The sequence below is a fragment of the Protopterus annectens genome, chromosome 3.part1 (assembly GCF_019279795.1).
Source record: "Protopterus annectens isolate FY-2018-M chromosome 3.part1, PAN1.0, whole genome shotgun sequence".
NCBI classification, from domain to species: domain Eukaryota; kingdom Metazoa; phylum Chordata; order Ceratodontiformes; family Protopteridae; genus Protopterus; species Protopterus annectens.
Genome location: NC_056732.1, coordinates 1,824,086,654 through 1,824,230,832, shown reverse-complemented (window position 1 = coordinate 1,824,230,832; position 144,179 = coordinate 1,824,086,654). Strand labels below are relative to the sequence as shown.

The 144,179-nt window shown below is 38.7% G+C and overlaps 1 protein-coding gene across 1 annotated transcript; it reads right to left on the bottom strand.

Annotated features, from left to right (window-relative positions):
* Positions 1-29,985: 29,985 nt before the first annotated feature.
* On the bottom strand, positions 29,986-131,578 carry LOC122798709 (zinc finger protein 2 homolog). The gene is made up of 2 exons (XM_044067804.1): positions 131,457-131,578; positions 29,986-32,920 (listed from the first exon to the last, which is right to left on the bottom strand). The coding sequence occupies exons 1-2, from the start codon at positions 131,563-131,565 to the stop codon at positions 30,975-30,977; spliced, it is 2,055 nt and encodes a 684-aa protein (XP_043923739.1). The 5' UTR covers positions 131,566-131,578; the 3' UTR covers positions 29,986-30,974.
* Between the last annotated feature and the right edge of the window lie 12,601 nt (positions 131,579-144,179).

Here is a 144,179-nt window from a genome sequence, read left to right as displayed (position 1 = left end):
GGTACCATTATGATTCTTTCATAGTCCATGTGGTGTATTTCACATGCAATTATGTAATTACTCCACAGGTACCATTATGATTCCATTGGAGTCTATGTAGGTATATTACACATGCACTCATATCTTTATTCCACAGATACCATTATGTTTCCATCTTAGTACATGTGGTGCATTACACATGCACTCATGTCATGACTCCACAGGTACCATTATAATTCTATCATAGTTCCTGTAGTGTATTAGACATGCACTCATGTCATTACTTCACAGGTAACATTATGATCCCATCATAGTCCATTTGCTGTATCACAAATGCACTCATGTTATTACTCCACAGGTACCATTATGATTCCATAATAGTCCAAGAAGGTGTATTACACATACACTCATGTTAGTGCTGCACATGTACCATTATGATTCTGTCACAGTCCATGTGGTGTGTTACACATCCACGCATGTTATTATCCACAGGTACCATTATAATTCCAGCACAGGCCTGTGGTGTATTACACATGCACTCATATTATTATGCCAAAGGTACCACTACAATTCTATCATAGTCCATGTAGGTGTATTACACATGCACTCATATCATTACTCCATAGGTACCATTATGATTCTATCATAGTCCATGTAGTTGTATTACACATGCACTCATGTTGTTACTCAACAGGTACCATTATATTTCCATCTTAGTCCATGTGGTGCACTACACATGCACTCATGTCATTACTCCATCAGGTACTATAATCATGCCATCATAGTCTATGTGGTGCATTACAGTTGCACTTATAGCATTACCCCACAGGTGTCAATATGATTCCATCATTGTCCATTTGGAATATCACACATGCACTCATATCTTTACTCCACAGGTACCGTTATTTTTCCTTCATAGTCCATGTAGTGTATTAGACATGCACTCATGCCACTACTTCACAGCTACCATTATGATTCCATCACAGTCCATGTGTGTATTACGCATGTGCTCATGTCATTACTCCACAGGTACCACTATGATTCCATCCTAGTTCATGTGGTGTATTACACATGCACTCATGTGATTATTCCCAATTGCCATTATGATTCCATTGTAGTCCATGAAGGTGTATTACACATGCACTGATATCTTTACTCCACAGATACCATTATGCTTCCATCTTAGTCCATGTGGTGCATTATGCATCCACTCATGTCATTACTCCAAAGATACCATTATGATTCTATCATAGTCCCTGTGGTGTATTAGACATGCACTCATGTCATTACTCTATACGTACCATTATGATTCCATCATAGTCCATTTGCTGTATCACACATGCACTCATGTGATTACTCCACAGGTACCATTATGATTATTTCATAGTCTATTCGGTGTATTTCACATGCACTCATGTCATTACTCCACAGGTACCATTATGATTCCATCATAGTTTATGTAGTGTGTAACACATGCACTCATGCCATTAGTCTACAGATACCATTATGATTCCTTCATAGACCATGTGGTGTATTTCACATGCACTCATGTCATTACTCCACAGGTACCATTATGATGCCATCATAGTCTATGTAGTGTATTACACATACACTCATGTCATTACTCCACAGGTACCATTATGATTCTGTCACAGTCCATGTGGCGAACTGCACATGCACTCATGTCATTACTTCACAGGTACCATTATGATTCCATCATAGTCTATGTAGTGTTATTACACATGCAGTCATGTCATTACTCCACAGGTACCAGAAGGATTCCATCATAGTCCATTTAGGTGTATTGCACATGCACTCATGTCATTATTCCACAGGTATCATTATGATTGCATCATAGTCCATGTAGGTGTATTACACATGCACTCATGTCATTACTCCACTGCTACCATTATGTCTCCATCTTAGCACATGTGGTGCATTACACATGCACTCATGGCATTACTCCACAGGTACCAATATGATTCCATTGTAGTCCATGTAGGTGTAGTACACATGAACTCATGTCATTACTCCACAGGTACCATTATGAATTTATCACAGTCCATGTGGTGTATTACACATACACTCCTGTCATTACTCCACGGGTACCCATAGGATTCCATCATAGTCCTTGTAGGTGTATTACACATGCACTCATGTCATTACTCCACAGGCACCATTAAGATTCCATCCTAGTCCATGTAGGTGAAATACACATGCATTCATGTCATTACTCCACAGGTACCATTATGATTCCATCATAGTCCATGTGGTATATTACAAATGCACTCATGGGATTATTCCCAGTTAACATTATGATTCTATCATAGTCCATGTAGGTCTATTACACATGCACTCCTGTCATTACTCCACAGCTGCCATTATGTTTCCATCTTAGTCCATGTGGTGCATTACACATGCACTGATGTCATTACTCCACAGGTACCATTATGATTCCATCATAGTCCATTTAGTGTATTAGACATACACTCATGTGATTACTCCTCAGATACCATTATGATTCCATTACAGTCCATGTGGTGTATTACGCATGCACTCATGTCATTACTCCACAGATACCAATATGATTCCTTCATAGTCCATGTGGTGTATTTCACATGCACTCATGTTATTACTCCACAGGTACCATTATGATTCCATTACAGTCCATGTGGTGTATTATGCATGTAGTCATGTCATTACTCCACAGTTACCAGTATGATTCCATCATAGTCCATTTGGTTTATCACACATGCACTCATGTCATTACTCCACAGGTACCAGTATGATTCCATCATAGTCTATGTAGTGTATTACACATGCACTCATGTCATTTCTCCACAGGTACCAGTATGATTCCATCATAGTCCATTTGGAGTATCATGTATGCACTCATGTCATTACTCCACAGGTACCAGTATGATTCCATCATATTCTACGTAGTGTATTACACATGCACTCATGTTATTACTCCACAGGTACCATTATGATTCCATCATAGTCTATGTAGTGTATTGCACATGCACTCATATTATTGCTCCACAGGTACCATTATAATTTTATCATAGTCCATGTAGGTATATTACACATGCACTCATGTCATTACTCCACAGGTACCATAATGATTCCATCATTGTCCATCTAGGTGTATTACACATTCACTCATCTCATTACTCCACAGGTACCATTATGATTCCATTGTAGTCCATGCAGGTGTAATACACATGCACTCATGTCATTACTCCACATATACCTTTATGATACTATCACAATCAATGTGGTTTATAAAACATGCACTCATGTCATTACTCCACAGGTATCATTATGATACCATCATAGTCCATGTGTTGTATTGCACATGCACTCCTGTCATTATTCCAGAGATACTAATAGGATTCCATCATAGCCCATGTAGTTGTATTACACATGCACTCATATCATTAATCCACAGGCACCATTAGGATTTCATCATAGTCCATGTGGTGTATTACACATGCATTCAGGTCATTACTCCAAAGTACCATTAGGATTCCATCACTGTCCATGTGGTGCATTACACATGTACGTATGTCATTATTCCACCACTGGTACCATTATGATTCCATCCTAGTCCATGTAGGTATAGTAGACATGCAATCATGTCATTATTCCACAGGTACCATTATGATTCCATCATAGTCCATGTGGTGTATTACACATGCAGTCATGTGATTACTCCCAGTTACTGTTATGATTGCATTGTAGTCCTTGTAGTTGTATTACACATGCACTCATGCCATTCCTTCACAGGTACCATTATGATTCCATCATAGTCCATGTAGGTGTATTTGACAAGCACTCATGTTATTACTCCACAGGTACCAGTATGAATCGATCATAGTCCATGTAACTGTATTACACATTATTCATGTCATTACTCCACAGGTACCATTATGATTCCATCATATTCCATCTATGTTGTGAAGATTGGATGAAGATAGGTGAAGGCTGTCAGCCTAGCCAGATAGAAGTTTGGAGATAATTCTGTCATCTGTAAATATTAATGTAAACCACAGGCTTGTTGTCTTAAATGGTAAAAATAGTGTTACATGTGGAACTGGAAAATAATGTAAGAAGAGTGCACTGTACTGACCAAGTAAAGCATGTTGTGACCCTTTGATCTAAACACAGCTCCAGCCAGTCTAGATGAAGGAATTCTTTCTATTGTTTTAAGGCCAGAATTTTTATGCAGAAATGTCCTTAATGGCTTTGCTTCCTGATCTGGTGTGAGCTTACTAAAGAATGTTTCCTGTTATCCTGGGTACCCCAGGATAGTGTGCAGAATGATGTAATGTGAACCAGGAATGTGATTTTAAAAATAAAGAGAATCAGAGAGCATTAAGCATTTTTGTCTTGAGCATCCAACGCATCAGCACTCTGCCTTTGCTCTATATGTGAGTTTATCTTAGACTTGTGTTTTCTCTTAGAAATAGTTAGAAACTAGAAAGATTAGACTAGGTATTTTTCTGTGATGTTAGAACTGTACTACTGAATTATTTTAAATATTTCTCTGTGATCTCTGAACTCTTGACTAGCACTGTGTAGTACAAAGTATTGTCTTGTGTTTTTATTATTTATTATTAAATATTTTAAAACATTTCAACTCTGGCTGTTTTGTGTAGAGATACGTTAAGCTCTAAAAGTACAGTGCATGTATATAGTGATCCTGTACCAAGTCACTCTAATAAGCCTTGACTGTTTAGTTATACTACCAATTGGATAATAATATTGCACAGTAATAATTGGACACTCTTTCATAAGGGCCTTTTAGTAGCTGATAAATATTAGCTGGGTGGTGGCAGTGATTTTTACAGTATAGTCTGGGAAAAAGGGTCACAGCTGGACAGCCTGTGCCAGCCTTCTCCAGGAGTGTCTGTGTGCTTGTATAAACTCTTCTCAAAGTGTGTGGGTGTGTGTGTGTGTGTGTGTGTGTGTGTGTGTGTGTGGGTGTGTGTGTGTGTCAGTTACTTGGGCAGGGACATGTAGCACTGGTTGGACAGAGAGGCTGCTGGAGGTTTTAGCTTGCCCACTAGGCTGAGATCTGGACCCTATAGCTGTGCAAGTGGGAAGTCATATTGGGGACACGGAGAGCAAGGGAGCGACCAGTCCCAGACTGACTGTGATCTTTGTGTGCTCTTAAGGGAAATCGCACTTTACTGTGTGTACTGGTTATCCTTTCCTCCTATACGAGACATCCCTCACTGGTGTTAGTGGTGAGGATTGAGGCTCCTTGATTGCTGGGCCAGGGCACATGTGTCAAATATTAATTGTTTGGCAGTGGTGGGATATCAGCACCACATATTAATTCATAGATTCATAAGTTCATAGGTAGGTACTAGGCTATTGGCCCTAGGGCCTATATAAGCCTAGCCAAAAGGTACCTTGGCTTTAGCCACCCAAGAAAATTATTTTCCTGTGCCACTGTTGAGCAAAGCCACAGAAGTGATCCCTAGGGTGAATTTCCTATCTCCCATCCAATCATCAAGATTTTTCTTTAAGAGTGCTAATGAGGAGCTTTGTTTGATATAGATAGGTAGTTTCTTCCAGAGTATGGGAAGTCTCTGGGACAGGAATCTATCCCTCCAGCATGTTCTGTTTATTGTGGTGACAAGGTTTATTCCCCTAGAGCATGTAGCTCGGTGGGATTGGGATTTCTTCAAGTGGAGCATGTCCAAAATCTCTGGGTTTGACATAGCTTTGTGTGTTAGGCAGAGATCGCCTCTTAGTAGGCGATATGTGACGGAGTAAAGCTGCAGTTTTTTGAGATGGTCTGCGTAGGGCATCTGTTTGAGGCCAGTAATCCTCTTTGTGAGGTATTTCTGCTGCATTTCTAGTTGTTGTAGATGTCTTGTGAGGTACATACCAAAAGGGCCGTTGTACTGTATAATGGGTCTAATGAGTGACGAGTAGAGGGGAACCATGACCTCTTTTTTTCCTGGATGAGAAACCTTTTGTGATGAGGTGTGCTATGTAGAAGGATTTCCTGACTACTGTGGCGATGTGATTATCAAAGGAGAGACTACTGACCACCTGTGTCCCAAAGTTTCTTATCACACTTTTGGTGTTAAGTAGACTACCGCCAATGTGGTAGTTCATGGGTACAGAGTTTTTACCAAAAGGGATGACAATGCACTTTTTGGCATTGAGCTTGAGGCCATGGCTTTGACACCAGGCATCTGCCTCAACGAGTCCCTTTTGTAGGATGTCCACATCTTTTGGAGTTTTGATTATGGCTCCTAGTTTGCAGTCATCTGCGAACTTTGTTAGCCAAAAATCATCTGTGTTAGCCTGTACTTCATTGAAGTAGATACCAAACAGGAGAGACCCCAGGACTGAACCCTGCGGTACTCCACTTGTTACTGGTCTGAAGTTGGATTTGGAGTCTGCTACTTTCACAGTGTGGGTTCTTTCATTGAGCCAGTTGGCAACCCATCTTGGGACACAGGGATTTATACCTAGTGAGTTTATTTATAATTCCAGAGTGGGGGATGGTGTCAAAAGCCTTGGCGAGATCTAGATAGGCAGTGGGAATCACCTTCCCCTCATCTACAGCTTTGGTGGCCGCTTCCAAGAAGTCTATCAGGTTTAGGAGACATGATCTACCTTTTACAAACCCACACTGGGTGGGTTCTTGAGTTTGGAGATTACCAATGTCTTTGTTTATAAGTTCCATGATGATACATGGCCTTGCAGACCAGTCTCATCAGTCTAATGGGGTGGTAGTTTCCGGGGTCCGTGGTGGCTCCCCCTTTGTGGAGTGGGATAACTATCATTGTGCACCATTTGATAGGCACATAGCCTGAGGTGAGGCTATGATTGAACATGGTACTTAGGTGGGGTGCCAGTTCGTTCTATAGTTCATTTAGAACACAGCCTGGGATGTTGTCAGGTCCCATCGATGCTGTGTTCCTGGCTTTGGAGAGTGTGTTTTTTACCTGTGCAGCCGTGATTACAGGAACTTTGCATTTTTCCAGTATAGAGATGGGCCCTTTAGGGGATAAGAGGGGGTAAAGATAGCACCGAACCTATCTGTCAGGATGTTGGCAATATCAGTTGGTTCTATATATTTAGTGCCATTTTGCTGTAACTCAGAGCAGATCTGAGTGTTGCCATTAAGATTCTTGACATAGCTATAGAATGCTTTGTGGTTGTCTTTAGAGTCAGTGGCGATTTTGTTTTCATATCTAGCTTTGGAGGATTTTTATGAGGGATCTTGGTTTCTTACTGAGGCTGACCAGGGAGTTCCTCCAATCATGGGATTTTACTCTTTTTTGCAACAGTTTCTTTCTTCTGTTGTAGAGTTTGTTTATTGCAGGGGACCACCAGATTGGCTTCCTTTTTTTGGAGGATAGCATCTTGGTTCTGATAGGGATTGCATGATCCATGCACTCATGTAAGTGCTTATAAAGTGCATTTGTGTAGGATTCAGCAGTCATACCTCTATTGTCCGTCAGCATGTGTGTCATGAAGTTTGCCACTTCTGTCTTAAGAAGCGTGAAGTTGGCTTTGGAGAAATTTTTTACGGTGGTTTCCCTAATGGGGGGTGGAGAAGGGATGTGGATGTCTAGGGTGATTAGCTTGTGGTCGGATCTGACTGAGGAATTCAACTCTGGTGTGGAGCACCGGTTGCCCATGTTGTTAATAACCAGGTATAGGATATTGCTGGCCCTGTGTGGTGTGGATAAGTTGATCCAAGGCATTGGAATTTATGAATTTCAGAAAATGTTGAGCACAAGAGTTGGTACATGAGTTGTTTTCCCAGTTAATGGTGGGGTAGTTAAAATTGCCCATTATTAGGGTGTTAGGTTGTACCCCAATATTTACCAGTGTATCAAGAAATGAGGAGTGGGAATCCTGGGGCATGGTGGGGGATCTGTAGCAAGCTACAATTTGGATTGTGGTCTTGCCCAGAGTTAGTTGCACTTGGATAATCTTGGATGCATTATTCTGAGCAACTACTATGCTGAGCAATTGGTTGACAAATACTAATTGGCTTATAGTGGTGTGCATGGAGTGAATTCCTGTAGCTTGCGTACAATGAACTTTGAAGGTGTTTTGTACTCTAAATCAGCCATGCAGTGAATACTCAGAGTTCAGATCACAATTGTTTTATTTCTTTTGTTAGCTTAGTTAGTCAGGGTGAGCAGGCAGTATGTCAGCAGAGGAGTATGGAAAGCTAACAAGGAGCTAGCTGGTGGAGATGTGCCAGGCTAGAGGACTGGTGCATGGAAACCTGATTAAGGCAGACCTGATTGCAGCCTTGGTTACAGCTGCATCAGAAAACAGCAACCAGGAGGACAATCAGACTGACAGTGGAGATATAATATCCTTGGAGAATGGACAGCTCAACCTTTCTGCAGAGGACTTAAAAATCCATCTGGAGGTAAAGAAACTTGAGTATGAGGCCAGGCGTTTGGAGATAGAAGCCAAGGAAAAGGAGTGGCAGAGCAGGCATGAGAGGGACATGCTGACTCTTCGCCAGAGTCATGGAGGTAATGGGGAAGGGAGTAACTGGACCCCAGAAGCACAAAAGGTCAGTAAATTTCTCCCACAATTTAAAGAGGGGGATAATTTTGATAGTTTCATTCATATGTTTGAGAGGGTATGCAAACAGCATAGTGCTGACCAAAGGCTCTAAGTATGGTTCCTGACCCCCTTACTCCATGGTAAAGCTGTAAACTGTTTTGTCAAAAATGTCTGACATTGCATATTTTGATTATACTGCTGTTAAAAATCACTTGTTAGAATTGTTTAAGCTAACACCTGAAATGTATAGGAAAAAGTTTCGTGAGCATAGACGCAAGGCAGATGAATGCGTGCGTGAATATGTTGCTGAACTAAGCACTTATTTCCATAGGTGGGTGAGCGGATGTCAGGTCATGACTTTTGAAGGGCTGAAGACCTTTTGGTGAGGGAACAATCCCTTAGAACATTGCCTGAGGACATGAGGATCTAGTTAGCTGATAGACAATGTGCTACTTCAGATGAGTTGGGGAAGAAGGGAGACCTATACCTGGCAAGCTGGGCAGCCCTGCACAGGAAAGGGACCCCTAGTACTGCTCATGGGTCTAAAGGAACCCATGGTGGGAAGCCCAGACTGCCCCAACAGAATCTGCCAGTAGCAGGGGAAGCCACTAGTCCAGGTACACATCCAGGAGCTAGCGTTAAATGTTTTGAATGCAACCAGTGGGGCCATGGGGCATACAGGTGTCCATGGAGGCAAGGTGGGGAACAAAAGGTGAGGGAACCTGTAAGTGGGAAAGACAAAATGCCGATAGTAGGTTGTCTTGAGACAAAAGGGGTATGGAACTACCATCCTGCATATTTCCAGATAGGGAAGGATTTGGATGAGACAGTACCATGTGCTTATGCAGTTACACACAGTCAGGCTAGGAGACAGACATTTGGGTCTGGTAGCCTGGGGGAGGCCCAGATGGACTGCATACTTGCATCCAGGACTGGTGAGGTGGTTACTTCAGGGAGGGAGTTACTCTGTAGCAGTGGAGACTGAATGTTAGCCACAGCTGCTTGTGGGTACTGATAGTCCCTTGGACATTGTAACTGCAAAGGTAGAGGTGAGCAGTAGTGCCCAGGCTGACAGTGAGTCACCACTGTCAGAGGATGCCAGACTTCCTGTGGAAGGGGAGCTATGGAGGGTTACAAGGAGAGAGTTGAGACAGGCTCAGCTCTCAGACCCTACATTGCAAGGCCTGAGGCAGGTAGCTAGGGAGGCACCTAATTCTCAAGGAAAGGGGGAATCTGTATACTCGGACAAATGTTACTATACAGAGAGTGAGCCCCTAAGGGAGGGCTAGAAAGTGATAGAGTACAGCAGTTGGTAGTGCCTAGAGCCTACCATCTAGCGCTTCTACCCATAGCCCATGATATTCCCTTTACAGGTCATATGGGCATAAAACATCCAAAGAGGCGTATTATGCAGAACTTCTATTGGTCTGCAATTTCCAGAGATGTAACAAGGTACTGCAGTACCTGTGAGCAGTGCAAAAGGTAGGCCAGGCAGGTGACAAGGTGAGAGCTCCTTTGATGCCTTTGGCTGTGATTGAGGAGCCATTTCAGATGGTAGCTATGGATATTGTGGGTCCTCTGGGTACCCCAAGTTCCACAGGGAAAAAGTATATCCTAGTGGTAGTGTATTATGCTACATGATACCCTGAGGCAGTGACTTTGTCCTCCATTGAGGCAGAGAAGGTGGCAAATGCTTTGTTAGAGATTTTCAGCAGGGTAGGTTTCCCAAAAGAAATACTAACTGACAGGGATGCCAATTTCATGTCAGATCTGCTGGCTTGGCTGTGGAAGTCCTGTGTGGTGAAGCACATGAAGACCACCTGCTAGCATCCCCAGACTAATGGTCTTGTTGAGAGGTTATACTCCACAATGAAGTCCATGTTACGAGAATTTGCAGATCAGTTTAAGAGGGAGTGGGACAAATATTTGCCCTTTCTGTTGTTTGCTTAGAGAGAAGTTCTCCAGGAATCAACAGGTTTTTCACCCATTGAGTTGCTGGATGGGCATAGGGTGAGAGGACCTCTAGATTTAATTCAAGATGAGTAGGAAGGTGAGTGTGAGTCTCACAAGAAGTTTGTTGTTACATACATCCTATACCTCAGACAAGACTCAGGGAACTCATGGGCTTTGCCCAAATGGACCTGGCAGAAGCCCAACAACAGAAAGGTGTGACATGACAGGAGTGCTCAAGCTAGAGAGTATGCTGTGGGGCAGCAGGTAATGCTTCTCATTTCTGTCAGACACAACAAGCTGCAAGCAACTTGGCAGGGACCATACAAGGTGGTAAGAAAGGTAAGTGATGTTAACTACATGGTGGAATGGCTAGGCAGAAGACAGGGGCACACACTGTACCATTTTAACATGATGAAACCTTACCACGATAGGGAGGCCCTTATGCTGAGCAGTTGCAGTGGATTGCAGGAGGAGTCCGAGGGAGATCTGGGGACTGATGTCCTCAGTGAAGCTCAGGCTGACACCTCAGTGGAAGGGGTAGGAATGTCCAGGCAGCTATCTCCTACCCAGGTTCAAGAAATCCGAGCAGTGTTGTAGGAATTTGGGGACATGTTCACTGGGAAACCAGGGTGCACCCACCTGAGGCAGCACCAAGTGGATACAGGACCCCAAAGGCCTATTAAGCAGGCCCCTTATAGGGTGCCTGAGAGAATCAAACAGATTCTGAGGGAGGAAGTACAGGAGATGTTTGAACTAGGGGTGATTCAAGAGTCCAACAGTCCCTGGGCCTCTTCAGTGGTTCTGGTGGATGGCAGCACCAGGTTCTGTGTGGACTACAGGAAATTAAATAGTCACACAGAGTCAGATGCTTACCTCGTGCCTAGGACAGATGAGACCCTAGAGAAACTAGATGGGGCTAAGTATCTTACAACCATTGATCTTACCAAGGGTTATCAGCAGGTACCCTTGACTCCCAATGTGACAGAGAAGTCAGCCTTTGTGACTACTTTTGGCTTGTATGAGTCCACAAAGATGCCCTTTGGGATGAAGAATGCTCCAGCAACTTCCCAGAGGCTGGTAGATCATATCCTAGCAGGAGCAGGAGGGTTTGCACTTGCTTACCTTGATGATATTGCCATTTACAGCTATTCCTGGCCAGAGCACCTTCAGCATGTCAGGGAGGTGCTGGGGAGACTACAGAGGGCAGGGTTGACCATTAAGCTGAGCAAATGTCAGGTGGGTATGGCAGAGGTCTCCTACCTAGGACATAGAGTGGGGAGTGGTAAGATAAGGCCAGAACCTGCCAAAGTGGAAGACATTCAGGCATGACCTGCACCTGTTACTAAAAAGCAGGTGAGGGCATTTTTAGGGACAGCAGGGTACTACAGAAAGTTCGTCCCCAGTTATATTACCATAGCTGCTCCCCTCATAGACCTGACAAGGAATAACAGGTAAGGTAGTGTGGACCCCGGCATGTGAGCAGGCATTCCAGAAGCTTAAAGAAGCTTTGGGAGGACCCCCTGTGTTAGCCAGTCCAGATTACAGCAAAGAATTTGTTGTGCAGGTGGATACTTTGAACCATGGGGTGGGGGCTGTAGTAGCCAGATTTCTTCACAGGGGGAAGAGCACCCAGTGGTTTATCTCAGTTGCAGGCTCCAACCCAGGGAGGAATGCTATGCAGCTGTAAAATAAGAATGTCTAGCCATAGTATGGGCACTTCAGAAACTTCAGCCTTATTTGCATGGAAGGAAATTCACTGTTATGATAGATCACAACCCCCTAACATGGTTAAACAGAGCCAGCCAGCAAAATGCCAAGTTGCTAAGATGGAGCCTGGGGTTGCAAGCATATATGTCCATGCAGCACTGCAGTGGGATTAGCAATGCAAATGCAGATGGGCTGTCAAGACAGGGAACGGGGAAAGGTATACTCAGATAGACCTCATTCCTTCAAGCAGCATTTCTCAATAGTCACTTCAAAACCTAGCTTGAGTTCTCTGGGCGGAGATATGTAAAGATTGGGTGAAGATAGGTGAGGGCTGCCAGCCTAGCCAGATAGAATTTTGGAGATAATTCTGTCATCTGTAAATATTAATGTAAACCATAGGCTTGTTGTCTTAAATGGTAAAAATAGTGTTACATGTGGAACTGGAAAATAATGTGACAACAGTGCACGCTACGGACCAAGTAAAGCATGTTGTGACCCTTTGATCTACACACGGCTCCAGCCAGTCTAGATGAAGGAATTCTTGCTATTGTTTTAAGGCCAGAGTTAATGGCCAGAATTTACATGCATAAATGTCCTTAATGGCTTTGCTTCTTGACCTGGTGTGAGCTTACTAAAGACTTAGCCTGTTAGCCTGGGAACCCCAGGAAAGTGTGAATAATGATGTAATGTGAACCAGGAATGTGATTTTAAAAAACAGAGAGAATCAGAGAGCATTAAGCATTTTTGTCTTGACCATCCAACTCATCAGCACTCTGCCTTTGCTCTATATGTAAGTTTATCTTAGACTTGTGTTTTCTGTTAGAAATAGCTACAAACTAGAAAGATTAGACTAAGTGTTTTTCTGTGATGTCAGAACTGTACTACTGAATTATTTTAAGTATTTCTCTATGATCTCTGAACTCTTGACTAGCACTGTGTAGTAAAAAGTATTGTCTTGTGTTTTTATTATTTATTATTACATATTTTAAAACCTTTCAACTGTGGCTGTTTTGTGTAGAGATAAGAAGCTCTAAGAAAACATTGCATGTTTATAGTGATCCTGTACCAAGTCACACTAATAAGCCTTGACTGTTTAGTTATACTACCAACTTGATAATAATATTACACAGTAATAATTGGACAGCCTTTCATAAGGGCCTTTTAGTAGCTGATAAATATTAGCTGAGTGGTGGTAGTGATTTCTACCATATAGTCTGGGAAAAAGGGGCACAGCTGGAGAGCCTGTGCCAGCCTTCCCCAGGAGTGTCTGTGTGGTTGTATAAATTCTTCTCAAAGTGTGTGTGTTTCAGCTACTTGGGCAGGGACACTGCTTGGACAGAGAGGGTGTTGGAGGTTTTAGCTTGTTCGCTAGGCTGAGATCTGGACCCTATAGCTGTGGCAGTGCTGCACCTTATTGGGGACCTGGAGAGCAAGGGAGCGACCAGCTCTGGACTGACTGTGATCTCTGTGTGTTCTTAAGGGAAATTGCACTTTACTGTGTGTATTGGTTATCCTTTCCTCCTACATGAGACACCCCTCACTGGTATTAGTGGTGAGTATTGAGATTGCTGGGCCAGGGCACGGGCATCACATAGGTGTACATGACATGAGATGTACCTCCCTGGAATATATGAAGAGAGAGACATGGAGCTTTCAGACTATGTGTCTGGCATCAAGGATGACACCTAATATGATTTAAAAAATGATGGATTTCAACAGCTGGCTGTCTTTCTGGTGTCATTCTACGAGGATCCAATATTTATATGCTTGGGAAGATATAGTTAACAAACCACATTGCTTTGCCAAGGATAGTCTGCACATCTAATCTTTCGATTATTGGCTAAGGCTTTCTTTGCCCTCATAGTGCCTTTTTTAGGCAATGCCTTCTTTGTTACACAACTTACAAGCAAGGGCATGGCAGCTAGGTCCAGAGAGGTCATCATATTACTGTATTCATCCCTCATCAGGTCCATCATAGACATGGGTAATGGTATCATTTAGGTTCACAGGTTCATAGGTTGGTACTAGGCTGTCGGCCCTAGGGCCTACACAAGCCTAGCCATAACAATTCCCTGGATATTTCTTCCCACAGTATTTACTTCTCTGGACTCCTGTCTAGCAGGGTGACTGACGTGATCCCAGGGTGAATTTCCTATCTCCCATCCAATCATCAAGGTTCCTTTTGAAGATGGCCAATGAAGCGCTCTGCTTGACATGTATGGGCAGTCTATTCCAGAGTCTGTGGAGTCCCTGGATCAGGAACCTATCCCTCCAGTATGTTTTGTTCATTGTGATGACAAGGTTTAGATCCCTGGAACGTGTGTCTCTGAGGGATTGGGATTTCTTTAAGTGGAACATGTCCAACAGCTCTGGGTTTGACATGGCCTTGTATGTTAAGCAGAGATTGCCTCTTAGTAGACGATATGCAACAGAGTATAGGTGGAGTTTTTTTAGATAGTCAACATAGGGCATCTGCTTTAGGCCTGTGAATCTTTTAGTGAGGTATTTCGGTGGCCTTTCCAGTTGTTGCAGATGTCTTGAGAGGTACATACCAAATGGGGCGTTGTATTTTATAATGGTCTAATGAGGGATGAGTACAGTGGGACAATGACCTCCTTTTTTCTGGATGAAAAGCCCTTAGTGATGAGGTGTGCCACATAGAAGGATTTCCTGACTGTTATGGCGATATGGTTATCAAAGGTGAGACCACTGTCAACCTGTGTCCCTAAGTCTCTTATCACACTTTCAGTGTTTAGTGTACTGCCACCTATGTGGTAATTTATGAGTACATGTTTTTTCCCAAAGGGGATAACTATACATTTCTTGGCATTTAGCTTGAGCCCATGGCTCTGACATCAAGCATCTGTTTCTGTAAGGCCTTCTGTAAAATATCCACATCATTTGGGAATTCAACAATGGCTCCCAATTTGCAGTCATCTGCAAACTTTGTTAGCCAGAGTCCTTTAGTGTTGGCCTGTACTTCAGAGAAGTAGATGCCAAACAAGAGCAGTCCCAGGACTGAACCCTGAGGACTCCACTTGTCACTTGTCTGGAGCTGGATTTGGAGTCGGCTTCTTTTACAGTGTGGGTTCTGTCAGTAAGCCAGTTGGCAACCCATCGAGTGATGTAAGGATTAATGCCCAGCTTAGTAAGTTTATCTATGATTCCAGAGTGGGGGATGGTGTTGAAGGCCTTGGCTAGGTCCAGATAGGCTGTGTGGACCACCTTACCCTTGTCCACGGCTCTGGAGACTGATTCAAAGAAGTCAATCAGGTTCAGGAGACAAGATCAGCCCTTCACGAACCCAAACTGTGTGGGGTCCAGTGTTTGAAGGTTGCCAATGTCTTTGTTTATAAGTTCTGTGATAATAAGTTCCATGGCCTTGCAGATCAGGCTCATCAGACTAATGGGGTGGTAGTTCCTGGGATCCATGGTGGATCTCCCCTTGTGGAGTGGGATAACTGTAGCTGTGCCCCACTCAGTGGGCACAAAGCCTGAGGTGAGGCTATGATTAAACATGACACTTAGGTTAGGTGCCAGTTCATTTTGTAGTTTATGTAGTACACAGCCTGGGATGTCATCTGGACCCATGGATGCTGTATTCTTAGCCTTTAGGGAGTGCATTTTTTACCTGTGTGGCTGTTATTACCAGAATTTGGAAATCTTTTGTTATTGAGATGGGCCCTTTAGGTGGTGAGAGGGGGTGAAGTTTACACTGAATCGATCTGCAAGGATATTGGCACTATCCTTGGGATCAGTATATTAAATACCATTCTGTTGTAGCTCAGAGCAGATCTGAGCATTGCCATTTAGATTCTTGGCATAGCTATAAAATGCCTTGTAGTTGTCTTTGGAATCTTTGGCAATTTTATTTTCATAACTAGCTTTGGAGGATTTTATGAGGGATCTCAGCTTCTTACTGAGGCTGGTAAGGGAGTTTTTTGCATCCTGGGATTTTCCTCTTTTCTGCAACAGTTTCTTCCTTTTGTTGTAAAGTTTGTTTCTGGCAAGGGACCACCAGATTGGCTTCCTTTTTTTGGAGGATAGCGTCTTGGTTCTATTGGGGATGGCACGATTCATGCACGAGTGGATGTGCTCGTACAGTGCCTTAGTGTAGGATTCAGCAATCGAACTTTCAGTTCCCGTTTGCATGGGTGTCATAAAGTTTGTCACTTCTGACTTGAGTAGCATAAAGTTGGCTTTGGAGAAGTTTTTTACAGAAGTTTCCTTACTGAGGGGTGGGGGTAGGTTGTGGATTTCATGAGTGATTAGCTTATGGTCAGACCTGACCAATGAGGGGGGGGTGACCATAGGTGTGGAGCATTGATTTCCCAGGTTGGTAATGACCAGGTCTAGGATATTGGAGCCGCTGGTGGGACTAAGGATTAGTTGATCCAGGGCATTGGAATTTATGAAGTCCAAGAACCACTGGGCAAAGATGTTGGTACACGAGTAGTTTTCCCAGTTAATGGCAGGGTAGTTGAAATCACCCAGTATTAGGTGTTTGGTTGTATCTTAATATTTTCCAGTATGTTTAGAAAGGTGTAGTGAGAATCCTGGGGCATGGTGGGGGATCTGTAGCAAGCTAAAATTTGGATTGCAGTCTGACCTAGTGTTAGTTGCAGCTGGAGAATTTCAGACGCATTGTGTTGGGCAACAAGCCTGGTGTTGTGAATATCCTTGATGAATATGGGCATTCCTCTACCTTTAGTGTTTTGGTCCTGGTTTGGTGGCCAAAAAGTGTGGTAAGAGTTGTAGCCTGGTATTGCAGGGGTGCTCTCTGGAGCCTTGAACTAGGTCTCAGTTACTGCACAGATATCAATATTCTCCATTTTTAGGAGTGCCTCGAGAGAGTGAATTTTGAGGGTTAGACTTCTAGCATTGAGTAGCATTACCTTCAGATTTTGCATGCTTGTACCTGTTATGGTGGTGGTTTTGTCCTTTGAACTTTGGAAACTACCACATTGACAATACACCCCTAAGACTTGACCTAGTAGTCAGGGACTTGGGGACACACATAGACAGTAATCTAGCCTTTGAGCATTAGGTGTCTACAGTAGTGAGGACATTATTCTATGTTGTGCAACTTATAAACAAAGGTACAGCATCAAGGTCTAAGGAAGTCATTATTCCACTGTATTCAGCATTCACTAGACCTATCATTGAGTACAATGCCCCATCTGGTATGTCTCTAACCAGACATATCCAACAAGTGGAATGCCCACAGAGATTCCTCAATGAAAGAATAAAGGGCTTAAAGTATCCTGTCCTATGCAGACTACCTCAAGGCCATATCCCTGTATTCTTTCTCCTACAGACTGATGAGGGGATATCTATGTATGGCATACAGGGCATTTTCAAACCCCACTCTGCTGAACCAAAACACATATCTGCAAAACAAACAGCATTAGAATTAACCATTCTAAACACTTAAACCTTGCCTGTGCTATAAATAGGACCTGCTAGACAGATAGGCATTTATCCCATTGACTATCTTCTCTGGAACAGGCTCCCCATCCATGTGAAGCAGAGTTCCTCCTTAACCCAATTCAAGTGTAACTTAGACAACTGGATGGAAAACAGGAAACATATCCCTGGTTTGGCACCTATGTCTCTAATGGACACAGGGAGCCTGTAAATGGTTCATCTTCCAGGCCTCTGCCTGTAAATGTTTCACCTCTCAGGCCCCTGCTTACACTTCTCAAGTATACCAGAACTTGTCAGAGATTTGGAATACATGACCAGGCTTCAAAAGGCCCTTGTGGTCATTAGCCTAGTAACCACCTATGAATCTGACCAGACATATGCAGCAACTAAATGTCCACAAAGGTTCCTTACAAATCCAGGGAGTAAACATAATGTCCTGCACTGATTTCTTCAAAGCCACATCTCTTTACTCGGTATCATCCAGACTTCTGAGAGGTGATCTTTGCTTGACATACAAGACATCTGGAATCTGTTTTGATGAATCTTTTCCACATCAGCAAATAATACAAATTGTGGGAGGGTGGCCTAATGGTTAAGGTGTTTGCCTTACAAACACAAGGTGTGGGGTTTGAGTCTCACAAGGGATAATTAGCTAGGCTTAAAATGGCTAACAAGGGCAGTGAGCTTACTACTAATCTATGAACCTATACACAGCATTAGAGCTACTAGACTAAAATACCCAAATTTTGTTTGCAACATAAATAGGACTCATTAGAAAGACAGATATGTCTCTCAGAGAATTCACATTCTAAGGACCAGGCTCCTCATCCATGTGAATCAGACTTCCTCCCTATCCCTATTTAAATGCAACTTGGACCAGTGGATGGGAAATTGGAAATTCACTTCTGGTCCGGCTCCTATGTCTCTGGTGGACAGAGGCAATCAGTAAATTTGTGTTTAACATTTTGGGTTGCACGTCTAGGCTTTTAATGGCCCTAGTAGTTGTTAGCATAGTATACACCTAGGAACCTATGGCAAATCTTTTGTGAAAGGACACTTAAATGGTGGACCATAGCAGTACATTTTAAATGATACTAGGATGGTGGTGTAAGTCAATCTATGGAAATTATTTCCAAATAAAGCAGATGAAGTGATAATTTTAATTAGCTTTGATATATCTTGGACTTCTGGTAGACTAAAGGAAAAATTAAAGTTAATGGTCTAGCTTAATGGGTCAAGAGAGCGAGAGGGAAGGAGACAAAGAGAACCAATAACACACCACTTTCTGTCCTTAGAATGGTTGCCACATATAAATGAGGAATCATGGTAGATTAATCAGAGTGAGCTGTGTGGAAAGGCAGGTGTGTTTATGTATTCATACAATATTCAGACAATATTGCTTATGAAATGCATTTACAAGACAAAGAGCTACAGAAAAAAAGATATACAGATTTCCAGAGTCACATAAAAGGTAACAGCCTACAGAGCCTGACTGTCAAGCAGAACAAAGACAGACTGCAGATTAGTCTAAGATATTGTACAAGTGAAATCAACAAAGTTGATACTATTTCAGAAATGACATACAATTTTAGCTGAAGACATGTTTATTACAGACATGTAATTGTATAAAATAATGACATTTTTGGTATTTTTGGTATTTAGTTTGTAAAGTTAAGCCCTGAACAGGTGCACCAAGGCAGACCGTTACATTGCTAGGATGTCAAAGATTACAAATTATTTTTATGTTCACATTAGTAAGCAAGTAAAAGATTAGGTTTATGCTAATGAGAACATTCTAGGTTCATCTCCTGGCTATCTAGCAATTATTAGTCTGAGACATAGATCACTGGGTATATTGTATTACATTGTAACAGTGAAACAGTAATATTTTATGTTAAAATGTAATGTCTCAGGAAACTACAGAAACGTATTTCCTATATTTGTTTGTCAGTTCCCAAAGAACATATTAACTGGGGTTCACACAGAATGTAAATAATAGTTAATTTATGAATGACTGTGTGGAAACTTTTATTTTTACAAAGGCGGTAACTAGTATGAATTGGTGGTTAATACTACATTTTTAGATAAATGAAAGTATTACTTCTTATATTAATATACTGTCACTACAACTAGATTATTTTACACATTGTCTCTGAGAAATTATTTTTAAAATGTGTGACCAGATGTGTTAAATTCTCCAATGAAAACTTATTTTCTTGTAATGATGGGAGATAACAATTACATGTTTGTAAGACAGATTAGCATTCAAGCATTTTGTATTGTTTTCAAAACTGTATGGAGGGAATGCCAAGAAAGTGTTTAGTTATTACCTGAGTAAAATGAGGATATTGGTGGAAAATGTTTTTCTAGATACAGATCAAAGGCAGTTAAGCGGAAGGAAATAAATTGAAAAACATAAGTAATTAAAAATATCTGACCACAAATAAGTAACAAAGGAGTGAGTGTTTTGTTAATGGAAATAATGTATATGACTCAAATGATTTATGCATACATTTGGCTTAGTTACATTAATATTTAAACATGAGGGGGCTGCAGATTCCAAAACAAAATGTAATAAGACTACCTGGAACAATTTCTGATACTATCAGATTCTGAGACTAGAAGTAGTTAAGAGTTCTCACACAATTAAATATATAAGGTAAAACCAGTGTGACAAAAATTACATTTTTATACCTTTGCATAAAAAAAATGGTCACTAAGACACGAGACACACTTTTAGTGGTCATAGTTTTATTAAACAATAATAACTTAAGAGATTTACTCACTCATTAAAATAAATTGAGTGACTTGCTTCTCTTGAAAATCAAGGCAAATGTAGTTGTAATAGCCTTAATGAACCCATAAAGCTTAGTCTTATCTGTTTAGTTTGGAATTACCAGACAGCTTCCACAGTACATACAGCATGTGTACAAAATATAAAACAGATTTTACAGAATAACATCACAGAGGAAATTCTTAAGGTAGAATCTCATGCTGATCTGGGACAAATGCAGGAATGGTTAAGGAGAGGCAAATTCAAACCAAGAGCTGAAAGGTTAATATTGGCAGCTCAAGACAGTGGGCTACATACACGCTAGTTTACAAAGTCCATTGAACATGTGGGAGAAACATACAAATGTAGATTTTGTAAAACTGAATTGGAAACAGTCGAACACATTGCTCGTTGTGACATACTAATGGCAGAAGGACTGTATACTGAAAGGCATAGCAATGTGGCACGATTATTGCACTGGGGATTGTGCAAACGTTATGGTATTGAAGTGGATGAAAAACAATAGAAACATGAGCCACAGAGAATCATAGAAAATGATGAAATTTACATCACATGGGATCACCCATTACCAAAAGTTCAAAAGACAGATGTGAGAAAACCGGATGTAGTGGTCCAAGAAAAGAAGACAAGAACAGCATTGATCATTGAAATTGCACACCCAGTGACTACAGTGTCTTGCGTACAGAGAGACACAAAGCCATAATATCAGGATCTGCATGCAGAAATGAGAGCAATGTGGAAGAAAGATACCCAGACAGTTCCAATAGCAGTAGGAGCAATGGGTCTTATAAAAAAATAATCTAGACTCATATTTAGATATGTTACTAATCCATAAAACCCCATATGAACTGCAGAAGGAGTCATTACTGGGCACATTGTGGGTGCTGCAAAGAGCACTTTTGGCTGACATCAAAGATTGAAACAATACTAATTTCATGAACTTTAATTGTACTTTGACTTAGGAATGGGGTCCGTTCTCGTCATGGTATTAGAAACCCAAAAGACTTGGAGAAATTTAAGAGTTATATCAGGTTATTTGATATTATTTCAACTTATAGATGTTATTTCAGGATTAAAAAAAATGTGTTTTTATTTACAAGAGTTACCTTAAGGATGAATACTGAGTTATCAGGTATAGTCGATCAAACCAAGGTTAAAACAAAGGTTACACAGAGAATTATGATTTGCACATTATCTGATGGGGTAAATCAGACATCTTGATATTTGAAATTTTGTCTTTGAGAAACAATAACTAACAAGATTATTTATGTTCAATGTATTTTTAACTGTCAAGATTATTTACCTTCACTGTATTTTTAATAATCAAGATTATTTAAGTTCAGTGTATTTTTTTTATTTGCTTGTATCTTATTCAGTGTAGCAAATGGAGGCAAAGACAGGTTGATCAACAGCTGCACATTGTTTAAATATTTATGGGGGGAGTTGGCCTTGATCATACTATCAGCATATTATTTGCATCTATACTTTTAATATGTGCTGTTCTAACTACAATTACAAGTTATGTTGACACCAGGTAATTAGACAATACTAGGCCTTCTTCAGTTTGTTAATAAAAATGAACAACCAGCTGACAAGGCAGAAGCATAAAATCAAGTTATTTATTTAAGACAAAATAAAACAAGGTAAGCGCTTTCATGCCAACAATTAGGTGCCTCATCAGACCAAATTATAACAGTTGCAAAGATACTTAAATACAAAGTTGTTCCAAATTCAATGGGTCAAAGCATGTGATCTTAAAACAGGCTTTAAAGGCACAGACTCATTTAGTCCCATGCCCCCATCAGCCTGCAGTTAGCTCTCGCTAAACATGTTTTACCAACTAGTAACAAACATCTTTTTGAATTCTTAGTTCTTGAACTATTTGATTTGAATATTAGAGATGGTGACATTAGAATCAGAACTGAATGTTTAGAGCTTAAATGGATCGTTGAACTGCAGGCTGATGTGGCATGGGAGTAAATGAGGCTGTGCCTTTAAAGCCAGTCTTAAGATCACGTGCTTTGACCCACTGAATTTCGAAATTTACATTTAAGTAGTTTCGCAACTGTTATAATTTGGTCTGATGAAGCACCTAGTTGTTGGCATGAAAGTGCTTACCTTGTTTTATTTTGTCTTGAATAAATAACTTGATTTTATGCCTCTGCCTTGTCAGCTGGTTGTTCATTTTTATTCAGATACTGTCTGTGTTTGATCAGCTTTATCCATTATGTTTGTTTTTTACAATACTTGTTCAGTTTGCACTGAATGTATGATACACATCCTGATGCATGAAGAAAAGTGAGAAGCAGCCATTCATGCCGACATCGATCAAGGACTGTTTTCCCATCTACTTAAGTACATGGAAATAAGTGTGGTTTGAATGGAATAGAGCCAATGCAGCATGATGTCACATGTGTGGTTAGGGAAACAAACATGACAAAACTCTTAGGACACACTTTTTTGTCATGAACGATGATGTCACTTGCCATTGTACGTTGTCTTTAGTTATTTGCTTACAAAAATACTTGTATTTCCTTCTTTTAGAGAGAATCAGTATATGTAACCTGCCTGCTAATAGTTGTGTACAAATACAGTCACTACTGTTACTCAAGACTTTTCTTTTGATGTTGATTAATGAGCACATTTTACTTTCTTTATTTCTTTGAATTTTCAAAATTTTTAACATTCTGTCAGCAGTGGTCTCCATTCCCAAGTCATGGCATAGCTAAGTTTCAAGAAAAGTACAGCTGTGTAAAATCTTACCATAACAGTAGATGTCCTTCACTGTTGCACTATTCTACATGAAAGGGATCCCCTATCAATGGTAGCCCAACATCCAACCAGTATACCAAAGCCTTAGGTTTTCAAGGATGTCATATGTCACACGTATGCTCCCTACTAACATCATAGGACATAAAGGTGACATACCTCAAAACTGAATAGCCCCAGGAGGAATAACACTCCAAGAAGAAAAGAAGGAAAAAAGAAAAGGGGGAAGATGGAGGGAGTGTACACTGCAACACTGAAGAGAAGGGCACCTACTTACTGTTATGGTAAGATATTACACAACTGCACTATGTCTTTCCATATCACTGTTGCAGTATTCCTGACATAAGGAACCTTGATGATTGGATGGGAGAAAGGAAATTCACCCCGGGGATCACATCAGCCACCCTGCTAGACAGGGGTCCAGGGAAGTAAATAGTGTGGGAAGAAATAGTCAGGAATTTGTTATGGCTAGGCTTGTATAGGCCTTAGGGCCGATAACCTAGTACCAACCTATGAACCTATAAGGGAGAATTCAAAATATCAAGAGGAAATTTGAAGGAGGAATGGCCAGAATAGACCTCAAGAAAACCAGGCAAGGTAGTTCTGGCAAAGCCAGCTCTAGCTCCGGAAACAACATCTAACTTGTAATGCTTAGTAAAGATATAGACAGAGGTCCAAGTAGTAGCCTCAAGGATAGAACTGGTATCTAAACATTTGAAAAAAAGCACCAGAAGAATCCCCGACCCTGGTAGAATGCACCTTAACAGAAATAGAAAGTTTTTTTTCCATGAAATGAGTAACAAAAAGAAATGGTCTTAAGATCCATGAAGAAATGCTTAGCATGGAAACAACCAAACCTAGAGATTTGGGATGAAAAGAAACAAAAAGTTGCTCAGACTTGCAAATGGCCTTAGTCTTATCTAAATAATACCTGAGCAGTTCATTCAAATCCAAGTGGAGAAGGGAAAGATGTAGGCAAATTAATAGACTGATTAAGAGACAATTCATTAACCACCTTGGGCATTAAAAAAGGGATTAGTATGAAGACACACTCTCTCCCTATGAAAAACTAAAAAAACGAGGAACAGACATTTTTCAAGAACAAAATTAAGATCCCAGAAAGAAGGAATAGGTTTACTGGGAGGCCTAATATGAAGGAAACCTTTATGAAATTGTTTTACCTCAAACCTAGAGACTAGAGGAGGAGACAATGGCAGACAAGCAGAAACAGCTGACATGTGAGCTTTGACTAAACAATAAGACAACCCAGCATGGAACAATTTACAAATAAGAGAGAACCAGTAGAATTTTCACAGAAAAAGGATCCTGGTTACAAGCAAGGAACCAGACAGAAAATATCTTCCATTTGGACACATAGGATTTCATGGTAGTGGATTTCCTGGCCTCCTGCAGAACCCAAAGCATGTTCTCAGAAAACAAGATGCCTAAAAGGGATCAAAACACTACCATCCCCCCTGTGTTAGTTGAAGAGTGGACAAGTAAGGATGGATGGGAGACCCCTTGTCTTGTGTGAGTATGTAACTTGTGGTGATTGCCCTTGGCTAGGTGCAGCAAAAGAGGGAATCAATGCTGTCTGCACCAAAAGGGGGTCACCAGCAAAATTTTGAGGGAGTTCTACTCCATCTTGAGCAGGATCCTTGGTATGACAGGAAGGGGAGGGTAGGCACAGAGAAACATCCCCTTCCAAGAAAAAGACAGAGCATTCACCTTCCATGCAGAGGTCTTGCAACTGTGGTGCAAAAAAGAGGAAGTTACCTGTTCAGAACAGAGACAAAAAGACCTACTTGAGATCTCTGTGAAGCATCCATTCATGAGCTTGTGTTATGGACCTGCTCAGAGAGTCTGTTACAATGTTTTGTTCTGAAGGAATATAAATAGCCTAAAGAGTCACCTGATATTAGACAGCCCGACTCCAAATTTGAAGAGATAGTCTTCATGGAAGGTAGGACCTCATTCCCCCTTGCTTACTGATGTACCACATCACCGTAGTATTGTCTGTAAAGAATTTGAGACGCCCTGAAAGAAGTGGTGAGCAATGCCCAGAAAAGGAGGAAGAGATTTTCATACCATGAAGTATCCCTGACAGATGATGGACAGAACTCAAGAATCTTGAGTGATCTTTAACCAGCTGGGAAAAGACAGGGAAAGAAGAAGAGAAAGGAACCTGACTTAGTATAGAGGCAAGCAGGTAGTCAGACAGAACATGGCTTGTCTGGAAAGGAGGCATCTGCATAGTAGCAGCCTAAGTGGACGTAGCAGATGGAGCCTGTCTAGAACCCTTTTTACCTTTGAAGAAGCAGGTGTCTATGCACAAAGGCAGGCTTAGAGGGATAATTCCTCTGAAATTTAGGAATAGGGGAAACAAAAATATGCTTCAATTCTTGCTGAGACTTAAAAAGCAGCTGCAGAACTAAAATTATTTTTATTACTAAAGAGAGCATCCATCAATTTAGCCTTAATACCATCACGCAAAGGCTGGAGGTAAAGCTAAGAGTTGTGCCTCAACACAGAACCAAAGGCAACAGCTCTAGAAGAAGCATCAGCTGCATCATAACTACATTTAATAGAATGACAGGCCACTTAGGAAGAGGAGCCCAGCAAACAGAGGGGCTAAACCTTCCCCTCAGAATCAGGAAAGTCACACATAACTTGATAGGCCTGAGAAAGAAGAGCTAAGGCATAGCTGGTCACGTGGTTCTGATAATTAATGGCCTGAAAGGTCAGGGTAGCAAAAGTATACACCTTTTTGCCCAGCCATTCCAAGCCCTACTGTCCTTGTCAGAAGCCATCAATTTAGTAGAAGGGAAGAGCTTTGAAGGTTTGTCAGAAGAGACAGGCATAACAGAGGGGTCAGCAGAAGGACATTTGTAGGAAAACGTACAGTCATCAGGCACCTCATAAAACCCATCAGGGTTTTTAGGGGCTGGAGATTGGGAATCAGGAGCCTGAGAAGCAGCTGAAAAAGTGTCTAACAGAGCAGCTAGGACTGGAGGAACAGCAGAGGGCTTAGGGGACTCTATATGGAAGAGCTTGTAATACCTCTTCTGGATGTCAGAAACCTGAGCACAGTCCCATTTAAAGAATTCCATCATATGAGAGATAGTATTCCCAAAAGAAAGTTCCTCAAAGGGAAAAATGTGGGTTAATGGAATCCTCCTCCTCAGAACCATAGTCCAATGTAGAAGGAATCTAAGAGGAGTAAACCAAGGACTCTTCCCCTGAGTCCCAGTCCTCATCAGAAGAGTCCTGCTCTCTAGGCCTCTTAGGTGGAGTAGATGACCATGGAGGGGGGCAGGAACAGAAACTCCCTGGGGAGGTTTCAAGGCCATGAGTGTATTAAACAGACCCCATTTGAAAAATCCTGCCATTCACACTGGTGATCTTTAGAAGCAGCAGAAATGTGTTTAGTTTTCTGTTTCTTCTTTAAAGGGACATCAGCCATAAAGACCTTAGGAGGTTCAGAACCTTGGCAACACTCAATCAACATAGTGGGACTCTCCTCCCAAACAAGAATCTTCCAAAGACCCCTCAGTCATCTGGATACGATCTGCCAACAGACATGTTCAGAGCCTCTGAGGACGTGCAAGAAACCACATCCATGCTGGCCTCCAAGTTGGTTGTGGCACAGGAATCTGACAGAACAACCAGATGATCCTCTGGGTTTTCACCAACTTCAAAAGAGACATCAGAGGGAAGCAGCACAGGAGATGAATCCAACATAACTTTTTTGGTCTTCTCATTAGATGGCTGACCTTTGGGATGGGATGATTTTGCCATCACACCGTACTCCAACAACTTAAGACATTGGTTCTCCAGGAAGACAATGCTTGTGATGGTCCTTATGTGGAATCTATCTCCCAAGCTGACATTTTCCCTTTATAGATGACATGTAAACTTGCAAACCAATAGAAAAATAAGATAAAAAGAAAACCCAAATGGCACTTATCTGAAAATGGCTTGGCAACCAACAGAAATGAAGGAGAGTTCAGACTGATGATCAAAGATGGCATTCAGACTGGTGGCAAAGAAATTCTGAAGTATATATGCCCGTACATTACCTTTTTGCCCTATGATGTGAGCTGGGAGCATACATCATCCTTGAAAACCTATGGCTTTTCTTACTGGCTACCCTTAGCAGGGGATCTTTTTACTTAATAATACTGCAACAATGATATGGAAGGACATTCAGTATTACCTAAATCTCTCATAGTTGTTATGTCTTCTCTCTTTAATTTCCCCAAATGATTAGGGTTTCTGATAACGTGACAGAATTGGTCCCCATTCCTCACACAGGATAAGATTAGAGTACATGAAATCAGTGCTGCTGGATTCTTTAATGTTATTCTTAAATGCTCTTCTCACTACACAAATGTACCCAGAACTGCCTCTTTCTGCAGGTAATATCAGTTTACATGCATTAGTAACATATTTAAGTAAAATTATAAATTTTTTTTTACTAGTCATGTTGCTCTCACTACCATTGGAACTTTCTGGGTATCTTCTTCCACAATGTTCTCATTTGTGCATGGAAATCCTGGTATTTTATGACTTTGTGTCACTCTGTACATAAGAAATTATAATCGCTGGGTATAACAATTTCAATTACTAGAGTTGCTTTTGTGTTTTCTTTTCTTGGATTACTATATCTGTTTTTCTTGCTTCTATTTTTAACTGCTACTATTGGTTGACCCTATATGCCAGAAACTTCATTTTCAATAATGCGTTGTGGTTCAGGTTTCTTATGCTTCTCAGACACTTCTGTGCTGTCATGTTTGCACAATCCCTAGTGCAACAGTCTTGTGTTGTAGTGTTTGCACAATCTCCAGTGCAACAGTATTGCCACATTATTTTACTTTTCAGTACACAGAGGCTCAGTCATGAGTGTATCACACCCAGGAATGAGATATAGAACTGTTTCTAGTTCTGTTTTACAGAAACTGCATTTGTCTGTCTCTCCCACATTTTAAACAGACATTGTAATTCAACATATATGTAGCCGACTATATTGGGCCTCCATTATTAATCTTTCATCTTTTGCTTTCAGTTTAGCTCTCCTTAACCATTCTCACATCACGGTCAATATAATGTTGTCTTAGAAGTTGTCTATACTTGCCAATATATTTGTGGACTAATTTTCTTTTGTTCACTTCTTAATATTCTTTCTTTTGTTTCTTGGCATTTTAGTTGCTGTCTTATTTTTGTATACTTTTAGTATGACACCTATGTCCACTTATTTCCAAAACGTTTCTGCTAAACTAAAGCAAAGATGCCACCTTAGACTTCTTCCCTTCATGATTTAGAACTTTCACTATGTTTGGATCTGATGAATTCAGCAAATATATATTGCAGTTCCATGATTGCAGATCTGCAAAAATAGTCGATTTTGAGGTGGCCCATACCTTCTTCAGAGTGAGTGATGTACAATCTTGGTATGCACTGGTTTTTATATATCATTTGATAAACATGAAAGTATTTATTTTTTTGCTTTCTTGTTCAACTGATTCAATATTCATACCAAAGCCGTAAAGTTAAAACAGGAAGAGCAAAGTGATTTATAGCCTGGACTTTATTCAAGGATGCTCACTTTGCTTGCAGTATTAATATTGCTATTGGGAAGTATTTCTTAATAAGCCCTGTTCTCACTTGTTCATATTTTATTACTGACTCTTCATCTATCCCATAATATGTACACACAGTCTCCTGCTCAAGTTTCTTTATATCACACTTCTATCCCAGGTGCTTTATTTTTATAAATGCTGCTTTTTCATATTTATCAAGACGAGCTGTCATTCTTATATCATATGAGAAAGTCTAAATCATCTGTGTTTGTGCTTTCAAATCCTTATCTCATGAATGATTGGGAGGGTGGCCTAATGGTTAAGGTGTTTGCCTTACAAACGCAAGGTGCAGGGTTTGAGTCTCACAAAGGGTAATTGGCTAGGCTTAAAATGGCTCACAAGAGCAGTTAGCTTAGTACTAACCTATGAACAATTTTAAATCATCCTTATAAAGAAGATGAGATGTCATTATTCCAGGTTGGTTTCTGTGAGTTAAACTATAACTATAGCCTAATCTGTTAAGTAAATAGCTTAATGGGTTAACGGAAAGACAATACAGCATCAGGGACAAAGAGTCGCCCTGGAATATCCATCTTTGAATTTTTATACTTAGGTCATGAATTAGCCCCATGTCATTGTTTGCCACCGTTTCATAATCACAGCAGTGTAACTGAATAATGTAGGGTTTATCTTATACATCTGTAAGTATTTCATTATCCATATAAGCGGTATGGTGTTAAGCATTTTTTGTTATATACCCATGCCATACTTAGATTCTTCCCCTTTTTTAGAGCTCTCTGTTATGACTTTATTTAACAAAACATGATCCTTTGTTCTGTATTACATTCTTTTATTACCATTTCTCCTATTGCCTTGATTGATTTTTTCCCTAGATGGCTATAAACTCGGTCAGCATCAATTCCAGTAGAGCATTTATATTGCTGAAAGGTAGGTTATTGGTCCATAGCTCTTAGGATAAAAATCTGTTAACCATTTTACTGTATAATTTAATTTAATCTTGACTCACACTCGGGATTAACTCTAACCTGTGGAACTTGTTTAACTTGCTTACTTATGTAATTTCTATAAATAGTCTGTTTGTAATATATAATGCTGGTATTATGTAATGCTGTATCTCCTTACCCTTGGAGCTTTTCTCCCCAGGCCTCCGCTGAAAATGGACATGCATCCAGTCGGACTATCCCAGTCAACAAATGTAAAATAAAAATAAAAAATAAAATAAATAACTTGCAGGTTATCTCTTAAGAAGGAGTACTGTTCTTGCTGTTGTTAACCAGGTTAATATCTGCTCAGATTGGACATACAGGTAATTCTTACTCAGAGCTAAATATTTGAATAGACATGTTAATAATTTGAACCAGAGGTTTGGTACTGCATCTAGATTTGGATCTTCCATTTATGAGCTTTTCTTAATCTTGTCTCAATTGCTCTGGCTATGATTTCATTCCACTTCATAGTATTTACACGAATGTTCTTTACTGCTTCTTTTAAATCTTTTGCCCATTTGGCAACTTTAATAATGTTGAAAGAGGTCCTTGTAAATGATTTCCCAAAATGCCTTTTTTATCTTCTTTTTGGTGCTGTTTTTGTTCCTTTTGCTTTGTTTCCCAGTTCTCTGTAAAATCTTTTTTTGGGTCATCAATGAATTGCTTATTTTGTATTTTTCCTTTATATTTTGCCTGCATACCCTCTAGGATTTTCCACATGTTTTATAGTTTTTAGTTTATTATTGGAAATAGTGCATGTTGAATCCTGGTCTGTTTTGATAGCATCACATCTATTCTAAGGATTTTTGACACGCTCCCTTTTCTGTCTTCTTCTAACAGTAATACTTCTTGTCTTCGCTGATTTCTAGTTTTCTCTATTCAGTGCTTCCACGGTGCCATTCTACTTACTCCATTCCTTTGTTACTCAGCATGTTTATGGTAACACTATCTGTTATTAGTTTAGTTGCACAGTAATATACTCCACATATTTCAGTTATATCACATGAATTTATCCTAACAGTCATGTCTACTGTCTTGATCTGCTTTAGCAGTCTTCTAACATGTTGGGTCTTACCTATTTCTTTAATTTATCTTAATGTGTCTACCCATCTCTTTTAAATAATTAATTAAACTGGACTTTCATGTGAGATTCATACAGAAGGTTCCAGAACATTGCCTTGTGTCATAGCCTCTTCAGTTGCATCCTGCTCCAGCTGCTGCTCCTCTATCAGGTGTGTCATGTTGCTGCACTGCCTGTGTTGGAGTTTCCACACTAAACCCTTCACTTCGCAGCTGATTTATCACTTCAATTTCTATTTTTTTAATTTCTGCCCCTGTCATTTTTCTTTTTACTTCATTCCTTTGTGATGTCATATTTTGTCTTGTGAGATTATACATATCTGGGTGCCTTTGCCTGTATTTTTCTACAAATATCTTTGTAACTGCTCTTTTGGCTTTGATTAGTGTGGCTTTCATATTTGCATAAATATTGCACCATATCAGATCTCTTTTGCTATCCCATGTCCATCTTTGTATTTTTTCATTTTTTCTCATTTCCAATGTTTTTTCATTTTCATTGCTCTGTTGCTTTAACTGTGAGTGAATGCGCTGATGTTTTACCAGATTGCTCTTCTTTCCAAACCCTTTGTCACATGTAGTGCATTTATAGGGCCTCTGCCCACTGTGGATACTCTGATGTGCTATTAGACTATTCTTAGTTACTAATCCCCTGCCACATGTAGTACACTTGAAGGGCTTCAGCCCAGTGTGGATACGCTCATGTACTTTTAGACTGTCCTTGGTTGCTAATCCCTTGCCACAGATAGTACATTTATAGGGCTTCTGCATATTCTTATATTCTGCCAGACTTACCTTATTTGTAAAGCCTTGGTCAGATGTAGCACAGGTATATGGTTCCTGTCTTGAGTGGGCATTCTGATGCATCTTCATTCGAAACTTAGTTGTAAAACCCCTGTCACAGACGGCACATTTAAAAGGTTTCTGCTCAGCATGGATATACTGATGCTGTACTAATTGTGTCTTCTGGGCAAAACACTTATTACATGTGACACATTTATAAGGTTTCTCTCCAGTGTGGATACGGTAGTGAACTGCCATGTTAGTTCTACGTGCAAAACTCTTGCCACATGTGGCACATTTTTGGGGCTTCTGCCTAGCCTGCTCACTGTGAACATACAGATGATGTCTTACCATGCTATTCTTAGATTTAAAAGCCTTGCCACATGTGGCACATTCATAGGTTTCATATACCATGTGACTATTTTGATGTAACAGTAAGTATCTTTTCTTTGTAAAACCCTTTCCACATATGTCACATTTATGGGGCTTCTGTCTCACCTTCTCACTGTGAACATACTGATGGATGACCATGCTAGACTTGTATATAAAGCCCTTGCCACAAGTAACACATTTATAGGGTTTATGACCTATGTGCATATTCTGATGCGTCACTAAGTATAGTTTCTTCGTAAAACCCTTGCCACATGTGGCACATTTGTATGGTTTATGTCTTGTGTGGCTATTTTGATGTACCAATAATTTATGTCTCTGTATAAAATGCTTTCCACATGTAGTGCATGTATATAGTTCCTTTCCATTGTGTATTAAATTATGTCTTACCAAACTGATTTTGCATTTAAAGCTCTTCTCACATGTAGTGCATTTGTAGGGTTTCTGCCCAGTGTGCACAAACTTCTGATGCCTTAACAAGCTTGACTTGCATGAGAAACCCTTGTTACATGTGTCACATATGCAGGGTTTATATCTTCTATCACTGCCACGTGTGGCACATTCATACTTATTCTCTTTCTTGGTCAGTGGTTCACATGATGCAAAGATATTCTTTTGTCTTTTCTCACTGTGGGCTAATACACAGTTGTCATCTGTGGCTTTGTTTCTACAAATAACTAATTCATGTGACTTTTCTTCTCTGTGTTTTTGTAGTCCAGTTTTCCTCATAAACTCATCACCATTTTCCACAGAGTGATAGCGGTCACTTCTGGTCTGCACTAGTTCATATCTTGTGCCACACAGCTCTTCTGATAAAGCTTTGTCGCATTCAGAATTGTGATTTTTTGACCGTTGACTGTGAATCACTCTGAAATTGGTATTCCTGTTAACTTAAAAGAAACATGAATGAGTTAGAATATAATAATCTGCAAAGAAAAATTACAAATGCAAGATTTACAGCCTGAATTAGGCATTAACATATACTATTGCAAACACATTTTATATATTGTAGCAATGAATGAATTGCTTTTAAACAAGAATTCAGTAAAAAAATGCGCAACCAAAAATAAATAAAACATACTCTGCCCTCTCAATAAGATAAACTGTATTTTCAATTAACAGCATTTAATAATACTAAATTATATGGTATTTACTATTATGCATATGTAAGAATTAACAGAACTGTAGATTACTGGAATGAACTGGAAATAACTGGAAGAAAATGGAATGAGACAGGAATGAATGTCTTTATCTGTTAATTACCCAAACTTGTGCTGAACAGATGGCAGTTCCTTCTTAATGGGCCAAATCTTCTTGTACCTTTCAGAATAAAGTCTGCATACGCTGCAGGTCAGTTAAGAATGTTTTACTATGTACAGTGGAGGTAGATGTCAGCAACATCCATATCAAACATTGTCTTCAGTATGCCTGTAGTTTCTGCAGTCATATTCTGATAATTATGTCCATAGCTTCAGCACTTATATTCTCATCCTCCTGAACAATATCATTAATATTCTGGAATGCTGGATAACAGTGCTGATATTCCTTTCCTCCTGAACAATATCATTAATATTCTGGAATGCTCGATAACAGTGCTGATATTCCTTTCCTCCTGAACAATATCATTAATATTCTGGAATGGTCGATAACAGTGCTGATATTCCTTTCCTCCTGAACAATATCATTAATATTCTGGAATGGTTGATAACAGTGCTGATATTCCTTTCCTCCTGAACAATATCATTAATATTCTGGAATGGTTGATAACAGTGCTGATATTCCTTTCATCCTGAACAATATCATTAATATTCTGGAATGGTTGATAACAATGCTGATATTCCTTTCCTCCTGAATAATATCATTAATATTCTGGAATGTTGGATAACAGTGCTGATATTCCTTTCCTCCTGAATAATATCATTAATATTCTGGAATGCTCGATAACAGTGCTGATATTCCTTTCCTCCTGAATAATATCATCAATATTCTGGAATGGTCGATAACAGTGCTGATATTCCTTTCCTCTTGAATAATATCATTAATATTCTGGAATGCTGGATAACATTACTGATATTCCTTTCCTCCTGAACAATATCATTAATATTCTGGAATTCTCGATAACAGTGCTGATATTCCTTTCCTCCTGAATAATATCATTAATATTCTGGAATGCTGGATAACAGTGCTGATATTCCTTTCCTCCTGAATAATATCATTAATATTCTGGAAAGGTTGATAACAGTGCTGATATTCCTTTCCTCCTGAATAATATCATTAATATTCTGGAATGGTTGATAACAGTGCTGATATTCCTTTCCTCCTGAATAATATCATTAATATTCTGGAATGCTCAGTAACAGTGCTGATATTCCTTTCCTCCGGAACAATATCATTAATATTCTGGAATGCTGGATAAAAGTGCTGGTATTCCTTTCCTCCTGAATAATATCATTAATATTCTGGAATGCTGGATAACAGTGCTAATATTCCTTTTCTCCTGAATAATATCATTAATATTCTGGAATGGTTGATAACAGTGCTGATATTCCTTTCCTCCTGAATAATATTGTTAATATTCTGGAATGCTGGATATTTGACCTGACTTCTACACTCATACTCAAGTGTTTGTGCTGCAATGGTTTTCTGCATATCAGTTCAAATGAACTAACTTGACTGACTCTCAGAAGTGTTTCCTAATAATACCAAAACACTGTAAATGTCTACACGCATCTTTTAATCTTGGTCACAAGCCTTGTACTATACAAACAAAATGTGTTTATATTCAACGTACTGCACATTCTGTTCTTATCAATATTCTTCAATGAAGGTTATTTTCACTGATAGAAAGTACGTTTACTGAAACTGTATGCACACTGTGAATGCCTGTTTTAATATGGTTACACTTTTAGACATGCAAATAGAACACTGTATTTTTGTCTAACAAAATACGTTTAAATGAAAACTGATCTTACAACTGTTCATGTAGATACCTGAACACATTCAGGGATCTATTGCTATAGTTACATTAAAATGTGAAATATAAAATGAAGACAAAGGCCTAACCTTACCTTTTCAGGTCTATGTAAGGTCTCTTCTTTTAACTGTATTTATGTAGGATTTATTCTGCAACAATTTATTTTTATTTGATTTAATTTACATTTGTTTACTGGGAATGTCTGACTCCATTTTCAGATGCATGGGGAGAAAAGCTCCACATATAGAGGTTATACAAAACTTATACAAGAAATTATACAAAAAAATATCCAAGATATCCAGTACACCAGAAATTACATTCTATGATATTATAGCTGACATATGTATTATAGAATCATTTGATATAATTCCTTTTTTATAGTGTAGACATTGTAGTTTCTTAAAGTAAGCTGAGTAAAGGTTTGTAGGGTGGGGGGGACTGGACAGAAAAGGATGAGGTTAGAGATTATCTAGACATGAGAGAGAGGATAGATTATGATGTAGTCAGGGAAGAAGAAAAAGTGTGACCAGAAACTACTAAAACTAGTTAGCCTGGAGTAGTACAGCAACATAGTCATTACATCCGAGTGATGTTTCCAGGTGCATATCCAGTTAACTCCTACTGATGCCTCTCGGCATCAAGTATTGCTTGTTCATATTTGCATCAATAATTCCAATCTACAAGGTTGTAAAAGATTTCATATTAGAGCTTATGCAATGGCAAACTCAACTGCATTAATATTTGAAGTATGAAGTAGTTAAAAAGATATTGACTATTGCTTTTATGGTATTAATTTATATAGATATAATTTCACATTTTTCTAAATATCCCAACAACCAAGTAACACAGACAGAACTTTTAGCCTCATATGAAAGCTCCCAGCTAGATGGATAAAATGCTGCTGACAGTGTGTGTGTGTGTAACTTGAGTGGTTGCTGAGATGTTGTACATTGTTTACAAAATATTACAAGTGCAATAGTTACTTTGTTTACTGTGACTTATAAAACTCAGTTTAAGATCTAGAACCTAAAAAATACTAGCACTTTAAAAATAATTTGTGTTGAAGAGTTTGCCATTTATACTTCTTTCATATCCCCTATGGCTCCAGAGATATGAACATTTGTTTGAAATATAAGGACATAATTTGATTCTGTCAAAAGGCTTAGGCTCCGCCCACTGTACATTACAGTGCAAACTGCCTGAGCTCCACTGGAATGAACAAATTAAGATAATTTTTAAGAATCTTTTGGAATTGGTTGGTATTTGTGTTGGTTCTGATGCTGTGAGGTAGCAAATTCCACCTGGTTGCTACATGATTAGAAAACAGGGAGTTCCCTGTTGTATTAGTAGATTTGGGTACTTGTAGTATAGTAAAAATGTATTTATTGAGCAAAGACTTTGATTTGTGGTATGGGGCTGGAGAATATTTAGAAGGGCAAGTTTTTTTTCAGATTGATATACTAATTTGTGTGCTAAAGTTAATTGGTTATAGGACAGAAGTTGTGGGAGTTCTAGCCAGGAGAGTTTTTAAGAAGTAACAGTGGTGGGTATGATGTGGACAGTCAGTTGCAAATGTAGATCTTTTATTGTAGTATGTTTTAATTTTAATTAAACCTGTCTTTTTAATGTTGGTGAGAATTGGGGAAGCATACAAATTGCTTACAGAAGATTGGCTCTAGCAATGGCAACCCTAGAGTAGTCAATTAGATACTTTTTATTTTTGTAAAGAGTGCCCATTTTTTTGTGAACTTTCTTAATTGTTTGTGCTATATGTAGGTCAAATCTTAGGTTATCTGTCATTTTACTCCTAGTAGTTTTCTTTGTGAAGGGGCATTCATTTTATTAATATTCTTAGCTATGATGTAGAAGGTGCTGGGGGGAGGATCTTGTGGGTTGGAAGATCATGACTTTTGTTTTATTGGGGTTGAGTAATGAGCTGATGGTTAGACAGCCATAGTTCAGTATCTGAGAATAATTTTGGGGTTATATCATGGAGGTGTTGCAGGTTACAAGTAGCACATATAAGTGTTGTGTCATCTGCATATCAAATAGTTGAAGCCAGTGGAGTAGCACTGTGGAGGTTGTTTACAAAAATACTGAAGAGTAGCAGCCCAAACATTGAGCCTTGTGGTACTCCTAGTGTGACGGGAAGAGGTGTGATAGGACAGCAAGCCATTTTACAGATTTTTGGTAGTCCTGTAGATAACTTTGGAACCACTAAAGTACAGAGGGGCTCTGTTTCAGTTTGGAAAGTGTGTTTAACAATTTGGGATGGAAGACTGTGTCAAAGGCCTTGGAATTGTCTACAAAGACATTGTTTCTGAGTTGGTTAATGGTATTGGTGAAACTGAAGAGAGCAGCTGTGGTACTATGATGAGGTCTAAAACCATGTTGATATGTTGCTAGCATGTGGTTGAAGGTAAGATAATGAATCAGTTGGGAGTGGCTACATCTTCTGAGGAGTTTAGATAGTGGAGAGAGAATGGAGATCAGTCTGTAGTTGATCAGCTATGTGGAATTTCCACCTTTGTGTAAGGGGATAATGTGTGCAATTTTCCATATTGCTGGGACATGCTGTTCTGCTACGGACTTGTTAATAAGGAACAGCACTGGATAAGATATGGCTGCAGCTGCTAGTTTTAAATATTCTGCTTGTAACTTGTCAGCTGCTATTGAAGAGGGTTTGAGTTTTTTGAGTAGTCTCTTAATGGTAGCTGTGGGAACAAGCTGAAAGGAGAATGAGTTGTCATTAATACTGAGAGGTTTGGAGGCTAGTGATGGTTCTGTGGAATTAGTTTTAATTAGAGATAGTACACATATTGTTGTAACCAGGTGGTGTAATTTTGTTGTCAGTAACGTGTGCTTTTAATGAGGTTTCCATTAAAACAGCAATATTGGGGTTATAATGGGATAGGGTGGTGTGTAATTCTTGAACTTTCTTGACTATGCTTGGCAGGTTTAGATTTAAGATTATTATTTTGGAGCCTTTTCATGATAGATTGATTATATATTGTATTTGAGGGGTGTGAGGAGGTATTCTGAGGGCCTGGGTTTGGGTGAATATCTCCACTTGTAATAAGTTTGGTAGCTATGGTTACTAGTGTTTGGGAGAATGTTATGTGCTTATGAAACTTAAAGGGGTATTTTTTGGATTTGGTTTAATATGGTGTAGTCTGTATGAGATGTGATGGCTTTCTGCTGTATTCAAGATGGATGGAGATATTAAGATGGAGAAGTCCGTTAGGTGTGGAGAAATGGTAGATGTAGTTTTGTGAAAAGTGTGAGGGAAGGCCATTTGTGAATGGGATTTTGTTAAGTGTGCAGGAGTTGTTAGCAGAGCTAGTAATATACAATGTATTTATAGCATTTTGCAATGGTTAACAAGTAGGGATTGGTTATAGGTTAATACATGTGTGGTAATGGATAGGTGTTGTTAAGGTTAGAGTAGAAATGTGAGATATTGTATAATTGAAAATTGTATAGGTGGTGATTGATAGATAAGTGTGACTGGGACTGGTTAGGTTTAGAATAAATTCAAATGATCTTGGGGCAACAGGGTAGGGGAGCGGAGTGAAGCCTGAGCATGGCGATGGTGGAATGGTGTGGGCAGAGCCAAGTTCTATGACTGTAGAGTGAGGAACAATTAGTCACTTAGACTGTCAGGTACTGTGGAAAGTATCTATGCAGCTGACAATTTTGTAGAGTAAGAATTCTTAGATAAATAGAAACCTTATGAAATATGAACAAGTGTATTGGAGAAGGAGACAACTAAGCGAAACAATGATTCCAAACTAGAAAGTATTGGGTCTAGGGAGATCTCTGGTGGGGGTGGTGGTGCTGGTGGTGGAGGTTACCAGTAGTGTGCACTCTCTGATTAAATTCTAATGAAATTTACAATCATAGAAGGATTAAAGCGTTAACATACACTGTAATGTTGCCTTTACTTTAAATAAACTGGCGATGGACTTTTGCAGATGCAGCTGGCTGGTAGAGAACTGCTACAGGGATGCCTCACAGTGTTTGTTTTAGGTGAGAAACTGTAATGTTGCCTATATAGATGATGAACAGGTAGGGTAGTTTGTTTATATGCTTTACTACATAGAAACACATCAGGATGGATAGCAGCAGTACAAAATATAAACAAACTACCCCCTGTATGTCATCTATACTAGAAAGGGATGAGCAGCATGGTGTCATAGGTTCATACTAGGCTATCTGCCCCAGGGCATTTATAAGCCTAGCCAGAGTTGTGTGGCTTTCACCACCCCTTAGGATGAGAATACTATACCCATTAGTTTGCCGTGCCTCTGTCCAGTAGTGATACAGAGACGATCCCCGGGGTAAACCTGCGATCTCCCATCCACTGGTCAAGATTCCTCTTGAACAGAGCCAGAGAGGTGCTCTGTCTCACATAGACCAGGATTCTGTTCCACAGCACAGGGAGTCTCTGGGTGATGAATCTGTCCCTCCAGCACATCCTATTTATATCCGTGTTGAGGTTTAAGTCTCTTGCTCTTGTGGCTCTGGTGGATTTGGATTTTTTGAGGTGGAGCATGTCCATTAATTCCGGGTTGGACATGGCCTTGTATGTCAGGCACAGGTCACCTCTGAGCAGATGGTATGCGACTGAATAGAGCTGGAGTTTCTTCAGTCTGGCAGCATATGACATATTTTTGAGACCCTTTATCCTTTTGGTGAGGAACTTTTGGGGTCTTTCCAATTGCTGCAGGTGTCGGGTAAGATACATTCCGAATGGGGCATTGTACTCAATCATTGGCCTGATAAGTGAAGAGTACAGGGTAACAATGACCTCCCTTGATCTGGATGTGAATCCCTTCATAATCAGGTGGGCAATGTAGAAGGTCCTCCTAACCACTTTGGCAATGTGAGTGTCAAAAGAAAGTTTACTGTCAACTTGGGTCCCCAGGTCCCTGATAACCTCTTCTGTGCTTAATGGATTGCCACCTATGTGGTAACTTGGGGTTACCTTGTTTTTACCAAAGGGTATGACTATACATGTTTTGGCGTTTAGCTTAAGGCCATGGTTCTGGCACCAGTTATCCGTTTCTATGAGACCTTTCTGAAGGATATCTGTGTCTGATGGATTTTCAACTATGGCGCCCAGTTTGCAGTCATCTGCAAACTTTGTCAGCCACAATCCTCCTATGTTTGCCTGCACTTCTGAAAAGTAGATGCCGAACAAGAGGGGGCCCAGGACTGAGCCCTGTGGGACACCGCTTGTGACCGGCTTGGAGTCTGACATGGCACCAGCAACTCTAACCCTGTGGGTTCTGTCCTTGAGCCAGTTTGCAACCCATCTTGTGACATATGGGTTTACATTTAAGCTGGTGAGCTTTTCTATGATACCTGAGTGGGGTATTGTGTTGAAAGCTTTTGCAAGGTCAAGGTAGGCTGTGTGAACTGCCTTACCCTCATCAATGGCCTTGGTGACTGTTTCAAAAAAGTCAACCAAGTTCAAGAGGCATGATCTGCCCTTGACAAAGCTGAATTGGGTCAGAAGTGGGATTCAGCTTAAGATTCACTTGACATGCTCTTTCCAGAACTTTCCTGAGGTTTTTGTCATGCTCAGCTTCACCATTGCCTCCTACTAGTATATCATCTTCTATAATGTCAAACGGATACCCAGAAAAAATTTGTTCCATTGCACATTGAAAGACTTTACTGGGAGAATTTATCCTAAATGGCATTCTTAAAAATCAGTATTTGCCAAAAAGAGTACTGAAAGTGGTTAGCAATGAGGATTTCTTGTCAAGTAAAATTTGCCAAAATGAACTGTTTGCATTCAAGACAGAAAAAACAGTAGAATTTGGCATGAGAGCTGCAACTTCTTTGACTGTATGCATTGGATGATGAGGTCTTTTTAGAGATTTGTTCAAATCTCATGGATTAATGCATATTCTAATATCATCTGAGCTTTTCTTATGAGCGACCACCATGGAAAATACCCATTCATTTGGAGTTGATGAAAGAACTGGGCAACTCACATCTTCTTGCACCATTTTATTTAGCTCGGCTTTGACTCTGTTCTGCATAGCTACTGGAACTTTCTGGGCTGGCCTGACAACTGGGCTGATATCTAGGTCTAACTTCATGGAGTGCACAACTGGGAACCTGCCTAGTTTGCCTTCAAAAAGATCAGTATAAGTAGAGAAAATATACCAGGAGAAATTAGAATAGTTGTCTTTTAAGCTTACATGGTGGACTTCCTTATTAAATTAATGTAATCCTACTTTCAAACTGTCTCTGACCCCTAATAATGACTGTACGTGCCTCTTGACTATGTAAAATAACAAGTTGTAGATTCTGCTAGCAGAGTAATATGAAAGCATTACTGAACCTAAAGTTTGAATTTCTTCATAACCATAAGTCACAAGCTTTGCACACTTTGCCAAAATCAAGCTTCTCACCAACACATACTCTAGCAAATGTTTCTGCAGACATAATATTGCACTTTGTACCTGTATCAGCTTTGAGCTCTATGAAAGACCCATTTATCTCAACAGTACAAAATACTTCACTCTTTGCCCATAAATCTACTGCATTGACTGTTTCATGAAGCACTGACACACCATCAACATAAAAAATAGGGTCATGGCTTTCTAATTGATCAACTTATTTCTTGAAATATTCCCTTTTAATAAAAGAATGTGTGCCTTTTGATTTACAAAACTTTTTGAAATGATTTCACTTATTGCATCTGTGACATTGCTGACCAAGAGCTAAACATTTTTCTCTTTTAGGGTCATGGTTTCCACCACAATTACAACAGTTGGCAATGAAACTGAGTGTTGGCCCATTCTTTGAGTTTGCTGACTCACTCATATGCTTAACTGAGACTGTGCAATACAGCTATTGCCATGTGCTTGGGTCTGTTTCTTTTAATCATATGCTGCATACTATCCACTTGAGCTTTAGAAGTTACTGGAAGCATGCATTTCTCAGTTGTAAGCATATTTGTATGCTTTTCTGCAAGCTGATATATCTGACAAATCTCAATGGCCTTACACAAAGTTAAATCACTGTCATAAAGCAAAATGTTTCTCACAGCATCATCTTTGATACCACACAGAAGTCTGTATTTCATCAACTCATTCCTTAAATCACCAGATTTTGCCTTGTTTCTTAAATCAATTATATATGCTGCAAAAGTTTCACAAGGCTTTTGATCCCTTGTGTAAAGTAACTGCCTTTTCATTGTAATATTAATTTGGGGGTTACACATTTCTCTAAATTTACATTTTAAGCCCTCAGGGTCTTCCCTTGACTAAGCCAGTACAACTATATGATGTTTTTCCCCCTTTCCTGTAAAGATAGCAGGTGCATACACAAATGAATGCTCTCTTTCAATAGCTTCTGAACCAGCTAAATTAAGCAGAATAAATGCCTTTGTATGATCATCTTTATCAGAAAATGTAGCCTGTATAAAAATATTGTACTCTTGCTCAAACATTCTCCAGTTCTCTGCAATATTGTTATCAAATACAAGTGGTCCTGGTTTTCGAAATCTGTCTGCATGCCAACAAATTATGTGTCCAAACACACTGAAAAATGTCCCCTGTAAGTATACATACACATACAGCCAGTACTTGTAATAACATTGAAATGCACAATAAGCTCTTCAAAATACTGTACTTTGTGAAATATGTTCTGAAATGGCTGTTTTATAGTTTCATAGGTTACTACTAGGCTAACTGTCCTTGTAAGCCATTTTAAGCCTAGCCAATTATCCCTTGTGAGATTCAAATCCTGCACCTTGGCTTTATAAGTCAAACACCTTAACCATTAGGCCACCATCCTAACCCTGTATTTTGTGAAATAACTGTACTGTAACACTGCACAAACATAAGAACACGTCATACACTTCAGACAACTTGAATAACTTTGATTAATGTGCAAAAGTAGTGCTTCATGAAAAATTGTGGTTGTTTCCCCTATTTTATTCATTGTATGTGATTCAGACTTTATTTCAAATATTTTCCATAGTTATTTTGAATATTTCTATTAATATATCATAATTTTGAATATTTGTGTTACTTAGAAATTCATTTACAGCATTCCTAATGTCTCATTTAATTTACTTCGGACAACTTGAATAACTTTGATTAATGCGTAAAAGTAGTGCTTCATGAAAAAATTTGGTTGTTTGCCCTATTTTATTCATGTTATGTGATTCAGACTTTATTTCAAATATTTTCCATAGTTATTTTGAATATGTCTATTAATATATCATAATTGTGAGTATTTCTGTTATTTAGAAATTCATTTAGAGCATACATAATGCCTCATTTCATATTTTACAAATAACAAATGAAAGTTTTAATGCCTGGAATTAATTTCTGACCTGTTTTGTGAGTTATATGTGCAGCAGGGATGATTAATTCCTCTATATTCCTCCAGTCTTAGCTGTGTGCCTCTTGGTCATGAATCTGGAGAACTGGATCCCATTCTGATACATGTTACTCATCCCTCCCCAGTATAGATGACAAACAGTTGGGGTATTTTGTTTATATTTTGTAATGCTGCTATCCATCCTGATGTGTTTCTATGTAATAAAGCATACAAACAAACTATTGTTTAATTTTAAACCAGCCTGTTCCAGGCAAACAACATAAACAGGGCAACAAAAGTGCATTTAAGAACAGCAAAGTACTCACCCCCACACACTACTACTGCTTAGCTCAAACTAAATCCTAGTTAAGGAATACACTATCTATTGCAGCCCACATTCCAAAATCAGGTATTAAGAAAAGCATAACATACATATAAACAGACTGACTTTTAATTAAAATCATTTTCAGCTAACTAATGCAATAAAAACAGTCATCAGGTCTGTGACAAGAACAAAAATCATATACATAGGTAGATAAGTAAAAAAGAGGTAACTAGATAAATACAATAAAAAAACACAAAGCTATCTAACCATAAACATTATCTAATTAGAACACTATGACTATAAATATATATTTCTGTAATACTATCTAATAAGTATCCGTCCATATGTATTAATAATTAATAAAATAATAATTAAATTAATAATAATTAATATTAATTTTCATACCTGTTTTCCACACCTACTTCTAAGTGTATAAAAGCTGATATGTTTAACACTGTAAAGCATTTCTGATTTTTTGTTACTGAACATCACTTGTCTGTGATGAGTAAAGGCTTGTTGCTTCGAAACACTACCTGGGTTTCATGATTTTTGGAAATTATTGTGACTGAACTCATCAATGAAGTTTTAAGACTAATAGTTTTTCTGTTTTTTTATTTTTTTTCCTCAACACTTGTGTTGGTGAAGTTAGAACTAATCAGATTCCCCTGCTTGTTTATTATTTAAGTCTCTTAACTTTATGGTTTAATTATAACTGGGCAATTCCTTAACATGTTATAACTGGCAAACACTCCTTTTTATACCTATAATATATAATTTTGAAGCATAATTACCACATACTGTATTAACTGCTGCCCTTGTGAGCCATTTAAGCCTAACCACTTACCTCATGTAAGAATCACGTCTTGCACCTTGTGTCTGTAAGGTAAACACCTTAACCATCATGCCAATCCCCCATCCTCTCTGTATTCTTTTTATTTTCTGTGTGCTGTAATAGATGTCTGCCTTTTAAAATTGTGTCTTAAATATTGTGTAACTATCTATGTGCTGTAATAGTAGAAGTACCTTTACTAAACCTATGATTTCTGTATTTCTGATTTATACCTTTGCATATCCTGTCAATGTCTTTTTAACTTTCTGTCTAATGTACAATAATTAGGTTGTGATGCCCCACCTATGGGCCAGAAATCAAAGAGCCTCAATCCTCACCAGTGGCATCTGTGGGGAATGTTCACTGAGAGGATAATAGGTATACACACAGTATCTCCAGATGCAGCACTCTGCATCAAGCACAATTTCCCTTAAGAGCACATGGGAAACACAGTCAGTCTAGGGTGGTTTCTCCCTCTTTCTCCAGATCCCCAATAAAACTCCCCACTGGCACAGCTACAGAGTTGAGATCTCAGCTGAGTGTCCAAGCCAGGACCTCCAGCACCCTCTCTGTCCAACTAGTGCTTTGTGTCACTGCACAAGTAGCTGACACACACACTCTTTGAGATTTGAGTTACACACACACACACACACACACACACACACACACACACACACACACACACACGTGCACCTGGGAAAGGCTGGCACAGATTTACTAGCTATGTGTCTCTTCTGCCCAAACTATAAGGTAGTTATGAGTGCCACCAGACACTCCTGCTAGCTACCTTAAGGCTCTTCCAAGGCTACCCATTATACTGAGTGAAATTAATATTAATACAAATGGTAGTTTGACCAAGAGCAAGGCTATAAGGAGTGGCCCACACCGTGTCACCAAATAAATATGCAAATACTCTCAAAACTTGAATAAATCTACAAAGATCAGCCACAATGAAAGGTTTATATATATTTAATAATACATATTAAATGAACAAGAACATTCCAAGTATATATATTCACAGTGACCTCAGAGTTTTAAATCACAGGAAATATTTAAAATAACATTGAAGGACAGACTCAGACATATAAAGAAAAACAATATCTAAACTAATAACCACAAACTGATGCCACTGCAGTAGTTGAATCCAATTTATTCCACAATAACAAAAATGGCAGTTTAAAACTTCAGGTTTCCAATAAAGACTTCAAGTTAAGTGCTTTTTTTCCCATTAAATATGGGACTTCATCAAAACAAAGCTAAATTATCTACCCAGCCATTATATATACATCCTACTCCACCCTTTATTACATCCCAGAACCCACCAATCAGTTATTTAAAGTGAAAGAAGCATAATCTATGCTTATAAACAAAGACATCTTTAACAAAATTCTAAATATGAATACATAATAAAATACATAAAAATAAAATGCTGACAATTGACCATAATTGTTTTTCTAAAAATAAGTTAGGTAATTCTATTATCTTAACCCAAAATATTCCTCAGTTTTAAAACACTGGAAATGCTTACATTTGCATTTATACCTGGGTATTGTGTTGCATCCATCTGCAATTGCCATTTCAATTCACAAATATCCAGGTATATATCCAGCATTTTCTCTTGTTCATCTTTAGCCAGTTATTGTACTACAAGAAATTTAAAACTATGACCAGAGAATTCTTTCTTATGTCTACTAAGTGCATTAGTCAATTTACATTTTCTCATATCCATAAGATACTTATACTTATACATCCAATCCCTTAAGTGTCTATTAGTTTTCCCTATATAAAATGTAGTACATCCCTGACATTTGGCCATATAGACCACATTTGTACTATTACAATTAAAATGACCTCTGATATATATTTTCTACCATTATCTAAACTAAGCTTCACTATATTCCTGACTGAATCCAAAATAATTAGTATTCCCCACTTACTTAATAGAGCAACACAGATGATATGGTGAATGGTCCTTCTTGTTGTCAGGCCCAAGACAGATTACAGAATGCTCTGTCTCACTAAGAAACTTCTCAAAATAATATCTAAAATATTACTTCTTGGATAGCTTGCAGAATGACTTCACTTCTGGTCATCTGACTTCTAGTTCCCATGCAACCCTCCATTGCAGGACTTAGCACCTACCTGCAAAAATGCACACACAGGGGTTTTTGCTCAGATCTGTGGCAAGTACTGGAAGTCATAGAAACATTTCATACCTCTACACTTCCAGAGTAGTAATTAGTTCACTCCAAAAACAATACAGAAAGCGTCCTTGTACAGACTTTGCTTCCCTGGCTGCACTGAAATCTGTGAGATAGCATCTTTATGGCATAGCTCGCAAAGTGATTTAATTTCAGATATATTTTTAAAGTTTGATGGACTGAGGTTAACCTTCCAGTTTCCTCTGTTAAAACATATACATGTAAACAGTTACAATAGTGCATGCACATTTCTGTTCTCTCCAGTAGGACACACTGTGGATACATTTCAAACACAAGCACTTTACAAATACATTTTCAACAAAAGCATCTGTAGAAATCAGTTTGATATAGACATGACATACAGTTCTAATACATTTATAATACTAGCATCTTATATAAATCATGTTGATATTCACAAATGACATAAAATTATTTACAAAATTCCAGCAAGCTGGGCTTGCAGGACCTCCTATCATCACAATGTAAGGTGCACTGTATTCTGTAAATTAATTAACAAATGAAGCCTTATCTGTTATGCCTTGAGTCGATTAAATAACTATTACTACTTATTCTTTAGATAATGTATATTAATAAGCCTGTTACAAATAGTTCTGTCACTTTATGCTTAAAAGGAATGACTGAATAATGTGAGGTGTGATATAATTGTATGTTGTAAACTGTCTAGTAATGTTGTTAGAAATGTATAACTGAGTATGAATGTTTCTGTATATGTATAACTGAGTATGAAATCAGACTGAAATGTACACTAAGGTGATAAATGTTATATTCTGGAAACTAACTAAACTAATACTACAAGAATACCCTTCCTGCCAGTGTTACCTGAATACAGATAAAAGCATAAACTGAAATCTGGTAAATGTTATAGTCTGGAAACTAAGCTATAAAAGCATAAACTGAAATCTGATAAATGTTATATTCTGGAACCTAAACTATAATAGCATAAGTTGAAACTAGTACTATTATACAATTGTCTGAAAACATAAAAACATTTGCATACTTACTTTAACTCTATTCTCCATAAATCACATCTGTTGTATACACATTTTAACTTTTAGATAAATGAAACACATTTAACCTGAAAGATAGTACTGTTGTATGACTGTCTAAAAACATAAAAACATCTGCATAAATACACATCTGTTGTATACACATTTTAACTTTAAAAATACTTTCATTTAGATAACTGAAACACATTTAAACAAACATTGAAATAAAAGCAATCATTTTTACTTCTGCCTTTGATGGTCTTGTCTTTCTGTAGATATTTGACTTGTGCACCACAGCTCTTGCCACAAGTCTTACTCTACATCGTCCGGTCATTACAGAGGTATTGGAAGGGCTGCCTCAGTGTTCAAATGTCCTTGTCTTTTACATTTAGACCTACCCCCCCTTTACCATCTCCTGTGCAAGGCTGGGTAAATTATATAATTATTTTTTTCTTGACAGTATTTAAAAACAAACTGGAAATCATTCAAATTTCCAAAATTAACAGTATGCCTTTTTGTAGCAATATTTGCAAAACAAGAAAATCAGTATCAGGTCCTTAACGGAGAACCACACCCACAGACTAAAAAAAACACATTTATTTCATCATGGTTTGCTGTTTCCTACATTTTAACACTACTTTAGGACTATTTACAGATTTTTTTAAATATTTTTATATGTAATGGGGTCTAGCATCTTGAAGTGATCTTGATACCTCTAGGTATCTCACAATGCAGCGCTTGTCTGTAAAAAAATTACATCACACAGGCCTCTTTCTTCCTAAATCACCTGTTACTGCATTGATTTTACATGCATACATTGCTGTCTTTCAGTCAGTTTTTAGTAACATTTCATGCTGTTCAGTGAGTACTTAAAACACAAACAGTGCAAATGCCACACACCAGACTTTCAAAGTGCTTTTTACTGCTGCTTCTTTTTAGAATGGTGAAGCCTGACTTGTACTACTTTGACTCATCTCCTATCCCCCTTCACACTTAACTTCCCTAGCTGTCAAAGTGCTAAGGGTAATTTGAGCTGTTACCTGCTGTGATAGGCAGCTCAGAGCAGGAGACTTGGCTCATGTACTGTTTCCTTGTTTAAGCCTTTACTTTCTATATGGGTATGGGAAGGACCAGGAAGCTGTGCCATCACAGCATGGGTGGGTTTTTAGGACTGTCATGGTGATGTCAGCTTGGGGAGGGAATTGGCCAGAAAATGATCTGTATTCATTAACCTTGATGACATCAATGAAATGGAGACTGCAGCAAGCTTTTCCAGGATGGGATAAAAGTTTTTTGATAGTAAAACCACCACACTACAGTAAGTTAAAATATTTAACTGCTGTATTGTTGTTTTAGCATGGAATGTAGAGAGAAAAAGAACAGAGACATTGAGCATTTAATAACAGAATCCAGTTGTAATCCTTTAAAACAACATTTGTAGCTTTAACAATTATAAACCAATAGCATTGCTTGTTGCCCTGAATTTATTTGCATTTTTCTGCATGAATTAAACATATGATACTAATAAATTCTTATAAGTCTGTCAGCAAACTGATAATGTATAATAGTGAAACAGACCAATGTTATTAATAAATAAATTCTCACAAGTCTGTAACTGTACTGTTAGTGTACTACAGTGAAATGGAAAGGCTGCAACTTAATTAAGTCAAATGGAAATGTCAGCAAAACCGTGTTTCCTGTCATAACCTCAAATGAAACTAAAGTAGTAATCTGACACTGTATTAATATTTTAACATATTTTTGCATTTCTGCATCTTTATAAAATTAAATGTTGAATTTTTTACATTTACTCTGTGACTTTCAGTCATAATTTACAACAGAATTTCTTCAGTGTGCAGGTCTCTGCCCACTGCTTTACACTTAGCCGTACCCTTAGTTGGCATCATTTAACTCTTTCAGTACTATTGAATGCTGCAAGGATTTATCATTACTGTCTACAATTTTATTTGATAAATAGTAAGACCTGCTACTGCACAAAAGGTTCCCTATTAGAAGAATGAAGCCGCATTCTTTCGAATGCATCTTGGTTGAACTCTAAAGCCTGAAATGGCAAAATACTGAAGCGGCTTTTAAGCAAATTCTTTCCCTGGGAAAGAATTTGCTTGGCCACTTCATTACTTTGCTGTTTTCAGCACTGTAGTGTGGTCTCGGACTTGGTATATTTAAGTAGGGGGGGGTGTGGGCAAAGCAGCTCACTTAATGTAATGTTTCAAGTGTTTTATTATTTTTTTTTCTTTGGAACAGCAATTTTTTCCCTAGGAAAAAAATCGCTGTTCTGACAGTTCAAAATTGTAAGCTTTTGCTTACATGGGGTCGATTAATCACCATTCGCTTTTTTAAGCATTCAGTGATCAAATATAGACCCACATAAAACTGTCACTAATATTAAACTGATTATTACCATACTGTTGCATACAGTATTCTCTTTAACTCAGCTCCCTGATCTGGCCTGTAATTTGATAACTCAGTTACTTATGTCTGTGCCTGTGGTGTGCTTGCTAAACAGCAATTTCTAAATGAAATATCTATAATCTTGAACCACTTACATATACATATTTATTACTTGAGGTGAACTTATGTGATTCTGGAACTTAACTTGCTGTCTTTTATATAATTATGTGAAGTTTCTTCATATAGTAAAATTCTACTGCGTTCTTTTCAAAAGTCACAGTCAAAGTAAACTTTACTGTTATTCAGAATCACACACATGCAAAAACTGAACAAAATTCTGTATCTCCAGACTCAAATGTGCACATATCACATAGACTTAGTACAAGATATTAATACATAAATAGCTACTTACTATATAGATAACCATTATATTGCACATAAATTAAACTCACTTTAACATTTATTATACAGTGATCTCTTTGCTTGCTTGAGTATTGCACAGTACTGCCATAAGACATTGCATTAAAATCCTACATTGAGTATTGCCCAGAATGAGACATTCATGAGTATTGCACTGTGACTGAGTTACAGACCATCATTAGATATTGCACTATAATGAGACATTTCTCTGGGCTTATATTGCCCCTGATGACCAGTGAATTGGTTTGACTTACTAAGTATTGCACTAATATTGGATTAAGACAGGCAGTTAAGTTATTACACAAGTTGAGACCGTCTTCCATATTGAAGTAATGGCCCAGATGGTCAGCATGGAGTGTGATTGTTACAAGAGTTCAACAGTCTGATGGCCTGTGGAAAAAAGCTATTTCTGAATTTTGTAGGTCTGCATGTTATGCTACAGAAGCACTTTCAAGATAATAGGTAAGTGAACAGTCTTTGAGCAGGATGGGTACAGTCCTTAATTATTCATTTGGCCATGCCCAGACATCTGGACAAGTACAGGTTCTGGATAGTTGGTAGGGTTGTCTAGGTGATCCTGTCAGCTGCTTCACCACTCTCTGGAGAGCCTTGCACTCAGAGATAGAGCAGCTTCCATACCATACTGTGAGATTGTTTGTCAAGATGCTTTCTATTGTACCCCTATAGAAGGTTGTGAGAATTATAGATGGTATGTTTGCTTTCCTCACCCTTCACAAAAGTGCAGCCTCTGACGTGCCTTCCAGACAATGACATTTGTATTTTTAGACCAGGACAAGTTCTCATCAATATGCACCCCCAGAAACATTGTGCTTCTCACTGTCTCCATTGTTTCTCCATTGATGGTAAGAGGAGGATGCTCCTTGTGTTTTTTTCTGTAGTCCATAATTATTTCCTTTGTCCTGTTCACATTTAGTGCTAAGTTGCTGTCACACAAGGCAATCCGTTGTTCCACCTCAATCCTGTACACTGCCTCATCATCATTGCTGATGAGGACTGCCACTGTTACATCATCAATAAACTCAATGATGTGGTTAGTGTTATACCTCACTGTTCCTAACATAATATTTAAACATGTGGCTTTAATGATACATAATGTTTGTGCTGTACTCTTTTCTTGCATGGGATCTGAACTTTTTAGTGTACTTTCACTTTTAAAATGTACCATTTACTTTAGATTTTACACTAGCAAAATATAATTTAATATTTGTGAATACTTTTCTGTCTGTCAGTATCAAGATATTATTTATGCATTGCAACACTTTACTACCATAATTCAAAGGTCTTAATGCCTGCTAAACAAAACAATAGCACAAAAACTTAATTTGCCAACTCTGTAACTATAAACCCTTTATTCTGTGAATTAACTTGATTGTTGTTTCTGGTATATCATATACACTAGCCTGAAACTGTCATCTTTTTCTTACTAGCCTCTCCCAGTCTGTCTTAAGTTTCCTGAGAGTAATATACTGTTTTGAAAATGTGATAACTTGACTGCCTTGTTGTAACCAATTTTTCAAATTGTGCACATTTCCGCAATTTACTACACACATTCTTACAAGTGTCATCTATGTACAATACTGTATGTTCTGTAGCAGTTTTATTTTTCCATAAAATCTTGTTACAGAAGTCTAAAACAATATTTAACTCTGATGACATGTCCATACCTAGTACACAACTGTTACACTCAGAACTGCTCACTGCTGTAACCTTTCACCCTTCCCATCCTGACATAGCTGCTCTCGTGTCCTCTAGAAGACATCTATTTGTAACTGAAATTGATGTATCTGTATTAATCAGTACATTATTCCATAATTTCTTTTCTGTAAGCAATAAAATATTGTTATTTCTCTCAACCTTAAACAATGACACATAAATAATCTGGTTTGGTGCTGAACTGCTACACCCTTTATAGATAACCTGAAAATCCTTTTTTTATAGAACTAGCAACAACATTGACTTGAGCTATGGTATGCGTTCCTTATTTATTTTTTCTGAAACACTAGTAATAACATTGACTTGAGCTAGAGTATACATTTCTTCATTTTGCCCTGAATTCTGTATATCATTTATGCTGGTGTTTACTTTATAAAACTGATCAAAATCTGTACTCTGATCCCTCTTACCCCCTCAGTACAATATTTGCACTGGCTTTTGAAAGCAATAAACTAGAATGTGTTACATTCTGAACATCTATATTTAAAATAACATGAACTTGAGACATTGTAAATATTTGCTTCATTTCTTGTCTGGAAAGCTGCATGTTACTTATGCTGATTGTGTTTATGTCTGTATCTGCAATACTATGATTTGACTCTGTATTTTGAATTACATGCACTATAGCATTTACATTGATTTCTGAAATTGTAACCAAGAAGTTGTATTAAGTCTGAAACCATACTAATATAAGCTGACTCATTGTGAGACTATTGAGAAAGTGTATGTGTTGCAGTCTGGTTCTGTGATTTAACCCTTTGCATATATAAATATTTAACATTCCTGAATAACCTTGAAATTTAAATTAACATTTCTGTAATACAGGTTTTAGACTGTTTTACCCAATGTTTTTTTTTAAACCACACATTTACTAATGGTGCCTTTACTGTAGAAGTAGTGTTTGACATATTTATACAATTTAGATTTATTTATGTATTTAACCTTTTCTGAGATTTACTGTCTGAGTTAGCTAGAAAATGCATTCTAATAAAAAATGAATGCTCACATAAGCAAAGCTGAAGTTGCTTTAAGAAGGTGGCTTGGCGCCTTGCAGCTTTTTCAAACTCTGTCTTGTGAGGATTTTTTTTTGATTTGTGACATCACACTGGAAACCTGAACGTCTGTCTGCTTTGGAGATGCTGAAGTTTCCTGATATGTTGCTGTTAACTGGATGTTTTTCCACTGGTATCTTGCAGAGTCTAAAATTCTTTGAGACTTTTCTGTAGTTTTTCTGAAGTAATGTACACTGCTGATCTGTTGAAGTTTTTTTTGAGACTTACTGTAGATTTTCTGAAGTAATATTCTGAATGAACACTGCTGCTGTACAAAATACATGTAGTTTGACTGCTGGTAAGATTGATATGGGGTTTTGGGGCTTACTTTAACTACAAATCTTGCCCCCATTAATGGTGGCTCACCACCATATGAACTAACAGGACTGTAGAATGCTGGAATGAACTGAAATAAATGTCTTTATCTGTTACTTACTCAAACTCGTGCTTAACAGCTGGCAGTCTCTCCTTTATGGGCCAAATATACTTGTACCTTTAAGAATAAAATCTGCATATACTGTAGTTCAGTTAAGAATATTTTATTATGTACAGTGGAGGTAGATGTCAGCAATAGCTAAATCAAATCTTAATATCTGTAGCTTCTGCACTCATTATACTGTCTCTAAATTCTGCACTCAGAAATGTACTTTCTCCAATAACAGTGCTGATAATTATGTCCATAGTTTCTGCACTCATATTCTGATAATTATGTCTGTAGCTTTTGCACTCATAAATGGATCATCCTGAATAATATCGTTAATATTCTGGAATGCTGGATATTTAACCTGTTTTCTGCACTCATACTTGAGTGTCTGTGCTGCAATTAATTTTTGCATAACCATCCAAACAAACTAACTTCACTAACTGCATCTGAAGTATTTCCTAATAATACCAAAACCCTGTGTGATGACCGTGCCCTGGCCCAGCAATCAAGGAGCGTCAATCCTCACCACTAACACCAGGGAGGTCGTCTCATAGAAGAGGAAAGGATAACTAATACACACAGTGAAGTACAATTTCCCTTAAGTGCACAAAGAGATCACAGTCAGTCAGGGGCTGGCTGCTCCCTTGATCACCAGATCCCCAATAAGACTCCCCACTGGCACAGCTATTGGGTCCAGGTCTCAACCTAACTGGGCAAGCTAGAACCTCCAGTACCCTCTCTGTCCAACCAGTGCTTCATGTCCCTGCCAAGTAGCTAACACAACACACACACACACACACACTTTGAGATAAGTATTTATACAACTTCACAGTCACTCCTGGGAAAGGCTGACACAGATTCTATCCAGACTATATGGTAGTAATTACTGCCACCACCCAGTTAATAATATCGGCTACTAAAAGGTCCTTAAAAGGGTGTCCAATTATTACTGTGCAATATTATTATCCAATGGTAGTATGACTAACAGTCAAGGCTTACTTTAGAGTGGCCTCTTACAATAACCTCTATAAATATGCAATGTATTCCAGAGCTTATCTCTACACAAAGCAGCCACAGGTAGAAGGTTTTAAAAATATGGGAGGGTGGCTTAATGGTTAAGGTGTTTGCCTTACAAACACAAGGTGCAGGGTTTGAGTCTCACAAGGAATAATTGGCTAGGCTTAAAATGGCTTGCAAGGGCAGTTAGCCTAGTACTAATCAATGAACCTATGAACAAGGCAAAACTACTACACCACAGAGATATCTAAGAGTTCAGAGATCACACAGAAACTTAAAATAATACAGTAGGACAGGTCTGATTTCAAAGAAAAATACCTAATTAATCTCTACTAGCTTTAACTATTCCTACAAGAAATCACAGTGCTAAAAACTTACATGTGAGCATAAGCAGAATGCTGGTAAGTTGGATATCAAGATCAAAATGCGTTCTGGTCTCTTGTGAGAAACAGTTTATAAAACATCACTAACAAACATGTCTCTGGGTCCTCCCCAGATTACATCATGTTTGACACTTGGGTTTTCCCAGCATTCATATTGCATCATCTTGACACCTGCTCTGAGTTCCCAGGCTAATAGAAACTCAATTTACATTATTTAGCAAGCTAACACCTGCACAGGAGAATACAACACTAAAAGGCATTTCACATATACACTCTAGCAATTAGTCCTTAGTTAACACAATAGACAGAATGTCTTCAGCCAGCCTGATCGGAACCAACTTTAAAGATCAAAGAATGTCATAAAATCATTTCAATTTCAAAAGACAAATTTGAAAGGCTTGACTTAGTTTTTCTTTACAGCAAGGGGGCAATGTTGTAACAATCTTGAAGTTCACATTTTACAGTGTTTTCTTTACACTCAAGAAACATGCCTGTATTTCACATTTATTATCAAGAAAACATGCCTGTATTTTACATTTATTTACAAATGCCAGAATTAGATATCAAATTCTATTTGACAAGGCTGGCAACCTTCGCCCATCTCTCCCCAATCGTCACACCCTGTAAATGTCTATAGACCTCTTTAACTCTGATTTCCTATCCTTGTAACATACAAACAAAATATGTTTATACTCAATGTACTACTTGTTCTGTTCCTATCAGTATTCTTGATTGAAGATTATTTTCACTGATTAAAAATGCATTCACTAAAATTGTATGCACACTGTGAAGGCCTGTTTTAATATGGCTACATTTCTAGATTTTATGCAAAGAAAATACTGTATTTTTGTCTAACAAAATGCATTTAAATGACACCTGATCTTACACCATATAAGACTTCAATATTTTGTGTTGTTGGCTGCAGAGGTTAATGCTTTACTGCTAGAAAAAAAAATAGTGCTTTTCATTTTGAAAGATTATCTCAAGCTCTGGGGGAAAGCATGGCTTCTTAACCCCTGCTTGTCATCTATTCAGATTTTGACCCTCTTTGGCATTCAGTTAATTTTCACAAACCTGCCCAGGTGCTGAGTCTGCCATTTGCAATTCTGTTTACAGTATTAGCACTTTATAGTAATTTGTGTTTACAACAATCTCTTTGTGTTGTTACACAAACAAAATATATGACCTTCATCCTTGCTCTTCATGTTACACATTTAGATTAAGCAGTGTTTTTGGTTAAAAGCCTTCTAGAAACACTGTATATACCAATTCTGAACTTTATCACCAAATCAGAAATCAGGATTCTTTTTGGAATCTATTACATTTTTTGAATATCTAGTATTTTTGGCATTTTATCTCACAAAGTGGAATTTTAACTGTTACAAAATTATATGTTGTCTTTCTTTTTCATTTCTTAGTATTCAAATTTTGCATAATATTATGAAGTGATATTGTTAATTGTTCCCTATCAATATGCAAAATTAGCTGTAACATGTCATCATTATATACTCTAAATGCTAGTTTAAAGTTACTTCTTAAATAACACTAATGAATAGAGAAAATATATAACATTCTACAACATTGGGAGTATCTACAATTAGAATTACATACCACCTTCTTCATAAAACCCTCTGTATCCCTTCAAGAAAATCTAACTGAACCTTCGTATATATACACAAACTATTGCTGTACTCAATAAGAGGTCTCCTATATATCTTGTATAAATTTGTCTAACATTCTAAGCCCCTGGTTATTAAGATTTTTCATAATGGATTCTAATTGCTACATTGATTTTCCACAAATCATGGGTACTAAAATTAAAGCTATAAGCTATTACCTACTGTTATTCCCAAATCCTTAAACTATTTACCTCTTTTATAGGATGTGCATTAGCATAAACTGGATAACATACTTTTGGTTTATTAAAATACATAACACAATATTTATCAGAACTGAAACTGAAACTTAAACCCATGTTATTATCCCAATGCAGTATCTCATTTAAATACGATTTTACCTTATCAAAATCCTTCTTATGAATTATCAGCTTATTTACTCATCTGGTATGAATTATTTGCAGTAATTTTACAATCAATATATTAAATAAAACTGAAACAATTACAGATCACTGTGGGACAACAAAACTGACGAGCAGATAAGTGGAAAAAGGGCCCATGGATACAAACATATTGTTTCTTATCAGATAACTAGTTAGAAAGCAATATAATAATATAAGGATTAACATTTATCAGTTTCAAAGCAGTTATTATAGTAGTATGAAGCAAGGTGCTAAAAGCATTTGCCATATCCAAAAGCACGAAACCAGGAGCAAGTCCAACATCCAATGCCATAGAAATGTTCTCATAGAAGTCAATCAGATTTGTCAGGGTAGACTTAACCTTAACAAAATCATGTTGTAGTAAGTCATCATAATTTGCCCAACAGTTCTTATTAATAATATCCAATATACAATGTTCAAATCACTTACTTAATACAGACGTTTAATTTATTGGTCTACGGTTATCTACCACTGAACTATCTCCTTTTTTATGAACTGAGATAAAACGAGAAAAAAAATCCATATAACAGAAATTAATTAAATATACACTTTAATAATGGCATAATGTAATCCTTAACATTTATAAGAAACATATAAGGTATTGAGTCAGGACTAGCAACCAAACTCCTTTTAATTTTTGAAAAGGTATGCAACAAATCACTAATTTTAATAAGTGTATATGACTCGGTTCAAGGAATCATCAATTTATCAAATCTAGAAGAATAACTTACAATATGATTAGCAACACTGATAAAATCATTAAATTCCTCAGCTAATAAGCATATTAAGATATTAAGATATTATTTCTTGATTTAGTGTTGCTATTACTATTACTATTACTATTAATATATATATATATATATATATATATATATATATATATATATATATATATATACACATATAGGTTCACTTTATAATTTCGAAATACTGAAATCCTGAATTTCAGTATCTCAAACTTATAAAGTCGAACGTTGAAAATCGCAAAAGTGCATAATCATGAATCCGAATATCTCAAATTTGTGGTTATGGCTTTACGGTGTGTTGCGTGCTGTGTTGTGACTGGATCTTGTTTCATGTTGTTTATGGATTTAGGTGTAATTTAACGTAAGTAAGTGTTTTGTTAGGGTTTTGTGTGGGAGTTTGAGTGTGTGTGAATATGTTTGTTAGTTGTACGTGTGGGTTAGGGTAGGCAGGTGAAAGTATGGGTGTGTAAGTGTTGGATGTGTTGGTGTTTGTATATGTGTGATGTTTGTGTGTGTGCGAGGGGCTGTAGAATGTGTTGGTGTGAGTTTCCTTTCTGTGTGCGATTGTGCGATCTCGGAGTTGGCATATATAAGTAGGGGTGTGTGGGGGCACAGCCCCCACATGGGGGGTGCAGGTTTGTTTGCCCCCCTGCTTATATGTAGTGTAGGTTTATTTGTTTGTGTTTTTGTGTTTGTGTGCATTTTGTTTGTTGTAGTTTAGGTTGGATGATGTATGTGTTGTGTGGTGTATGGTGTGTTTCTGTTCATGATTTTGTGTTTCATGATTGTGTAGTTTCAGGATTTAGGCCCTTTGACTTTATGGTTTCAAAATACTGAAATTCTGGATTTCAGTATTTCAAAATTATAAAGTGAATCCATATATATATATATATATATATATATATATATATATATATAGTTATTTTTTTTATTACTTTTATATTTATAATTTGTTTCTTATTACTTTTATCCTTTCCTAAATTTACTTCATAAATCTTCTTACATTCCTGTATTAACAAATTAGGGCGGCACAGTGGTTCAGCGGTTAACATTGTCGCCTCACAGCAAGAGGTTCTCCGGTTCGATTCTCAGCTGGGGTGCCTTCTGTGTGGAGTTTGCATGTTCTCCCTGTGTTCGCGTGGGTTTCCTCTGGGTACTCCGGTTTCTTCCCACATTCCAAAGACATGCATCTGGAGCATTTCTCCCCTGGCCTCCGCTGAAAACAGGCTCTGTGGAACCTAGTCAGACTTTCCCGGTCAACAAATGTTAAATAAATAAATAAAAGTGTCAGAAATTATATTTAACTTGGCTTTATTATTAGCAATGAGCCTACACTTATGTTTCCTAAAAGTCTCTTTTTCTCCCACATAAAGTAATCAGTTTTTTATTCTACCAAGCAGAATAAACTTTAGTAGGGATAGTCCCTACAGCATTTAATAAGGATAACATTGATTTCGGTGTAGTTTATTGGGTCTTGTATCTCATTATCTAGTTATATTGACCACTTAATACTAGTATTGAGTCTTGTATCTCATTATCTAGTTATATTGACCACTTAATACTAGTATTGGGTCTTGTATCTCATTATCTAGTTATATTGACCACTTAATACTAGTATTGGGTCTTGTATCTCATTATCTAGTTATATTGACCACTTAATACTAGTATTGGGTCTTGTATCTCATTATCTAGTTATATTGACCACTTAATACTAGTATTGGGTCTTGTATCTCATTATCTAATTATATTGACCACTTAATACTAGTATTGGGTCTTGTATCTCATTATCTAGTTATATTGACCACTTAATACTAGTATTGGGTCTTGTATCTCATTATCTAATTATATTGACCACTTAATACTAGTATTGGGTCTTGTATCTCATTATCTAATTATATTGACCACTTAATACTAGATAACGAATGTACCAGAGCATTACAATTAATCGTTTGCTAATTATTTTTTAGTAAGTGATCTAGTATGTTTTCCCAAAAACATTTCACAGTTGGTTGAATTATGATCTGATGTACCAAGAGCTGGATCAAAAGCGATATTTTTGTAAGAAATGGGTACAGAAGTGGCAGCAAGATCTAAAATATGATTACCCCTTGTGTTGCCTAATTAATTGTTGCAAATCATGATAACATGAAAACATTTAGAAACATTTTTGAGCAATAATTTCTTCCATTATAGAAAATCTAATGAATATCAGGAGAGTTAAAATCACTTAATAATGGTATATTACTATTATCAATGATATTATCTAAACCATTCAAATGTTGAGTATGCAATTCTGGGGTATTACTAGGACATCTATAGCATTCAATGACCTTAAGGCTCTTTTGTGTGAGTCATCTCAATAACAATACATTCCAAGTTAAGATATGCTGTCTGTTCCTACACCTCTTCATGAATCAGTAGCTTCATCCAGTTCTGTAAATCCTCCTTATTGTAGATGGGAGACACTTTTTAATGCATGCAAAATGTGAAATGTTAAAGAGGAATAAAGGGAAATTAATGAAAAAAGACTTAATTTTGCCTATACAGAATCTGAAAGTGTTTTAAGAAGGAGGTCGGAGGGTCTGTTGAAAAGACAAACAGCTCTTCAAAGGGCAAGGACATTTCTGTTTAAGCAGAGATTATTCCTGCCACAGATGTTAAACATCACACATGCTAAACAACTCAAAGGTCACCCCATGGATAAGGCTGACCAAATCCGGGTATCATTTACTTTTTTTTAATTTTACACTTTGTCGACCTTGTTAATTCCTGTAGAACAATAAATGTTTTTCAGGAAAGACCCAAGATTGTATTCATATTAACTAAGGGGAATTTGGCTTAGGCACCAGGGAAATTCCCCTGCTGTCACTAGACTTGGCGCCAGAAGGCTGCTGCTACAGCAATAACACAGCAACCATGACAAACATTAGAGTGAGAAGACCAGAAAGTGGTTTCTGCACATATCTCGAAAACGGAAAATATTGAAACAAAATAATGGTAACAGCTAAAGAAGCACAGGGAACAGCCTACTGGCACAAATGAGGTGTTAGACAGGGACAGATAATGATGCTGCATTTTTCGGGAAACTGTAAAAGAACTGTATGCAATCATTTCTTAGGGAAAGGCTGGTGTTGTAGATTTAGAATTTTGTTACAGATGTTACAGAGAATGTTTTGCCAAGTAAGCAGATAGAAAAGGAATGTAGTGAAGAATAAAGTTTCTAATAGCTGAACAAGAACAGCATGGACATGATGACTGTGACACAGTGAGAGCTGGGAATGCACGCTGTCATATGCAGCTAGAGATGTAGGTGGACAGGAGGTATATGTGGAAAGACCTGCACTTAACTTCAGGGAAAATAAAGTGACCTGATACCAGGAGAAGAACTGGAATGGTCAAGCAATAAATAAATAAATATAAATGTGATTTGGAATACAGGTGTGTTGGAATACAGGTGTGACTCCTTTTGGTTGACTGTAAAAGGTGCTACAACTGTAATACATTTGTGCACAAGGTTTTTACTTTTTTATTGGAACTTAAAAAGGTTCTGTTCACTATGGAAGAACTACGCATTTGCAAATAGAAATTGATAGCACCATTTAAAGCAATGGAAATTTCAGAAATTAGTTAAACTTTTTTTCTTTAATTGCTGTCAAATTGTTTATGATTAAAAAAAACTGAATACATGAATGCGAAGTGTAGAATGGAGAGAGGGAGGTGTGAGTTTCATTACACGTTAAAGAACGGAAATGTTACTAAAATGTACTGAAAGTGTATGAACGTGGAAAAAAAAAGAACAGCAAATTATTGGGGAAGCTAAAATAATATATGCTTTTATTTTTGTGGGGACTCATAAAAGAAGGTGCTCCCATGGGGGGTGGGGGTTGCACATTATGTTAAGAATTGTAAAACAATTTTGCAGAAAATTACAGTTTCACTGCCCAGTGTTACAAGAAGATGCAGTTGATGAAATAAGTGAAGTGGATGGGGAAATGAAGGTGTAATTAGTGACAATGCTAAAGTGAATGAAAATGTAAGTGTTGCAGTACAAAATAAAGCAGTGCGTAACAATGAATAAAATGTGGCAGACAGCACAAAATAAAGCAGTGCGTAACAATGAATACAATGTGGCAGACAGCACAAAATAAAGCAGTGCGTAACAATGAATAAAATGTGGAGAGCAGTAGAAGAGATGAAGAAGAGAATACACAGTGCTGAAATTAACAATAAATATAAAGTGACGGACTTAAATGAAGGAAAAATTAGCTGCAGTTGGAGCAAGATGAAGATAAGACCACTGCAAAGAAGGAGAAGAAAAGAAAGTTAAAAATATGGTAAAAATAGGGTACAAAAATGCAAAAGAATGTCTGAATGTTAATTAAGTAAGACGATTAATGGTATATCAGTGGTGTCAATAAATAGAATCTGATGTAATATGTGTGGAAGATATATGTTTTAAGAAACTAAAAAGAAGAAGCAACAGATGACACTCTGGGGAGAAAAACAGCGTGGAGTGCCCAGGTATATCAGTGATGACAAAAAGATGGAAATTCAAAAGTGTTTAAAGTTATGGTGAGGATTCTGGGAAGAATGTTTACTTGTGACATAAGTATGAACAATACATAACTGTGAATAATTGTGATTTATGCATACGTCATAGTGAAAGCCAGAGGTAGCATGTCTGAACAGACAAAAAACTTTTTAATGATGAGTATTAGCAGTGCACCGCCAGTCACCTGGCAGAGCACTGCACCGCCAGTCACCTGGCAGAGCACTGCACTGACAGTCACCTGGCAGAGCACTGCACCGCCAGTCACCTGGCAGAGCACTGCACCACCAGTCACCTGGCAGACCACTGCACGGCCAGTCACCTGGCAGAGCACTGCACGGCCAGTCACCTGGCAGACCACTGCACGGCCAGTCTCCTGGCAGAGCACTTCACGGCCAGTCACCTGGCAGAGCACTGCACGGCCATTCACCTGGCAGAGCACTGCATGGCCAGTCACCTGGCAGAGCACTGCACGGCCAGTCACCTGGCAGAGCACTGCACCGCCAGTCACCTGGCAGTGTGAACACTGACTGTAGATGATTATCGCTGTTGAAGTGATACCTTGGCCCTATATGCAAAAATGGGAAAAGGGATTGTCGATGGATAGATGAACATTGCAGTTACAGGGCACTTTACCTGTAGCCTTAAGAAAAGAACATGAAAAATAGCACAGGGTTTTAAAATATGGAAGGAAATGAGAATGTGAGAATGAAGGAAGATTGTATATGGAAAGGAGTGACAGTACACATCTGCAAGAGAAAACATTAAAACTGAAACTGATTATTAATAGCAGGGAAATATGCAAAGTAAGGGGAGGCAAGAAAAAAACATGTTTTATGGATTGTGTGTCAGTGGCTCAACAAGTAACACACTAACATTTGCAGCTGGAAGATCAGAGGGTGGTGTATTCTACTCCCACCTCAGGTGAAAAGATTTTCCTTTAGTCAAACTGCAGTGCGTCATTAGGGGGTGCTGAACTCCTGAATATACTGTCCTTCAACAGAAATGTTAAACTGAGGTCCCACCTGCTTTAGCTGGTGATAGTTCAGAATAGATATAAAGATCCCATGGCACTTATTGAAATGAGTAGGGGCTTCTTATTTATATACATAATTAAGGTAACAGGACATCAGGAAGCATTCTCACATCATAGCAAGAGGTACTCTGGTTTGATTCTCTGCTGGGGTATCTGCTGTGTTTAGTCTGCATGTCCTCTTAGTGTTTCTGTTTGTTTTCTTTGGGTGCTGTGCTTTCTGACAACATTCCAAAGACATGCAGTTGGTGTACTGGATGCTCTAAACTGTCCACAGATACAAGTGTGCATGTATATGTGTGGTATGAAAGAACAACCACAACAGGGCTAGCCACCCAGGGGTATGAACGCTGGCTGTAGATGACGGTCAGTGTTGATGTGCCTCCCGAACCCCATGTGTAGAAATTGAAAAAGGGGTTATGGATGGATTCAGTTTCTATATACATGTTTTTATTTTACATAAAATAAAGTACAACAAAATAACATTCAAGTTCAAGCAATAACTAAATTCATAAGTATTTCCTTTAACTCATTACATCCTACTAATTTTTCCAAGTGCTTCTGAGGTTTATCCTAACTGATGCCTCTAGGTGTCTAATATAGCCTGCTCATATTTGTATTAATAATTTCAAAACCACATTAAATAACACAATGTGCAATACAGTTACACTGATATTTGTGCTCTGTCTAGAAACTACTTAAGAGGTATTAATTGTTCATATACTGTTTATTTATAGTTATTATTTTCATCCTCTTCTAAAAATCTTAGCAACCAAGTACACAGACATAACTGCTTAGCCTCATATGAAACCTCACCAATGGATGAACAAAATTATTCTGACATTAAGCATGTAGCCTGTGTTGTTACTAAGATATTGTATGGTGTTCACACAATATTATGCAACCAATATTTTTGTGTTTATTATAACTTATAAAAACCAGTTTAAGACCTTGAATATAAAGAACACTAGCATTGTTAAAGTTTGTTTGTGCTGAACTATTTGCTTTTTAAAATTATTTACTGACCCTTAGGGCTGCAGAGATATGAGCATATGTTTGAAATGCAAGGATATAACTTGAATTTATCATAAAGCTCAGAATGAAACAATTGGAAATTAAGAGTACAAGCTTCCATATTCATCCCCTACACCTTGCTTATGAAACATTTCTTTATTTCCCCATAATAATTTCACAATCCCTTATTTTATTATACACCATTTTTACATGTACTATTCCAAATTATTTATGAAGCACTTACTAATATGCTATCAAGCATAACTTTGTCTTCTTATTTTTTTCGATCCTAAACTCTATAACATGTCTTACAAGTATCTACGTTTTGAAAACATTCAAGATGATATTTATTTCTAAACTTTTCCCATACGTGTTTTGCACTATTAAATTCCAGTCATGCATGGTCACTAGATTCTCCTACTTTGGATATTTTGCAAAACTTTTCACCCATTTGTATTACTACATGTACCTGTCACCTGCTTAATAAATGCAACGAGAGACTGAGCCTGAAATTGACCAATAATATCAGTGGTCTACCTTAGTAAAGCACTGTAAACTAAAACAAAATAAAATAAATAGAATAAAATAAATGGGCTGCTTGTATTTCATTTTCCCTGTAACTGGTAAGTTTTATAACATTAGCCTTCATTAGCCTTCCTTTAAATGCACGTGTTTGTACCTGCGACTTCATGTAGTATATTTTCTCCACAACTTCCTCATTCCGTGCTTTCCTAATGTTATTTATATCCTCTATATTAACTCATCAGCTTTTATATATTTTGTGCCACATTCTTTAACCTCCTTATTTTCATATATGTATCCTCTTTTCTATATGATCTCTTCCATCTAATATTGTTTGTATTTATTGCACATTTTCCCACTATATTTTCTTCCTTATTTGCCATCCTACTCAGTGTACAAATTAAACGACTTGAAGTTAAATGTACAACAGTATTCTTTGAACATATGCCAACACCTTCCTTTTTATATGTTACCCTGTTTTAATGTGGCTCAAGCTTGAACTCCAGATAATCCCAAAGCATTTTCCAATAATGCGTTTTCTAGACAGACCGGAGATACATACCCACATGTTATGTATACTGGTCTCCTAACATATATGAAAATATCAAATGCACTTTTGTGTTCCCCACATACTTGCTACTCAACTTATGTCTTGTCAGATGTCCATCCATTGTCCTTCTACTACCTATGCTTTTCCAAAGTAACTCCTCAATTAAATATATACTCTGAGAAGTACAGGCCAAATGTTTACAACATCCTCAAATATGTTACTTTTAATTTTGTAGAACAATAATTCAACTTCAGTAAAATAAAAAAATGTGAAGCTGTAATCAACAGTGTTTCTAATACAAGAAGTAGTGATTTTGCTCTTGTTAACAGTTCAGCATATAATTGTGATGAAATTCTGAAGTGTTACATATATAAAAACACTAAAGCTTGTACTAATGCAGTGGCAGTTATCAACCTGGTATTTTGTATTTGGTCATTGGTTTGGAAACTTAAAACACTTTTCTCTTTCTCAACAATATAAACTATTTCCTTAACACACATTATCCTTACCAATTTTAGCTAAATCATCAGTATACATCATACATTTTGGAATTCTCACCTTATCTGTTAGTCTTCATTTCAGCATCAAAGTTCCCTCCCTATACCTTAATATAACATATTCATAACTGATGCAAATGAAACTCCACTCATAGGGCACAACAGCTACACTTCCCTCTTAATATACATCCCTTCCCCTATCCATCCATTAACCATTACTTTATTTCATATTACACTAAATGCAGCAAGTTCTCCATCTTCCCTGCAAGTCATCTTCTCAAATAATATCTAAGCTATTGTCATGTTCTACACCACTGAATGCCTTTTCTACATAAAACATGACTACCTTACACTCTCCCTTCTCTCATAATTCAGTCAACCACCACTTTTATAATAATCATCACTTGTCTGTTTTCTCTTCACCCCATAACTTCCTCCATAAAACACATCTTATATCAATTTCCCAAATCTCTTCTGCGACGGTTTCATGAACAGCTTATAATCTACATTTCCCATTATATTGGCCTCAGATTTTGGATGCTTTCTTTTTTATTCTTTCAAACATTCTTTGAAGGAAGCCCACGGGATGTTTGCAAATGATACCTTAAGTACATGCAAGGGTTCCAGCTCCCTGAGTTCTGCTCACTGACTTTTTACATTTTAAGTCTTTATTGACATTCTGATCAATAAAGCCAAACTTCACTAGTTGCAGACATTAACATTTACAAGCCATTGAGCCATTGAGGTGCAACAACTGTATGTCCTTAAGGGATCATTTGCATATGTTCGATGGGTCTTCTTCAAAGGAGGTTTAATGCTACCACACAGTACAGAATCCTGTTTGTCTAGGCATTTCTCTTGTTTTTGTCTATGTGGCTTTTCTGTATGATATTTACACTTTTTGGGGTTTTTTTAATAAAACTTATGATTCCTTCACACAGCTCTCTATGTCTAACTGCTCAGACCACTGATTCATAACTTCCACTACTGTATACTTTTGGTCAACCCCTATATTTCTATATTTTATTTATTTATTTATTTGACATTTGGTAACCAGGAAAGCCTGACTGGGTACAGATTACTCATTTTCAGTGGAGGCCTGGGGAGAAAAGCTCCACATCAATTACACACAATACAAGAATATTAAACACTGATAAACTTCTCTACAGATTTTTAAAATATAAAGTTGAATACAGGGATATTTACAAGCAGTAAAAAGTACATCTTAGATATAAGCATTAAACAGTAAGAAAAATAATTACATATGCAAAAACTTATATAGATAATAGAATACAATTTTTGAGTATTACTAGTAATAACAAATACAAAGTTAGGTACAGGGTTATTCTGGTGTGAGCAAATTATGAGTTAGAGAACAACTTAGCCAGCATGTAGTTAAGGAGAACACAAGGTGATTACAAGGGGAAATCATGGAAAAATACCAGCTGTTAATATTAGCTAAAAACTAGGTAGATGAGGAACATGAGCGTAGCCAAGATTTGGAAAGATGTTCTTTAAGGAGGGACTTGAAATTTTGGTAGTGAGGGACTTGTCGGATAGTAGGTGGCAGGTTATTCCAAGCTTCATCTATGCAGTAAGAACAGAGACTGTGACCACTGGATCTTATCGGTTTATGAATAGATAAAAGATGTTTGTCAGAAGATTGAAACTCCTGATGAGGAAGACAGTATTTTGAGATGCAGAAGATATTGGGAGAGACTAGGGGGGTTGTACAGTAGTTTATTAGTTAGGAGTAGCTGGTTCACGTGTATTTACTGTGGAAGCTCAAGCCAGTTAAGTCAAAAGATATGCAGTGATGAGATTTCTGAGAGTGGGCAGAGGTGAATTTTGCTATTTTGTTGTAACATTGCACAAATTTGGTTTTCAGGGTAGTGCTTAGGCTAGTTAGACTAGGTGAGGCATAAAAAAAGGAATGTAAGAGGTATGCGGTGGCAAGTTTGGCTCTAGTACAGCTTGTTAGGAAAGGTTTAGCCCTATATAACATATCAAGTTTTTGATTGGTTAATTTGATAGACTAATTGATATGCAAGTCAAATTTGAGATTGTCGTCAGTAAGTAGTTTGGTATGAGGAACATCTATTATTGTATTGTTTAATGAAATATTTTGAAGGATCCTTTGTCGAGAGCATAATGCTTAGGAAAGAATAGGAGGAGTTTGGTGTTTTGGGATTGGGCACGAGCTGGTTGTTGGAAAGCCAGGCTTCTATGGAGTTAAAGGTCTTGTGTGTCAGTGTTTATAGCTCGGTAATATTTTTAGAAGAGCATATTAGGGTAGAGTCATCTGCATACTGGACTAATGTTGCACTCTTTGATCTAGATGAAAGGTTATTCATAAATATGTTAAAGAGGAGAGGGCCTAGGATGTGGCCCTGAGGAACACCAGTGATGACTAGTAGATAGGGAGACAGAGAAGAGTCCCATTTGATGGATTGATATCTGTCAGATAGGTAACTGGAGAACCATTTTAAGGTATTATCTGAAGAACCAAGGAGAAAGAGTTGAGACAGGAGTTGAGGTTGAGAGACAGTATCAAAAGCTTTAGACAGGTCAAAGCATAGGGATGAGACAAAGTTACTCATGTCACAGGCCTTTGTTGACTGATTCATTGAAGGACAAGAGAGCTATAGAGGTGCTATGTGTTGGCCTGAAACATGTTGGGTAGTAGAGAGAAGATTGTTTTCAAGTAAGTGGTGAAGGAATTATTTGTGGATGCATTATTCTAGAATTTTGGATATTGGTGACACTATAGCTATAGGCCTGTAGTTTGATATTTTGGTGGAAATTCCTCCTTTATGTAGAGGGATAATGAAGAACTTCTTCCAGAGGGATGTAGTTTTCAATAATAGATCTATTAATAAGTATGGATACAGGGCAGGCTATGGCATTTGCAGCAATTTTTAGGAATTAATTGGGGAAATTGTTGGCAAAAGATAACCAGGTCTGAGTTTACTAAGTAGCTGTTTAATAAGAGACGTTGCAACAGTTTTAAAGGAGAAAAGATATTGGCAAGAGGGAGCAGGAGGTAAGGTGGTGGTAGGAGTAGAGGTAAAGCTGTTTGGGAATAGTGGAGATACTTTCAATAAAGTAGGTATTGGACATGGAGGCAGTGTCAGCATTAGAGTGGTCGCCGGAAGGCTGAGGAAGTAAGTTAGTTCAAGGTTGAATTAGGCTTTAACAGACTGACAGAATTTCTTTGAGTTGGATGTAGAGATTTGCTGGGGGTTTATGTAATACGATTTGTTATCCTTGATGGGCAGTTTTTTTACTAGATTATTCAGTTCTTTATAGAAAGACTGGTCAGAAGGAGATTTGTGTTTCTGGTACATTTTTCAGGCTTTGTCCCTGTCACACATGTTTGATTTGGTGTGCGTTGTTAGCCAAGGAGAACATTTATTTGAAATTATTTTCTTCTGGGGGAGCTATGTAGTGTATCCAGGAACATGGTGTTAAATTTGCCAACTGTTTAATCTAGGGATAGGTATTTAAGAAAGCTCCAATTTATACAGCTTAGAATGTTGATAAATGTGAGTGGGTTAAAGTTGGTTAGGTTGTGGATACTTTTAAAAGTATGTTGTTTATGAGGCTGAGAGAGAGATGAGTCTGGAAGTACAAGTGGGATAATGATCACTAATGGCATCAGGAAGTGTTTTAAAATCTTTACCTTGGCCCACATGGCCCCAGTGCACTACCTGTATGTACTCCTTTTAACACCTCTTCCAGCACATCTCTACTTATCATTTCCTCTAACTTACTTCTTAATACCTCAATAAATTTTATAATCCCAGTATCATTTTCTCTCTTCTCACTTTATCATACAGTGATATAAATCCTGCAATCCCTTCTTTCTTTCTTTATTCATTCATGTTTTATCACTAGATTAGTAACCTGTTTTCAGGAGAGACACTAGGTCTTATAGGTTTATTTAAATGTTTTATTTATTTATATATATTATGTTATGCATTAGAATTTGGTATTCTTGTAGAAAATAGTTGAAGTATTCTTTATACGTTTTTATATGTATTCATGTAATGCATTAGAAGGGAATGAATGTAAAGTAATATGGCTTTAAGAACCAATTAAGCTGAATATTTTTGGATATAAAATGAGTGTGCTTTCTAAAATGATTCATGCACGTGAAGAAGCCTAATGGTGAAAGCACTTGTGTGAGTTCCTTACTATTAAAGAAGTTTGTTTTTAAAGAAGCTGGAGCCTTGTCTTTGCCTAACGTATTTCTGTATCCATGTAGAAGGAAGTAAGAGAGTCTGTTGAAGTGGTTCATATAACAACACTGGTGTCAGGAGGGCTTGTAGATGATGTTCTGCTGAAAATAATCACGCAGGATGATACAGGTGACAGTTCTGTTGTTTCAAGGGGTGAGATGACCGATGAATTCTTCGGGTAGTGCTGAGGATGGTAGTGTAAAGAAAGAATCAAGTGCTGTGGCAGCAGAGAATACAACAATTAAAACTTACTCAGCAGTGATCGAAAGCAAAAGAGTACAGCAGCAATAGACTGAGCAGGCATCTAGTTTTGTGCCAGCAGGTAATGCGGTTACTAAAACGTATACAATAGTGACAGCAGGCAAAAAAGGAGAGCAGTAACAAAATGTAAGTAAACCTGTTTTAAACAAAAAGAGAAGATTAAGAGAAAAGAAAAAGCATTGCACTGTAATAGACAACCTAAATCATATTTTGTTGTGGGGACTTTTTTCATTTAATTAATTATTATGACAAGGTATAATGTAACCAATGCAGGGAGAAAGGACCTGCAGCAAGGAGGTGTGTGCCTGTCTGCAGGTTGTATAAAAAAGGGACAAGTTTGGATGGATTGTTAAGAACAAATACTAAAAAATGAAAAAGAAGGGGAAAGGGAAGAAAACTTGCATGAGGAAGAACAACAGGCTGGGGAAAGGATGGACTAGATGAAGAAGAAACTGTAGAAAAAGAAAAAATATATAGGGGAAATGAGAGAGTGCATGCAGAAAGGAGAAGGGACTGATACTAATATTTTTGAAATTCTAGCCAGTGAAAGTTCTGATTCTGAGGATCAATGATTATTTGTACAGAAACCCAGGAGAAAAATATTTAGTTTGGGAAAAAGAAAACCTAAGAAAATGAAAATTCAAAAATATTTCTCCTAAACTTAAAAAGAAGGAAAAAAACAACAATTTTGAATAATTTCAAGAAATGTGAAGAGTATTATTAACAATGTAAGAAGGACAGGAACACTGAAATGGTATGCTAAATGAGATGTAGATGTTATTCTGTTAGAGTATGTAAGATTCCTGAAAACAAAACAAAGACTGCAAACAGAAGAATGTGTGGGGTGGAAATATAATATGGAACTTAGGAAGGAACATTGTTCTGAACTAGCTATATTGTGAAAATACTAGATGCAAAATTGCTAAGGATGGGAAGGTTAACTGTTGTGGGTGTGAGGAGGCTATAATATATTTATAGAATGACAGCATTGTATGCTTATATAACTAGCAAGAAAAATAATCCATTTAAAGAGAATCCATTTCATCAAACTTTAGACTATGTGGTGGTTAATATGAACATTATAATTGCAGGAGACTTTAACTGTGATTTCAAGGAGAAAATGTAAAAAGAAAGGGAAAGAGGTAAAAATAAAGGGAGTGATAAAAATGTGGTAAATTCGCTGTGTAGAACAAAAGTCAATGGACTTATGAGGATGCACTTGGATCTGAAATTGATTATTTTGTATTACTGGAAGGTAGCAGATAGGCATACAGTTGTGTTGGGGTTTTCAGACCATTTTGCAATATGGATGGCGGTGGTGGAAGAAAGGGAGAATATTAAAATAGGAAAGGAAATAAAAAGAATAAATCAGAGATTATAGGATGAAATTGGAGAGTGAAAAGTCTTGCAGTTATGGAAGGATTGTATAAATGTGAAGGACTTTTACAAAAACGGTTTGAATGCTGGAGTGAATTTGAAAAATATTTATTTATTATATTTTATTTTATTTTACATTTGTTTACTGGGAAAGTCTGACTGGGATAAGGCCCATTTTCAGTGGAGACCCAGGGAGAAAAGTTCTGCATATAGACATTATACAAAACTTGTACAAGAAATTATACAAAACTTATACAAGAAACTATACAAAAATAGTATAGAAAGTGTATTTTTTTAATGGCAGGATGATGTAGGAAAGGAAAAGTGAAGTACAGAAAAATGTATAGCAATGTATTAGAGAACTTAGAGAATAATACAAGAGATCATTATGATTTGGAAAAAGAAATATATAAAATAAACTGAAAAAATTAAGGCATTACTGTTTAGGCGGAAATATTTAGAAGGGTGGAGTTATATGCATATTTGGGTAAAATATCAAAGAATGAAGGATATCAGTATAGTGGTGGAAATGAAAAATGTAAAAGGAGAGGTAAAAAGAGCACAGATGCAAACTATGAATATTGTAATACAGAATGTGGAAAATATGTACAAGAGTGGAAAATAAGAGAGAATGAAAAACAAAACAACAACAAAAAAACAAAATGAATTAAGGAAGAATTTAAAAAGGAAATTACTACTAATGAATTGGATAAAGTACTAAGGAAAGTAAATGTTGATTCAGTATCAGGCCAAGATAATATAGGGTATGGAATGTACAAAAATTAGTGAACTGTCAAAGACTGTATTTTGTAAATGTACTGAATGAAATGTTGAAAAAATGGTTTGTTTATAAAGAATTATGTAGTAAGATATTAAAATTTATATGGAAGAAAGATGAGAAGAATAAAATAAAAATGGAAACCCACCACACTAAATAACACAGATAACATTTTTTATGAGAGTAATACAGAGGACAGTGGAAGGAAGAACGTGTGATATTACACCAGAAAGTATATGTGGTATAAAAGGGAAGGGATGGAAAGAATTGCTATTCATTGTATGAGAAACGGTGGATGACATTATAAACATATGGTAGGTGATATTAGTATGGCATTTGATTCAGTAGACATGATGCTTTGTGGGATGTTATGCTGAAGAATGCTGAAGTATGGAATATGTTATAAAATTAGGAGAGTTTGTAGGTCAGAATATCAAAATACTAGAGTGAGAGTGTTAGTGAATGGGTGGTTGAGTAAATAAATATGTATAAAGTGTGCTATAACACAAGGATGTCCCATGATTGTTAATGAGTGTGATAGTGAGCATAAAATGAAAGATGCTAGACATGACATGCAAAAGGTGGTGGTAACTCCAGTAGTTATAACATATGCAGGTGAGTAGTAGTAGTTAACAGAACAAAATATAGATGAGGGAACCATTGGTTTGTCTGAATGGATTTTTAAAGGAAATCAGAATAACCCTGAATCAAGATGAAAACTAAGGATTTGAGTCATGTGGTGAAAACTGGGGTTGTGCATTTTTCAATGAATAGGGTATATTTTATAGGGATAACATTCTGGAAAATTATGTACTTATGATTGAATGGAAAGACTGCAGAAATACCTCACTAAAAGAATCACAGGCCTAAAGCAGATGCCCTATGCTGACCGTCTAAAAAAACTCCAGCTATACTCTGTCGCATATCATCTACTCAGAGACGATCTCTGCTTAACATACAAGGCCATGTCAAACCCAGAGGTGAAGAACATGCTACACTTAAAGAAATCCTAATGCCTCAGAGACATATGCTCCAGGGATCTAAACCTTGTCATCACAATGAACAAAACATGCTGGAGGGATAGGTTCCTGACCCAGAGACTCCCCATACTCTGGAATAGACTTCCCATACATGTCAAGTAGAGCATCTCCTTGGCCCTCATCAAAAGGAACTTTGACAATTGGATGGGAGATAGGAAATTCACCCTGGGGATCATGTCAGTCGCCCTGCTAGACAGGGGTCCAGGGAAGTAAATATTGTGGGAAGAAATATCCAGGAAATTGTTATGGCTAGGCTTGTATAGGCCCTAGGGCCGAAAGCCTAGTACCAACCTATGAACCTATGAACCTATGAATGGGAGGGTTTGCTAAAAGAAATTAAAGATGTTTTCTGTGGAAGATATATAGATTATCATTCAGGAAAAAAAGTTTATCTGGTGAATTCTGTAGTAATGGGGAAAATAGTATATATGTCAAATACTTACTTGAGTCCACAAAAAAAAAATTGAAAAGGAAATTGTGAAAATAGTGCTTTCTTTCATATGGAGCTCAAGATTAATCCCAGGGAAGGGACCTCCAAGATGGTTGCATATTGAGTAACAACTTAATTTCAGTACTCTCCGTGTAAAAAGAGAAACTCAGAAAAGAAAGCCAGTGAATTGTCTTTTTAAGTAAATTTCAGTTACTGGCTAGTAAGCATACTGCCTGGATGCCAGCGAATAAGAAATTTAGATAACCTGAAAGAAAATCAATAAGAAAAGGTTAAGAGAAAACAATGGCTGGGATGAATCTTGCAGCTGTTCAGCAACAATCAGTTGAAGTTCATGCTTTGGTGTAAGACATGACTTCCAGTAATCTAGAGGAAAAAAAATAAAGCTGAATGTGCTCAGAGCTGATTAAAATAAATGAAACACTGAAAGAGTATCTTCTTCTTCTTCTTTTGGCTTTTTCCCGGTTAGGGGTCACCACAGCGGATCACCTTGTCCACACATTGATTGGCAGTGGAGTTTTATGGTGTCGAGTTGCCAGCCCGGCACACAACCTTCCACAGAAGGCACACACACACACCTAGGGCCAATTTAGAGTGTCCAATCCACCTGCAGCATGTCTTTGGGATGTAGGAGGAAACCGGAGCACCCAGAGGAAACCCACGCGACCACAGGGAGGACATGCAGACTCCGCACAGAAGGCACCCCAACCGAGGATTGAACCGGAGAACCTCTTGCTGTGAGGTGGCAATGCTAACCACTGCACCACCGTGGCTGCCCGAAACACTGAAAGAGTATATTAACTAAAAAAACAAAAGAGAGGAAAAATAGAAAAAGCTGTAAACAGATATTGAGATGAACTAATAAAACTGCAAAAATCAGAGGTCAAAATGAAGAAAAGGTTGACTGAGTATAAGACTGCTCAAGGAGAGATGTTTGAAAAAAGTTTAGAAATAGAAGACAGGGTAGTTTAGGAAAAAACTGAGATTTTCTGCTGTACCAAAGAAACTGGAAAGAACAGATTGTATACATTTCATGAAAGCACAAATAAGCAACTGGACTGACATTCCATAGCAGAAGCTGTTAATCAAAAAGCAACATCATGTATATGCTCCAAACCTGGCCATGAGAAAGCATCCAAGACCTCTCATAGTAAAGATGCAATCCTAGCAACAGAAAGAATTGACTTTGACAAGACTATGGCATTAGGACAAAGTACTAAAAGTTGAAGACAGTGGAGTGTTTATGGAAAATGATTGTTACTGTACACCAAACAGAAAATGAGATAATTTATTATAGTAATCAGGGATAGTCAAGAGGCAGGTGTCAGATTCAAGCTACAGTATCCAGCTTTCTTCAGAATATTTTTCCTGGGTAATCATTATCATTTTTGATGCAGAACATATTAAGGAGGGGTTTGTCCAACAAAATGTTAGCTATCAAATAGAGGGGTATTATACTTCTTATGCTTAAAAAACAGAGAACAAAGTGGTCTTAAAACTTTGCTGATGAGCTCAGTCACAACAATTGCCAAAAATCATGAAAACCAGATAGTGCTCCAAATACTTTTTATTCTTTTGATTATAAAGTTCATAGAATGACTTTTTCCAGTGAAACATGTTCCAATGTTCCAAAGGAAAATGCTTGAGAGACAGGAGTTGACTAGAAGAACCACGAGTATGTTTGAAATGAAATAGTGACTGTATTTGGGAGATAGAGATCAACAGGAAGAAAACCCAAAACTTGGAAATTAATGAAGAAAAGTCAGATTACAAAGCAGTAATCACATATGTGTAATATGGCTGAACAAGAAAAGTGGGAAATATTGGACTTTCTGACTTTGTTAAACTTGTAGAGGACTCCAAAGCATATGCTCTAAATCGTCATTAATGTTTGGAAGAATATTAAAGATAGGGGAGGAGGAAGTAAAAAGGTAATTCACCAACTGGTTTCAGAGTTACCTGTCTGACCGTCAACAATCCATTGTATGGCAGAATGACATATCTCCCCAACTACCTGTCTCCATAGGGGTTCCTCAAGGATCCATCCTTGGACCCCTACTCTTCTCTGTTTTCACCAATAATCTAGTCTCTGCCACCAAACATGGCACACTCATACAATACGCAGATGACTCAACCATCATCTGTTTAGCCCAGACCCTACCCAAACTGCAAAAAGTCACACAGGAAGCCTTTTCCTCTGTTGAAACGTGGTTATCCAATGCCCAATTAATACTCAACCCAAACAAAACTAAACTACTCATCTTCCAACCCACCAAACATACTCAAAACAACTCTCACTTTAATATCACAGCAAAAGACAACACCACTATATACCCAATTGAACACACCAAATTGCTAGGAGTGGAAATAGACAATAAACTAAAATTTGACATACACATATCCATGACTATAAAAAAAGTCCACAAAAAACTAGGATCGCTATACAGAGATAAGCAACTTCTCACCAAAGCAGCAAAGATTTCAATAGCAAATTCCCACCTTATCTCCACCCTACTTTATGCCTCTCCAATATATACCAACCTAAGGCAATGCGATCTAAACAAGCTAGAGACCTGCTACAACAAAATCGCCAAATTCGTCACAGGTGCATCCTACCGTAGTCACCACTGTCTCTCACTTGCTGAACTGGGCTGGATAAAAGCATGTTTATGATAATAGACTATAATATTGGTTGCTGAGGTGAGGGACAGGTTGTAAAAATATACAGATCTTGGCATAAGTAAAATTCATATGACGTTTTGTACTTTTGCATAGGGGAATATATGGATTAAAGCCATTGGCTTGATATAACAACAAGCTTTAAGTGGAATCAAGTAAACAAGAAAACAATGAATGTAATGAAAAGTTTCCCCTTAGAAACTAAATGCTCACAGTGCAACATGAGAAGCTTGCAGCTGAAGGCAACTGTGCATCTGGTTCTCCTGTTTCAATGAAGACAAGCTGAGAAGAGACCAATAAAAACAGACTACTGTTTCAATGGCCAAAAGATAATGTTTTCTGAAAGTATTCAAGTTGCTTTCTACATCTTGGAGAAGAATAGGGATAAGACAATAACAAACAGCACTAACTGTAAGTAGAAGTGCAGGCTGCACTATGACTCTTATCATGGATAACCATAATTATAGGTCAATTAAAGCCTAGTGCTATAGCTGTCAATCTGGGATGATTATTCCTATTAGGAGGGTTAAACTTCATTACTTGAAGATGTACATTGTTTTATATGCTTGCATTAAGTTGATAGGTAATGGGGGTGTTTGTTATGTTTGAGTGTTTTTGGTACAACAAAGAGTTTTGTAAGATGTGACATAAGTTCAAATGGATAGGAGAAGAAACAACCATATAAAAAATCAACCTATCAAACTAGACATTTAAAAAAACTGTTATGCATAACAGCTGGGAAAAATAACCACTTTACATATTATATTTGAATATGAATGGTCTCACAGGTATACACAAAAAAGAAAGAGTAGAGAACTGCATTAAGAAAAATGCACACTGCAAATAGTTATGCTATAGAAGACAGATTTGGAAAGAAGTGAACATGTGAATTTGATAAACAAAGGACTTCAGGATGGTTATTCAGTGGAATATCTGGGACAAATGAAAAGGGGCTTACTTATATTAATTGGCTAGAGGAGTGCAAATAGTGATAAAGGAGGAAAGAAAATATAGCAAAGGTAGATTTTTAGTAATAACAGTGTACTAGCAATGGAGGAGGATTATGTTGGCATGTATTTATATTCCACCTAAAACTGCTACAATGGAGCTTAAGAAAATTTTGGGAGAAATAATCAGCTTTCAACAGGGAATATTACTTATGGATGTGGACTTGAATTTGCAACAATGAGGGTGTATCTGGGGTCAGTTAGGATAGGAGGAGATGAAATAAAAATGATGATGTACAACCAATCTACAGGAAAGTTTTCAGGAATAGATAGTATTTGTACATCAGTGTGTGTGTGCGTGTGTGTGTGTGTGTGTGTGTGTGTGTGTGTGTGTGTGTGTGTGTGTGTGTGTGCGTGCGTGCGTGCGTGTGTGTGTGTGTGTGTGTGTGTGTGTGTGTGTGTGTGTGTGTGTGAGTGAAGCTATCCAAGGGCTTGCACACGTGTATAAATACTGAGCACATGCAAGTCTGACTGTCATTTTGTAGTAAGTTGTTGAGATGTGAGCATGCATGTATGTAAAGCCTGTCTATCAATCAGTTTGTTTATATTTTATGATGCTGCTATCCATCCTGATGTGTTTCTATACAATAAAGCATCTAAACAAACTAAAATAAAGCTACAGCCCAAAGCTCAAAATGAAAAGATGGACTTTTACTCCACTGAATTCACACTTTTAGTTGAAACAAACAGACACACAGTTGGCTAAGCAATTTGTCTACCATTACAGCTAAAAAGGCATCTTCAGAGTCAAATGTAGTAATGCTAGGTAAAAGTGCTTAATCAACTGTGTGTCTGTTTCAACTAAAAACTTTCATTTTGAGCTCTGGGCTGCAGCTTTATTTTATTTGCATTTAAGGAGGTTAGAGTGGAGTTTGGATCTAAACAAACTACCTCCGCCTGCTTCATCTTCTACACATAGAGGGACGAGCGACAGTATTCTTGTGGAATTTTGGAATCTGGGAGGAAAGAATGTGATCTGTAAGGTTTTGTTTAACAGTATTTTAAAAGGAGAATAATTACCAACATCCTGGAAGAAAGCTGTGGTGGCTGTGATACCTAAATATACTAATGACCAATCAGATCCAGCTTCATATAGGCTCATTTCAATTCTAAACCATGACTATAAAATGTTTATGTCTATAATTGCTATAAGAATGCCATATTGATAGAAATGGATCAATGTGGTTTTGTGGAGGGGAGGCAAACATTTGACAACATTAATAGAACAATGATGAGCCAGAGGGAAGCAGAATGTAAGAAAATACCTCTGCTGTTGCTGAGCCTCTATGCAGAGAAAGCATTTAACAGAGTAAGCAGGGATTTTATGAGTAGAGCAATGGAACTATTTGCATTCCGTCAGATAATAATAATGTAAATTAGGAGAATACATGAGGGACCGCAGGTGAAAATTAAATTGGGGAGTTCTCTGATGAGCTCTGTTAGAATAGAGGAGTCAGGCAGGGGTGTCCTATTTTCCTTTTGTTGCTTGAATTATACTTAGAAACAATGAAAAAGAAAATAAGCGACTCCGAAATTCAAGGATATAATTAGTATGGCAATCAAGAAAAGTTTTTTTTTTGCAGATAATATTATTTTGTAACTGATAAAACCAGAAAAGGACATTTCAGTGTTGTGTTGTTGAACATTCTGAGACAGTTCCAAGTCTTTGTGGGATATACAATTAATGAAAGTAAAACAAAGGCAACAGCTGTAAACTATGTACCGATACACAACCTGGTTCAGCAGTACTCATATTTATGGGGACATGTTTAAATAAAGTTGGATTCTGTTATGGCAGCTAAGACGGTGTGGGAGGAGACTAAATAAAAGGTAATACAAAAACTGAGAAAATAGACGCTCTGTTTTATGGATATGGAGAGCAAAACAGAAACAGTGAAAATGCTTTTAGTCCTTTTAGTTTTATACACAGTTAAGGCATTTTTTGTCAACTAGAGAAGAATTTGCAGATAGCACTTAATGAAGAGCTGAGGGCTTTTATCTGGGAGGGGAAAAGGGCAACAGTCAAGTGGGGTAAGTTGATTCTTCCAATACAACAAGGTGATTTGGGATTACCTGAATTGAAGGGATACTTCAGACCTAAACAGTCAAGGGTCCTATATGAAGCACAAGCAGAAAGCTATAATTTGAAGTGGAAAGTTATGATTATGAAACAGGCAGAAGCTCAAGAACTAAGGATAATACTGGGATTTTGGATGCAGATTCTGAAGGTGGACAACAATAGCCATACAGGACATTACATTCATAAGGTAGCAGAAAATATTCTAAGACCTAATCCAACATGGTAATGGAGAAAGGAGATACTGCCAATAGGGATGACTGCAATTATGTGTACGGAGAATAGGAAGGGGGGCTGGAATTTACTGGAGAAACCTGGCCAAGGAACAAGGTATTGGGAGTAAATAATTAGAGATGGCAAGGTGATAGAATGAGAAAAGGTCAATAATATATTTGGACTGCAGGCTAGAGACTGCCTTCCCTATCAAAGGATTGATATCTGAGTATAAGCAAAGAGGAAGAAGTAGGGGAATCCTAAGTGAAAGATCAGCATCGGTACAGTTTTTAGTTAAATCTAGAACAGAAGTTGCTGTTAAAAAGGGATAATGAATAGGGCAAAAAGAATATCATACAATAACTGCAGGAATCAATCAGAGGAGGTTAGCAAGGATTGGGAAGAGAAACTGGATAAGCAACTTACAAAGAAACAGTGGAGGGATATATGTATGACTCCGAAATATGCAATAAAGTCTAGAAGATTTAGGATTTTTGCTTGTAAGCTATTTTTACATCCTAAGCTGACTCCAAAGATTTTTTCCTCAGGTAGACTGCAAATTTTGGAGGATTGTAACGGAAGAAGAAAGTCATTGGAAACATATTTTTTGTGAGTGCAATGAGTTAGCAGAGTTTAAAAATTCCCTGCAGGAAACTCTTGTGGGAAATACTAGGTGAGCAAATTGGTGTAACTAAGGAAGTGATTTTGATCCATGATACAGGAATTGAATTGCATGGATATAGTAAGGCCTTGCTGAGTTTAATTCTGCTGGCTGCCAAAAAGCAATTACTATAAAATGGAAATCAAAGTGCAAACCAACCATATTATAAGTATTGAATATAGTAACAGAGAATATGATTTGGAGGAGGAATGAGGTGTAACTCATTCACTCTAATGGAGTTCAGGAAGTTTGCACTGTAACTTCCAATGGGCGGAGCCTAAGCCTTTTGACAGAATTAAATTATGTCCTCACATTTCAAACAAATGTTCATACCTCTGGAACCATAGGGGTTATGAAAGAAGTATAAATGGCAAACCATTCAGCACAAACTATTTTTATGGTAATATTCTATTAGCTCTAGGTCTTAAAAGGAATTTTAAAAGTCTTAGTAGACATAGTAACTATTACATTTGTAATATTTTGTGAAGAACTTATAATATCTCAGCAACCATTCAAGTTACACACATACTGTCAGCAGCATTTTATTCATCTAGATGAAAGCTCTCATACGAGGCTAAAAGAGTTCTGGCTGTGTTACCTAGTTGCTGAGATATTTAGAATAATGTGAAAATTATATCTATATAAATTAATATCATAAAAACAACAGTTAATATCTATTTATCTGCACTAGACAGAGGTCAAATATTAATGCAGTTGAGTTTGCCATTGTGTGAGTTTTTAAGTTGAAATCTTTTAAAACCTTGTACACAGCATGGTTTTGGAATTATTGATGTAAATATGAACAAGCAATATTTGGTGCCTACAGGCGTCAGTAGGAGTTAACTGCAGATGTACCTGGAGGCATCACTCAGATGTAATGAGTTAAGAGAAGGCAGGAAATGAATGAAATATGTAATGTTAGAATGACAATGACTATTTAGAAGATCATATGTAAAGTATAATGTCTGCAACTGAAAATATGTCATTATTGTTTGCTTTCAATTATAGGTTCATAGGTGGTTACTGGGCTATAGACCCAAAGTTCTTTATAAGCCTAGCTGTGTGTACCCAATATAATACTAGAGAAAGCGAATAAAAAGGATCTTGCCTAAACTCAAGATCTTAGCAATGACTGCCCATATCTAGGAGGGTCATAGGTGAAATCCCCGGCAGAAATTTAGGGTTTACCATCCAGTCATCCAGGCTACAATTAAACAGGGTCATAGAGGGGGACTGTTTGATGTGAACTAGTAGTCTGTTATAAAGGAGTGGCAACCTCTGACAGACATATCTGTCTCGCCAGCAGGTTAAGATCCCTGAAGCAGGTGACCCTTGTCCCATTTGACTTGCAGATGTACAGCATTTCCATTAGGTTTGGATCCAAGATTGCTCTGTAGGCCAGGCACAAGTCCCGTCTAAGTAGTCTATACACCACTGAATACAGTGACAGTGACTTCAGTCTGTCAAAGTATGGCATGTGCTGGAGACCCTGAATTTTCTTGGTTAGAAATCTCTAAGGTCTCTCAAGTTGCTGCAGGTGCCTGGTAAGGTACATACCAAAGGGAGCATTGTTTGCTAAAGAGGTGTGTGATGTACAATGCTTTTCTTACCACAGTAGATACATGGTGGTCAAAGTTTAGGCTACCCATTTCCAAGTCTCTCATTACTGAGTTGTTACTTAGGGTATTATTATTTATATGATAGCCTGCAGAGATATCGGTTTACTGAAGCGGATGATAATGCATTTTTTAGCACTAAGTTTGAGTCCATGGCTTTGGCACCAGTCAATGGTTTGTGTAAATCCCTCTTGAAGTATATTGGCATAATTTAGGGATTCAATGACTGCACCTAATTTGAAGCACTCAGCAAACGTAGTCAGCCACAGCCATTCTGTTTTGGCCTGGACTTCTGAGAAGTATATTTCAAATAATAGGGGGGCTGCTCTGACTCCTGTGGAACCCCACTGACAGGTCTGCTGGTTGAGGTAAAGTCCCCAACTCTGAATAGGTGTGATCTGTCAGTGAACCAGTTAGCAACTCACATGACGACATAAGATATTCAATTGGGACAGATTATCAATGATGTCCAAATGTGAGAATGTGTCAAAGGCCTTGGCTAAGTCAAGGTAGGCTATATGCACAGATTTGCCTTCATCTATGGATTTTGTGACATTTTTGAAGAGGTCCACCAGGTTTAACAGGCATGACCTGCCTTTGACAAAACCAAACTGTATCATATCAAGGGTTTGGAGATCACCTATATCCTTATTTTAAGGTTCATGATGACTCGTTCCATGGCCTTACAGATAAGGCTGGTTAAGCTTATGGGTCTTTAGTTCTCAAGGTCTGTTGATGTACCCCCTTTATGAAGAGGGATGATGAATGCTGTTTTCCATTCAACAGGGACAAAACCAGTACTCAGGCTGTGGTTGAAGGCAGTAGTTAATAGAGTCACTAAGTCATGTTTTAAACCTTTTGAAATGCAACCTGGGATGCCATACAGTCCCACAGAGGCTGCATTTTTGGCCTTGGAAAGAGCATTATTGACATGCTGTTTGGAGATGCAAGGTGGGGGAGATGTAGAGGGAATCCTTTGTCTAATGTTTGGAATGGACAGGGGGTGAAAATTTTGCCAGACTTGTCAGCTAATAGAGTAGCTATTTTCACAGGATCAGTGTGTGTGATGCCATCCACAGCTTAGGTTACAGATATAGCAGAAGACTGCCTTATGGTTATCCATAGCAATGGTTGCTAATTTTTTCAAAGTTGCCCTTAGAGGATTTTACAAGTTGTCTTATTTGTTTTTTCAAGAAGAGGAGGGTGTTCTTTCACTGCTGGGACCTCCCTTTTTTATTCTTAGACAACAATGTTTTCCTCTTGTTGTATAACTTATTAAAGCTAGATGTCCACCAAGGAGTCTTGTTTTTTTCTTGAGGATCTTATTTTGATCCTATCAGGTACAGCAGTGTCAAACTATTTGTATAAGTGATTGTACAGGACATATCTGTATACCTTAATATCATTGTCAATGCCATCTGTGAGAACAGGAGCTTGGAAATTATTTATGCTATCCCTTAGGAGGGCATAATTAGTTTGGGTGGGATTTTTACCCTGATTTCACCTAAGAGGGGTTCAGGTGTTATAGCTACTTCAGACGTGACTTATTTTTTTATCAGATTAACCAGTGAGGGTCCTATACTTGTGGTGGTGGAATGATCACCCATGTTGATGAGGACCAAGTTGAGAATATTTGAGCCCCTTATGGGGTTGCATACTATTTGTTCCAGGGCATTAGTGTTGACAAAGTCTGGGAACCTTTGTGTGAGCATGTTGGCACTCATATAAGTTTCCAAGTCAATGGAAGGATAGTTAAAATTGCTCATGACTAGACTACTTGGTTATAATTTGATTGACTCAAGTAGGTCCAAATAAGCAGCATGGGTATCTTGGTTCACTGAAGGGGGCTTATAGCTAACAATGACTTGAAGGAAGGGCCTTACCCACAGTTAGTTGAACTTGGAGTAACTCCATGGAGTTTTCCATGTATAACTAGTCTAGAGACGTATTTATCTTTGATAAAGATAAGACACTCCTCCTCCTTTGGTTCTCACATGATCATTTTGTGGTCTGAAAGTGTGGAAGGCATTGTAGCCTTGTAAGGCCAGAGTACTTTCTGCAGTTCTGAACCAAGTTTCTTTGACTGCACAGATGATGCATTCTGTGTGTTGTTTGATTTCTAATTTTTATATTTCTAAACGGTAATGATTATTTGTAATGTACTTAGTATTTAGTGGAGCTTTTCTCCTCGGGCCTCTGCTGAAAATGGACATGTATCCAGCCAGACTAGCCCGGTCAACAAATGTAAAATAAAATAAAATAAAATAAACATCCTCTAGGGAGAGGAGTTACTCCCAGAGAGTGCAGTTTCTGATTTAAACTTCTATTGTTTAGCAGCATAACCATTAATTTATTTGTGAGTGATATTTTCACATTGGAAATTTTGTTCTTGAGACCTTGCCTCAAAAAGGCACTATGGGGATGGCAATAACCAAAAGCCTAGAGGTGACAGGTGGAGACCATCTCTGGCATAGCAGTGTGGTCTATCAACCATGTCATTCCAGACTGACAGGAACTGGATCCCCTTAGAATGACACCAAAAACTAAGCCAATTGTTAAAGTCAGTAATGTTTTGTTTATATTGTGGTATCATCCTAGGTGAGGGTAGAATGCTGCTCAAGGCTAGGGACATACCTGCCTGGGACACATATTAAGAAAGCTCAATCATGTCTGTCTTCATATAGTCCAGTGAGGTACATATCAAGTCATTCACACCAACATGGACTATGATGGAGTCATAACAGTACTTGTTGTTGAAAGACTTGAGTGCATGTGTGATCTGATGGATCCTGGCCACCGACAGACAGCTGTGAAGAAAAATTACTATGTCATAAGTGATAATTCAATAAAAATCTTTTTGTTTAAAGAAAAAGAATAAACTCAGCGAAAAGAGGTGTACTGTAGATGCATGAAGATGAAAAAGGATTGAGGTTATTAAATCCAGTTGTTTATTTTGCTTCTTTAAACATGTATTGAGTATTAAAGTGGGTTGAGGAAGAGAATGCAAAAATAATAGTAAGAATGTTTAAATATAAGTATAAAAAATTCTGGGAAATAATGAGAATAAGGGAAAGAGAAAAGGAATACATAAATGAAGAAATTAAAAATGATCGTGAAAAATACTAACATGGAAAATAAAAATTGATGATACAGAGAAATACAGAAGGATATGAAGAAATTAAAAATTATCATGAAAAATGCTAACATGGAAAATAAAAATTGATGATATAGAGAAATACAGAAGGATATGAAGAAATTAAAAATTATTGTGAAAAATGCTAACATGGAAAATAAAAATTGATGGTATAGAGAAATACAGAAGAATATGAAGAAATTAAAAATTATCGTGAAAAATGCTAACATGGAAAATAAAAATTGATGATCTAGAGAAATACAGAATGATATGGTATCATAATGCAAGGAAACAATATTATTATGTAAATCCACATGAAGATTTACCAGAAGAAGTGATTAAAGCCATAAAAGTCAGGAAAAAAGGGGTGTACCAAGATAGCAGAGTGTCAGGATTTCCTATGGCGACTGGTGATAAATTAGTTATCTGTAAAGGGGAAACATACCACACAAAAATAAAGTTTAAAGAGTATGTTTAGTGGGGAGGAAGAGACAACACACCATGATTTTTAAATGTAAAAGAGTGGCAAAATTTTGGAAAAATATGTATAAAGAGAAATTTTTTGAAAATATTAATGACAAACAATATAGATATGAAAGTGAGTATGTATAGATATTATAATATATATATATATATATATATATATATATATATATATATTATATATAGATATAAGAATAAGATAAAAGAATACATGAGAAGGGTAGATAAGAATTTATTTCATGTAATATGGGTTAGTTGAAATGAAAAATTGAATGAATTTTTGTTTGATGGAAAATAGATATTAGCATTTTAGAGGTTCAGTGCAGAAAACAAGATGTAATAGTGGAACAGTGGAGAGAAGTAATAGAAAAAAAATAAAAAAGTTGTTTTGCCTTGTGTATAGTGTTTGAGGCCACTATTTAAAAGGGAGTTTTATACTGGGGAAATATATGTACCATCTCAGTAGTTATTTGGGGTACTGGGTAAGATTAGAGGACTAGGTTCATAGGTTAGTACTAGGCTAACTGCCCTTGCGAGCCATTGTAAGCCTAGTCAGTTATCCCTTGTGAGACTCAAACCCTGCACCTTGTGTTTGTAAGGCAAACACCTTAACCATTAGGCCACCCTCACAACCCTCCCTCACCCATCCTCCCTCTCAAGATCTGTGAGTATGAAAAGGAATGGCGGGGAATGTGCTATGGGAACAATATGAGGATATTTGGACAAAAATGAACAATAGTAAAAGTAAAAGGACATATAACATAAGTGATATGGACAAATGTGTGAGAAAACCATTGTGGAAAATTGAGGCAGGGGCATGGAATTGTATAAGGCATGAATTGTACAAAAAAAATCAAATTTTGAAACATTAATAAACTTTGCAGTCTCACCCCTATTCAATATTATATTTGCTCTTCTGAAGGCGTTATGTTGTCTTTTCATGGTCTTGCAGTCTTTTCTTATTGGGGAAACTGAAATGCATTTCAAAATTTGACTGCATGTGACAGATAACAAAACTAAATGCATGGCTTGTCCATTGACCACAGATTTTCTTACTAAACAAAACGGTAAACTTATACAGTTAAAACTACATTACCAGGGCATATTTACTTTCGTAACACATTAGGCAAAATTATTAAACGATTGCTTCATTACAAGAAAAAATGTGTTCTTTTTAAACTTCAGTAATGTTTCTCATTGTGCTTTGACTCTGGAGATAAATATAGGAGCAAAGGAACACCACTATGCAAGAGACCACGAGAATGATAAGATCCTGGCCACATATACTTTTAAGAAAACACAGGTAAAAAAATGTACCACCCTTTTTATTTATTTATTTTACATTTGTTTAACAGGGAGGTCCAACTGGACAGAGCTGTCCATTTTCAGTGGAGGCCCGGACAGAAAAGCTCTAGAACAATTGTTAACATACTATACATAAGATATTCACATCAGCATTGTTGTTTAGACATACAGCTATAAAATATACCAGATAATAACATGATTGCATAAGATATTTACATAAGCATAGTGGTTTAGACATACAATTAAAAGTATTGCAAGTAGCAACATATGGCGGTTGTTCATACAGTATATTAGTAGATAATCTTGAAGATGTACTGACGATAAGACAAGAAAGGAAAAACAAAAAAAGGAGGAGAATATAGACAAGTTCATATAAAGTGCAGTTACATTTTAAGGGAAAGCTTTTCTACTTTGTCTATGGGAGAGTTAATGGGTATAGATGGGACAGTGGGGAGCAGGAGTAGTGTGTTGTTAAGTAAAGTGATAATATATAGTCCATCTGTGGGAGTTTTAAAGACGTTGGATAGTGGGTAGGGGAAAGGAGTTAGAACATGTCAGCCAGGTGTTAGGCAGTTACAAGTAACGTGTGATTATGTATAGTGCATCTGTGGGAGTTTTAAAGAGGAGGTTGGATAGTGGGTAGGGGAAACGAGTTAGAATATGGCCACCAGGTGCTAGGCAGTTACAAGTAATGTGTGGTAATGTATAGTGCATCTGTGGAAGTTTTAAAGAGGCTGGATAGTGGGTAAGGTTAAGGAGTTAGAATATGTCACCTAGGTGCTAGGCAGTTACAAGTAACGTGTGATCATATATAATGCATCTGTGGGAGTTTTAAAGAGGTTGGATAGTGGGTAGGGGAAAGGCGTTAGAATATGTCAGCCAGGTGCTAGGCAGTTACAAGAAACGTGTGATAATATATAGTGCATCTGAAGGAGTTTTAAAGAGGTTGGATAGTGGGTAGGGGAAAGGTGTTAGAATATGTCAGCCAGGTGCTAGGCAGTTACAAGTAATGTGATAATATATAGTGCATCTGTGGGAGTTTTAACAAGGTTGGATAGTGGGTAGGGGAAAGGAGTTAGAATATGTCAGCCAGGTGCTAGGCAGTTACAGGTAATGTGTGATAATATATAGTGCATCTGTGGGAGTTTTAAAAAGGTTGGATAGTGGGTAGGGGAAAGGTGTTAGAATATGTCAGCCAGGTGCTAGGCAGTTACAAGAAACGAGTGATAATATATAGTCTATCAGTGGGAGTTTTAAAGAGGTTGGATAGTGGGTAGGGGAAAGGTGTTAAATATGTCAGCCAGGTGCTAAGCATTTACAAGTAATGTGTGATAATATATAGTGCATCTGTGGGAGTTTTAAAAAGGAGTTTGGATAGTGGGTAGGGGAAAGGAGTTAGAATATGTCAGCAAGGTGCTAGGCAGTTACGAGTAACGTGTGATAATATATAGGACATTTCTGGGAGTTTTAAAGAGGAGGTTGGATAGTGGGTAGGGGAAAGGAGTTAGACTATGTCAGCCAGGTGCTGGACAGTTACAAGTAATGTATGATAATATATAGTTCATCTGTGGGAGTTTTAAAGAGGAGGCTGGACAGTGGGTAGGGGAAAGGAGTTAGAATATGTCAGCCAGGTGCTAGGCAGTTACAAGTAACATGTGAAAATATATTGTGCATCAGTGGTAGTTTTAAAGAGGTTGGATAAGGGGTAGGGGAAAGGAGTTAGAATATGTCAGCCAGGTTCTAGACAGTTACAAGTAATGTGTGATAATATATAGTGCATCTGTGGGAGTTTTAAAGAGGAGGTTGGATAGTGGGTAGGGGAAAGGAGTTAGAATATGTCAGCCAGGTGCTAGGCAGTTACAAGTAACGTGTGATAATATATAATGCATCTGTGGGAGTTTTAAAAAGGTTGGATAGTGGGTAGGGGAAAGGTGTTAAAATATGGCAACCAGGTGCTAGGCAGACACAAGTAATGTGTGGTAATATATGGTGCATTTGTGGGAGTTTTAAAGAGGTTGGATATTGGGTAGGGGAAAAGAGTTAGTATATGTCAGCCAGGTGCTAAGCAGTTACAAGTAACGTGTGATAATATATAGTGCATCTGTGGGAGTTTTAAAGACGTTGGATAGTGGGTAGGGGAAAGGAGTAAGAACATGTCAGCCAGGTGTTAGGCAGTTACAAGTAACGTGTGATAATATATAGTGCATCTGTGGGAGTTTTAAAGAGGAGGTTGGATAGTGGGTAGGGGAAAGGAGTTAGAATATGGCCACCAGGTGCTAGGCAGTTACAAGTAATGTGTGGTAATGTAAAGTGCATCTGTGGAAGTTTTAAAGAGGTTGGATAGTGGGTAAGGTTAAGGAGTTAGAATATGTCACCTAGGTGCTAGGCAGTTACAAGTAACGTGTGATCATATGTAATGCATCTGTGGGAGTTTTAAAGAGGTTGGATAGTGGGTAGGGGAAAGGAGTTAGACAATGTCAGCCAGGTGCTAGGCAGTTACAAGTAATGTGTGATAATATATAATGCATCTGTGGGAGTTTTAAAAAGGTTGGATAGTGGGTAGGGGAAAGGTGTTAGAATATGTCAGCCAGGTGCTAGGCATTTACAAGTAACGTGTGGTAATATATAGTGCATCTGTGTGAGTTTTAAGCAGGTTGTATAGTGGGTAGGCGAAAGATGTTAGAATATGTCAGTCAGGTGCTAAGCAGTTACAGGTAATGTGTGATAATATATAGTGCATCTGTGGGAGTTTTAAAGAGGTTGGATAGTGGGTAGGGGAAAGGAGTTAGAATATGTCAGCCAGGTGCTAGGCAGTTACGAGTAACGTGTGATAATATATAGGACATCTGTGGGAGTTTTAAAGAGGAGGTTGGATAGTGGGTAGGGGAAAGGAGTTAGAATATGTCAGCCAGGTGCTAGGCAGTTACAAGTAACATATGATAGTATTTAGTGCATCTGTGGTAGTTTTAAAGAGGTTGGATAGTAGGTAGGGGAAAGGAGTTAGAATATGTCAGCCAGGTGCTAGACAGTTACAAGTAATGTATGATAATATATAGTTCATCTGTGGGAGTTTTAGAGAGGAGGCTGGACAGTGGGTAGGGGAAAGGAGTTAGAATATGTCAGCCAGGTGCTAGGCAGTTACAAGTAACATGTGAAAATACATTGTGCATCTGTGGGCGTTTTAAAGAGGTTGGATAAGGGGTAGGGGAAAGGAGTTAGAATATGTCAGCCAGGTTCTAGACAGTTACAAGTAATGTGTGGTTAATATACTGTGCCTCTGTCAGTGACAAAGAAGTGATATGGGTAATCCACTCATCAAGATTAAGTGGAAGAGTCAATGAGTGCATCTGTGGGAGATTTAAAGAAGATGTTTGTTAGAATATGTCAGCCTGGGGTGGTAGGCAGTTACAAGTAACGTGTGATAATATATAGTGCATCTGTGGGAGATTTAAAGAAGGTGTTTGTTAGAATATGTCAGCCTGGGGTGGCAGGCAGTTGCCAATGAGTAGAGCTGTGAGTTTCTTTGAGATATGGTGCATCTGTTTGAGTTTGATTATGGTGAGGTTGGGGTAGTGGTGTCTGGGAAAAGGGGTTAGATAATTATGGGCCTGATGAGGGATGAGTAAAGATGTGATAATGATTAGGTGGGCGTTTTAACCACTTTGGATAGTGGTTGTCAAATGAGTTGCACAGAATTATAATATATGTTTTTAATTTGTAGGCAGTTTAAAGGGGATAATTGGAGTAGTAGGTAGGGGAAAGGATTATATATGTCATCAGGTGCTAGGCAGTTAGAAGTAATTTGTGATAATATATAGTGCATCTGTGGGAGTTTTAAAGAGGTGGATGAGGGGGGAAAGGTTAGAATATGTCAGCCAGGTGCTAGACAGTTACAAGTAATGTGTGATAATATTTATTTCATCTGTGGGAGTTTTAAAGAGGAGGTTGGATAGTGGCTAGGGGAAAGGAGTTAGAATTTGTCAGCCAGGTGCTTGACTGTTTACAAATAAATTGTGTGATACTGTGTGGAATATTTTAGAATAGTTAGACCAAAGTCAGGCAGGCGATAGTTACAAGGTGAGGATAATATAGTGCATCTATGGGAGTTTTAAAGAGGAGGTTGGATAGTGGATAGGGGAATGGAGTTAGAATATGGCAGCCAGGTGCTAGGCAGTTACAAGTAATGTGTGGTAATATATAGTGCATCTGTGGAAGTTTTAAAGAGGTTGGATAGTAGGTAGGGTAAAGGAGTTAGAATATATCCCCAGGTGCTAGGCAGTTACAAGTAACGTGTGATAATATATAATGCATCTGTGGGAGTTTTAAAGAGGTTGGATAGTGGGTAAAGGAAAGGTGTTAGAATATGTCAGCCAGGTGCTAGGCAGTTACAGGAAACGTGATAATATTTAGTGCATCTGTGGGAGTTTTAAAAAGGTTGGATAGTGGGTAGGGGAAAGGAGTTAGAACATGTCAGCCAGGTGCTAGGCAGTTACAAGTAACGTGTGATAATATATAGTGCATCTGTGGGAGTTTTAAAGAGGTTGGACAGTGGGTAGGGGAAAGGAGTTAGAATATGTCAGCCAGGTGCTAGGCAGTTACATGTAATGTGTGATAATATATAGTGCATCTGCAGGAGTTTTAAAGAGGTTGGATAGTGGGTAGGGGAAAGGTGTTAGAATATGTCAGCCAGGTGCTAGGCATTTACAAGTAACATGATAATATATAGTGCATCTGTGGGAGTTTTAACGAGGTTGGATAGTGGGTAGGGGAAAGGAGTTAGACGATGTCAGCCAGGTGCTAGGCAGTTACAAGTAATGTGTGATAATATATAATGCATCTGTGGGAGTTTTAAAAAGGTTGGATAGTGGGTAGGGGAAAGGTGTTAGAATATGTCAGCCAGGTGCTAGGCAGTTACAAGAAACGAGTGATAATATATAGGGTATCAGTGGGAGTTTTAAAGAGGTTGGATAGTGGGTAGGGGAAAGGTGTTAAATATGTCAGTCAGGTGCTAAGCATTTACAAGTAATGTGTGATAATATATAGTGCATCTGTGGGAGTTTTAAAAAGGAGTTTGGATAGTGGGTAGGGGAAAGGAGTTAGAATATGTCAGCGAGGTGCTAGGCAGTTACGAGTAACGTGTGATAATATATAGGACATTTCTGGGAGTTTTAAAGAGGAGGTTGGATAGTGGGTAGGGGAAAGGAGTTAGACTAAGTCAGCCAGGTGCTAGGCAGTTACAAGTAACATGTGATAGTATATAGTGCATCTGTGGGAGTTTTAAAGAGGTTGGATAGTGGGTAGGGGAAAGGAGTTAGAATATGTCATCCAGGTGCTAGGCAGTTAGAAGTAATGTGTGGTAATATATAATGCATCTGTGGGAGTTTTAAAGAGGTTGGATAGTGGGTAGGGGAAAGGAGTTAGAATATGTCAGCCAGGTGCTAGGCAGTTACAAGTAACATGTGATAATATATAGTGCATCTGTGGGAGTTTTAAAGAGGTTGGATAGTGGGTAGGGGAAAGGAGTTAGAATATGTCAGCCAGGTGCTAGGCAGTTACAAGTAACGTGATAATATATAGTGCATCTGTGGGAGTTTTAAAGAGGTTGGATAGTGGGTAGGGGAAAGGAGTTAGAATATGTCAGCCAGGTGCTAGACAGTTACAAGTAATGTGTGATAATATATAGTGCATCTGTGGGAGTTTTAAAGAGGTTGGATAGTGGGTAGGGGAAAGGGGTTAGAATATGTCAGCCAGGTGCTAGGCAGTTACAAGTAATGTGTGATAATATATAGTGCATCTGTGGGAGGTTTAAAGAGGTTGGATAGTGGGTTGGAGAAAGGAGTTAAAATATGTCAGCCAGGTGCTAGGCAGTTACATGTAATGTGTGATAATACATAGAGCTTCTGTGGGAGTTTTAAAGAGGTTGGATAGTGGGTAGGGAAAGGAGTTAGAATATGTCAGCCAGGTGCTAGGCAGTTACAAGTAATGTGTGATAATATATAGTGCATCTGTGGGAGTTTTAATGAGGTTGGATAGTGGGTAGGGGAAAGGGGTTAGAATATGTCTGCCAGGTGCTAGGCAGTTACAAGTAACGTGATAATTTACAGTGCATCTGTGGGAGTTTTAAAAAGGTTGGATATTTGGTAGGGAAAGAAGTTGGAATATTTTAGCCAGGTGCTAGGCAGTTACAAGTAATGTGTGATAATATATAGTGCATCTGTGGGAGTTTTAAAGAGGTTGGATAGTGGGTAGGGGAAAGGAGTTAGAATATGTCAGCCAGGTGCTAGGCAGTTACAAGTAATGTGTGATAATATATAGTGCATCTGTGGGAGTTTTAAAGAGGAGGTTGGATAGTGGGTAGGGGAAAGGAGTTAGAATATGTCAGCCAGGTGCTAGGCAGTTACAAGTAACGTGATAATATATAGTGCATCTGTGGGAGTTTTAAAGAGGTTGGATAGTGGGTAGGGGAAAGGAGTTAGAATATGTCAGCCAGGTGCTAGGCAGTTACAAGTAATGTGTGATAATATATAGTGCATCTGTGGGAGTTTTAAAGAGGAGGTTGAATAGTGGGTAGGGGAAAGTAGTTAGAATATGTCAGTCAGGTGCTAGGCAGTTACAAGTAACGTGTTATTAAATATAGTGCATCTGTGGGAGTGTTAAAGAGAAGGTTCGATAGTGGATAGGGGAAAGGAGTTAGAATATGTCAGCCAGGTGCTAGGCAGTTACAAGTAACATGTGATAATATAGTGCACCTGTGTGAGTTTTAAAGAGATAGTATAATGGGTAGGGGAAAGTAGTTAGAATATGTCAGCCAGGTGCTAGGCAGTTACAAGTAACATGTGATAATATATAGTGCATCTGTGGGAGTTTTAAAGAGGAGGTTGGATCGTGGGTAGGGTATAGGAGTTAGAATATGTCAGCCAGGTGCTAGGCAGTTACAAGTAACGTGATAATATATAGTGCATCTGTGGGAGTTTTAAAGAGGTTGGATAGTGGGTAGGGGAAAGGAGTTAGAATATGTCAGCCAGGTGCTAGGCAGTTACAAGTAATGTGTGATAATATATAGTGCATCTGTGGGAGTTTTAAAGAGGTTGGATAGTGGGTAGGGGAAAGGAGTTAGAATATGTCAGCCAGGTGCTAGGCAGTTACAAGTAGCGTGTGATAATATATAGTGCATCTGTGGGAGTTTTAAAGAGGTTGGATAGTGGGTAGGGGAAGGAGTTAGAATATGTCAGCCAGGTGCTAGGCAGTTACAAGTAACGTGTGATAATATATAGTGCATCTGTGGGAGTTTTAAAGAGGTTGGATAGTGGGTAGGGGAAAGGAGTTAGAATATGTCAGCCAGGTGCTAGGCAGTTACAAGTAATGTGTGATAATATATAGTGCATCTGTGGGAGTTTTAAAGAGGTTGGATAGTGGGTAGGGGAAAGGAGTTAGAATATGTCAGCCAGGTGCTAGGCAGTTACAAGTAATGTGTGATAATATATAGTGCATCTGTGGGAGTTTTAAAGAGGAGGTTGGATAGTGGGTAGGGGAAGGAGTTAGAATATGTCAGCCAGGTGCTAGGCAGTTACAAGTAACATGTGATAATATATAGTGCATCTGTGGGAGTTTTAAAGAGGTTGGATAGTGGGTAGGGGAAGGAGTTAGAATATGTCAGCCAGGTGCTAGGCAGTTACAAGTAACGTGTGATAATATATAGTGCATCTGTGGGAGTTTTAAAGAGGTTGGATAGTGGGTAGGGGAAAGGATTTAGAATATGTTAGCCAGTTGCTAGGCAGTTACAAGTAGCGTGTGATAATATAATGCATCTGTGGGAGTTTTAAAGTGGAGGTTGGATAGTGGGTAGGGGAAAGGAGTTAGAATATGTCAGCCAGGTGCTAGGCAGTTACAAGTAACGTGTGATAATATATAGTGCATCTGTGGGAGTTTTAAAGTGGTTGGATAGTGGGTATGGAAAGGAATTAGAATATGTCAGCCAGGTGCTTGCCAGTTACAAGTAACGTATGGTAATATATAGTGCATCTGTGGGAGTTTAAAAGAGGTTGTATAGTGGGTAGGGGAAAGGAGTTAGAATATGTCACCCAGATGCTAGGCTGTTAACAAGTAGCGTGTAATAATATATAGTGCATCTGTGGGAGTTTTAAAGAGGATGTTGGATAGTAGGTAGGGGAAAGGAGTTAGAATATGTCAGCCAGGTGCTAGGCAGTTACAAGTAATGTGTGATAATATATAGTGCATCTGTGGGAGTTTTAAAGAGGTTGGATAGTGGGTATGGAAAGGAGTTAGAATATGTCAGCCAGGTGCTAGGCAGTTACAAGTAACGTGTGATAATATATAGTGCATCTGTGGGAGTTTTAAAGAGGTTGGATAGTGGGTAGGGGAAGGAGTTAGAATATGTCAGCCAGGTGCTAGGCAGTTACAAGTATTGTGTGATAATATATAGTGCATCTGTGGGAGTTTTAAAGAGGTTGGATAGTGGATCGGGGAAAGGAGTTAGAATATGTCAGCCAGGTGCAAGGCAGTTACAAGTAGCGTGTGATAATATATAGTGCATCTGTGGGAGTTTTAAAGAGGAGGTTGGATAGTGGGTAGGGGAAAGGAGTTAGAATATGTCAGCCAGGTGCTAGGCAGTTACAAGTAACGTTACAATATATAGTGCATCTGTGGGAGTTTTAAAGAGGTTGTTGGGTAGTGTGTAGGGGAAAGGAGTTAGAATATGTCAGCCAGGTGCTAGGCAGTTACAAGTAACGTGTGATAATATATAGTGCATCTGTGGGAGTTTTAAAAAGGTTGGATAGTGGGTATGGAAAGGAGTTAAAATATGTCAGCCAGGTGCTAGGCAGTTACAAGTAATGTGTGATAATATATAGTGCATCTGTGGGAGTTTTAAAGAGGTTGGATAGTGGGTAGGGGAAAGGAGTTAGAATATGTCAGCCAGGTGCTAGGCAGTTACAAGTAATGTGTGATAATATATAGTGCATCTGTGGGAGTTTTAAAGAGGTTGGATAGTGGGTGGGGAAAGGAGTTAGAATATGTCAGCCAGGTGCTAGGCAGTTACAAGTAACGTGTGATAATATATAGTGCATCTGTGGGAGTTTTAAAGAGGTTGGATAGTGGGTAGGGGAAGGAGTTAGAATATGTCAGCCAGGTGCTAGGCAGTTACAAGTAATGTGTGATAATATATAGTGCATCTGTGGGAGTTTTAAAGAGGTTGGATAGTGGGTAAGGGAAAGGAGTTAGAATATGTCAGCCAGGTGCTAGGCAGTTACAAGTAATGTGTGATAATATATAGTGCATCTGTGGGAGTTTTAAAGAGGAGGTTGGATAGTGGGTAGGGAAAGGAGTTAGAATATGTCAGCCAGGTGCTAGGCAGTTACAAGTAACATCTGATAATATATAGTGCATCTGTGGGAGTTTTAAAGAGGTTGGATAGTGGGTAGGGGAAGGAGTTAGAATATGTCAGCCAGGTGCTAGGCAGTTACAAGTAATGTGTGATAATATATAGTGCATCTGTGGGAGTTTTAAAGAGGGTTGGATAGTGGGTAGGGGAAAGGAGTTAGAATATGTCAGCCAGGTGCTAGGCAGTTACAAGTAATGTGTGATAATATATAGTGCATCTGTGGGAGTTTTAAAGAGGTTGGATAGTGGGTAGGGGAAAGGAGTTAGAATATGTCAGCCAGGTGCTAGGCAGTTACAAGTAATGTGTGATAATATATAGTGCATCTGTGGGAGTTTTAAAGAGGTTGGATAGTGGGTAGGGAAAGGAGTTAGAATATGTCAGCCAGGTGCTAGGCAGTTACAAGTAACATGTGATAATATATAGTGCATCTGTGGGAGTTTTAAAGAGGTTGGATAGTGGGTAGGGAAAAGGAGTTAGAATATGTCAGCCAGGTGCTAGGCAGTTACAAGTAATGTGTGATAATATATAGTGCATCTGTGGGAGTTTTAAAGAGGTTGGATAGTGGGTAGGGGAAAGGAGTTAGAATATGTCAGCCAGGTGCTAGGCAGTTACAAGTAATGTGTGATAATATATAGTGCATCTGTGGGAGTTTTAAAGAGGTTGGATAGTGGGTAGGGGAAGGAGTTAGAATATGTCAGCCAGGTGCTAGGCAGTTACAAGTAACATGTGATAATATATAGTGCATCTGTGGGAGTTTTAAAGAGGTTGGATAGTGGGTAGGGAAGGGAGTTAGAATATGTCAGCCAGGTGCTAGGCAGTTACAAGTAACGTGATAATATATAGTGCATCTGTGGGAGTTTTAAAGAGGTTGGATAGTGGGTAGGGGAAAGGAGTTAGAATATGTCAGCCAGGTGCTAGGCAGTTACAAGTAATGTGTGATAATATATAGTGCATCTGTGGGAGTTTTAAAGAGGTTGGATAGTGGGTAGGGAAAGGAGTTAGAATATGTCAGCCAGGTGCTAGGCAGTTACAAGTAACGTGTGATAATATATAGTGCATCTGTGGGAGTTTTAAAGAGGAGGTTGGATAGTGGGTAGGGAAAGGAGTTAGAATATGTCAGCCAGGTGCTAGGCAGTTACAAGTAATGTGTGATAATATATAGTGCATCTGTGGGAGTTTTAAAGAGGTTGGATAGTGGGTAGGGGAAGGAGTTAGAATATGTCAGCCAGGTGCTAGGCAGTTACAAGTAACGTGTGGTAATATATAGTGCATCTGTGGGAGTTTTAAAGAGGAGGTTGGATAGTGGGTAGGGAAAGGAGTTAGAATATGTCAGCCAGGTGCTAGGCAGTTACAAGTAATGTGTGATAATATATAGTGCATCTGTGGGAGTTTTAAAGAGGTTGGATAGTGGGTAGAGAAAGGAGTTAGAATATGTCAGCCAGGTGCTAGGCAGTTACAAGTAACGTGTGATAATATATAGTGCATCTGTGGGAGTTTTAAAGAGGTTGGATAGTGGGTAGGGGAAAGGAGTTAGAATATGTCAGCCAGGTGCTAGGCAGTTACAAGTAATGTGTGATAATATATAGTGCATCTGTGGGAGTTTTAAAGAGGTTGGATAGTGGGTAGGGAAAGGAGTTAGAATATGTCAGCCAGGTGCTAGGCAGTTACAAGTAACATGTGATAATATATAGTGCATCTGTGGGAGTTTTAAAGAGGTTGGATAGTGGGTAGGGGAAAGGAGTTAGAATATGTCAGCCAGGTGCTAGGCAGTTACAAGTAACGTGTGATAATATATAGTGCATCTGTGGGAGTTTTAAAGAGGTTGGATAGTGGGTAGGGGAAAGGAGTTAGAATATGTCAGCCAGGTGCTAGGCAGTTACAAGTAACGTGTGATAATATATAGTGCATCTGTGGGAGTTTTAAAGAGGTTGGATAGTGGGTAGGGAAAGGAGTTAGAATATGTCAGCCAGGTGCTAGGCAGTTACAAGTAACATGTGATAATATATAGTGCATCTGTGGGAGTTTTAAAGAGGTTGGATAGTGGGTAGGGGAAAGGAGTTAGAATATGTCAGCCAGGTGCTAGGCAGTTACAAGTAACGTGTGATAATATATAGTGCATCTGTGGGAGTTTTAAAGAGGAGGTTGGATAGTGGGTAGGGAAAGGAGTTAGAATATGTCAGCCAGGTGCTAGGCAGTTACAAGTAATGTGTGATAATATATAGTGCATCTGTGGGAGTTTTAAAGAGGTTGGATAGTGGGTAGGGGAAAGGAGTTAGAATATGTCAGCCAGGTGCTAGGCAGTTACAAGTAACATGTGATAATATATAGTGCATCTGTGGGAGTTTTAAAGAGGTTGGATAGTGGGTAGGGGAAAGGAGTTAGAATATGTCAGCCAGGTGCTAGGCAGTTACAAGTAGCGTGTGATAATATATAGTGCATCTGTGGGAGTTTTAAAGAGGTTGGATAGTGGGTAGGGGAAAGGAGTTAGAATATGTCAGCCAGGTGCTAGGCAGTTACAAGTAATGTGTGATAATATATAGTGCATCTGTGGGAGTTTTAAAGAGGAGGTTGGATAGTGGGTAGGGGAAAGGAGTTAGAATATGTCAGCCAGGTGCTAGGCAGTTACAAGTAATGTGTGATAATATATAGTGCATCTGTGGGAGTTTTAAAGAGGAGGTTGGATAGTGGGTAGGGGAAAGGAGTTAGAATATGTCAGCCAGGTGCTAGGCAGTTACAAGTAACGTGTGATAATATATAGTGCATCTGTGGGAGTTTTAAAGAGGTTGGATAGTGGGTAGGGGAAAGGAGTTAGAATATGTCAGCCAGGTGCTAGGCAGTTACAAGTAACGTGTGATAATATATAGTGCATCTGTGGGAGTTTTAAAGAGGTTGGATAGTGGGTAGGGAAAGGAGTTAGAATATGTCAGCCAGGTGCTAGGCAGTTACAAGTAACGTGTGATAATATATAGTGCATCTGTGGGAGTTTTAAAGAGGTTGGATAGTGGGTAGGGGAAGGAGTTAGAATATGTCAGCCAGGTGCTAGGCAGTTACAAGTAATGTGTGATAATATATAGTGCATCTGTGGGAGTTTTAAAGAGGAGGTTGGATAGTGGGTAGGGGAAAGGAGTTAGAATATGTCAGCCAGGTGCTAGGCAGTTACAAGTAACATGTGATAATATATAGTGCATCTGTGGGAGTTTTAAAGAGGTTGGATAGTGGGTAGGGAAAGGAGTTAGAATATGTCAGCCAGGTGCTAGGCAGTTACAAGTAACGTGTGATAATATATAGTGCATCTGTGGGAGTTTTAAAGAGGTTGGATAGTGGGTAGGGAAAGGGATTAGAATATGTCAGCCAGGTGCTAGGCAGTTACAAGTAATGTGTGATAATATGTAGTGCATATGTGGGAGTTTTAAAGAGGTTGGATAGTGGGTAGGGTAAATGAGTTAGAATATGTCAGCCAGGTGCTAGGCAGTTACAAGTAATGTGTGATAATATATAGTGCATCTGTGGGAGTTTTAAAGAGTTTGGATAGTGGGTAGGGGAAAGGAGTTAGAATATGTCAGCCAGGTGCTAGGCAGTTACAAGTAATGTGTGATAATATATAGTGCATCTGTGGGAGTTTTAAAGAGGTTGGATAGTGGGTAGGGGAAAGGAATTAGAATATGTCAGCCAGGTGCTAGGCAGTTACAAGTAACGTGTGTCAATATATATTGCATCTGTGGGAGTTTTAAAGAGGTTGGATAGTGGGTAGGGAAAGGAGTTAGAATATGTCAGCCAGGTGCTAGGCAGTTACAAGTAACGTGTGATAATATATAGTGCATCTGTGGGAGTTTTAAAGAGGTTGGATAGTGGGAAGGGAAAGGAGTTAGAATATGTCAGCCAGGTGCTAGGCAGTTACAAGTAACGTGTGATAATATATAGTGCATCTGTGGGAGTTTTAAAGAGGTTGGATAGTGGGTAGGGAAAAGGAGTTAGAATATGTCAGCCAGGTGCTAGGCAGTTACAAGTAACATGTGATAATATATAGTGCATCTGTGGGAGTTTTAAAGAGGTTGGATAGTGGGTAGGGGAAAGGAGTTAGAATATGTCAGCCAGGTGCTAGGCAGTTACAAGTAATGTGTGATAATATATAGTGCATCTGTGGGAGTTTTAAAGAGGAGGTTGGATAGTGGGTAGGGGAAAGGAGTTAGAATATGTCAGCCAGGTGCTAGGCAGTTACAAGTAATGTGTGATAATATATAGTGCATCTGTGGGAGTTTTAAAGAGGTTGGATAGTGGGTAGGGGAAAGGAGTTAGAATATGTCAACCAGGTGCTAGGCAGTTACAAGTAACGTGTGATAATATATAGTGCATCTGTCGGAGTTTTAAAGAGGTTGGATAGTGGGTAGGAGAAAGGAGTTAGAATATGTCAGCCAGGTGCTAGGCAGTTACAAGTAACGTGTGATAATATATAGTTCATCTGTGGGAGTTTTAAACAGGTTGGATAGTGGGTAGGGAAAGGAGTTAGAATATGTCAGCCAGGTGCTAGGCAGTTACCAGTAATGTGTGATAATATATAGTGCATCTGTGGGAGTTTTAAAGAGGTTGGATAGTGGGTAGGGGAAAGGAGTTAGAATATGTCAGCCAGGTGCTAGGCAGTTACAAGTAATGTGTGATAATATATAGTGCATCTGTGGGAGTTTTAAAGAGGTTGGATAGTGGGTAGGGGAAAGGAGTTAGAATATGTCAGCCAGGTGCTAGGCAGTTACAAGTAACGTGTGATAATATATAGTGCATCTGTGGGAGTTTTAAAGAGGTTGGATAGTGGGTAGGGGAAAGGAGTTAGAATATGTCAGCCAGGTGCTAGGCAGTTACAAGTAATGTGTGATAATATATAGTGCATCTGTGGGAGTTTTAAAGAGGTTGGATAGTGGGTAGGGGAAAGGAGTTAGAATATGTCAGCCAGGTGCTAGGCAGTTACAAGTAATGTGTGATAATATATAGTGCATCTGTGGGAGTTTTAAAGAGGTTGGATAGTGGGTAGAGGAAAGGAGTTAGATTATGTCAGCCAGGTGCTAGGCAGTTACAAGTAATGTGTGATAATATATAGTGCATCTGTGGGAGTTTTAAAGAGGTTGGATAGTGGGTATGGGAAAGGAGTTAGAATATGTCAGCCAGGTGCTAGGCAGTTACAAGTAATGTGATAATATATAGTGCATCTGTGGGAGTTTTAAAGAGGAGGTTGGATAGTGGGTAGGGAAAGGAGTTAGAATATGTCAGCCAGGTGCTAGGCAGTTACAAGTAACGTGTGATAATATATAGTGCATCTGTGGGAGTTTTAAAGAGGTTGGATAGTCGGTAGGCGAAGGAGTTAGAATATGTCAGCCAGGTGCTAGGCAGTTACAAGTAACGTGTGATAATATATAGTGCATCTGTGGGAGTTTTAAAGAGGAGGTTGGATAGTGGGTAGGGGAAAGGAGTTAGAATATGTCAGCCAGGTGCTAGGCAGTTACAAGTAACATCTGATAATATATAATGCATCTGTGGGAGTTTTAAAGAGGAGGTTGGATAGTGGGTATGGGAAAGGTGTTAGAATATGTCAGCCAGGTGCTAGGCAGTTACAAGTAACGTCTGACAATATATAGTGCATCTGTGGGAGTTATAAAGAGGTTGGATAGTGGGTAGGGGAAGGAGTTAGAATATGTCAGCCAGGTGCTAGGCAGTTACAAGTAACGTGTGATAATATATAGTGCATCTGTGGGAGTTTTAAAGAGGTTGGATAGTGGGTAGGGGAAAGGAGTTAGAATATGTCAGCCAGGTGCTAGGCAGTTACAAGTAACGTGTGATAATATATAGTGCATCTGTGGGAGTTTTAAAGAGGAGGTTGGATAGTGGGTAGGGAAAGGAGTTAGAATATGTCAGCCAGGTGCTAGGCAGTTACAAGTAATGTGTGATAATATATAGTGCATCTGTGGGAGTTTTAAAGAGGTTGGATAGTGGATAGGGGAAAGGAGTTAGAATATGTCAGCCAGGTGCTAGGCAGTTACAAGTAATGTGTGATAATATATAGTGCATCTGTGGGAGTTTTAAAGGGGAGGTTGGATAGTGGGTAGGGAAAGGAGTCAGAATATGTCAGCTAGGTGCTAGGCATTTACAAGTAACGTGTGATAATATATAGTGCATCTGTAGGAGTTTTAAAGAGGAGGTTGCATAGTGGGTAGGGGAAAGGAGTTGTAATATGTCAGCCAGGTGCTGGACAGTTACAAGTAATGTGTGATAATATATAGTGCATCTTTGGCAGTTTTAAAGTGGAGGTTGGATAGTTTGTAGGGTAAAGGAGTTAGAATATGTCAGCCAGGTGCAAGGCAGTAACAAGTAATGCGTGATAATATATAGTGCATCTTTGTGAGTTTTAAAGAGGTTGGATAGTGGGTAGGGGAAAGGAGTTAGAATATGTCAGCCAGGTGAAAGGCAGTTACAAGTAATGTGTGATAATATATAGTGCATCTGTGGGAGTTTTAAAGAGGTTGGATAGTGGGTAGGGGAATGGAGTTAGAATATGTCAGCCAGGTGCTAGGCAGTTACAAGTAACGTGTGATAATATATAGTGCATCTGTGGGAGTTTTAAAGAGGTTGGATAGTGGGTAGGGGAAAGGAGTTAGAATATGTCAGCCAGGTGCTAGGCAGTTACAAGTAATGTGTGATAATATATAGTGCATCTGTGGGAGTTTTAAAGAGGTTGGATAGTGGGTAGGGAAAGGGATTAGAATATGTCAGCCAGGTGCTAGGCAGTTACAAGTAATGTGTGATAATATATAGTGCATCTGTGGGAGTTTTAAAGAGGTTGGATAGTGGGTAGGGGAAAGGAGTTAGAATATGTCAGCCAGGTGCTAGGCAGTTACAAGTAATGTGTGATAATATATAGTGCAGCTGTGGGTGTTTTAAAGAGGTTGGATAGTGGGTAGGGAAAGGTGTTAGAATATGTCAGCCAAGTGCTAGGCAGTTACGGCTAACGTGTGATAATATATAGTGCATCTGTGGGAGTTTTAAAGAGGTTGGATAGTGGGTAGGGAAAGGAGTTAGAATATGTCAGCCAGGTGCTAGGCAGTTACAAGTAACATGTGATAATATATAGTGCATCTGTGGGAGTTTTAAAGAGGAGGTTGGATAGTGGGTAGGGGAAGGAGTTAGAATATGTCCGCCCGGTGCTAGGCAGTTACAAGTAACGTGTGCTAAAATATTGTGCATCTGTAAGAGTTTTAAAGAGGTTGGATAGTGGGTGGGGGAAAGGAGTTAGAATATGTCAGCCAGGTGCTAGGCAGTTACAAGTAACATGTGATAATATATAGTGCATCTGTGGGAGTTTTAAAGAGGTTGGATAGTGGGTAGGGAAAGGAGTTAGAATATGTCAGCCAGGTGCTAGGCAGTTACAAGTAACGTGTGATAATATATAGTGCATCTGTGGGAGTTTTAAAGAGGTTGGATAGTGGGTAGGGAAAGGAGTTTGAATATGTCAGCCAGGTGCTAGGCAGTTACAAGTAATGTGTGATAATATATAGTGCATCTGTGGGAGTTTTAAAGAGGTTGGATAGTGGGTAGGGGAAAGGAGTTAGAATATGTCAGCCAGGTGCTAGGCAGTTACAAGTAACGTGTGATAATATATAGTGCATCTGTGGGAGTTTTAAAGAGGTTGGATAGTGGGTAGGGGAAAGGAGATATAATATGTCAGCCAGGTGCTAAGCAGTTACAAGTAATGTGTGATAATATATAGTGCATCTGTGGGAGATTTAAGGAGGTTGGATGGTGTGTAGGGGAAGGAGTTAGAATATGTCAGCCAAGTGCTAGGCAGTTACAAGTAACGTGGAAATATACAGTGCATGTGTGGGAGTTTAAAAGAGGAGGTTGGATAGTGAATAGGGGAAAGGAGTTAGAATATGTCAGCCAGGTGCTAGGCAGTTACAAGTAACATGTGATAATATATAGTGCATCTGTGGGAGTTTTAAAGAGGAGGTTGGATAGTGGGTAGGGGAAAGGAGTTAGAATATGTCAGCCAGGTGCTAGGCAGTTACAAGTAACGTGTGATAATATATAGTGCATCTGTGGGAGTTTTAAAGAGGTTGGATAGTGGGTAGGATAAACGATTTAGACTATGTCAGCCAGGTGCTAGGCAGTTACAAGTAATGTGTGATAATATATAGTGCATCTGTGGGAGTTTTAAAGAGGAGGTTGGATAGTGGGTAGGGGAAAGGAGTTAGAATATGTCAGCCAGGTGCTAGGCAGTTACAAGTAACGTGTGATAATATATAGTGCATCTGTGGGAGTTTTAAAGAGGTTGGATAGTGGGTAGGGAAACAAGTTATAATATGTCAGCCAGGTGCTAGGCAGTTACAAGTAACATGTGATAATATATAGTGCATCTGTGGGAGTTTTAAAGGGAGGTTGGATAGTGCGTAGGGGAAAGGAGTTAGAATATGTCAGCCAGGTGCTAGGCAGTTACAAGTAATGTGTGATAATATATAGTGCATCTGTGGGAGTTTTAAAGTGGTTGGATAGTGGGTAGGCGAAAGGAGGTAGAATATGTCAGCCAGGTGCTAGGCAGTTACAAGTAATGTGTGATAATATATAGTGCATCTGTGGGAGTTTTAAAGAGGTTGGATAATGGGTAGGGAAAGGAGCTAGAATATGTCAGCCAGGTGCTAGGCAGTTACAAGTAATGTGTGATAATATATAGTGCATCTGTGGGAGTTTTAAAGAGGTTGGATAGTGGGTAGGGGAAAGGAGTTAGAATATGTCAGCCAGGTGCTAGGCAGTTACAAGTAATGTGTGATAATATATAGTGCATCTGTGGGAGTTTTAAAGAGGAGGTTGGATAGTGGGTAGGGAAAGGAGTTAGAATATGTCAGCCAGGTGCTAGGCAGTTACAAGTAACATGTGATAATATATAGTGCATCTGTGGGAGTTTTAAAGAGGTTGGATAGTGGGTAGGGGAAGGAGTTAGAATATGTCAGCCAGGTGCTAGGCAGTTACAAGTAACATGTGATAATATATAGTGCATCTGTGGGAGTTTTAAAGAGGTTGGATAGTGGGTAGGGGAAGGAGTTAGAATATGTCAGCCAGGTGCTAGGCAGTTACAAGTAACATGTGATAATATATAGTGCATCTGTGGGAGTTTTAAAGAGGTTGGATAGTGGGTAGGGGAAAGGAGTTAGAATATGTCAGCCAGGTGCTAGGCAGTTACAAGTAACGTGTGATAATATATAGTGCATCTGTGGGAGTTTTAAAGAGGAGGTTGGATAGTTGGTAGGGGAAAAGGAGTTAGAATATGTCAGCCAGGTGCTGGGCAGTTACAAGTAACATGTGATAATATATAGTGCATCTGTGGGAGTTTTAAAGAGGTTGGATAGTGGGTAGGCGAAAGGAGTTAGAATATGTCAGCCAGGTGCTGGGCAGTTACAAGTAACATGTGATAATATATAGTGCATCTGTGGGAGTTTTAAAGAGGTTGGATAGTGGGATGGGGAAAGGAGTTAGAATAGGTCAGCCAAGTGCTAGGCAGTTACAAGTAATGTGTGGTAATATATAGCACATCTGTGGAAGTTTTAAAGAGGTTGGATGATGGGTAGGGAAGGAGTTAGAATATGTCAGCCAGGTGACAGGCAGTTACAAGTAACGTGTGATAATATATAGTGCATCTGTGGGAGTTTTAAAGAGGTTGGATAGTGGGTAGGGGAAAGGAGTTAGAATATGTCAGCCAGGTGCTAGGCAGTTACAAGTAATGTGTGATAATATATAGTGCATCTGTGGGAGTTTTAAAGAGGTTGGATAGTGGGTAGGGGAAGGAGTTAGAATATGTCAGCCAGGTGCTAGGCAGTTACAAGTAACGTGTGATAATATATAGTGCATCTGTGGGAGTTTTAAAGAGGTTGGATAGTGGGTAGGGGAAAGGAGATAGAATATGTCAGCCAGGTGCTAAGCAGTTACAAGTAATGTGTGATAATATATAGTGCATCTGTGGGAGATTTAAGGAGGTTGGATAGTGTGTAGGGAAAGGAGTTAGAATATGTCAGCAAGGTGACAGGGAATTACAAGTAACGTGTGATAATATATAGTGCATCTGTGGGAGTTTTAAAGAGGAGGTTGGATAGTGGGTAGGGAAAGGAGTTAGAATATGTCAGCCAGGTGCTAGGCAGTTACAAGTAACATGTGATAATATATAGTGCATCTGTGGGAGTTTTAAAGAGGTTGGATAGTGGGTAGGGGAAAGGAGTTAGAATATGTCAGCCAGGTGCTAGGCAGTTACAAGTAACGTGTGATAATATATAGTGCATCTGTGGGAGTTTTAAAGAGGTTGGATAGTGGGTAGGGGAAAGGAGTTAGAATATGTCAGCCAGGTGCTAGGCAGTTACAAGTAACGTGTGATAATATATAGTGCATCTGTGGGAGTTTTAAAGAGGAGGTTGGATAGTGGGTAGTTATAATATGTCAGCCAGGTGCGAGGCAGTTACAAGTAACGTGTGATAATATATAGTGCATCTGTGGGAGTTTTAAAGAGGAGGTTGGATAGTGGGTAGGGAAAAGGAGTTAGAATATGTCAGCCAGGTGCTAGGCAGTTACAAGTAATGTGTGATAATATATAGTGCATCTGTGGGAGTTTTAAAGAGGTTGGATAGTGGGTAGGGAAAGGAGTTAGAATATGTCAGCCAGGTGCTAGGCAGTTACAAGTAATGTGTGATAATATATAGTGCATCTGTGGGAGTTTTAAAGAGGTTGGATAGTGGGTAGGGGAAGGAGTTAGAATATGTCAGCCAGGTGCTAGGCAGTTACAAGTAACGTGTGATAATATATAGTGCATCTGTGGGAGTTTTAAAGAGGAGGTTGGATAGTGGGTAGGGGAAAGGAGTTAGAATATGTCAGCCAGGTGCTAGGCAGTTACAAGTAACATGTGATAATATATAGTGCATCTGTGGGAGTTTTAAAGAGGTTGGATAGTTGGTAGGGTAAGGAGTTAGAATATGTCAGCCAAGTGCTAGGCAGTTACGAGTAATGTGTGATAATATATAGTGCATCTGTGGGAGTTTTAAAGAGGAGGTTGGATATTGGGTAGGGAAAGGAGTTAGAATATGTCAGCCAGGTGCTAGGCAGTTACAAGTAATGTGTGATAATATATAGTGCATCTGTGGGAGTTTTAAAGAGGTTGGATAGGGGGTAGGGGAAAGGAGTTAGAATATGTCAGCCAGGTGCTAGGCAGTTACAAGTAACGTGTGATAATATATAGTGCATCTGTGGGAGTTTTAAAGAGGTTGGATAGTGGGTAGGGGAAAGGAGTTAGAATATGTCAGCCAGGTGCTAGGCAGTTACAAGTAACGTGTGATAATATATAGTGCATCTGTGGGAGTTTTAAAGAGGTTGGATAGTGGGTAGGGGAAAGGAGTTAGAATATGTCAGCCAGGTGCTAGGCAGTTACAAGTAACGTGTGATAATATATAGTGCATCTGTGGGAGTTTTAAAGAGGAGGTTGGATAGTGGGTAGGGGAAAGGAGTAAGAATATGTAAGCCAGGTGCTAGGCAGATACAAGTAACGTGTGATAATATATAGTGCATCTGTGGGAGTTTTAAAGAGGAGGTTGGATAGTGGGTAGGGGAAAGGAGTAAGAATATGTAAGCCAGGTGCTAGCCATTTACAAGTAACGTGTGATAATATATCGTGCATCTGGTGGAGTTTTAAAGAGGTTGGATAATGGGTGGGGGAAAGGAGTTAGAATATGTCAGCCAGGTGCTAGGCAGTTACAAGTAATGTGTGATAATATATAGTGCATCTGTGGGAGTTTTAAAGAGGAGGTTGGATAGTGGGTAGGGAAAGGAGTTAGAATATGTCAGCCAGGTGCTAGGCAGTTACAAGTAACGTGTGATAATATATAGTGCATCTGTGGGAGTTTTAAAGAGGAGGTTGGATAGTGGGTAGGGTAAAGGAGTTAGAATATGTCAGCCAGGTGCTAGGCAGTTACAAGTAACGTGTGATAATATATAGTGCATCTGTGGGAGTTTTAAAGAGGTTGGATAGTGGGTAGGGGAAAGGAGTTAGAATATGTCAGCCAGGTGCTAGGCAGTTACAAGTAACGTGTGATAATATATAGTGCATCTGTGGGAGTTTTAAAGAGGTTGGATAGTGGGTAGGGGAAAGGAGTTAGAATATGTCAGCCAGGTGCTAGGCAGTTACAAGTAACGTGTGATAATATATAGTGCATCTGTGGGAGTTTTAAAGAGGTTGGATAGTGGGTAGGGGAAAGGAGTTAGAATATGTCAGCCAGGTGCTAGGCAGTTACAAGTAATGTGTGATAATATATAGTGCATCTGTGGGAGTTTTAAAGAGGAGGTTGGATAGTGGGTAGGGGAAAGGAGTTAGAATATGTCAGCCAGGTGCTAGGCAGTTACAAGTAACGTGTGATAATATATAGTGCATCTGTGGGAGTTTTAAAGAGGTTGGATAGTGGGTAGGGGAAAGGAGTTAGAATATGTCAGCCAGGTGCTAGGCAGTTACAAGTAACGTGTGATAATATATAGTGCATCTGTGGGAGTTTTAAAGAGGTTGGATAGTGGGTAGGGTGAAGGAGTTAGAATATGTCAGCCAGGTGCTAGGCAGTTACAAGTAATGTGTGATAATATATAGTGCATCTGTGGGAGTTTTAAAGAGGTTGGATAGGGGGTATGGGAAAGGAGTTAGAATATGTCAGCCAGGTGCTAGGCAGTTACAAGTAACGTGTGATAATATTTAGTGCATCTGTGGGAGTTTTAAAGAGGAGGTTGGACAGTGAGTATGGGAAAGGAGTTAGAATATGTCAGCCAGGTGCTAAGCAGTTACAGGTAATGTGTGACAATATTTAGTGCATCTGTGGGAGTTTTAATGAGGAGGTTGGATAGTGGGTAGGGGAAAGGAGTTAGAATATATCAGCCAGGTGCTAGGCAGTTACAAGTAACATGTGATATTATATAGTTCATCTGTGGGAGTTGTAAAGAGGAGGTTGGATAGTGGGTAGGGGAAAGGAGTTAGAATATGTCAGCCAGGTGCTAGGCAGTTACAAGTAATGTGTGATAATATATAGTGCATCTGTGGGAGTTTTAAGGAGGTTGGATAGTGGGTAGGGGAAAGATGTTAGAATATGTCAGCCAGGTTCTAGGCAGTTACAAGTAATGTGTGATAATATATAGTTCATCTGTGGGAGTTGTAAAGAGGTTGGATAGTGGGTAGGGCAAAGGATTTAGAATATGTCAGCCAGGTGCTAGGCAGTTACAAGTAATGTGTGATAATATATAGTGCATCTGTGGGAGTTTTAAAGAGGTTGTATAGTGGGTAGGGGAAAGGAGTTAGAATATGTCAGCCTTGTGCTAGGCTGTTACAAGTAACATGTGATAATATATAGTGCATCTGTGGGAGTTTTAAAGAGGTTGGATAGTGAGTAGGGGAAAGGAGTTAGAAGATGTCATCCAGGTTCTAGGCAGTTACATGTAACGTGTGGTATTATATAGTAAATCTGTTGGAGTTTTAAAAAGGAGGTTGGATAGTGGGTAGGGGAAAGGAGTTAGAATATGCCAGGCAGGTGCTAGGCAGTTACAAGTAATGTGTGATAATATGTAGTGCATCTGTGGGAGTTTTAAAGAGGAGATTGGAGAGTGGGTAGGGGAAAGGAGTTAGAATATTTATGCCAGTTGCTAGGCAGTTACAAGTAATTTGTGGTAATATATAGTAAATCTGTGGGAGTTTTAAAGAAGAGGTTGTATAGTGGGTAGGGGAAAGGAGTTAGAATATGTCAGCCAGGTGCTAGGCAGTTACAAGTAATGTGTGATAATATATAGTGCATCTGTGGGAGTTTTAAAGAGGAGGTTGGATAGTGGGTAGGGGAAAGGAGTTAGAATATGTCAGCCAGGTGCTAGGCAGTTACAAGTAACGTGTGATAATATATAGTGCATCTGTGGGAGTTTTAAAGAGGAGGTTGGATAGTGGGTAGGGGAAAGGAGTTAGAATATGTCAGCCAGGTGCTAGGCAGTTACAAGTAACGTGTGATAATATATAGTGCATCTGTGGGAGTTTTAAAGAGGTTGGATAGTGTGTAGGGGAAAGGAGTTAGAATATGTCAGCCAGGTGCTAGGTAGTTGCAAGTAACGTTTGATAATATATAGTGCATCTCTGTGAGTTTTAACGAGGTTGGATAGTGGGTAGGGGAAAGGAGTTAGAATATGTCAGCCAGGTGCTAGGCAGTTACAAGTAACATGTGTGATAATATATAGTTCATCTGTGGGTGTTTAAAATGGGTTGGATAGTGGGTAGGGGAAAGGAGTTAGAATATGTCAGCCAGGTGCTAGGCAGTTGCATGTCCAGGAGTTGTTTAGGTGGGAAATAAGCTACAGTCTTGATTTGAAGTTGTTGGAGTGTGGGGGCCAGGCAAATTAAGGTGGAGTCATCAGCGTATTGAACCAGATTTGCCAGTGGGGTGGCTTTGAAAATATTATTTGTAAATATAGTGAAAAGTAGGGGTCCTAGGATTGATCCTTGGGGTACTCCTAGTTTTACAGAAAGTAGGGGGGAAAGGGAGTTTTTCCACTGAACAGCTTGTTGGCGTTGGGAGAGAAAGTCTTGAAACCATTATAGAATGGGGGTAGTTAGTTTTAATTCTGACAGTGATGTTATTAGTTTTGTATGAGAGACAATATCAAACACCTTTGATAAGTCAAGGAAAACTGCAAACACTAGTTGGCCATTGTTGCATTGCATATTTACTATGTTACTAAAATGGATGAGTGCAGTAGTAGTGCTATTGTTGGGACAGAATCCGTGTTGAGTTTTGGCAAGTAGATTATTGGAGAGGTGATGTGTTAGGACTTGGGTGTGGATACATTTTTCCAATATTTTAGTCAGTGGGGAAAGGATAGCTATAGGTTGATACTTTTTTAGGTCAGTGGAGTTGCCCCATTTGTGTATTGATATAATGTAGGAGATTTTCCAAAGAAGTGGCATCTTTAGTTCTGATCTTGATTTCTTAATGATTATAGAGACTGGGTAGGGAATGGCTTTGCCACTTTTTTTGAGCACTTTTGCTCACTTCCCAAACTAGTCAAAACCATACTAACCACTTTGTAAATTTATGTGTACTCGCTGGCCATTTTTTAAGCTTTATTTATTTTTTATCCTATTGTCTGCTTATATTTATAATTACAGTTTTTCTTGTATTTTGTTTCCTTCCTGGAAAGTTTGCTGCTGTGGCACTTGAGGAATAAACCTTTGTTGTACAAACTCTATTGTTTTATTATTAATTCTGTAAGCAGCTTACACCCTTAACCCCCTGCACTAAACTACTATTCTGAGTTTTGTTTTGGAAATCTTGCCTGCAAAAGAGAATAAAAGTTTGAAAATGTTGCATAAAAGGAGAACTGAAGATTCAGTGGAAAAATCCTTTGCATATGAGACTTGAGTAATCATTCCATGGAAACAAGGAATAGTTGCAATGGAAAAATGCCATGGAGGCTACCTTGGCATTAGTAACATATAACATTGCCTGGTGATCAAATCTAGATAAAGAGGTTGAAAGTATTTTTGAAGAATGTGTTCTATGCAAGACAGAAAAGTGCATAGACCAATGGGAATTTCCAGGGGAAGCTAGAAAACATTTCACACTGAGTTTTCAGGATTCTTTATGAATGGTACTTACGTGATTGTGGTGGGTGCACATTTTAAATGGCTACAAATATTCTGGATGACACAAATCCCATCTTAAGGTTTCATTACCTGTTTAATAATAAGAAGGCTAACTACTACTTATGTTTAACCTGAACATATGTTACCAAAAATGGACTCCACCTCACACTAACAATTTTTTCTTTTTTTAAACAAAACAACAAAACAGAATAATCCATTCCTGATTGAACTGGGACTAAGAGTAACAGCATACTAGCATACCTCAAGTATGAAGACAATGACTAAAGCATACCAGTATACTTCTAGTATGAAGACTGGGAGTAAGAACATACTAGTCTACTTTTAGTATGAAAAGTACAAACTGTTTTTTATAGTCATTCTCAAGCCACTTGGAAAGAACTTATAAAGGTAAAATTATTCTTTACTAGAAAAACAAATGGGAACGGAAAACTTAAACCATTTAAAAAACCTTCAGGAACTCTTATTATATTATTTTTCCTTCTGATTACTTATAAGTTACCCTTGTTTGGCCTCTAAGGTAGTTTCTGATCCAGTTCTGTTTGACAGTCTATGTCGCACTGCTGAAGTAGTTAAAATGACATTGGGGAGTGTGATACATAACCAAATATTACCAATGCACAGAAAAGAGTGATATGTTATAGATTGTATTACACAATTACGTAATAAGCTTTGCCTTACTATCAGGAGAAGTCAGTCTTTAGTTTCCTTCAGAATAATGTTGGTATGCATATGGGAAGTAGAAAATACCAACACCTAGTCAGTGAAATAATGAAAGGTAACAGGTTTTAAACTTGAACCTGTGAACCTATGAAACTTGTTTAGCAGTGTACAATAAATCATTACTGAGTAAACTGTTCAGACTTTAGAACATGATGGTGGCATCAAATTACAAACAAGAAATGTATAGTCACTTAGGCCTTAACTCAGTCCTTCCTTTCATATCTTAACTTTGGTATTCAGGGCAAACTGTATACATAGTTACCATATTGTTACCAATCAAATGATCAGCAGACTACAAATAATAACAGAGTGCAGAATGGGGGTGCTCTGCAAAACTTTGCCAACAAAATAAATTAACAGGCAATTAATAGGTTACAGATATGAAAAAATATTCTCAGTGGTGTCCCAACTCAACTACTATCCCGTTTGCCTTCATTATATCCCATTTAATTAAAGCATACTACATTTACTAAATATAATGGCTACATTCTCACCATTATTAACTGATATACAATGAAGCCTTCGTTTGGAACAGCCATCCTTCCTGACTCTATCATTCTGGCTTTTTGTCCTGACTCCTGACACTCCTAAGTTCAGAGTTTTTACATCATCTGCCTGTGTGTACTGTGATGTCACATGTCACGTTGAGACAATGACTAGCCCCAGAAACTGCCAGTTCTCCCAACCAGTGAACAAGCACGTCCTCTCAAATCAAGATAAAATAATCAGAATTCAGTACCTACATTTATTTATTTATTTAAGTTTGTTTAACATGGTAAGGTACTGATCTAAATGATAAATATCAGGCCAGCCTGGGTGATAACTAAAATATGAAGGTATAATACAAAGATACAAACGCAAAAGAAACAACAACAAAAATAGTCACAGTACAATAAGCAATGGTCTTTTATAGACTAATGTATGAGGGTATATGTGAGGGTACATATATGTGTAGATAGAAAGATATATAGATAGCTAGACAGATATATAGATGGATAGACAGATATACCCTCATGCATTAGAGTATATATGAGGGTATATAAATGCACACACAACCAACTTACAGGGAACCTGGAAAGCAGTTACTAAATGGCAACACCTCCGAACATGGGGGGATTGTGGGAAAGCCATGCCAGAAGGGTTCACTCTCTTACCAGTAGATATAAAATTAATAGTATTATTTCTTATATATGATACTGAGGACCCGCTCCAGTGAGTCTGCATTTGGGAAGAATTCCAAGCACCAACAATCAAATATGAAATTAACATGTCCATTATGGGGCGGCTGCCCTTAGTGACCAAGAAGTGTATGGTTTCAGATAACAGAATTCCAAGAATCACGAGGCTCCCAGGAAGGCAGAAGCTGCAAAGCACCAAAATAAACCAGATTCCGAGTCACTGTCTAAGCAAAAATACATGGTGAAGTTAAGAACTAATGAATATGTTATTGTAGCAAGCTTTAACAACATTGTTTCAATACAGAAGTCATTGCTGGAAGGCAACATTAAATGCTGTTATAAATATAGTTGGAGAAAGCTTGATTAGTATCTGCCTAAACTTTTGTCTGCTCCTCTCCCTTTTGGAATTCATTAGTCAAAGTCAAAAGTCAAAGTCAAAGTAATCTTTATTGTCATTCAGAAATCGTACAAGTGCAAAAACTGAATGAAATTCCGTGTCTCCGGACTCAATGTGCAGACAACATATAGTCTATTTTCACAGACATTTACACATGTAACACCTAGCTATCACATCATGGACATGTAGGTAGACAGACTAATATTGCTCATAATTAGAAACAGTTTAACACTTTTCAAACTGAACACTTACTTGCATGAGACTTTAGTATTGCACAGGTACTTGGTTAAGACATTGCATTGATCCTTGCACAGAAAGAGGCATTTGAGTACTGCACTGTGAACAATCTTGTATTGTACTATGGACCTTAGAGTACTGCACTACGGTTAATTTATGAATCTGCATGTATTGCACTGAAAGAAGAGATATTTTACTGCATTGCTACTGCCCTAGATGGCCTATAAGTTACAGTCATGGTGAATATTGCACTAAGTATTAGGGGAGACTGGTAGCCAGGTTCATGCATAATTTGAGCAGTTTCTACTGATCCAGTTGGACATCATGGAGTGTAGTTGTTACTAGAGTTCAGCACCCTGATGACATTAAGGAAGAAGCTGTTCCTGAATCTTGTAGTTCTGCAATGTATGCTTCGGAAGCAATTTTCGGATGATAGATGCAGGGACAGTCTCTAAGCAGGGTGAGTGCAGTCTTTAATTATTCCTCTGGACCTGCTCAGACATCTAGATAAGTACAAGTCATGTATAAATGGTAAGGTGGTCTTAATGATCCTCACAGCTATCTTCACCACTCTCTGGTAGGATTTGCGCTCAGAGGTGGAGCAGCTTCCATAACATACTACGAGGTTGTTTGTCAGGATGCTTTCTATTGTACCTCTGTAGAAGGTAGTGAGAACTGTTGATAGGAGATTTGCTCTCCTCAGCCTTCTTAAAACGTGTAGCCTCTGGTGCACTTTCTTGACTATGGCATTTGTATTTGTGTTCTAAGACAAGTCCTCATCGATGTGCACTCCCAGAAACTTTGTGCTTCTCACTCTTTCAACTGTTTCCCCATTGATGGTAAGGGGTGAATGCTCCTTGCGATTTTTCCTGTAGTCCACAATTATCTCTTTTGTCTTGTTCATGTTTAGTTCTAAGTTATTTCCACACCAGGTAATCAGTTGTTCCACCTCATCTCTATATGCTGTTTCATCATCGTTACTGATGAGGCCCACCATCATTGTGTCATCAGCAAACTTGATGATGTGGTTTGCATTGTACCTGGCTGTACAATCATGTGGTGAACAGCAAGGGACTTTGTATACAACCTCGTGGAACTCCAGTGTTAGGAGTGATGCTATCTGAGGTGTTATTTCCTATGCACACTTTCTGAGGACTGTCTGTGAGAAAGTCAAGAATCCAGTTACAAAGTGGAGTGTTGATGCCTAGTTGGAGTAGCTTCATTACCAGATGAAGAGGGATGACCATGTTAAAAGTAGAGCTGAACCAGAGTTTAAATTGTGTGAGGTAAAATTTGAGTTCAGACAAGCAAAGAAAGCAGGGCATGGGTTGATTTATGGCCAGTTCTAACACCACTTTTGGGAGAAGACATAAACTGAGTCTGAAGATCACATGATCTTTGTGAAGAACCAGGTATCTTTCTTACAGATAAAGATCTGAAGTTACAAGCTCCTGTAAGAAGAGGTAATGTTGACCAGGAAAAGCAACTTCCAAGAAATAAACTTCAATGTCATCAAATCGTCTGTCTCAAAAAGTGTATGGGAAAGCCTTCCAGTCACGCAGCTCAAATTGCAATGAAGGAAGGAATTCTTTAAGTAAGGGCAGAAATGCAGAACACCCTTAAGGAACTGCATGATTACATGATGCTTGACCATGTATCTTCCCACTCTTAAGGTCAAGATGGGTGAAATACCTGTCACCTACGCCATAGTTATGTGAATTACTGAGACCCATTTCACAGATGTTGACCCACTAAAGATCAGTTCCATATAGTTCTACACACGTGGTTCTTACAACTGGCAAAGAAGTATATATGCTTGATAGAAGGCTTCCAAATGGCTACCATAACCTCCAACACTGTAAACAGGATGTTTGAAGAAATACTGTAATCTATGACACAGGCCACACCCTGAGGTGGTGCCAGACATTGCATCAACCAGGTGGGACTTCTTCAGGAAGGTTTTCTGAACTGTCAGGGATCTGAAAGCCTGAAACCATGCCCTTCTTGGTTATCAAATGACAAAGATGATAAATACTTGTTTTTCTCCCTGAGCTTTGAGGCCCAGAATAAGATGAAATGGAGAAAAGGTATACGGAAATCTCTGCTGCGATGACAGAAAGAAGATTCTACTGTTATCTTCACCTTGATTACTGCATCAGGCAGAAGATGGAGAAGTATATTCTCCTGACTGGCATGATGTGGGGATACTGATTCAGGAACTGCAATGGATTAAGAAGGAGGAAGTAAAGACAGCTATGAAGAGGATGAAGAATGGAAAGGTTGTTGGTCCAGATGACATACCTGTGGAAGCATGGAGGTGTTTAGGAGAGATGGCAGTGAGTTTTTTAACCAGATTGTTTTACAAAATTTTGGAAAGTGAGAGGATGCCTGAGGAATGGGGAAAAAGCATATTGGTACCAGTTTTTAAGAATAAGGGTGATGTGCAGAGGTGTATTAACTACAGAGGGATAAAACTGATCAGCCACAGCATGAAGTTATGGGAAAGAGTAGTGGAAGCTACGTTAACAAGGGAGGTGATGATTAGTGAGCAGCAGTATGGTTTCATGTCAGGAAAGAGCACTACAGGTGCGATGTTTGCTCTGAGGGTGTTGATGGAGAAGTATAGAGAAAGTCAGAAGGAGTTGATCTGTGTCTTTGTGGACATAGAGATAGCATATGACAGCTGCCTATTCAGGAGTTGTGGTATTGTATGAGGAAGTCAGGATTGGCATAGAAGTATGTAAGAGTGGTACAGGATATGTACAAGGTAAATGTGACAGCAGTGAGATCTGCAGTAGGTGTGACGGATGCCTGCAAGGTGTAGGTGGGATTACATCAAGGATCATCTCTGAACCCTTTCTTATTTTCAATAACTCATACCACACTTTTTGGCCATGTAACCTGGACCAAAACATCAAAGGTGGTGGTGTGTCCATATTCATTAAGGATATTCACACCTCCAGGCTAGTTGCTCAGCATAATGCATCCGAGGTTATCCAAGTGCAACTAACTTTGGGCAAAACTGCAATCCAAACTGTAGCTTGCTACAGATCCCCACCATGCCCCAGGATTCCCAGTCCTCTTTTCTTGATGTACTGGAAAATATTAGGGTTCAACCAAACACCCTAATAATGGGTGATTTCAACTACCCCACCATTAACTGGGAAAACTACTCGTGTACCAACTCCTTAGCTCAACGCTTTCTAGAATTCATAAACTCCAATGCTCTGGATCAACTTATCCACACTCCCACCAGGGGTAACAATATCCTAGACCTAGTCATTACCAGCATGAGTGACCAGTGTTTCACACCTGAAGTCAACTCTTCATTGGTCCGATCTGACCATAAGCTAATCACCCTTGATATCCACATCCCGCCCCCACCCCCCAATAAGGAAACCATGGTAAAAAATTTCTCCAAAGCCAACTTCAGGCTTCTTAAGACAGAAGTGGTGAACTTCATGACACCCATGCAGATGGACAATACAGTTACAACTGCTGAATCCTACACAAATGTATTCTATAAGCACTTACACGAGTGCATGGATCGTGCTATCCCAAACAGAACCAAGATGTTATCCTCCAAAAAAAGGAAGCCAATCTGGTGGTCCCCTGCCATAAACAAACTGTACAACAGAAGGAAGAAACTGTTACAAAAGAGAGTAAAATCCCATGAGTGGAGGAGCTCCCTGGTCAGCCTCAGTAAGAAGCTGGGATCCCTTATAAGATCCTCCAAAGCTAGCTATGAAAACAAAATCACCACTAATTCTAAGAACAACCACAAAGCATTCTATAGCTATGTCAAGAATCTTGATGGCAACACTCAGATCTGCTCTGAGTTACAACACAAAGACACGGAAATTACAGAACCAACTGATATTGCCAACATCCTGGCAGATAAGTTCAGTGCTAGCTTTAACCCCCCACCCCCGAAAGGGCCCATATCTATACAGGAAGAATGCAGAGTCCCTGTAATCACAACTACGCAGGTAAAATCTGCACTCTCTAAAGCCAAAAACTCAGCATCCATGGGACTGGACAACATTGCAGGCTGCGTTTTACATGAACTTCCGAATGAACTGGCTCCCCACTTAAGCACTATGTTCAATAATAGCCTTGCATCAGGCTTTGTGCCCATTGAATGGTGCACAGCAACAGTTATCCTACTCCACAAAGGGGAAGCCACTACTGATCCTGGGAACTATCGACCTATTAGCCTGATAAGCCTGGTCTGCAAGGCCATGGAACGTATCATCATGGAACTCATAAACAAAGACATTGGTAACCTCCAAACTCTGGATCCCAACCAGTTAAGGTTTGTGAAAAACAGATCATGCATCTTGAACCTGATCGACTTCTTTGAGGCAGTCACCAAAGCCGTAGATGAGGGTAAGGTGGTTCACACAGCCTATCTTGACCTTGCCAAGGCTTTCAACACCATCCCCCATTCTGGAATTATAACTAAACTCACTAAACTAGGTATAAATCCCTACATCACAAGATGGGTTGCCAAGTGGCTCACTGACAGAACCCACACTGTAAAAGTTGCAGACTCCAAATCTGACCTCAAAGCAGTGACAAGTGCAGTACCACAGGGTTCCTTCCTGGGAACTCTTCTGTTTGGTATCTACTTCTCTGAAATACAGGCTAACACAGAAGACCTCTGGCTAATGAAGTTCGCAGATGACTTGCAAACTAGGAGCCATAGTCAAGTCCCCAAATGATGTGGACATCCTACAGAAGGGCCTCGCTGAGACAGATGCCTGGTGTCAGAGCCATGGCCTCAAGCTCAATGCCAAAAAGTGCATTGTCATCCCCTTTGGTAAAAACTCTGTACTTATGAACTACCACATAAAAGGCAGTCTACTTAATGCTGAATGTATTATGAGACCTTGGGACCCAGGTGGACAGTAGTCCCTCCTTTGATAATCACATCGCCACAGTAGTCAGGAAATCCTTCTATGTGGCACACCTCATAACAAAAGGGTTCTCATCCAGGAAAAAAGAGGTCATTGTTCCCCTATACTCAGCACTCATTAGACCCATTATAGAGTACAATTCCCCTTTTGGAATGTACCTCACAAGACATCTGCAGCAGCTGGAAAGGCCACAGAAGTACCTCACAAAGAGGATTACTGGCTTCAAACAGATGCCCTACACTGACCATCTCAAAAAACTCCAGCTTTACTCTGTAGCATATCGCCTACTCCGAGTAGATCTTTGCCTAACATATAAAGCTATGTTAAACCCAGAGCTGTTGGACATGCTACACCTAAAGAAATCCCAATCCCTCAGAGCTACATGGTCTAAGGATCTAAACCTTTTCACCACAATAAACAGGACATGCTGGAGGGATAGATTCCTGTCCCAGAGACTTCCCATACTCTGGAACAAGCTACCCATCTATGTCAAGCAAAGTTCCTCATTAGCAGTCTTCAAGAGAAATCTTGATGAGTGGATGAGAAATTGGAAATACACCCCGGGGATCACTTCTGTGGCTCTGTTCGACAGGGGCACAGGAAATGAACTTTCTTGGGTGGCGTAAGCCAGGGAACCTTGTTGGCTAGGCTTACTTAGGCCCTGGGCCGATAGCCTAGTACCTACCTATGAACCTATGAATTATTCCCAAGGTCCTAGATATGCACTACATTTTCATTTTGTGGTGGTGTGCTGTGTACATAGTATGAGGGGTTATGAGCAAAATGTGAGAATATTACACAATTTGGCATTTAGTTTGATCCCATTTTTAGTACAATAATAGTATACCAAGGAGAGTTAATGCCAGAGGGTTTAGGTGGCAGAGGGTGACTTAACAACAACAATCCATTGCAGAGGGTGGCTTAACAACAACAATCACCAGTTTGCAGTCATCCGCAAGCTTTGTTAGCCAGAGGTCTTAGCTGTTTGTTTGAAGGCCTGAGAAGTGAAAGCCAAAAAGGAGATGTTCCAGTACGGAGCCCTGAAGGACAATACCTGTTAATTTCATACATTCTGGTGAGGCTCCTGCAACTCTCACTGCATAGGGTATGTCTTTTAGCCAGTTTGATAGCCAACTTACCACACTTGAGTGAATTTTTAATACATTTTCTTCTATATGATGCCAGCATGGAGAATGGTGTTGAAGGCCTTGGTCAGGAGAAGATGCACCATTTGTATTGCACAGCCACAGTCTAAAGACTCTGTAACCCTTTTAAATACATTTTCTAGGTTCAGTAGACAGGAACTACTCTTCAGAAGGACAAGTTGTTGGGGAGGTCAAGTCAAATAAGATTGTTGATATCACAGTAAATGAGTCAGTTATAATGTGTTCTGTTACTTGTAAGAGTAATGGGTCTTTGATTTACATATTTTAACACCACCATTACTGAGGTTTCTCATGACATGCATCAATAACCAAGCACAAGTCGAATAGCTAAAGACTGGGCCTGTAAGGGCATGTTTAACACTATTCACTATGAGACCAATGACATGCATCAGTAACCAAGGACAAAGCCAGTAGCTAAGGACTGGGCCTGTAAGGGCGTGTTTAACACTATTCATTACAGGACCAATGACATGCATCAGTAACCAAGGACAAAGCCAGTAGCTAAGGACTGGGCCTGTAAGGGCATGTTTAACACTATTCATTACGAGACCAATGACATGCATCAGTAACCAAGGACAAAGCCAGTAGCTAAGGACTGGGCCTGTAAGGGCATGTTTAACACTATTCATTACGAGACCAATGACATGCATCAGTAACCAAGGACAAAGCCAGTAGCTAAGGACTGGGCCTGTAAGGGCATGTTTAACACTGTTCATTATGAGACCAATGACATGCATCAGTAACCAAGGACAAAGCCAGTAGTGAAGGACTGGGCCTGTAAGGGCGTGTTTAACACTATTCATTACAGGACCAATGACATGCATCAGTAACCAAGGACAAAGCCAGTAGCTAAGGACTGGGCCTGTAAGGGCGTGTTTAACCCTATTCATTACAGGACCAATGACATGCATCAATAACCAAGGACAAAGCCAGTAGCTAAGGACTGGGCCTGTAAGGGCATGTTTAACACTATTCATTACAGGACCAATGCATCAATAACCAAGGACAAAGCCAGTAGCTAAGGACTGGGCCTGTAAGGGCGTGTTTAACACTATTCATTACAGGACCAATGACATGCATCAGTAACCAAGGACAAAGCCAGTAGCTAAGGACTGGGCCTGTAAGGGCATGTTTAACACTATTCATTACAAGACCAATGACATGCATCAGTAACCAAGGACAAAGCCAGTAGCTAAGGACTGGGCCTGTAAGGGCATGTTTAACACTATTCATTACGAGACCAATGACATACATCAGTAACCAAGGACAAAGCCAGTAGCTAAGGACTGGGCCTGTAAGGGCGTGTTTAACACTATTCATTATGAGACCAATGACATGCATCAGTAACCAAGGACAAAGCCAGTAGCTAAGGACTGGGCCTGTAAGGGCGTGTTTAACACTATTCATTACGAGACCAATGACATGCATCAATAACCAAGGACAAAGCCAGTAGCTAAGGACTGGGCCTGTAAGGGCGTGTTTAACACTATTCATTACGAGACCAATGACATGCATCAGTAACCAAGGACAAAGCCAGTAGCTAAGGACTGGGCCTGTAAGGGCATGTTTAACACTGTTCATTATGTGACCAGCTATTCTGTCAGGCCCAATGAAGGAGGCATTTTTGATCTTCATTAGTACACTAAATAATGCTTATGAATGCTTAGAAATATTTTGGGATTAAGGGATTCAGGTATTTCAGGGCTGTGAATCGAAGTTTTGGGGTGAAGTTGTCACTAAATCTATTTCAAAGATATTAAGAATGTCAACTGGATCAGAGTAGGAGGCATGATTTTTAATACATTCAGAGCAATACAGGGTATTGTTTTTTAGTTTTTTAACTCAACTAAAGAAGGATTTATAGCTATCTTTAGCTTCACAGACCAGCCTAGGTTCATGGTCTCATTCATCGGACCTGTTTAATTTATAGTAGAAGACCACCAGGTTGGTGTGTTTTTGAGTTTGCTTCGATATTTGGTTCTGTTAGGGACTGTTAGCTCAATGATGGGGTGAAGCTCCTTAGCGAAGCTCACTGCTGTATCACGGTCAGGTGCAGTCAAAAGTGAACTTTGTTGTTTCATCATACAGTAGGTTGAGGTTTATAGCCTTTAAATTCAGTGGGATTTGGTATGGGGGCTTTTATGAGTTTAAAGAGAAGGTTACAAGTGCAAGATGGAACTAAACACTTCCATCCCTATGAGGACTAAAAAAAGAGGATAAAGAAGTCATTGGCTTCATTGTAAAAGAAGAATAAATTCAATGGACCTTATAAGGAACTCAGTCTGAGCTAACCAGAAGTGCTTTTTATTACCTGCTTGGTCTGTGATTGGAATTTTTTTTTCTAGGACAGAACTTTAAACAGTTTTAAGACACATTTAGAATCCAAAAGTCTTCCATGATAGCCAACCAGTCTGTGATAAGCTGTGAGTGCCACGTGCAAGGTCAAAGCTGGACTATAGCCTGAGCTGTGGCTGGTTGGAGAGGCATATTTGACCTCTTGGGAGACTTCATTGACACAACAAGGGTGTTACAACCATCTAATGTCTAAGTGTCTTGGCTTTTAGTGAAGAGGTTTGTTTTTCTTCTTTAAGGATTAGTCTGGTCTAGAAGAAGACAGCAAAAGATGAATGGTGGAAGGGTCATAGAAGCCGTGTGCTACAGTGTGAACCTGCATTCTCTTTTGATGATTGTCAGTAAAATCCTGGAGGAACAATTAAAGAGACTCTTCCTCCCAAACAGGAGATCAGAACAGCATGCCATCGCTCTTCCTTAACCTAGGAAATCCATATCCAAGTAATCGTATGCAGGCACCTAACTAAGCCTGTAGCTGTAGTGACAGTGTCAGAATGGCCAGTGTAGCACGGAACAAAAAAGTAGCCCAAAGTGGATATTGTAGACAGGGTTTTAATCAGCTGATATTACTGCCCAGATTCAGGAAGAGTTTTAGATATTTCCAGCTTCAGATCCACCATAAAGGACAAAATCCAGACAGATGATACGGAGAGATAAATTCATTACTATACAGAGGAGATCTAGATAGTAGAATGATTTAAGCCCCAGTATGACAGAAGAGAACACTCTCTTATCCACAATGTCCAAGGATTTGACCTTCATATTGGGTAGCAGGATGGCAGGCACTGTGTTCTCTGGGATATCCTGAACCTAAAGGCTTACAGAGGAGTGCACTCTATAGAGACTTCTCAAGATCTCACTTCACTCAACTGATATATTCTAGAAGGCTCCAAGACTCCTGGAAGCCAGTAATTCTTTTTTGCCACAAACAGGCTCATAAAATTGACTATTTTATGCAGGACCTGTTTCTTTCAGCAGAGTGCAAAGAATAGTATTGGCACATCATGATAACTGCACACTAAACTTTGCTGTTCAGTTTTCAGAAGAATCATTGTGCTTTATCATAAAACAACAGATTCCGTTTGGCCAAAAATCTCAAGCAGTACATTAAATTAGCTATGAAAGCAAAATACTCCCCTTTGCCTTACCACAAGCATACTCCTTTCCCCATAAAAGAGTTAGGATTCCTTTAATGTTTTGTAACTGTTTCTTGATATTTTAACAAATTTTCTTTTACCAAGATAATAACATTCACATTTCTTATTTTATATAATCAACTAGATGAAGACATGCTAATTTCTCTACTGACACACTAAGTCAACCATCCCCTACTATGACTAGTTGCTGATAATGATAGAACCACAGAATACAACGCATTCAGGACATAATTCCCTATCAACCAACTACCTGCGTACTTCCACTCTACTGGACGACTGAACACAAATATTCTTAACAATGATACAGGGTGTCTAACTACATTCCCTGTCACTCAGTCATGCTCACTGGACTCTTATTCTGTTCCTGAAATTGCTGCTTTCATGTGCTAGCTCTACGCATAAATACTCTACCATGTTTTGCAGAATTGCTCACTCTACTCATCATTACCACACCATGTTTTGTAGGACTGCTCACCCCCAGTGCTTAGACCACACCATGTTTGCAGTACTGTTCACAACCAGACTTCAGTACCACACCATGTCCTACAGTACCGCTCAAGCCCAGCCTTCAGTATCACACTATGTTCTTCTGCACTGCCCAACCCCAGCCTTCATTACCAGACCATGTTCTGCAGTACTGCTCACCCCCAACCTTCAGTACCACACCATGTTTTGTAGTACTGCTCACCCCCAACCTTCAGTACCACAACATGTTTTGTATTACTGCACACCCCAGGCTTCTGTACCACACCATGTTCTACAGTACTTCTCACCCCTAGCCTTCATAACCACACCATGTTCTGCAGTACTGCTCACCCCAGCATTCAGTACCACACCATGTTCTGCAGGACTGCTCACCTCCAGCTTTCAGTACCACATCATGTTATGTAGTGCTCCTCACCCCCACCCTTCAGTACCACACCATGTTCTGCAGTACTGCTCACCCCCAACCTTCAGTACCACACCATGTTCTGTAGTGCTGCTCACTCCCAGCCTTCTGTACCACACCATGTTCTGCAGTACTGCTCACACCCAGCCTTCAGTATCACAACATGTTTTGTAGTACTGCACACCCCCAGGCTTCCGTACCACACCATGTTCTACTACACTGCTCACCCCCAGCCTTCAGTACCACACCATGTTCTGCAGTACTGCTCACCCCCAGCCTTCAGTACCACACCATGTCCTGTAGTGCTGCTCACCCCCAGCCTTCAGTACCACACCATGTCCTGTAGTGCTGCTCACCCTCACCCTTCAGTACCATACTATATTCTGCAGTACTGCTCAACACCAGCCTTCAGTACCACACCATGTTCTTTAGTACTGTTCACCTCCAGCCATCAGTACCACGCCATGTTCTGCAGTACTGCACACAGCCTTCAGTACCACACCTTGTCCTTTAGTACTGCTCACCCCTAGCCTTCAGTAACGTACCATGTTCTATAGTACTACTCACTGCCAGCCTTCAGTACCGTACCATGTTCTATAGTACTACTCACTGCCAGCCTTCAGTACCACATCATGTTCTGTAGTACTGCTCAGCCCAGCCTTCAGTACCACACTATGTTGTGTTGTACTTTCTCACCCCTAGCCTTCAGTACCACACCATGTTCTGCAGTACTGCTCACCCCAGACTTCAGTACAACACCATATTCTATAGTACTGCCCACCCCCAGCCTTCAGAACCACACCATGTTCTGCAGTACTGCTCACCCCAGCCTCCAGTACCACACCATGTTCTGTAGTACTGCTCACCCTCAGCCTTCAGTACCACACCATGTTCTGTAGTATTGCTCAGCCCCAGCCTTCACTACCACATGATGTTCTGAAGTACTGCCACCCCCAGGCTTCTGTACCACACCATGTTCTACAGTACTGCTCACCCCCAGCCTTCAGTACCACACCATGTTCTGTAGTACTGTTCAACCCCTGCCTTCAGTACCACACCATGTTCTGCAGTACTGTTCACCTCCAGCCTTCAGTACCACATCATGTTCTGTAGTCCTGCTCACCCCCACCCTTCAGTACCACACCATGTTCTGTAGTACTGCTCACCCCAGCCTTCAGTACAACACCATGTTCTGCAGCACTGCTCTCGCAGCCTTCAGTACCACACCATGTTCTGTAGTACTGCTGACCCCAGCCTTCAGTACCACACCATATTGTATAGTACTGCTCACCCCAGACTTCACTACCACACCATGTTCTGTAGTAGTGCTCACCCCAGCCTTCAGTACCACACCATGTTATGCAGTACTGCTCATCCCCAGCCTTCAGTACCACAGCATGTTCTGTAGTACTGCACACCCCCAGCCTTCAGTTCCACTCCACATACTGTAGTACTGCCCACCCCAGCATTCAGTACCACACCATATTCTGTAGTACTGCTCAGCCCCAGCCTTCAGTACCACACCCTGTTCAGCATTGAATACCACACCATGTTCTGTAGTACTACTTACCCCCAGCCTTCAGTACCACACCATGTTCTGTAGTACTGCTCACCCTTAGCCTTCGGTACCATACCATGTTCTGCAGTACTGCTCACACCAGCCTTCAGTACCACACCATGTTCTGTAGTACTGTTTACCTCCAGCCTTCAGTACTATGCCATGTTCTGCAGTACTACTCACCCCAGCCTTCAGTACCACACCATGTCATTTAGTACTGTTCACACCCAGCCTTCAGTACCACACCATGTTTTGTAGTACTGCTCACCCCCAGCCTTCAGTATCACACCATATTCTGTAGTACAGCTCACCCCAGCCTTCAGTACCACACAATGATCTGTAATACTGCTCACCCCAGCCTTCAGTATCACACCATGTTCTGTAGTACTGCTCACCCCAGCTTTCAGTACCATACCATGTTCTGTAGTACAGCTCACCCCAGCCTTCAGTACCACACCATGATCTGTAGTACTGCTCACCCTCAGCCTTCAGTACAACACCATGTTCTGTAGTACTGCACACCCCCAGCCTTCAGTACCACACCACATTCTGTAGTACTGCTCACCCCAGCCTTCAGTACCACACCATATTCTGTAGTATTGTTTAGCCCCAGCCTTCAGTACCACACCATGTTCTGTAGTACTGCTCATTGCAGCCTTGAATACCATACCATGTTCTGTAGTACTACTTACTCCCAGCCTTCAGTACCACACCATGTTCTGTAGTACTGCTCACCCTTAACCTTCAGTACCATACCATGTTCTGCAGTACTGCTCACCCCAGTCTTCTTTACCACACCATGTTCTGTCATACTGTTTACCTCCAGCCTTAAGTACCATGCCATGTTCTGCAGTACTATTCACCCCCAGCCTTCAATACCACACCATGTCATTTAGTACTGCTCAACCCCAGCCTTCAGTACCACACCATGTTCTGTAGTACTGCTCACCCCCAGCCTTCAGTACCACACCATGTTCTGTAGTACTGCTCACCCCAGCCTTCAGTACCACACCATGTTCTGTAGTACTGCTCACCCCAGCCTTCAGTACCACACCATGTTCTGTAGTACTGCTCACCCCAGCCTTCTTCAGTACTACACCATGTTCTGCAGTACTGCTCACCCCAGCCTTCAGTACCACACCATGTTCTGTAGTACTGCTCACCCCCAGCCTTCAGTACCACACCATGTTCTGCAGTACTGCTCACTCCCAGCCTTCAGTACCACACCATGTTCTGTAGTACTGCTCACCCCAGCCTTCAGTACCACACCATGTTCTGTAGTACTGCTCACTCCCAGCCTTCAGTACCACACCATGTTCTGTAGTACTGCTCACCCCCAGCCTTCAGTACCACACCATGTTCTGTAGTACTGCTCACTCCCAGCCTTCAGTACCACACCATGTTCTGTAGTACTGCTCACCCCAGCCTTCAGTACCACACCATGTTCTGTAGTACTGCTCACCCCAGCCTTCAGTACCACACCATGTTCTGTAGTACTGCTCACCCCAGCCTTCAGTACCACACCATGTTCTGCAGTACTGCTCACCCCAGCCTTCAGTACCACACCATGTTCTGTAGTACTGCTCACCCCAGCCTTCAGTACCACACCATGTTCTGTAGTACTGCTCACCCCAGCCTTCAGTACCACACCATGTTCTGTAGTACTGCTCACCCCAGCCTTCAGTACCACACCATGTTCTGTAGTACTGCTCACCCCAGCCTTCAGTACCACACCATGTTCTGTAGTACTGCTCACCCCAGCCTTCAGTACCACACCATGTTCTGTAGTACTGCTCACCCCAGCCTTCAGTACCACACCATGTTCTGTAGTACTGCTCACCCCAGCCTTCAGTACCACACCATGTTCTGTAGTACTGCTCACCCCAGCCTTCAGTACCACACCATGTTCTGCAGTACTGCTCACCCCAGCCTTCAGTACCACACCATGTTCTGTAGTACTGCTCACCCCAGCCTTCAGTACCACACCATGTTCTGCAGTACTGCTCACCCCAGCCTTCAGTACCACACCATGTTCTGTAGTATTGCTCAACCCCAGCCATCAGTACCATGCCATGTTCTGCAGTACTGCACACAGCCTTCAGTACCACACCATGTCATTTAGTACTGCTCAACCCCAGCCTTCAGTACCTCACCATGTTCTGTAGTACTGCTCAGCCCTAGCCTTCAGTACCATGCCATGTTCTGTAGTACTGCTCACCGCAGCCTTGAATACCATACCATGTTCTGTAGTACTACTTACCCCCAGCCTTCAGTACCACACCATGTTCTGTAGTACTGCTCATTCTTAACCTTCAGTACTATACCATGTTCTGCAGTACTGCTCACCCCAGTCTTCTGTGCCACACCATGTTTTGTAGTACTGTTTATCTCCAGCCTTCAGTACCATGCCATGTTCTACAGTACTACTCACCACCAGCCTTCAGTACCACACCATGTCATTTAGTACTGCTCAACCTCAGCCTTCAGTACCACACCATGTTCTGCAGTACTGCTTACCCCCAGCCTTCAGTACCACACCATGTTCTGCAGTACTGCTCACCCCAGCCTTCAGTACCACACCATGTTCTGCAGTACTGCTCACCCCAGCCTTCAGTACCACACCATGTTCTGTAGTACTGCACACCCCTAGCCTTCAGTACCACACCACATTCTGTAGTACTGCTCACCCCAGCCTTCAGTACCACACCATGTTCTGTAGTATTGCTCAGCCCCAGCCTTCAGTACCACACCATGTTCTGTAGTACTGCTCATCGCAGCCTTGAATACCATACCATGTTCTGTAGTACTACTTACCCCCAGCCTTCAGTACCACACCATGTTCTGTAGTACTGCTCACCCTTAACCTTCAGTACCATACCATGTTCTGCAGTACTGCTCACCCCAGTCTTCTGTACCACACCATGTTCTGTAGTACTGTTTACCTCCAGCCTTAAGTACCATGCCATGTTCTGCAGTACTATTCACCCCCAGCCTTCAATACCACACCATGTCATTTAGTACTGCTCAACCCCAGCCTTCAGTACCTCACCATGTTCTGTAGTACTGCTCACCGCAGCCTTGAATACCATACCATGTTCTGTAGTACTACTTACCCCCAGCCTTCAGTACCACACCATGTTCTGTAGTACTGCTCACCCTTAACCTTCAGTACCATACCATGTTCTGCAGTACTGCTCACCCCAGTCTTCTGTACCACACCATGTTCTGTAGTACTGTTTACCTCCAGCCTTCAGTACCATGCCATGTTCTGCAGTACTACTCACCCCCAGCCTTCAATACCACACCATGTCATTTAGTATTGCTTAACCCCAGCCTTTAGTACCGCACCATGTTCTGCAGTACTGCTCACCCCAGCCTTCAGTACCACACCATGTTCTGTAGTACTGCTCACCCCAGCCTTCAGTACCACACCATGTTCTGCAGTACTGCTCACCCCCAGCCTCAGTACTACACCATATTCTGTAGTACTTCTCACCCCAGCCTTCAGTACCACACCATGTTCTGTATTACTGCTCACCCCAGCCTTCAGTACTCCACCATGTTCTGTAGTACTACTCACTCCCAGTCTTCGTTACCACACCATGTTCTGTAGTACCGCTCACCCCCAGCCTTCAGTACCATGCCATGTTGTGCAGTATTGCTCATCCCCAGCCTACACTACCACACCATGTCTGTAGTACTGCTCACCCCACAGCCTTCAGTACCACATCATGTTCTGCAGTACTGCTCACCCCAGCCTCCAGTAACACATCACGTTTTGTAGTATTGCTCACCTCCAGCCTTCAGTACCACACCATGTTCTGCAGTACTACTCACACCCAGCCTTTATCAAAAAAACAGGTTCTGTAGTACTACTCACCCCAAACTTTAGTACCACACCATCTTTTGGATTACTGCTCACTGCTAGACTTCAGTACCACACCATGTTTTGCAGTACTTTTCACCCTCTTCCTTCAATACCACACCAAAATCTTTGACATGCATTTTTTTGATTTTTACCAGCTATTTTTCTTCTACTATTCATCTTTTCCCAGGCTTTAGCAGCTATTTTTCCTGATTACCACAAATCCCAATGTCAGAAAATAAAGACCTGAAAAATGGTCGCAGAAAATACAACAAGCAGACTTAATAAGAGTATTGTACCATTTTGTAGCAAAGGCCTTCTTCATTCTGGCTCAGTAAATGACATTAGGATTGGTTGCAGTCATATTCTTTGCTGGACTGCTACAGCAAACCTTGCTTGGTACAGACCATCATCTACTTGCTTAGACTTTAATTTACAATTAAAAGAAAACTTTAAAGACTTCACCTTCTGATCAGCTACTTACTGTCAACACTGTTATCAAGAAGCTGCATTTTTTGTATCACCATTCCTTCTTTGGTGTCATCAGATAGAAATGTCTTTCCTTTCTTTATATATAACCAAAGGTGGTCCATTGGGATGTTAAAGCCTGCAAATAAAATCAGCAGAAATTGTAGTTAAAAGAAATTCTTCAAAGTGTTTTGCATGTTTAAATGTTTTATTAATAAACACTTGAAGAACAATGACAATAATATACAGGCCAGAGAAGAGGAACATTCCATCAACAGCCATGGATAATGACTGCCATCTTCTGCAGACAGGTTATTTATTTATTTATTTTACATTTGTTAACCAGGAAAGTCCAACTTGATACAGGTCCATTTTCAGCGGAGGCCTGGGGAGAAAAGCTCCAAATATAACGAGTACATGAGAGAAAAATATAAGCAAGTATGTAAGAATACATTTGGGCATGTTTATGTTTATTTTCCATATACCTACATTTTGTAACTTTACTTTCTCTTTCAATGTGAATATCACTGTACGTTTTCTGCAACATGAGGCATAGAAGAAATATCTTCAGTATATTCAGTACATTCTCTTGGACTAACATTCAACTGCTTGGCCTTAGAGGAAGAAATACAAAATTCTGCTATAACTTTGCATTCTATTGACTGTATACACTACAAGATTAGTACAGAAGTTGCATCTATTCTATATTAGTTCTCTGCATAGCAGGAGTACATATACTGTAAGTTTTTAAGAATGCTGAAGGAGTAATAAAAGTGTGGCATATTTTTATCTCGATTATAAAAAGGAGTAAAATTATTTTTCTAACCTTGAAGACATGATATTAGCTACAGCCTTACTTATAGATACTAATTATGTAGAATGTCGGAGCAATTTTATCATAATCTTGTTGATATTGGTAAATGTTTTTCTGATTTTGTGAATTTTGAGATTGAATATTTTGAGAGAAATTATGTTTTGTTACCAAGCATTACATTACATTAACAACAATAAGAATCTGTTTTTTAAACCTTCAGACAAAGACAGACATGCAGTTGGTTTAAATATACAGCAATACTTAAGAATGTGTTTTGAGGATCATAATGTTAGGAAGACATAGATTGCGGTTACTAAGACAAAATATGAAGAGAACAGGAAACTATTTATGAAGCTTCTGGGGAAGTGCAGGGTCACCTCACTGAAAAATGTTGACATCAAGCCTATTTTTAAGGGTGGCCTATGTCTGGAATGATGTAATGGCTGCTAAGCAGTATATTACTGCTAAACCTAGAAAGGATTTATTACAGCAGAGGACCAATCAGTACAGGAATGAAATTATCTTGGATCTCGAATGATACACAGGAGAAACACTAGTGTTCTAAATGCATTTTGTTACTGCATATAATACAATGAATCCTGATGTGGCGAAAACTTTTTAGAAAAGTTGGAGTCTGTTATTTACTGACTCATTTTTCTGACAATTTATATAGCTCCTTATATATACCTGCTAGCATCAAAGGCAATTTTGCCTACAGTCAAGTTTAAGATATTAAAAGATACTGTATCTTAAACTGAGTAATGTCACAGGGGTAATTATCCCTGTGTTTTGTTTTCTTCTGCTAAAAAGAAAAAAGTTTTCAAAAAAAAAAAATAATTCAAAACACTTCACAAGTAAAGGCTATTTTACACTCACACATGTTGCTGTAACCTGCTATAAATATCTGAAGCTACTAGAATATTTAAGGCTAGAACATAGGAACATGTGAGAGACTTAAGAAACTAAAAAACAGAAAGTCCTGTGGTTATGCATTTTATACATTAAGATACTAGTAAGACAAAGGACTTAAGGTAGTTTTAGAATAACTTAAACATTAGGAAAAACAGTAAACCAAAGGATTACTTATTTATTTATTTAGCCTCTAGACTAGTGCCCTCTTTTTAGGGGAGACCCAAAGTGGTATTATACTACTAGGGCAAATTTGGCTAGGGCATTGAGGAAATTTAACAACTCTTTTTGGTGCCACAGGATATTTTATATCCACCCGAGTTACCACTAGCTTAAGCAGGTGGTACCTTGGTTTACACTCAAGAGTACAGCACCCTCTAATGATGAAATACAGTATTAGCAATCCAGTCACCTGGATTGGGAATAGACCCGACAGTATTCAGGTCTTCCAGCACCAAAGGTGAGAATGTTAGCTGTTGCACCCCTGACACTGCATACCATATAATGAAAGCATTTAATTTTAAACATTGCTACATTAAATCCTAAATACATTAATATGGAAGCCAAGAGGAAATATTTGTTACTTTAATGTCATAATATTACTTGGCGTTTTTTAATTATCAGTTTTTAAATCAGCTTTTTTATTTTATATGCTTATTTTATGACTCCCTAGAATGATTTGATGCTGAGGTGAAAAGAATTTTATAGCTGAATTACAAATGTTTCTCTTAATTGTTGATAGTTATTTTATTTTTAGCAGCAGTATGTTCATATTCCTTTAATGATCCTTGATAATGCTTTCATGGAACTGCCCTTGAACCTTCACAGTCTCAGATAAAAATTCCTCCTATGACTGCTGTCCTTTCTTTAGGGATTTCAGCACAGCTCAATTCAGAATTTCTGCCCACCCCATTGCCCTTGTAAGTGCGGGGAGTTTTAGTCACAACATGCTTAAAATAATAAACTAGATGGCTTTTCTTGAGAAATATACATATTAACTTCTGATACAAAGACAACTTAGAAAATATATTCTGAATACATTCTGAATTCCTCACTGTGATCAGAAGTCATATAGAGACCTCTAAAGGAAAATAAATATAACACAATGTACCAAACTGTGACAGTGAAATGCCCATGGACCTTACACAATGAAATGCCCACATGCCTTACCTACAATACTTGTGTATAAAAGGCCATACATCAGTCATCCTTTGAGAATTTTTAATAAAAATTTCAGAGACTTACAATATAATACTTGCAAATAAACAAAACTATGACTTTGGTTAAAAACTGTTCTGTTGTGCTTTTACAGTCACCTGAATGTTAGTGCATTGTTACAGTGTTTCTGGTATCTCAGTTGGTGTTTTCCTGTGATTTTCCTTAAGTTTACTGTTGTTTTATAAGTTTCCCAACTTGTTTTAGTCAAATGTTAACTTCTAAGAACCAGTTCTCTGACAGGGAATTAAACTACTACTGCATTCTGGAAGTAAGCATTGTTGGCTGAATTCCTAGCTAATCTTCTATTGCTTATTTAGTTTTCTTTGTTGGAGTAAACAACAGTGAGTGCTGCTACATGTAATGCCATATAATGCTGTACTAGAAAAATGTAAGCTCTTTCAGTATGAAATTCTCTACAAATGAATCTAGTCATTCACAAACCCTTTGAGTTACTGTGGCTGTACTCAGGCACAGTCTTCTAATTAGATCTGTACCCTGAACTATCTTAGATAACCATGAGCAAATCTTATTCATATTATCTTTATTATTTTTCCTCATTGTACTACAGTTACAAGCCATACAACTACTTAGCCTTTTTACACTACCAATACAAGCTATATATTAATAAATCCCTAAGACATATTCCTGTAATCCATCCCCCATCAATCCATAACCCCTTTTTTCCAATTTTGTATATGGGGTTGGGGGTCAGTACAATGGTGACAATCATGTAGGCCACTGTTCACACTGCTGGGTGGCTGTCAGAAATAAATTATTGCATTGAACTACTACTTAAACTGTTTCTTAAAAAAATCAAATAATATTACATTCCTTTACAGTACTCTTGGACTGAAACAGAAGTTCAGCCAGCTTATTCACCCTCAGTTGTCAACATCATAGCATTTGGTTAACTCGGGTAGTATAATGTTCACAGACAATGAATTATCATTATCTTATAACCATTTACATGTGACAGATGCAAATACTTAACCAAACTGGTAGCCTCCTGCTTACAAACACAACTTGTGAGCAACACACACCACCACTGCATTCCACACAGATATACAGTAAACTATTAGATCCTGATACCATTAAAAAGTTCCTGCCCCTTTTAACAAAAAGAGGAAAGGAACTGCTATACTTTGGAGAAAATATACTGTAATGCCTAAGGTCATGGCATCCATTAGTGATCCCAAAGGATTATACATTTTTAATAATTAAATATAATGGCAAACTCTATATACTAGCTAATTTTTACTGGAGTCCTGGAATAAGTGCAAGAATAGCTAAACATCAATTAAACTTACTACAAAGTCATTGAAAGGGTAGTTTAATTTTAGCAGCAGATTTTGACTACATATCTAGTACAGAAAATACAAGTTAGTAGAAGAAAGCTATAATACTGGCATCAGCTAGCCCACTAAACAGATAATTTAGTTATAATAATTTAGTAAAAGCAGAAGATAAGTCATTGTTTTTCACATATTATTCTTATGCTCATAGGATGCAAACTAGAATTACTAGGATTTATGCCTCTATATATTTACGTAATAAAGAGAATTATTTTAAAACTATTCCTTGTCCTTTATCTGATCATAATGCACTAAGTATTAATATATTAATGGGTATAAGGAAATTTCAGATTATTTATAAAATCCCATAAAATAATTTAAGAGTTTCCTTAAGGAACAAATTAAGATTTTTTTTAACTTTGAATGATAATGGTCAGGTTTGTAAAGTCATACTATGGGACTCCTTAAAAACGCATATTAAGGATAGAATAGGAAGACAGGCTAGTAATAAAATGAAAGTGTGAGATAGAGTGGTTAGAAATATAAGATGAAATATACAAAGCAAAGACATTAGATAATACTGCAGTCATTAAAAAAAATGAGAAAATATCAGTTTTAACATGTAAAGTGGAGACAGCTTTAGAAAAAATAAAATTGCACAGTTATGCAATGACTTCAAAGCATCTACATAGATTAGCTAATATAATTAATCTGTTAAACAAAAAGGCACAAATCTGTAATATACAAAATTCTCACACTAATAAGCTTACTTCAGACACAGAGGAAATGCTTAATATTTTTTTTAAAAATCCAAGAAGATCTTAATAAAGATAAAATAATTCTAATGATTACAAAATTGACAAGTATTTAAAGAAATATTTTACTAACAAACGTAATGACTAACACATTTTTCTGTTGAATAAGCCTATTACCCTGACAGAAGTTAAAGAATCTTTAAAAAAGGAGGAAATGGTAAAGCTCAATGGTCAGATGATTTAAGTATGGAATTATATAGTCTACTTCCACTTAATATTTTAGAATTAATAGGTGACAGTTTCAGTAAAATTCAGAGTGACAAAATAATTCCTCCCTCATGGACATTTTTTATAATCTCACCTCTACTTAAACAAGGAAAGGATAATAAGTTAGTTTTCTCATATATACTTATTTCATTATTAAATGTAGACTATAAAATACTTATTTCCACTGAATCAAACACATAAACACACTAAGACATACTCGGAGGCTCTGAGTAAAAATTTACAGACAACAGACCTGCCTCCAAGCAGACACCCACACAACTGCTGCCTCAAGACAAAAACAAGCAAAACATAAACCACAAAATCAGTGTAAAGCAGTCACTCCAAACTACCACCAAATACAGCACAAACATACTTGTCATAGATGACTCCATAGTCAGACACACTGGCGTCCCACTCGCAGGCTGAGCAAGGAGAGGGTCACAGTAAGCTGCCAATGAGGCTAGAATCAAGCCACGCAGTCTGGCTCCAGGTCTCTCAGCAGCAGGAGTCAGTATGAACTCAGTCATCAGCCGCGCTGGTGTCTTTGACCTGATGGACTACATGAAAAGAGACATGAAAGAGCTCTCTGATTATGTGGCCTATGTGGTATGACCGCCACCTAGACAGCCTTGAGCATAATCCTACCTTCAAATAGAGACCTATGCCACAATACAGGGATAAGATGATCAGCTTTAATAATTGAGGGTGCCATGAGTGCCATCCAAGGGATCAATGTCTGTCTGCCTGGGATGACATATGCATAGAGCCCGCTGCTTATAGGGGCGGCTTGCACAGGCTTCCACCTAACAAGATAGGCTCAACAGCTCTTGCCACCCCATAGTGCAGAACCGCCACATAACTCAACCACTAAACCTACCACCTAGAAAACAAAAAGGGGAAAAAAAAAAACTAAAAGGGGTAATGCTGCTCAGTGCCAGAATGCTCAATCCTCATCGCTCGCACTTGAGGCCCTTCTCAGTATGGGAGGCATGATGTCTGACCCTGAGAAACCTAGTTCAAGGCTCATGAGACCCAGAATGCACTATCAGCACTCACCTATTATCATCAGTTCGGCCCCAAACTCAAAACAACGGAGCCAACCAAGGGGGTCCATATTCATAAGGACCTCCACACCTCCAAGACAAGGTAATAGCAGAACAATGCATCGGAGTGCAGACCTTGCAGGAAACCATAGAGCAAGACTTTTCTGCAATTTTGTAGCATGTTGGGCCCAAATTCAGGAACCTCCACATGGCCTTCCTGAAAAAATTGGAGGGAGAATAACATCTCCAAAAACCATCATATACTAGAGTGACTACAGCTACCTAATAGACAAGATGCACACACTACTCCCAAACCTCTACTCCAGCCCAAAGGTGGGTTCAGTTCATAAACTCAAATGCCATGGAACAATGAGTCACCATTCAGGAGAAAACAGGTTTCATCTCATCATCACGAACATGGGATCACGATCACAATGTTCAACTTACCGGTATACCCCTCACTGGTGAGATCAGATCATAAACTAATCTGGCTCCTCATCCGCCCACGCCTGAAATAAAATACCAAGACCAAAACTGCTCTGCAATTAAAAGCGGCTTCACTAAAAAAAGTGTGGTGGTCTCCTTTAGGCCCTGAGCCAGAAACATTACTCAAACTGAATGACTTACTTACAAATTCTACCAGCACCTACAGGACTGCATGGATCAGGCAATCCCAAACAAAACTAAGACTCTTTGTACCAAAGAAAAAAAGCGTCCAGTCTGGACCCCCCCAACCATAAACAAGCTCTACAACAAAGGAGAGGACTACTAAGAAGAGAGAAAATCCTTGAAAGGTAAGACACACCTGATCATTATATAAGTAAAAACTAAGAGCTCTCATAAAATCATCCAAAGGGAGAGAAAAGAAAAGAAACCAAAAGACACAAAGACAATCTTCTTAAGGCCTTTTTTAGCTGTATTTAGAAAAAACTCCCAGATATCCCAGAGAATTAGTTCAAAATGTCAAAATTGATGTGAGAACACACACCACATAACATACTGGCTGACAGGTTCAATGCAAACTCCCCCCCCCCCAAAGGAGAGATATCTATACCAGAGTTGTAGCCCCCCACCCCAAACATCTCCATGCGTAAGAAACTGCTTCACCAAAAAAAAAAACTCCATGGGACGGGATGGGATGGTGTCCTGCCGTGTGTGCTCCACGACTCAATGAGGAATTAAACCCGCAGTTAGGCCTCACCACAGGATCGTGCAAGGAGTGGCGCACGGTGACTGTGGTCCCACTTCACAAGGGCGTGGCGCCTCCACCGACCCTGGAAATTACCGCCCCATTAGCTTGACAAGCCTTATCTGCAAAGCCATGGAGGATCATAATGGAACTCATAAATAAAAGACATAGAACTTGCAGACTTTGGATCCAACCCAGTTTTTTTTTTGTCAAAGGCAGATCATGCCTTTACTTGGTTGTGACTTTTTCGAGACAGTCACCAAGGCCATTGATGAGTCAGGTATCATCAAAACTCATCAGCTTGAATGTAAACCCATACATCACAAGATGGGTTGCAAACTGGACAGAACCCACAGGGAGTTTGCTGGAGCCGTCAGACTCCAAAGCCTGTCACAAAGTGGTGTCCACAAGGCTCAGTCCTGGTCCACTCTTGTTTGCACAGGAGGGTTATGGCTGACAAAGTTTGCAGATGACTGCAAACTGGGTGCCATAGTCAAAAACACATCTGACACAGATATCCGTTAAATGCCAAGAAATGCATATCATAATTCTTCGGAAAAACAAGGTTACCCCCCTACTACTCCCATAGGTGGCAATCCACTGAGCACAGAAGAAGTCATCAGGGATCTGGGGACCCAGGTTGACAGTAGCCTCGCTTTGACACTCATGTTGCTAAAGTAGTTAGGAAAACCTTCTACATTGCCCACCTGATCATGAAAGGATCACATCTAGATCAAGGGAGGCCATCCCCCTCTGTACTCATCACTCATTAGACCTATGAGAGGTACATGCCCCATTCGGAATGTATCTGACCTGACACCTGCAGCAGCTGGAATCTCAAAAATATTCTTATGCTGCCCGACTGAAAGAACTCCAGCTCTATTCAGTCTCATACAGCTTGCTCAGAGGTGAACTGTGCCTGACATATACAGATTTGATGAATATGCTTCACCTCAAAAAATCTAGATCCTCAGAACCACAATGGCAGGAGACTCATGTGAGGCAGAGCACCTTGCTGGCCTTGTTCAAGAGGAATCTTGACCAATGGATGGGGGCCAGGATATACCCCACGGATTACTTCAGTGTCACTGCTTGACAGAGGCACAGCAAAATAATAGGCATAGTTTTATTCAACTAAAAGGGTGGTGAAGCCACATAACTATGGGCTAGGCTTATAAATGCCCTTGGGCAGATAGCCTCGTATGAACCTATGAACTTATGAACCTATGCTGCAAGATTAAGAGATATAGTAGATTAATAAAGATCAAACAGGATTTATAATCAATAGATTAATGTCAGTAACATAAAAATGGTAGCAACTATCTTAGACTTAGCAAAAGGAATGAACAAGAAATTGACTCTAATTAGCTTAGATATCGAGACAGCTTTTGATTCTATAGACTGGAACTACTTGTTTAAAATATTTGCATTTCCAGAACAGTTTATTGGAATATTAAAAAAACGTGTATAGAGACTCCAAAACATATGCTAAAATTCGATCTTACATTTCTCAAGGATTCACTTTAAACAAAGGCACAAAACAAGGGTATTCATTGCCCTCTCTATTATTTGCATTAGTTATCGAACCCTTAATATAAGAAGTAATGAAAAAATTGATGGATTCTCAATTAATAGAGATTGTCAGTTTAAAATACAGTTTTTTTTGCAGATATTTTACTAACTATAGGACACTTAAATTATTCAGTTGAAGAAATAGATGAGGGAATTGACAAGTTTCAAGAAGTATCCCTGCTGAAATTTTATTAGAATAAAACTGAAACTTTAGTGTTAAACCAATTACTAGATAGCAATTTTAAAGATAATTATAAATATAACATGGAAGAAAAAGAACTAAAATATTTAATAATAAATATATTACCATGATGCAACTATTATTAATAATAATTTTGAAAAAGATAATTGAAGAAGTAATTATTTAAAAAGGAATTGTTTTAACTTTTTTCTCAAATATTTTTATTATGATTTTAAAATTTATATAACATATCTCAGTTCAGAAATAGAATCATACATATGAATTTATCAACCAGACCAGAAAAGGAACAACAAAGATGAAAAGAAAAAAGAAAACAAAAGTCATAACAAAAAAAAATGTTTACTAGGATGTCTAAATGAACAACTATACAATCTCAGACTAATAAACAATCTTTGCCCTCCTATACCTCCTTCAATTACGTTAACGTGTCCACTACCATTAGGCACTTTTCAAGACTGGAAAAATGTACTATACTGCTAATACTAACAGCACAAGTATTCTTCCAATTCAAACATGAAGATTGGTATTGTGCATATATGCTACCACTGAGGCAGTGACACTGTATCATGTTAAAAGTCATGAAAAATTTGTAAAAGTCTTGTTAAATTTATAATTTTTTTGTAAAGTGTTATCAAGATAAATGTGTAATGTACTTATTGTATACTTATGTCTACTAATTTTGCTTATGTCTTGGGTAAAGTGGTATCACATTTACAGTAACAATATACTCACTGTATATTTATGTATTGTAGTTTGCTTGTAAGTCTTATAATTTTCTAAAATTGTGGAGCTTTTCTCCCTGGGCCTCCACTGAAAATGGGTCTTGTGACCCAGGCAGACTATCCTGGTTAACAAATGTCAAATAAATAAATAAATAAACACTAGTTCAAAAAAAAGTTTGGTTTCAAACCATTTTTTTGAGGCTAGGTTAGTACTTATTAAAATGATTATGTTACACAAGATTATATATAAATATAAATATATATGTATATATATATATATATATATATATATATATATATATATATATATATATATATATATATATATATATATATATATATATATATATATATATATATGTATATATATATATATATATATATATATATATATATATATATATATATATATATATATATATATATATATACATGGTTGAAGCCACGTTCGGCGAACACATGAATGTCAAAATTTGGTTGGACAATATCTGTGTTGCCAAACATGACTTGAGTGAGACAGTTGTATCAGCGAATGCCACTGTGCATTCGCTGATACAAATCTTGATGTTAGGGGTACAGATTACGGTACAGTGCAGACTGGGAAATCTATCCCTTTTCTCACTGTAGTGCAAGCTCAGAGTTGGAATATTTATTTAGCAGGGGGTGTGGCCCACAGGTGCTGGTGCAGGGGGCTTACCCCTCCTGCAAAACAATGAATTTGTAGGATAGGGTCTAGACTTACCTTTGCTCTTACACAGACATCAAGTTTGCTATTTGATCTAAATGTCAAATCTGCTGAATTCGTTAATCAGATTCGACATTTAGACCTAATTAGTATGCAGGAAGTCAATATTCTGGTTCAACGTTCAAAACAGACTTTGTTTTGAACGTCAACATTTCTATAGTAAACCTATATATATATATATATATATATATATATATATATATATATATATATATATATATATATCGATAGATTCACTTTATAATTTCAAAATACTGAAATACCTAATTTCAGTATTTCGAAATTATAAAGTCGAACGTCTATAATCCCGACAGCACACAATTGTGAAACACACAATCACAAACACATACAAACCATACACCACACAACACATACATCGTCAACCCCCACTACAACAAACAAAACACACACAAGCACAAAAACACAAACAAGAAAACCTACACTACATGTAAGAGGGGGCAAGCCCCCCTGCACTCCCATGTGGGGTCTGTGCCCCCCACACCCCCTACTTATATATACTAATTCTGAGATTGCACAAACAGGCACAAAAAGGAAACACACACCCACACATTTCACAGTCCCTCATACACACACAACCATCACACATATACATACATCCACACCTTCAGACACACTCAAACTCCCACACAAAACCCTTACAAAACACTCACTTACCTTCAATTGCACCTACATCCATACACGATACACTCCCAACACTGCATGCCATGTACCGTAAGCCATAACCGCGAATTTGAGATATTCGAATTTGCGATTATGCACTTTCGCAATTTTCAGTTTTTGACTTTATGATTTCAAAATACTGAAATTCGGTATTTCAGTATTTCGAAATTATAAATTGAACCTATATATATATATATATATATATATATATATATATATATATATATATATATATATATATATATATATATATATATTGCATTGAATAGTTTTAATACCCGGCAAAAAACACTTTTAAAGCAAATGGAAACAATGCTAACTGCAGCCTTATTGTATCCTAAAAAGCAGAGAATTGCTTACAGAAATCATACAAGATTAAGGGAGTATGGTGGTATTAGTTTCCCAGATGTAGAATCTTATTTTATTGTTGCAAATTTTAACTCTATTATTCTCTGGATAGACTCAACCTAATACTAGTCAATACAAAACCATCCAGGAGTAAGTTATATTAAATTCTTATAAGTTTATTAAATATGAAAATAAGAAATATGTAACAATCCTTTCATCTGGTTAGCAAAATTTACCTTAGAAGGAAATTAATTTCAGTCTTTAGACTCTGCATATATGAAATCAATTTTTAAAACAGTTAAGAAATATGTTTTTAAAACTCCATTAATATCAAAATGGAAATGTTTGTACTTTTACCACTGCACACACCTCTATTTTTAAGGAACCTCAGAACAATGTTAAATGAATTTACTAAAAAGGAATGGATTAGCATTATGGTTTGATTGCTTTGAAAAAAGGAAAAGCTAAGTCCCCAGAATATTTAATGAAGAATATAAATTTGAGGAATCTGCTAATCAGTTATTATTATCCATCAGTAAAAAATTTAATGAATTTGTAGGTAATATGAGTGAAGAGGAATAGAACACTATTCCTCCATTATATTAATATATGCATGTGATTATCGAACGTAGATTAACCTACACAGGAAGCTTGGCCAAGTTATATAAGTTAATTATAGATAATAATACTTCTGATGCAAAATTCTGGAATGTTTTAGATAGTAGTGGATTGAGTAACTCAATAGATAGTCAGAATAAAACTTTGGTACTTAAATCAGCCAGTCAAACTTCTTCAAGTTTGTACTGGAAAGTGTTTATACTGGAAATATATACATAGAATGTTTGTTACTCCCTATAAGATTTTCAAGTTTAGTAAAATGGCTTCTTCAGTTTGTTGGAGACGTAGTAAAGATGTAAAAGCTGATTGGACATACATGTTTATGGATTGTGAAAAATTAAATGTATATTGGAAAAAGATACAT

What these genes read in the sequence shown, in the direction of transcription:
- LOC122798709 (XM_044067804.1), bottom strand. Translation starts at nt 131,565, where the DNA reads ATGGACCACCTTTGGTTATATATAAAGAAAGGAAAGACATTTCTATCT. An exon ending in TCTTGATAACAGTGTTGACA is followed by an intron (nt 32,921 to 131,456) that starts GTAAGTAGCTGA and finishes GTTTCTTTTAAG; the next exon opens with TTAACAGGAATACCAATTTC.